The sequence below is a fragment of the Cyprinodon tularosa genome, unplaced genomic scaffold (genome assembly GCF_016077235.1).
Source record: "Cyprinodon tularosa strain WSP-4 unplaced genomic scaffold, ASM1607723v1 ctg558, whole genome shotgun sequence".
Classification (NCBI taxonomy): Eukaryota; Metazoa; Chordata; class Actinopteri; order Cyprinodontiformes; family Cyprinodontidae; genus Cyprinodon; species Cyprinodon tularosa.
In genome coordinates this window covers 1-111,260 of record NW_024039294.1, presented here as the reverse complement: position 1 = coordinate 111,260, position 111,260 = coordinate 1, and the positions used below count along the sequence as shown (strand labels likewise).

Below are 111,260 nucleotides of genomic sequence, written 5' to 3'. Positions count from 1 at the left end.
CCCTAATCCTCCTCCATAATTACCAACACTAAATAACATGTAAGTCAGTGTTTTAAAAACATGCTTAAGTGTTTTTTTATTTAATCTCCCTCAGCCAGCAGGATCTTCCTATCGAGTACCATCTCCTGCAGAATTACTTCTTTATTCCTCTTTCGTGTTTGCTTTGCTTAGTCACCTTCAGTCCTTTTTTGTAGTATATTATTCATCCTCCTGAAGACGTCAACCATAAATTTAAAACTTTGTCGGTTTTGTTATCAATTAGTAGTAAAAAAATATATATATTTCCTGGATATTTACTTTTCTCATGAGTCATGACCCAGGGACGACCTCTCGGTGCGTCGTTGGGTGAAAACATTTTTAAGGCGAGGAGGAAGAAGGCGGAGAAGCGTTAGAAGAGGGCGGTGCTCAGCAGAAAGCCAACTCCTTCCTTCTCCCACCGCCACACAGCAGCCTCCTCCTGTAACCAGAACTCTTGGCTGGATCCGAATGAATATTTCTCCATCCAGACCGTCGACAGATCGGAGCAAACCGACCGGACGCGGTGCGCGCGCGCGCAACAGAAAGGGGAACGCGTACCTGTCATCGGGGCATGTGACAGCGCCGGACCGCGAGGAGAAGGGATAAAGGACAGACGCTCAGCGGATTGGGCTCGACTTTTTTTCCGCGTAGACCGACGGAGGCAGAGCTGTTCTGGGGGGGAAACCACGACGGAGATGGAGCGGCTGTGCGGAGAAAAACTCCCCTTCTGGGTGAGTGCGTTTCTCATTACCGCAACTGAAACCTCTGCTGCGACCGTCTGGCTGAGTACCTGGCAGGGTGATCTCACTGTAGTCACTATAAATACCCCTCCTAATGGTATTTATCGCCTTACACCTAATAGATTTAGTCGCTTTCGTGCTGCAGAAATAAAAGCATTTATGGCAGCCAAACTTCTTATATCTGGCATTTGTTAAAATAGCTTTTTCTTGCTGATTTGTTCGCGTTTAAATAATAAAATGTCTTAAACAGAGGAGTGCTCAGGGTCTTAAAGGTGAGAAGTCACCGAAAGCTGCGTAGGAAGAAGAAAAGCCATTTAAGGTCAGTTTAATCCAAGAGGTCAGAGCTGTTTGCTCTTATTGTTGCATCGAGATCATTTTTGGGCAAAGTTACTTTTAAAATAAACGCCATTTGGTTTCATTTTTTTGGTGCAAAAAAGATAAACAAACAAAACAAAAACGGTTTAATGTCATAAGAATAGAATAACATGGTTTAAGGAAAGAATATCCTTAGTTATTTGGTAATTCTTCATGCTTTGTAAGTTTTTATCCCTCTTTTTTTGTTTATTCATCATCATCATCATCATCATCATCATCTTCATCATCATAATTTCCAAACCATTTAAGCATTTTGTCCAATAAATTCAGCTCCAGGACATCTGTTCCAATGAAGTCGATCTAAGTGGTTAAATGCTTTATGTTGGCAGATTGTTTATTCATGTCTGTTAAAGTATAATCGCTTACCAAATATTACACACAGATATTGCATTCAGGATATGGTGCAGCTCTACAGTAAAGTAATCACATTTGCACTTTAACGCCTAGGAGTCTTGATCTTTTTGGTTTTGCAGTCGCTTAATTTTTTCAAAACTAATGAAATGTATATATATGTATATATATATATATATATATATATATTTTTTTTTTTTATTGTATTATCCTTTTGTTGTTGAAATTGTTCCCTCCAAACATCATGGCTGAAGATATATTTTTGTAGCAAAAGAGAGATTTTAATATCAGAAGTCTTGAATCTTTGAATATTTAGCTAAAAAGAGGTGGTGGTAGCATTATGGTGTGGGGATGCTTTTTTTCTACTGCTCGGAAGCTAGTGAGGGTTTAGAAGACGATGGTTGAAGGCATGATCAACCCTGTAGATTCAGCCAGAACTACAATGGAACCATATAGATTAGGGTTCTTTGATTCCAGCTTTATAAATCAGGGGTTCCTGCAGCTTTTTAATGTGTCATAGTTTCCAAACACTGAAAAACAAAATGCAGGTATTATCTCCTAAGTATGTACTAAGTTCTCCAGAGTCCTGCAAATCACCTAATTATTTCACACTGGGGGGCTTTGATGCAGAGACACTTCTTAAAAGATGGCACCAAACCTTGAGGACTGGAATTAAGGAACCCTGGTGTAGATTGAACCATAGAGCTAAATTAATGCATCGATCCGATACCTGGATCGGATATCTGCTTTGATATTGGCTAATTAGGTGGATCGGATATTGCAGGGTTCTTCAACGTTTTCCAGGCAAAGGACCCCGCAAACTGATGGCGAGATGGAGCAGGGACCCCCTAATTATATATATTGTATGAAATTGTGTTATATCAAACTGGTCCTATAGTCACTCTATTACAGATGGAGTAATGTAAGGAAAGCAATTTCTCCCTGGGATTATTAAAGTATTTCTGATTCTGATTCCTGGTTGATGGGACAGGTGTTGTAAATGAAACGGTGCCCAACTTGAAAGAGCTCCTGTGTGTCGCTGAATGTGTGCATTGCTGACTGAAAGACATCTTCTGCCTCCATTTATCTGTTTACTACAGAGTGTTGAATCATGTTAATGTGGATTTAAAGACATTTCAATTAGTGGAAAAAATTATGGGGGGAATATAAAAAAAAAAAAGTCTTATCAACCAAAACTTTCGCGACCCCCATGCAGTACCTCTGTGCACCCCCTGTTGAGGACCTCCGGGATATTGGATGAAGAATACTGATAAACACTACAGTACCAGTTCAGAGAACTACAGCGGCTTTCAGGCAGCTGATATACTTCATAATACTTTTATTTATTTATTTTTCTGCTCATTAGACCCAGGCATTTGTCGTATCCTTTATCGTTATCCTGATAGATTTCAGGACATGACAAGAATTATGATTTACCATCTAAATTAAAATTTTGAAATAATATTATTGGAAAAAAAAAAAAAACTTTTCTTCTTTATTTACCATTGGGTCATTGTCTAATTCAAAGAATCTGAAATAGAACTACTGTGGGAAGTTTATCAATAAAAAAAAAATCATACTTACTGCTGTCCTAGAGACGCCTATTTCAAATTAGTAAATGTTTTTAAAAGCAGTTTTTATGATTGTTGGTCTCCGATTGCTGTGGCATGCAGTCACAGCCATACAGTTACTTAAAGATACAGTGGAGGATTTTCACAAATTTTTGAAAAGACCCGCCCTCACCACTTAAAAAAAAAATGGATATGACCAACCCTGTACCCGCTCTTAAGAGGGATCACCTATTAAAGGCGTGCAAGAGCGTGCACCAGCCCATTTCGCCTTGTGCACACTATGTTTAAAAGTTGCTGTTTGCATCACTCATACATGCTTACTTTCCAAACAAAGGTTTGCAATTTTTCCACTATGTTAGACTCACGTTTGTAAGTGAAAATGGGGACAAGCATGTAGGATGAACTCACGTAAACATATCACCAGAATGATTGACAATGAGGAGGACCACTTATTTTGATGATCCAACCCCAAAAAGAACATCCTCCACTATACCTTTAAGGAAGACTGTAAAGACTTAATGAAGACTTTTATTGTATATTTACCATTATTGCGATAGTACCACAAAATATCTATATTCTATACTGCCCAGCCCTATTGCTAAAATATAATTTACATGTTAATAAATACTAAGTATTTAACAGTAGTATCAGATTGGTATTGGGTATCAGCCGTAGGGTTTTCTCGATACTACTGACCAACAAAGTAGTACTTTTTAACTACTTTCTATAAATACCCAGGAAAATATTCAATACTCAATACCATAAGGATACGAAATGACAAATAATTAAAGGCATGAAAATTTTTTTATTGATATTAAAAACTCAAGTCATTCAATCTCATTATGGAACACTGAGTCACAGGTGCTATTAAATAAATGTGCAAATAATTGAAAAATAAGTAACCCCAAAATACACCATAGTTCAACAATATTTAAAAGCTGCCTTGAGGCATTTTTCTTTTGATGTGCAAATGATAACTAACTCAATAAACACTTGTCTTTGTTAGCAATACCCTTCATTAATATTGTCTCCAGATACAGAGTTGATACGCTTAGTCCAGGTATCGGTACGAAATAGGTTTAGAATAAACTAGATTGGTGCATCTCTAGTCCAAATCCACTGGATTATCTGTAGCGGTACAGCTGTTTACAAACCCTCTTCAATCTGTCTGAGGTGGACCTAATTTGGAAAGAAGAATGTAGAGAAATATCTGTGTTTAGATGTGCCATAAGACCTGCCACTCTAACTGCATCTGAAGGGGTTCTATAAAATATTTACTCAGTGGATACACCTTCCTGTTTCGAGAGGGAAAACACTATTGTACTATTGTTTTCAGTTACATAACAGGATAAATAAAAACAAAGTTTGTGGTTGTGACAAAATGTGAAAAAGATTAAGGAGCATGTATACTTTTCCAAGGCACCCTGCTGCAAATGGTAGCTGAGGAAGCCTATACTGTATTTGTCACTGCTTCTACACACATAAGTCCAATATTAAGCCAACATATGCAGGAGTGAAGGTTGATGAGGTAGTTGGGATATCTGGTTCACTCAGAATAAAGGAACTTTTTTATTTATTGTTGTTTCGTTAAAATATCCAGTAACATGTCTCCAAAACAATCAAATCATGGTGCAGCAGTTACAGAGGGTGTAGAGTGCAGTGGACTGGTGCAAACGAAAACATAATTTGCTCGTTCACATTAAAGTTATTTAGGATGATTTTCTCAAATTTATGCATGTGCAAGAGCATGCATAAGCCCTTTCTCCTCGTGCATGCCCTGTTTAAAATGTGCTGTTCTCATAACTCATACAAACTTACCGTGCCTGAATGTCTGCCCTAATGCCTAAATCCTTCAATCACTATATATAGTGTGGGGACTATATAGTGAAGTCTGTTAACTGACCGTTCAGACAGATGATCACTTCCATGTCTTTGTTATTATTATCATTATATTATTATTTTATTTTTAACAGTGTCCTGTCTGGTAATGTAGCAATACGAATAATTGTCTTGATGCCAAAAAAGGGCCCAACAGATTTTCCTTTCACAAGTGGAGCAGTACGGCTATCGCTATAGTATTCCGCTTGATTTACGCATATAAATAGCTGTATTATAATTCTATATAATCTAATATAAGAGAGTATTACATAATATATGGACACTGCAATGTGAAAGTAGAACAGGAAAGGAAAAACAAGAAAAGATGAAGGAAAGAGGAGTTAAAAGGGAGACAATGATAAAACATCTTCTGTCTGCTTCATCACCTGCAAAGAGAGAAGTAAAAGAACTGCACAATCAGCAGACATAGTATAAGAGATGCAATAAAGTAACACATTGATGATATCACTGAGGTAAGTAGTATTATTTAATCTGACATGTATACTGTGGTAGCTGAAGATAAGAATATGGGCTCTGTGCAAAGCATTCTGGGATATATCTACCTCTTCTGAGGCCTTTCTTTTCTTCTCAAACACTTCTTAGACACTTTTTCTCGTACGACCCTCGGCCATTTTCAAACGACCGTGGTGAGAAAGCTGAGCTTCAATAACGTCTGAAACCGTAGCTCCCCACACATATACGCTTCAAAGTGAGCATGCGTAGAAAAATACAGCTAACGGGACGAGCACGTAGAACGGCCTTAACTAAACATACCACCAGAATGTTTGACAATTAGGAGGACCACTTATTTTGATGATCCACTCGGAAATAAACAATCATCCTCTGTACCTTTATGAAGTTCTTACAGCAATGATTCTCAATCAGTTTGCACCAAATCTCTTCTAGATGTTTTGCTTCCGCATTAGGACTTCAGTTATCCATTATTTTAGTTATGGATCAATGTTGTGATCATGTTTTTGATTATTTCATTATGCTAACAGTAGGGGCTCATTTTAAATGACTAAAATTATAAAGAAAATCGATTGAAAGTTCAGAAATGCCACTTGTGGAGCTCTGGATAAAGTTCAAATAAAGATTTAACTCTTAAAAGCAAAATTGCACATTTTTGTACAGTTTTTGGCTTATATGTTTGTCTTAGATTATTTCAGCAATGAATTTATTTAGCTCTTATCTACACTGAGGTCTGAGGATTTCCTGATGAGTATCTTCTTGAACCCACAGATCTTAGATATTTAAGGCCCTGATATAAACAGGCTCCCTCCTTTATGCTTCATCATATAATAAATTAAAGACGGTTCTATGTGCTAATTTTAGCGTTTCTACCAGTAAGCAGCAGTGAGCGAGGCATGGGTGCTGATTCATACTCTACGTGGCTAAATGAATGTTAATGTGACCAACGGCTAAAAGGGGCTTTTCTGAGTTTCAAGATATTTGCTCTCACTTCATCATTGTTCCCACTGTCTACCACTGGTCCCATTTTGCCGTGCAGTCAGCATATTTTCTTCCTGTCCACATTTCTCAGGCATTAAAGAGAAACTTTTAATCTAATCTAGGAAGAGATGTCAGGGTGTATACGTTTATCAGCTTAATGGAAATGAAAACTCACGTTCCAGTTCATCGTTTCAGCGCCTTTGCAGAAATGACAGGCTTCTGTATTGATGTGTTAGTGCGGTTTGTCTATTACGACATATTTGTCACGTAAATCTTGATTGTGTTGGTGATGTCGCGTTGTTGTGTAGTTTCAATTGGTTTTATCTGAGCAACTTCTGCTCATACCATATGTCCCCCACCCAGTGCAGCCTGTATGTGTTTCTCTTTAGTGGAGGAAATTGCCCAAAAAACTGAGAGGAAGACATTGCCTGCAGGCGTATCAAACTGTAGGACGTGACTTTTTGGTGAGGTCATGACGGCTCTTTTGATTTAGCTGCTGCTATTCACGTCTTCTTCAAACAAACAGGAGGTATCTGGGATCCACCAGTATGCTGAGTGCTAGTCAGAGCCTGATCAATAACTGTTTTTACAGTGTTCTTCTTTTTAAGACATTTAATCTGCAGGTTGTAGTTAAGTTGTATGTTAGCACAGAGTGCTACATATGGGCTATAATGATACCTGAAATAGAAAAACCTAATTTTCACTGTGCTTTGGTTTTAACACTTTTATTTAAAGCTGGTTCGTAGATGTATTTGCAGCTTCTGATAAAAACTGAAAGTAAAGCTTTTTACTGAGAGGCTTTTAATCCATTAAAAAAGTTGATTAAAAGTTGACCATTAAGGGGACCAGATTTCTGAAATCCAATCTGGGGACATTTCCAGCTCATAGATAAAAATAAATATATATCCTCATAATTGACATAGGAAACATGGACAGTGATGCTTTCATCCATCTTTACATATTTATTGATATTTAAACAAGATCAAGGAGATTGCTCCTTTCAGGCAGTCTTCCGCCGATCTTCTGCTTTCCATAATTACTTGATTCTGTTGTTGATATTTTTAACAGTGAACTGAAAACCTATTTGTTAAAGAAAGCATGCTAATCCCAGTAGATTAAGGTCTGTTTTAATGACCATGTCTTTTGTGACTGTAAATGTATTTTATTAGTATTTACATTTTGAGAAGCACTTTGTAACCTCTATGTCTGTGAAAGGTGCTATATGAATAAACATTACTTACTTACTTACATACAACAAATCAAGTGTAAAATCCAGGAATTCAATTCTCATGTTTCCTAACATTAAAGGTGTAGTGAGAGTTCACCAGAAGACAATTAAGATATTAAAGTTGTAGGGAAATCATATTTAAATGTCAAATCGTTCTGGCTTAAACATGTATGTAAATGTACTCTTTATCAGACAATATTGTCCCAAAAGTTAGAAAATTTCTGTTAAAAGAAAAAAAATCTCTGTTTTATTTCCATTATCTTATGCAGGCCAGGTAGTTATACCTCAGGTTGTACACCTAAATTCGGCCAATCATATATCAACGGTCATCTGTCAATCAAATTTTTTTCGGTCATAGCATCTTGATTCATATGTCGCAGCTAATATACGCAACGGTTAAAATAAGAACAATTTACTCTCCTGGCTGAATCACTTGAGGGAGGCGTTATATAGATTGATGACCACAGGTAGGAATTATTTCCTGTGGCGCTCTGTGGTGCATCTGGGTAGGAGGAGTCTTCTGCTGAAGGAGCTCGTCTGCTGGACCAGTGTGGCAGGCGTAGAGCTAACAGAACTGGCAGCGTTGCGAGACAAGGGCTCAAACATGTACGGCTGTAAGCCTTCTACACCAAACCAAGCTTCTGCCGCCCTGGCATCCTCTTCCACAAAATCTTCGTCCCTGCTTGCCTCCTCTAAATATAAAATGGATGACGGAGGAGACTCATCCACGACCTCCGACACAAAACTCTCCTCCTCTTGCATGTTTCCTCTGTCCATAGCGTTCCTTGACAGTGTTGTTTCTAAGTCACCAATTTAGTGTCACTTGGTCCCAATGGAGTTTCCCAAGTTGCTAACTGGTTAGCAAGACGCTTCAAACCGGCCACAACCTTGCTTGCAAACCTTCCTCCACAACAATCCCGCCCTCTTGATAAACAATCAATCAGAATTACTTTATTCACTTGTGTAAAGTGGGCACCACTCGGGAGAATTTGGAAATGGAACGGCCGTTTTCTTACGACTTTAAATAACTAGATCTGGAATTTATAGTTATTTATTAGGTCCTTCAAATCAACGGTTAAACTAGTGAATTACTATCACTTGAATTCTTATAACTGTCATTTGGTGACTAAGCAGTTTCCTCATCTATTTTAGAAGTGGTGCGCTCTGCTCCTCATCTATACGTTAACAGCTGCCAATCAGCTAGCTAACAGCTGTTTCTGCGCACAGCATGCTCGCACGCTCTTTCTACCTTAATAACAGTCTACACGTACCTTGTCCCCCCTCATTCATAAAACAGTAAAATCAGGGGACACATCTGGGGGCAGGTTCAGCCAGGGACAGGTGATCCAAAACAGGGACTGTCCCCGCCAATCATCAGTTTGGCGCCCTCTTCAGGTTAAAAAGGGCTTACTGCCTCTGATTATGCTGTTGGCTAACCTTTTGATATGATATAACTGAGGCGATCTGACATCAGCAGCTTTTGAGCTTTGTTTTTCACAATTTGTTAGCAAATATAGCCTTCCTGTTTATATTTACAGTAACAACATAACATGGCTATAAGGAATGATTTCCTGTAGTGGTCTGTCTTACAGCGAGTCTAAAGAGCTTCTGATTAAAGACACTCTGTTGGGGTCCGACAATCTGATTAGGAAGATGCTAAAGGTTGTTCATGATGTTCAATTTCTGCAGAATTTAAAGAATTCAACAAACTTTTTTTTTTACAATATAATTTTTTTGTTTATTGTTATTTTCATTATCTGTATTTCTTGTAATTTTTTCTTTTCATTACTATTTTTTTTCAGTTTTTTTAAAATCTTTTTTCTAAAGAGCAATAAATAATTTCTATCAGAAAGAAACCCCTTTAAATCTAAATATAGGGGATTGAATTTTTCCAGCCTTAACCGTAGAACCTGAGTATAGTATCCTGACAAAGAGCTTTAAAGGCTCTCCCCAGTGAGTGTGTTTTCTTGTCATTCTTCTTCTTTACATTTGGCCTTGTGGTTCTGTATTGAGCTTTCAAATACTTCCATTACCATCCCTTTCTTCAAACAAGTCCAGATATTCTTGTAAAGCAAACAAGTTCTACTAGGGTCAGGATGGGGTCAAAGACTCACCTGTTGAAAGCTACGCCTCTCTTTGTTGGGTGGTATTAACAGTCTGGAGGTGATATGGTCAGTGATTCATTGATGCACTACAGTGGTGGGAAGCCATTTTCTAAGAATGCTGTGACAAAGGTGACAATCTTTAGCTGCAGCAAAATTCCTCCAACAAAGCTAACCTTTCTCTGGGAGTTCCGCACTTTAACCTGTTTCACATTTAAAGTCCTGGGTAATTCATATATAAATGTCAAATCATTCTGCTCTAAACATGTATATAAATGTACACTTTATCAGATGATATTATCCCAAAATTTAGGAAATTTTTATAAAAAAAAAAAATTGTGTCTTAAAATCTTTTTTTTTTTGCAGTTATCTTTTGCAGGCCAGTTAATTATACGTCAGCTTGTACACTTAAATTCGGCCAATCCTATATCAGCGGTCATCTGTCAATCAAATTTTTTCGGTCATAGCATCTTGATTCATATGTCACAGCTAATATATGCAACGTTTGAAATAAGGATGATTTGCTTTACCGTTGAGTTACATCCCAGTGTTCATGGGGATGGACGTCTGTGTCTTCAGCAGGCGTAGAGCTAACAGAACTGGCAGCGTTGCGAGGCAAGGGCTCAAACATGTACGGCTGTAAGCCTTCTACACCAAACCAAGCTTCTGCCGCCCTGGCGTCCTCTTCCACAACATCTTCATCCCCGCTTTCCTCCTCTAAATAAAAAATGACGGAGGAGACTCATCCACGACCTCCGACACAAAGCTCTCCTCCTCTTGGATGTTTCCGCTGTCCATAGCGTTCCTTGACAGTGTTGTTTCTAAGTCACCAATTTAGTGCTACTTGGTCCCAATGGAATTTCCCATTGGGAACCTACTAGCACTAAGTTGCTAACTGGTTAGCAAGATGCTTTCAACAAACCGACCACAACCAAACTTGCTTGCAAACCTTCCGCCACAACAATGCCGCCCTCTTGATAAACGACCAATCAAATTCACTTTATTCAGTCGTGTAAAGTCGTGCACAACTCGTGAGAATTGGGAAATGTAATGGTTGGAACAGCTGCTTCCCTATGACTTTAATATAAACCCAGTGTTTAGTGCAGGTTTCATGGTACCATGTTGAATTCAACTCCCTTATCAGTACTTAGAAAACTTTATATTTATGTTTTTTTGTTTGAAGGCCACATTTTAAACATATATTTTAAATATGTATTCAACAGGGCTAAACGATTTTGCCATAAATGTAATACTGCCATTTTTTTTTTTACCCATTTTGATTTGACTTTTATTTTCCTTTGCAGTAACCACAGGCTTGTAGAAGTTTCACTCCAGGGTTTCATTGTCTTCATATACTTAAAAGCTTCCTTGTCCAGAGTCCATTGTTGTAGGACTTTACTGTTAATAGTCATGTCTCCATCAATCTGAAATTCAAATTTTAAGCAATCATTTAAAGTTTAGAAAGAAAGGAAAAGCAAATGTGTGGCATTTTTATTTGTTCTGAATTGAATTAACCAACCACATCAAAGCGAAATGTCACCATACGGTTATTGCCACTATTACGTCGTCATGCATGGCTGTTATAAACAGGAAGTAGAGGCTGCAATCTAGCACTGACCACAGATCAGTAATGAAGAAAAGGTTTGATAAACCGTTGCTATTGGACAAGTTGTTTTTACAATAACATGTCAACTAGTAATGACGATGTTGTTTCCAATCATGTCTGCATGTATAATAGGAACATCCCGGAAGATGCCGTCATCATAAACAGCTGATCAGTCATGTGAGGTACATCAAACCTGATTGGAAAAAAGTGTTTCTATCTCCCATTGTGTGCATTAAACCTTTTTCGCAAAAGTCAAAACCATATAAAGAGTATAAAAAATTTTGCGTATTTGAGCGCTTTTTTTCTTCGAATTCAGAGCTTTTCATATAGCTTTCTTGATACAATAATTCAAGATGCAGTTCAGAAGAAGATGACAGAAACTCACCAATTGTTGTGATGGAAAGTGCTTACTTTTACTCGCAGGCTGCAACTTTGTGTTAGCTGCAACTTTGAGGTGGCAAGCCAACATTAACTGCCACCTAAAGGGCTGGAGTGAGAAATGTATCTTCTTGTTAAATGTAAAGAGACCAAAATTAAGAGGCTCCGATATTTGAAAACTGTGTTGAATTGTAATTATGCTGAAAATACAATTTATTTGTGTAGCCCTACAATTTAGTGCATCATCCTGAATTTGGAAAAGTGACCATAATAATAATTTAACTTTATTGATATCACATTGGAGAAATGTACCTCTGCATTTAACCCATCCCCGGGGGAGCAGTGTTGGGGTTATGGGTCTTGCTCAGGGACCCAGAATGGCAGTCTGTGGAACTGGGGCTCGAACTTAGAACCTCAGGATTCCAAGCTCTATGCCCTAATCACTAGGCCACCACTCCCTTAAGGTGTATGGAGAGAACTCTGGGTTTCTGCGGGTCATTAAAAATATTTAAAAGTCATTAAATTATTAGTTTTTAAATTATGGGCTGAATTGGCATTAAAATCCATTAATTGGCATTATTGTGGCATTTAAAATGCTTTATAAAAAAAAAATGTTTATAAAAACAATTTCGTCAGATATATGGTGATATATTTACGTGGAACTGCTTCCGGTTGATCGTAAAGCCATTTGTTCAGAAAATAAGCTCGAGGCGGAGATAAAGCTAGAGAATGGGGAAATGCAAATTTCTACAAAACCGGCTGGAAAACGAGGAATTCGGGACATGGCTGCAGCCGGTCGAAGGGAAATATGACAAAGGGTTTTGCCATGTATATAGGAGAGTCATGGGTACTTGTTGATGGCATTAAAATGATTTCTAAGAGCATTAAAAAACATTAAATTAGAGTTACTCATTCTTGTATAAACCCTGGAACTCCTTAGAGGAATATTCTAGAGCATGGGTCTTAAACCGGTTCCAAAAACGGCCATGTGGCTGCAGGTTTTCTTTCCAACCAAACAATAGAACACCAGACACCATTCATCCCATCAAGTCAAATTGGACACCCCTGCTCTAGAGCATAGGTCTTCAATAGGGAGTCTGCGACCCCTAAGGGGTCCAAGGAGGTACTGCATAGGGGTTGTGAAAGTTTGGGTTGATTAGACTTTTTATATTCCCTCCTGCAATTTTTTCCATGAATGAAATGTCTTTAAATCCACATTAACATGATTCAACACATTGTAGTAAACAGATAAATGGAGGCAGAAGATGTCTTTCAGTCATCAATGCACACATTCAGCGACACACAGGAGCTCTTTCAATCTGGGCACCGTTTCATTCACAGCACCTGTCCCATCAACCAGGAATCAGAAATTCTTTAATAATCCCAGGGAGAAATTACTTTTGTTACATTACTCCATCTGTAATAGAGTGACTAAAGGACCAGTGTGATATAACACACAAATATATATATAATTAGGGGGGTCCCTGCTTCATCTCGCCATCAGTTTTGGAGTCTTTAGCCTGGAAAACGTTGAAGACCTCTGGTTACTGTGGAGGAGCTGCAGACATCTACAGCTCAGCTGGTAGAAGCCGGGGATAGAACGATCATTAGTTGGACAGAAAAAAAAAAGTTAGCAATCAAATCATCTCCTGAATCCAAAGCAGAATCTATAGAAAGATGTGAGTTTATGTTTGCAGATTCCATTTGTCTCGTCTGACTGAGCTTGAGTTATTTTGCTAAACAGAATGTGATGAAATTGTGTGGTGCTGTTAAGGGGAAACAGAAACAGACTGCCAGCTGGATTTGCTGGTAAAAACGGAGTCATCAACAACTATTCACACATCCGCATCATAATTTGAGTCTATTTTATGTTGCTCTATCACATTCAATTAAATTAAAACACAATAAGGTGTGACTAAATAGAAAAAAAATAAATAAAGGGGTGTGGAAATGTTTGCACGTTATTGTAAAAACCTTTAGCCCAAAGAAGCTGATGGAACCCATTGTGTTTAAATGATCAGACGTTTTAACATTGTGTCATTAGGAAATCCAATGGATGGATTGGATGGCATCTAATGCACACATTAACAGGCTGTTTTATTCTACACAAACCATCCGAGCCGTCAACAGCAGCTTGGATTACAGCAGAGGAAGAGCCGCCTGACAGGACGAGCAGGGAGGTGCTTCTCTTTTGTTTCATCTATGCACAGCAGGGTCTGGTCACAGCTAAAGGAGAAGCTGAATCGAAAATGGAAAGAGGAAGCTGTTATATCATAAAAATGGTTTGTGACATGCCTGGCTCAATGGGGAAAGTTTCTGAACCTTTTCAGGATCTGGCTCTTTGTATATTTAGAAATATTACATCACCTCAGATCATAAATTTGCAGATAAATTACAATGACTGTTTGAATTTAAGACCAACAACAGAGATAAAATCTGATGTTGAGAAAGGAGTAAAATGATGTTAGTGCCGTATGCTATCAGAGTAGAAATAGCTGTTTCATTTAATCAGAAATAAAATCAGTTTAATTTTCAAAGTTAAGGATCTCCTCTGGTTGGTTTCACTCTGTCAGCTACGCATTATGAGGTCCAACATTTAGATCCACATTTTCCAATTTTATTCTTTGTAGCGAGCCGGGCGTAGAAAAACAGTGCTAATGATTTCCATGTTGGTGTGTCTGTGAACATAACTGGCAGCGCTTCCTGTTTCCCTACAGTCTTTATAGTCTTCAACCTCCCATTCTGTGTGGACAGCTTTTTAAAACAGATGGAGAACATCCTGCTGTTTTTGAATAACTACCAGCTTGTTTTGAAAAACAAATGTTGATTTTTCAAAGAAGCAACCACTATCAGCTTTACTGCTATGATCGAACACTCAGAATAAATAAAGGAGACACGGGGTCAGAGGTCAGCCCTCCGTGTTCTTTGAAGAGGCCTGAGTGCTTCAATCGCTCCTGTCAAAATTAATAGAAGTTTATCTGTAGGAGATAACGTTGAGAGGGATTCGGGCCTTTTGACTACTCTGATTTCTTAGAAAAGAAAAGAAGAAAAAGAAAAACCTGATTCCTCCTAAAGGCTATAATGGATACATTACATTTTGTTAATTAAAAAATCCCCAAATGAATCAGGTTCCTTGGTATTAGGTAAAGAAAAGAAGCTCAAATTTTGGTTACTGGCGAGACTTTGAGCACAATGACCGGTTCCAGTCACCAGGTGAGAAGCTGGTGGGTCAGTAAGCAGTAAACATTCCAAGGTTGATAAGGTTTCCCCCTTCTGCATTGATATGAGCGCTAACTGCCTTATAAGTTATCTGTCCAAAGAAAGAGTAAAGCGTAGCCTTGACCGAGGCTTAAGAAACATCAAGTATTTTAAAGCTGTTCATATATTTTACCATATCAGTTTGAACTTGGTTAATTTTTACCAGCTTAGGCATGTGTTAAACCAGTTGTTTGACTGTCCTCACATTTGATTATTATTACATATTTTCTGAACCATTCAGAAATAATCAGAACCTACTGCTGGGTTCTTGTCAATGACGAAATTACAAACTCTCTCTCTAGCTCCACCTTTGTTACGTATGCAGACGTCTTGGAATAAATCCATAAGGAAAACTCCCTGCAGCTGAACTCTTTTTCCAGCTATTCAGCTCTGACACCAGCAGACATTCATGTCAAGAAGAACCGTCTCTGATTACTCTGAGTTTATTGATTGTTCAGTAGTTATCTTTAGACAAAACAATGCAGGCGACAGTCTGTCTTTGACAAATGTCCGACCCTCTCATCGAACTCATTGCGTTTGTGTTGTTTGGTAAGTTTTTTTGTAGCTCATATGCTTCCAGAATCCTGTGATTGATAACAAGAAAATAGGCATTTGTTTCTCCCAGAGGTTAATCCAAGACGGTAAGGAGTAAGGCCAATTTAGGCTTCTGAAGCATAGCCTCTGCAACCGTTGAATCTGTCTCTGTGCACCACGCAGAGATTGTTGTCTGCACCTCAAAAAAATCCTGACTATGTGTCGGACGGTTGCAAACTCGCGCCGACCTCAAGTGGAAGTGCGGAGCCAAAAGGCTGCTATGATTGGTCCTTGGTATGCCTTTCCGGCTGTCTGTGTGGTCGTCCTTCTCGATTCGGTGCGGGGGCGTGCCATTTTTAAAAACCTAGGAACAACTAAAATTACGACGAAAGGTTAATAGAGTAGGTTCAGCCATTGTTGTTTTGGAAGACAAACACTACCGGCGGCTCCGCCTAAGTCCTCGTGACTATCCGCCGAAGTCCTTGCGAGTTCTCCAGTAGGCTCCCCCTTTCGCTTTGGCGGGAAACTGCTGTGCGTCCCTAGAAATTCCAGACCGACGGTGCAGAAGCATACTAGCAAAACTGATTCGCGACCAGACCCAAGCGACATTTTATGTGTGTGGTTGCACACTTATCAGTCTAATCTGCCCTGTAGGGGTGAGTATTAGCATGAGTGTGGCGATACGATATGTGTCACAATACTTGGGGCAAAATACATTATTATCAGGATATTACAATTTCACTATATATTGAGATGTTTTTTCCCAGCTACCAAACTTGAATTTATAGATAAAAAAGTGAGTGCTGTATATGTTCATATACAAATATTGTCCTGGATGAGGCCTCGCAAAAGGCCCAGGACACGGTGGAGGGAATAAGTCTCTGAGCTGGCCTGGTGTCGCCTCTGGGTCCCGGGGATTGGGAAGTCTGGGCATCTCTGCTTAGACTGCTGCCCCCGCGACCCGGCGCCTGTTAAAGCCAAAGAAAATGGATGGATGGATGAATGGATTGATTGATGCTTACATGTATTTATCAATTTTGCAGCAACATCGGAATACCGCCTTAGCTACAGATATAACTTTAGCCTATTTCAACAGTCATAGTGATTTCTCTTGCTTTCAAACATCTTGTTGCGCCTTTTATACTCTTGACTTTGAATTTTTTACATTTTTAATTTATAAGGTATATTTTGAGTGCAACGTTAGAGTCTGGCTTGTAAAACTATTTTTTTTTGTGTGTGTGCAACATTTAAGGACAGTTTGAAAAACAAGTTTTATTTGTGAACAATACGATTTATTTGTGCACATGCTTTTTTGTATGCAATGTTTTGGCAGAAGATTCACTCCATACACTCGCCTGCACTGCTTCAACTTGTTGAACAATTATACGAATGTCCAGTGATGTAATCCTGGTCACTTGGTGTTGTAATAGTAATATACACAGAGTGGCTATACTTATCATAACATTTGTCAATATATTGGCAAAAGATTGTGAGTTACAGGCATATACAGTTTAAAAATTATAAATAGACTGACTATGTACCTTTAAAGAGTCTAGAACACGAAGGCAATGTTTGGGTTTGGACATTCTTATTTAAAATTAGTCTAAATTGATATGGCATAAATGATTGCTGGAATTGCACTCCATGTGAAATGACAGCAGATATGTAAAGAGATTACTGTTTGCCACCCAGCTTGCATTTGATGAGGAGGAAATGGCTCTTTTAAATCAATGGCTTTAGTTATTAGAGTAGCACATCGGGCTGACAAGGTCACATGCTGGCCAAGCACAAATCTAGAAGAATCCATGACACTCATCTTCTCCAGCAGAGAACATATTCATTTGCAGCTCCTGTTGTTATACTTTGGGAGCTTTTAAAATGGAATGTCATAGTTAAGTTAGGAAAGTTGGGACCTTAGCTAAGGCCAAATTGAGGGCCTGGTAATACCAGTGTAGAAGTTTGCCTTTAATCTCAAGATCTCTACAACAAAACATGTTCAATAATCAGTTTGCAGTGAATCTTGACTACTAGCTACCAAAGCTATTTCTTTAAAAACTAACAGACCTACAGAGAACTGAGAGTTTCCCACCATATAAACGCTTGCATCAGATATCAGTGTGAAGCAGACCAACGTTGATGTGTATGAAATGTTTGTGAACTAATTCACATCAGTAAGACGGTCTATGACATTAGCATTAAAGCCTTTTCACACTCAACTACTGTTCAGCAGAAATTTCTTTTTGTTATTTCTGCTTAAGACTGTTTTCACACATTAGGTGTTTTGTCTGTGTTAACCAGATTGTGCTTTGTTTTTTATCAATGGTGGTGCCTTCGAGTAGATGATAACATCTCAAGAACACCAAAAAACAAACAAACCTTTATGGTGTTAGTGGGATCTGATGGCAGACTTTTTTTTGAGTTTTTACTGCACCTGTGGCTAGGGATGGGGATCGTTAATATTTATTGATATTGATACCTTTATCGATACTCCTTATCGATCCGAGTCTTTATCGATACCACTATCAGTGGCGGCCGGCCCATAGGGGGCGCTGGGGCACCGCCCTCCCTGATAAGAAGAGAGAAACGTAAAATATATTTTTAGAAATTAACTCATAAATGTCAGTTTTACTCTCTAGACTGTGTACCTATAAGCAAAACAAATTATATAAACAACATTTCGCTATCTACTGTCATTAATTTGTGGATTTCCACAGACAGACTCCTACCGTCTCTGTTCTGGGGGCGCTGATCAGACTGACCCACATTTGCAGAGAATCTGTCAATCATGTACTATTGCTAGGTGAATTTAATGGCCAATCAGCGTCTCGGAACTTTATGGTCTTGGGGCGCTGAAAATACTGCACTTTTACAGGCTTCTGAACCCAAGCGCAGGTGCAGACAGTTAGAGGGAAGATGGCGAATGTAACGAACGAGATGCAGCTTCCACCAAATTCGGTGAGATCCTTATTTATCTACCCGTTTGCCAGAAGAATATCCCTGTTGTAGGATATGAACATTTCATGTCATGGTTATTGTGACTGTGACGAATCCACCTCGTCGCTTAAAACAACCTCTCTAACTTTGCGCACCACACACACATTCCTGTTATACTGTGTTTGTGAGGACCAATACACTCGCGCTGAGACCAGTAGCTCCATGAACTTAAAACACACAAGCTATTCCTGGTTACCTGCTGGCATATTGAGGGTGCACACTTAATATTTCAGTGGGGTTAGCCGTGCGTGTGTGTGTGTGTATGTGTGTGGGTGTGTGGGGGTGTGGGTGTGTGCATGTTTATGCTATGGGGACTTGTCATCTTCAGTCTGGCTGCGTCTTTGCTGGGTTCAAACCCAGTTTGGTGTAATTGAATAAGTCAATGAATCTGTGTAAAAGAATTAAGTTGTAAAAATTATTTGTTTTTGTACATCAATTGTTTGTGGAGGTAATATATGGACAAAACTGATTAATGAGAAGAAATCAGAAATAAGAGAGCCTGAGGTGAGGGGCTTAAACTATTTAATGAGGGCTGTGGGAAGAAAAGCTGCAATTTTTGTTTTCTGTTTCTTTGTTACATTGCTGGTAACTGGAGGGAGGCTGAGGCCCAGAGTATCTTGTACATGTTTAGTTTCTTTTGAACCCTGTTTTGAGTTTTTGAGCACAATAAATCACCAACACCGGTAACCCGACTGAGCCTGGATTCTTGGAGGCCAAAGAACCCCGTCACAGTGACCCAAATCATCACTGTTACTGTTATTATATAGTAAATTAAATCATTACTGTTAAATTGTATGTATTGTCCAATTGTTTATTTGAATTCTTATTCCGGATTAGTTGGAGACATACACTAGGCTATATCAGCCCCACCAAAAATATTTTTCACCAGCCGCCACTGACCACTATCGATACTTTTCTGTTATTTGGTGGAAAGACGATGCGACAATATGTTTTTAACAGAACTGGTATTGCTTTTATTGCTTAACAAGTGAGCATAACAAAAACGTTTCTAGCCTTCAGTAAACATGGCTAATGTAATAGGCCACTTCGAAATGACATAAAACTAACTACAATATATCAGCAGCACCAAATGAAAAATAAAATGTCATAATGTGTATAAATTAAATAAATAATATGCTGTGTCACACAAAAGGAAATAAAATATCAGCTCATAAATTAACAGGTATTTTTTTGCAGAAAAATTAACATGTCTGTCATTTCTCATCATGTTTTTAGAGATTAGGAAAATATTTACCAAATAAATAATTTTATTTTAAATTAAATGTAATTTTTAATAAATGTTGGCATCAGTAGTTTAATTATATATTCTAAAATATATACAACTGTATTACTCATGTTTCTCGCCAAAAACTCAATTTCCCTTTTCTTTACGTTACACTTAAATGCATCATGATAACCTAATTGTCGTTTTACTGAGCCAATCTGAACACATCATCACGCAGCACGTCTGAAACTTTATTTACTTTTCAAGCTAACTAGCTTGTATGCTGCCGATTACAACACGGATTTCACAATTACTATTTTTAACTGACCGGACAAGCTACAAAGTCTGTGTGCGCGCTTACCAGTGGTACTCTGAGTGGATGATGAAGACTGGCCCGACTGTGGTGCGGCGGCAGCAGCAGGAGGAGGAGGAGGAGTCTTTTCAACCCGGAGACAGTCGAAGGTACTGCATTTGGCCTTTATTTGATGCACAATACTAATGTGCTTGGCCTTTGAGGTTGTTTTCCCCCCTTTACAAGAGATGATTTTGCAACATAAGTTGCATTTCGCTTCTTCTTTATCTTTGAGCTTGGTAAAATGAAGCCAAACTTTTGACCTTTTCGTCCGTTCAGCCATCCTCGATTCACGAGCCTTGTTTTACTTTTAATATCTGTTTGCTTACAATTTCATTCCAAAACATTGGTGGACATGCTGCAGTGATTGGATCGATTAGATTTAAATGCTGTGACGCGACTCGAGGGAGTTACAGGACCTCCGGGAGAAAGAAAAAAAAAAACGACCAGACTCGATAGTGGTATCGATAAGCCCAAACGTTATTGATTTTCGGGTTTTGAAAAAAGTGGAACCGGGTCCTTGATAGAACCGGGTTTCGATCCCCATCCCTACCAGTGGCTCTTTTTTTGGACATTCGGCTGAAAGGAAAGGGGGTATGAGAGAGGGGGAAAGACATGCGGCAAAGGACCACAGGTTGGATTCGAACCCGCGTCGGCCGCGTCGAGGACTAAAGGCCGATTTATACTTCGAAACCAGATCGTGTGCTTAGGATTCACAGTGAACGCAGAGACATCCCCATCCCCTCCGCAGACAACCTGCTGCACCTCTCCACCTCTGTGATTGGTCAAATCTACATCCACTCTACACCATCCGTATTTCCTGTTTGGTACCTTACCGGCTTGTTTTGTTTGTATGTCCGCCATTGTGGAAAACGACCCGTGAAGTTAGACCAGCTAGAAGAGCAAGGTGTGCGAGAACGCTGGGACCCTTTTTCCACCTGGATCCCCCGCTCTTTTTCGCCCTCATGTCCCTCCGTTGTCGCACAAACTTTTAAACTTCTCTGTACGTCCATTTCACCCACTGAACTATCGTTATTTATCTATGACAATGGAAACTCGGTTTTGCATTCTAGGACCCCTTTAAGGCCTTCATACATGGGCTCTGTGGGCTAACCACTGTTCCACCGAAGGACGTCCTCTCGATGGGTTCTCAGAATAATTTCTCAAATTTTTTGCCTGATAAAGCACAGAGAAACACTCTAATGTTATGATTAAACTCTTCATATTTTATACTTCTACATCATCTTCCCTCCCCGGACACACTTGACTAATAAACAGACCCTTCTGTCTCATTGGTTTGCAGTGACCGGTTTGAATGCTTTTAAGCTCTTTCTGTTACAAAATAAACCAAACCACTGAAAAAAAGTTGTCAATATTGACAAAGCTTTAGATCCATTTTACATAAAGACTTAATTCAGTTAAATTTATTGATTTGGCTCCAGTTCACAACATGTCATATCAAAGCACACAATTATTTGCTTGCATTTCCGGCTGGTTAATTTGTGACAATGGCATAATGAGGGAAAATCAAACAGCAAAGTCTGAAACAAGAAGCAAATATTGGATTTCCTACGCAGGTACATAGAAAATTGATTAGATTTTTTTATTTTTTTTGTCACAATGCCACTTCTCCCTAACAACATTTGGAAAGTATTGCAGAGGGGTTTGCCTTTATCATGTGCACAAATGGATTGATAGCATAGTTGCTAAGTTACCAGATAATTGGCACCCCTTCACAGAAATGGAAAATCTTAAGATATATTTCAGTGTAATCTTCCTGTGTATAAACCTGCGTGCTATGCAACCCTTCGTCAGAGGAATAAACACTCGCTGGGAGGAAATAGCTGTAGCTTGGTTGTGTCCTCTTCATCTCATAGCAACGGGAGGAGGAATGAGAAAGGTGCCAGTGGCTGTTACACTTTGCTCTTCCATGTCTTTTACTGGAAAAGATCAGGTTTCAGTTCTTTTGTGAACTCCCAGTGGTTGCCAGAGCAGTCCATGTTCATTGTGAGCCAAAAGGAGCTTCCCCTTTCTGAGGATCAAATGTAAATAAAACATTTATTTATCCCCCATATTATTTTTCGGAGTTGTACATTAGTTCTCTTTTTGTGCATGGTTCTTTAATTTCAACTCTGCAACTTGATATTACTAGAAATTACAAAATCTTAATTATATTTTCACACCACCGATCGAAACCCCAAAGTTGATGAGCTTTGGCAGAATGCCACCTTTTGCATCTGATGTTTAATGAAGGGCGGGGTTGTACAACAGCTGCATGACTTCATAGACGTTGAAGCTGCTTCAGCTCACAGCTTACAGCTAGTTCTTTTCCTTATTTATGATCCTAATATATCCTAATAGTTTTACAAAAAAAAAGATCAAAATCTCAGCTTAATCTCCATAACCCTGTACATCTGTTGGTAAAATGTAAAGAAAATTATATCTAACAGGCTTGTTTGTAAAAAAACAAAGTATATGAAATTTTAGGCTTCACTAAATGGTGCAAATACATGTGCTTTCCGTCTTTTTAATTAGATGTATTAATCAATCTTGGTTTCTGCCCCGATTGAAAAGAGTTAAGGTACAGTAAGGATGCTGGTAATGAACGATGGCAGGATGGAGTTGGAGCTAAATGAAGCAAGACAGCATGAGGCTATTGTTTTTGATCTATTATGATTAGGAGAGAGCAGAGCTGAAAGGGAAAGCTGTGTTTTTACCAGGCTCCTTCAGCTGGCATCAGCTACATCTACATACAAATTGCTGTGTACCTTTAAGAGAATATAAAAGGGGCATGGGAAGGGATCCTAATGATGATTAAAACTCATTTTAAAGAGAATTATATAAAAAACATACTAGTTTACAGAAAGTCCTGCTCTGTAAAGATATGTTAGGTACCAGAGAAATGTGTTAAGAAGGTAGCCATGCATGTTGTTGTTGCCAGTTAGCTGCTTGAGCATAGGGTTGCTAACTCCCTGGAAAAAAAGGGACACCTCCCGTGAGTGCCAGCTGATCCGATTGCCTTTACCCCTCCTGGCTGAATTATTTTTTTTTAGCCCCCCTTTGTGTGTGAAATGATTATTTTGACTATTTGACTCAAATCTGTATTGAACTAGATGCATATTTGTGAGTGACATGAGCACATGGAAAACAAATTATTATCCAGCAATTCACTTTAATACTAAATAACAAACCTTGCTAAATAAAATAAGTATTTTAAACTTAAGCCTGTCCTGCTTAACCCTTTATAGGGCAAGTAACCATTTTTGATCACTTGCATACCCTTTAGAAATTGAACCCCCCCCACAAAGATAATAAGGTCTCGGGCTGGATTCCAATAACACACTAAATAAATGATCTAAAAATTAGTGAAAATGTCTTCAAATAAGTGTATTTACCCTTAATTGGAGTAGGTAAATAAGTAAATCTCCCAGTGGAAGAAGCATTTTTAAATTTTAAATCATCCTTAAAATCAGATTATTTGATATTATGCACTTGGAATAGGAGACTGCACTCTTTTTCCTTATTTTAAATGTACTAAATTTTATTATTCCATTTGCAAAGTGTCAAATTTACCTGCTCAGTTCAAGAAAAAATGCACTTATTTTAAGAGAAAATGACTTAATTTAGATATTTAAAGTCTTTCATAGAGTGCCCTATAAAGTGTTAACTTCAAACTATAAAAATTAATACAAAACGATAAATAAATAGTGCACATTTTTGGTGCAATAGCAAGCTTGTGCAAACTAAACATATTTGTGCCTTAAATGCAATGACTGTAGGCTACTGTTGTAAAAAAATCTTTAGCTCAATGCCACATAATGTGGCGACAGCCTGCTTTTTCCACTTGTATTTCCTCAGAGCTCTTGCAGCAGTGAGGAGTTTTGTCTTTGAGTGCTGCTGCTCTGTTGTCTCCCGCTATCTTCTCCATGAGCAACACTTGGCTCGACCAATGGGATGAGAGTATTCTGGATCCTTACATATATGTTGTCAGCTCACTGGTCCCAACGCAGCACAGGGCCCAGGAATAAGTTTACGGCAAGTTTTGTATCTAACATGCCCTTGTTCTTCATTTTCCATTAGCTTTTTACTGACTATTTTTTTACTCTCACAGTAATACGGGACAAAATTCGCTCCTTTTCCACTAAATACGGGACAGGTTCTTCTATTTCTAAATACTGAACAATTCCGTTTTTCAAGGGACGGTTGGAAACCCTACCTGAGCACTACCCTACACTTAGGTCTCTCTTATGTAGAAAAAAATGTGACCTTTTGGAAATATTTCCATTGTTTAAAACAGCTCAACTGTCTTGACGTAGAAACGAAATGAAAAAAGAGCGATTGATCACTTCTTAAGGAAACTTGTTATAATTTGCCCCATGTAGCTTCAGTAATAGCAACATGTCTCTACTAAGCTGAGATAAAGCTAGTTAACCTACATTGACCAGACGTCCCCAATATCCGCCTGCGCAAAGCAAACCCTGCATCCTCCGCTGTTCCTCCCGTCTTTCCACTCTGACTTCCTCGGTGCTCAACAAGAGCATGCGCAACACTATTATTATCAAATTCATAGGAGCAAAACATGCAGAAATTAATGTTTCATTTAATGAATTAATTAAAACTCACCATCATCATCAATCTAACGTTTCTGTCCAAACCTTTCTTTTCGTTGTGGATCTCTTGTAAATAGCATAATTAGAATCATACAAAATTGGTTTGTTCTCCACCTAAAGATCCAAAATCAGCTCCTCTTCATCCATGCAGCCTGCGATAAGAATTTATTAATTTTTTAAGTTGTGATTGGATTTAATGAAACTTTTAAGCCTCTTAGTATAAAAGAAATAATTTAACCGAGATGAGAAATGTGCTTCATGGTATGTTGAAGCGCCAATAGTTTGCGTCCAATAATTTAAATAAACGGCCTTAGTTTTTGGTAATATATAAGAATTATTTTTTTGTTACCGATCTGTCGTTACTGGATTTTGATTGTATTATGTCTGATTAGATTAGTGTAAGACTGATAGAAGAGGAAGAAGATTAGGAGATTGATAGAAAGAATAATTGAATGAGAGCGGAGGAAAAATCTACTTAGAGTAAAACAGAGAGCAGGTAGAAGTCAGCTACAAATAGAAGATGGAGAAGGAAGAAGGCAGAGAAGACTGAATGACCAGATGGCACTAATAAACACTTATCTATTGATTCATTTTATCAATCTTAGGAAATAGTAGAGGGACATTCCTGGATTTTACACTTGATTTTTGTTGTCTAAATATTAATAAATATGTAAAAATGGATGAAAGGATCACTGTCCCTGTTTCCTATTTTAATGTTGATTATATGTCTTTCTTTTTATCTACGAGCAGGAAATGTCCCAAATTGAATTTCAGAAATCTGGTCACCTTAATTTAACCAGATCATCTCAGCTTGTTATTCTGCTGCAAGGTTGTAAAAAGGGAGAAATACTCCAGTTAAAAGCTCGTAAACTACTATATCTACACCTCATCTCTTTGTGGTATGTCAGAACCATTCAGCTAATAATTGTTGAACCAGCACATTTTATTGTATCTTTTGTATGTCTTGTGTTTTACTCTCTGTTAAATTACTTTGGGATTGTTATCCTAAAAGGCCCCTTATGAAGTTTGAATTACTTGTTTAAACTAATAAACACATTGCTGTTAAATGGCCACTAACCCTAAACATGTTTATATACACAGGGAAAACAATCTAGAAATAGCTAAGTGAAAAGTGTATTTACCCTTAATTTGAGTGGGTAAATGAGATGGAATGAGTATTTTTATTCTTAAGATAATTAGATAATATGCATTTGAAATAAGACAATGCAATAGTGTTTTCTTATTTTAAATGTAAATTGTCTTGTTCCATTGGCAAACTGTCTCTTTTACCTCCTTAATCCAAGAACAAATGCACTTATTTTAAGAAAAAATTACTAATCTAGATTTAGATTTTTTTCCAGTGTAGGTGCGAAAAAGGAATGCTATCACCTCACGTCGCTGCAGCTTCCCCTTTCCAAGTTTTGCTGTATAACATATCTATATTCCTCAAGATGGAGGCTGAGATGTAAACATTTTCAACCATAGGAAAATTCTACTATCGTTGTCTCATTTCAATCCATGGTGGAAACACTAATAGCTAAGATATTTAAGCACTTCACAAAAAATAAAAAATAAATTGCACAGTTAAGAGCTGCAGCAGTGTGTCGCAGTGAGCTTGTCGCAGGTATGACGCACATGTTTTAGATTTATGCTCAATATTGAAGCATGGTCTGTGCTATGTTATTCCAGAACACAAAAGGGGAAACTCACAAACTAGCTGTGGGTCTAGATACGGTAGAGGGGGTGAAAAATGGGGGCAAGTTTGTCCTACAACGGAGGGACATGAGGGCAGAAAAGACCGGGGATCCAGGTGGAAAAAGGGTCCCAGCGTTCTCGCGCACCTCGCTCTTCTAGCTGGTCCAACTTCACGGGTCGTTTTCTGCAATCGAGGTCATACAAACAAAACAAACCAGTAAGATACCAAGGAGGAAATGCGGATGTAGATTTGACCAATCAGAGGCCTCCGGTCTGCGCTCACCTACAATTTGGGTGATGTGCACCAGAGTGTCTGCAGAAGGGGCGGGTACGTCCCTGCGTTCACCACGTCACACACGCAGACGACCTATTTTCAAAGTATAAATCAGCCTTAATTTTTTACATTTTATCTTAAAAAAAAGGTTCATTTCAGATTTACTTTCCCTTTGCTTTCTCATGCTGCATGAATAAAACAATCACAGTGCCCCAGTACTAATAATTTGGTATAAACTGTTCCATATTGGGGATGCAGACACAGAATCATGTTTAAAGGAAGCTGATTTTAATCCTTTGTAAAATAAGAAGTTGTGTTCATGATCATGAATGGATGATTTAATTATTAATTACAGTTTTATCTGCATAGGTTTATATATATATATATATATATAGTCAAATAAATAAGTTAACATTTTTATTTTTTACTGCTTCAACTTTGAGAGCTGCAACGGTTTGCCTCATGTTTTTACATCTATTAATCTGGTAATCAGGAACTGTGTGGTGTGGTAGCGTGCAAACATGAGTTAATTCTTTAAGATCTCATAACCCATCATTTTTTTGATGTCCCTCTGAAAGGAGAAAACATTTGATTATGTTGTGATTAAAATCAGTAGAGCAACATTGTCAGTGTTTGTTGTCAGGTTCCTCTCAGTAACTTCTCTTTGGTAACAGCTTTGTTGTTTCCCCGAATTGATGGATTTTGTGTAGCATGGTGCAAAAGCCTTTTTCTTTTCTTTTTTTTTTTTTATAGAAGTAGTTCAGGAGGTCAGCAGGTCAGTTCATTTACCTACCAACATCCTGGCTTAGCCTTGCATGACTGTGATGTCACTACCCTATAAACAAGGTGAATGCAGGTCAAAGCAAAGGAAAAGGCTAATTTTGAGTTAAAAAAAATCCTTTATCGACACTTTAAAGTTGGAAAATCAAAACAATGAAGGTTTTAGTTTATTTAAAACGGTAAAAGTAGCATAAACTGGGCTTCCGGGGTTCAAATCTGTTTATATTTAAACTGTTTATATTTAAACTATTAGTGTATGAAAGGCCAACATGAAGTAATGAATGCAAAACTATGATTTGAAATGAAAAAGGCGATTTTAAATTTTGTTAAATGAATGAACCATATATTTTTATTTAGAGTGTTTTATGGCGATATCGCTAAATATAATGTATTACTAGGTAGATGGGGTCTAATTTAATCTCAGATCTTCTGTTTAGGCCTCACAGGTTTGGACATTTACCTCAGAAGCTTCCGGAAGGTGGATGAACCTTATAGACGGGCACCAATCTTTATCAAAGATGGGGGGGGGGAAGCCATTTTTGAAAGAAAGCCATGATTAGTCCTGCCTTTTGTTACGAGCCATGCAGGAAACACAGAAGACTCGCAGAGGAAGGAGTTCTGCTCACAGGAAATCCACTTTGAATTGGTTCTGTTCTGCTGAACACTGTTGTATCTGAAACTAAAGCGTTACAGATTCTGTACTCAAGTTTACTTAAGAAGTCAAAATGTTTTCCTTGCAAGGATTCATGGGTCGCTGAGTTGGACCTTTGTAGCTCTTCTCTCCGCTCCACGCTGCGCACTTCTGCTCGCACTCGGCCGTGGCCGTGATCCCACTGATGGAGTGGTTGTGTAGTGGGGGAGGTTGGCAGCTGTGTTTATCTTGGTTCTGCCTGTGATCGGGCCTTCAGACGTGTTTGTCCAGGGAAGCGGCGTTGGGGTCACGTCTGACTGCAGCGTGGGATATGTTTACCTTTCACCTCTTTCTACTATTGTTCCGACTCCTTTCAACTGTGAGTCACAACTTCATCGCTTGAGAGCGTTTACCTTTTGGAATATTTCCTATCGTGTCAAAGTTTTTTTAACTTCTATATGCTTGGAGGAGCAAAAGGCCAAAATGAGGATTCAATGTTGCAATTATGGGCTTCACTTCTAAAAGGTTCATGTTTCACAGCTTTTGTTTTCACAATTACATTGGAGTTTTTGGCAGGTTCATATAAGAGCTCTATAAGAGCTTTATACGCTAGTTACTTGTTACTTTTAGCTCAGCTTAGCTTTGTAATCCGCTGCTGCTGATTTTCTTTTTTGAAATGCAATTTCAACATGTAAGATAGTTGCCTTTAGGACTGAAATTGGTTTTAAAAATTTACATGGCTTTCTCCAAATGTGAGAAACTCAGAACAGATATTATTTGTAGTTTATAATTTTAATAAGGTGTTAGTTGTTGCCATGTGGCCAAGGAGTTCTCAAATCAGAGTAGTTTTTTCTTTGCGGCAAAAGACTCAACCTTAAACCTCTATTCCATAGCGAAAGTGTGAGACAAATCAAGACTCTTCATTTTTGTTGGGTTTTTGGGGTTTGTTTTTAAAAAATAAAATAGCTTTCCTTTTTTGGGGGGGCATTTTTATGCAGAAGTTCTTCTTTATTCTTTATAAGAATTTGAGGCAGGTGGTTCTACGCATTACTACATCAAGTCGCTTTTTAAAGTTATAAGGCTCCTTGAAATTAGTGTGAAAGTTATACAGAATTGTACTGATATTGAAGGATTTATTTTGCATTTTTGAATTCTTAAGTACCTTTAAATGCATGGACATTTGAATACTTAAATGTTTTAAAAAATTATGACTTTAAGCTTCAGTTTAAGGAGATGTTTGACCAAGTAACTTTTAATTGTAGTTGAGTAAGTATTGACTATAAGTATCAATACTTTTACTCAAGTACTAATGTTGAGTACTTTGTCCACCACTGTAAGCTGATCAAAGTGTAATAAATCTATACAACCTCCAGAGACAAACTTGATTCATTCTGGCTGTACAGAAAACACGCCTGTGTTCCAAAACACCTTAGAGCCCCATGCTCCCACCAAACAGGGAACAATGTTTCTGCATTATGCAGCGGGGAACGTCTGGGTAAAGATAAGTGGAACTAAAATAAGAGGAATCCTGGAAGACCTGTACATCCAAACAGGACAACAAACCTAAGCAATCCCTTCAGACGATGTTTGTCCAGCATCAGAACCAGATAATCTGCGGGATCAAATGAATAATTACCATGTTTTGTTGTTGTTCCTCTGCAGGTAGCCAATGAGACGTTCCACACAGACCGGCCTGACCTCTCAGAGTGTTTCCAGCTCTCTGTCCTGGCATGGCTGCCGTGCATCTTCCTGTGGGCGGCCTTCCCCATCTACGTCTACTATCTAAAGAGGAGCAGCCGAGGCTACATCATGATGTCCCTATTGAACAGGTTCAAGACAGTAAGTCGTTATTTGTCTCCTGTATCATATTTGATTTCATTTGTATAGAAGATAACTGCATGTTTTATTAATTGATTGTTGAATATTAGAAGTTTAGTTGTGAATAAAGAAGGTAAGAGGATTTCTGAATAGTCTAGTCCTGAGATTAGCTCAACATTTACTTTTTAAAACCTGCACCTCACTATAATTGGTTGATTAAACTGAAGATTAAATCTTTCTCTGATACATTAAATATGGCTGTGATATTCTAACCTTCACTGTTTATCCACATTTATACAACATGTCTTCATCTTTTATGAAAAGTGTGACTGGTGGGAATGCTGTGCTGAGGAAAAGACTTCCCCTACTTGCAGTCTGTGTGGTAATCTTACTGGTGAAGGCTATTTTACAAGATAAGGGACCTCCCAGAAAAACAAGAAGTGGAGAATTGTCCTTCTGTTAGAGCAGGCAGGCAGCAGCTCTGCTGTACGGGGTTACGTCCCTGCATACACATAAATCTTTTTATGGCCGACTGTTTTAATGAAAGGTTAGATTAGGACACTTCTAGGTAACCATGATTACTGTGTCCTTTTTTTAAGCAGAATAATGTTCAGTTAGACAGAATTGGATTGATTGAATGTATATAATATAGTAACCTTTCTGGAATTCATGATTTTTACACATGTCCTGGCTAACAGAAGAAGCTGGTTTCCTTTACGAAAGCTTCTCTCATCTCTGTGTCCCCTCTGGCTTAGATTTAAACTGACACTGACAGAGCTACGGCACGTACCGTCTGCATGAAAAGTGTCATTCTCAACATGGTTATCACTTGCTAAGGTCTGTTTAATTGATACACATGTGAAGTTTTTGGTTTCCTGCCCACTGGTCAGAGGTCGGAGCACTTCCACTCACCCGCTGATTTCTTATACAATCTCTGCTTATACAGCACAGTGTTTCTGATGGGGTGGGCCCACTAACTGCCAACCTTGCTATAAGGCAGGCCCTGAAGCACTTAAGCTTTTCTCTATAATTGGATAAGAAGTAGGAGTGTCTTTTACTCGCAGCTCAGTAAGATCCAACTCTGGTGATGTTTAGAAAAGCTTAGCTACCTTAGCTCAGTTTGTAGGTGGTTGTGACATATTTTCCAGCCCTGTCTTTTCCTGCTGGTGAGTTCGTTCACCTGTGCTGCTCTGGGTGGAACTCCAAGTGTGTTGATAAATGGATTAAAGTTGACATGAGAGAAACTAACAGTCTTAATTGTCCAGATTTATTCAGTTTAAAGCAACACTGGCAAGTACAAGGAATTTCTGGATTTCTACACCAGTTGCTCACTCTGGACTGAACAGAAGTCTTCTGATCTACATGTGGTTCCCTGTTGGCTTTTATATTTTTGTTTCACTCTTTGTTTTAGCTTTATTTATTAGTAAACCTAAGCACTTTTTTTTATATGAACAGCAACAAGACCGACTGATGGGAGGTGTGCCATTGAGCGTGCTTGCAATGAGTAAACAAGAGAGTAATAGAGTCAAGCAGAGGCAGCATTTCTGCAGTTGAGAGATGTAAAGAAGTGGAAAAGTGCTTGGATTGCAGTATGTTTAAGTTTAAGTTTGTGTTTAATAAAGCTGAAGCTGGCAAACCTGCCAATTTGAAACGGGAATGATGAATTACTGCCAACAGATGTTTATGTCTGCCAATTGCACCATGAACAATAATAGATTTAGTGGCTTGAAAAGGACTAAGTAAACATTATCAGTATAAATGGTTGGTGAATATTGTTTCTTTTTTAACTTGGTCTTTTGTGTTTTAAATGTAGTTATAAGGCACCTTTAAAGGCAAATCAGGCGTGTCATTTTACTAAGGCCACACCTTCCCTTGTTGCAAATGAACCTACTTGAAAATTCCAATTATTGAGATGTAAGGAATTAAAAGTATTTATTATAAAGCCATGGTGGAATTTTGCAGTGATGCCCATTTTAGAGGTACGGAAGAGTATTTAGGGCCACTGAAAAAAAAAAAGTAAACAGATTTTTAAAATATGAGAGAATTGTCAGAATTCTGACTTACACTATATTGCCAAAAGTATTTGCTCACCTGCCTTGACTCACATATGAGCTTAAGTGACATCCCGTTCCTAATCCATAGGGTTCAATATGACGTCGGTCCACCCTTTGCAGCTAGAACAGCTTCAACTCTTCTGGGAAGGCTGTCCACAAGGTTTAGGAGTGTGTTTATGGGAATTTTTGACCATTCTTCCAGAAGCGCATTTGTGAGGTCGCACACTGATGTTGGACGAGAAGGCCTGGCTCTCAGTCTCCGCTCTAATTCATCCCAAAGGTGTTCTATCGGGTTGAGGTCAGGACTCTGTGCAGGCCAGTCAAGTTCATCCACACCAGACTCTGTCATCCATGTCTTTATGGACCTTGCTTTGTGCACTGGTGCACAGTCATGTTGGAAGAGGAAGGGGCCAGCTCCAAACTGTTCCCACAAAGTTGGGAGCATGGAATTGTCCAAAATGTCTTGGTATGCTGAAGCATTCAGAGTTCCTTTCACTGGAACTAAGGGGCCAAGCCCAGCTCCTGAAAAACAACCCCACACCATAATCCCCCCTCCACCAAACTTTACACTTGGCACAATGCAGTCAGACAAGTACCGTTCTCCTGGCAACCGCCAAACCCAGACCCGTCCATCAGATTGCCAGATGGAGAAGCGCGATTCGTCACTCCAGAGAACGCGTCTCCACTGCTCTAGAGTCCAGTGGCGGCGTGCTTTACACCACCGCATCCGACGCTTTGCATTGCACTTGGTGATGTATGGCTTGGATGCAGCTGCTCGACCATGGAAACCCATTCCATGAAGCTCTCTGCGCACTGTTCTTGAGCTAATCTGAAGGCCACATGAAGTTTGGAGGTCTGTAGTGATTGACTCTGCAGAAAGTTGGCGACCTCTTCGCACTATGCGCGTCAGCATCCGCTGACCCCGCTCCGTCAGTTTACGTGGCCTACCACTTCGTGGCTGAGTTGCTGTCGTTCCCAAACACTTCCATTTTCTTATAATACAGCTGACAGTTGACTGTGGAATATTTAGGAGCGAGGAAATTTCACGACTGGATTTGTTGCACAGGTGGCATCCTATCACAGTTCCACGCTGGAATTCACTGAGCTCCTGAGAGTCTGCATGCCTAGGTGCTTGAATTTATACACCTGTGGCCATGGAAGTGATTGGAACACCTGATTCCAATAATTTGGATGGGTGAGCAAATACTTTTGGCAATATAGTGTATTTCCCGCAGGAGAATTCTGATTTTTTTTCCCCCCCATATTATACTAAAATTAAATGTAAAAATCGGTTAACTACTTTTTTTCAGTTGCCCTTATCCCCTTCCATACTACAATCTCTTCCTTCATGGTCAGAATTCTAAGATTAAAGTCAGAATTCTGAGAAAAAAAGTCACAATTTTGACTTTTCCCCCCATATTATATTGAAATAACATTTTAAAATAAGTTAAATTTTTTTTTTTTAGTGGCCCTGATCCTCTTCCGTATTGAAGGCACACAAAAAAAAAGCTTGTAGAAATATTAAAAGTGCCTTAGAGCAAGCAATGAGAAGATCAACATACGGTATGCAGTGTGAGAATATGGAGCTAAATAAGGGCCTCAAAGTTTGTGAAAAACATCTTTAAATGGAAAAACTATTTTGAAACTAAAAAAAATATTTGAAACTAAAAGGGTATTTTTTTAAAACTGAATGAAAAATATAAACAATTAAAAAGATGAAATCTCCTTTTTTAGATTCATTTTTTTTTTTCAGTTTGAATTTGTTTCTTTTAGTTTCAAACTGCTGTCCCCTCAGTATGTGGGCAGGAACTAGATGTACGATGACGACTAACAGCTTAAGCTCGGTTTATGCTTGACACATGTGAGAGGCCCGGACTCCATGTCTAGAGAAGCCTTTCTTTCCACATGAAAGCTAAAATGATATAATTTGGCTCGCCAGACCAGGCAGAGGCATCGAGCGTCAATCCTATTCTAGGTTACTCATCCAAGAGTACGCTGATTCACAGCATCAAAGTCTTCTGCCTTGGCCTGATCGCCAAATAACTTATTTTGTTTATGTCATTATCTGCTTCTGTCTCTTTGAACCCCAGTGGGCCTCAGCAGATGGCCGTTCACAGTGATCCTGGTTCCGCTGGAGGTTTCTTCCTGTTAAAAAAAAGTTTTCCTCTCACTGCAAAGGATTGCAGCGAGTCAATGAGTCCTCGCCATCAGCTGGTTTTCCTTAGATAGAAATACTTTGAAGAATATGACTGTTACCTTGCAGCTTTTCTCTTTGCAAGTCTCTTCAGGTTAAAATCACGCTTTAGGCTCCTGAACAAAGTTTTCCTAGTTGCTGCTTTCACAAACTGTGGGAATTTGAAGTATTCTATGATTATGTAATTGGTTTTAATAATTCACATGCTTCTGTGATCTAAACTTATGATCCTGTTAGAATGCAGCTGCTGTCAGTCTGGCATTTTTTCTCTGCTTTACTTTGAGAGCTTCGGAAACAAGAAAGTTGGCTGAATATGCTGCACAATTTTGTCAATATCAGAATTTCTGCACTGTCATAATTTAACAGCCTTATTACATTTGATTCCTACCCTCACAGTGAATTTAAAAATACATTTTCAGCTAATAATCCTTTTTTTATTTATATTTACATTTTTTTTTTGTTTCAATTCTAAAAAAAATTTTTTTTAAGTTTTGAACTAACCTATTGGCACCAATTTAGACCTATACAGCTACTGCCAGTCTAGATATCAGGTGATGGTTCATTTGAACGTTAGCACGGGTGTTTGCATACATATATTTCCAACTGGAATGACAATAGAAAAAAAAAAATTAAAGGATGCGATTAGTTATAAACACCTGCAATATTTAAGATAAGATCTTTAGGGAGACATCTTTTATGAAAAATATTTCGGCTGAGGGCTGGAGTGTGGGTCCTCAGCAGCTCGGTAATAAAGTTTCACCAGGCAGGACCCTGAAAGTCAAAACCTGTTTTTTTTTTTTTAAGTGAATTAAACAATGATCAGATAAGCAGTCCAGATACACGAAGAGATGAAACTTCTTCTGTTTATTTCATATTTGACTTTTATTGCAGTGTTCTGGACCAAGTGCTGTTTAGTTGATGTTAATAAGAAGCAATAAATGTATAAATAATCATCTCTAGTTCCTTTTTGGAGGCCAACCCTCTTAGCATGGGATATTTCCTGAATGATAAAAACAATTTCCAACACTTCATAAGATGTGAATTGATCTAAATGCCTGAATTCCTTACCCGTAGATTTTTGTTTTTAAAGTCCAATACGTTGGACTGGAGGAGCCAAGCTCTTTATGAAATATTTTTTTGAGTTTCCACATGTCTTTCCCTCAACCAGACTCACTCCCAGAAATTAGACAAAATGATAATTTTTTTTACGCTCTGAAGAGTTAAATTCCAAACCCTCTCTGCTGCTCTGTAATGCGTTCGACTTTCTTCAGTTTTTATAGGATTAAATAGCTTTATTTTCTGTTCTCACTCTGCTCTTTCTTTGCCTCCCCAGGTGTTCGGCTTGTTCCTTTGGATCGTGTGTTGGACGGACCTTTTCTACACGTTCCACGAGCTGCGCTCCGGTAACACGCAGCCCCCCATCTACTTCGTCACCCCGCTGGTGCTCGGGATGACCATGGTAAGAAGGATCAGCCATACCCTGGTAGGATAGCTGCAGGTATAAAACACAAAGAGGAAAGTAGATTTCCCGCAGGAGGATGGGATTATTTGTTGTTTTTGCATATGAAAATTCAAAGTGCAAGAACATAGTGAGGGTTTGCTGTTACAGTAATAAAAGATCAGAGCAGCATCACTACCCCCATTGTTAACCCTGCCTGTCAATGTTTAGCCAGTAAAGTAACCGACATCCTTTGAACATCCTGAACAGGATAGCATGGGGGATAGTAAAGAATTTCATTTTGTCACCTGGTAAAAGAATCCTGTTTTAATAGGCGACACCTTAGCTTCTAATTGAAGCAGTAAATTAGAGCTCACAACTTAGTCTAGATCAGCTGCCGACCGCCTAAAAATACATTTTTCCTTCGTTACTCCATTCTATACTTCCTTTTTCAAGTCAAATAATTATAGTTGTTTTTAAACAGCTTTCACTTATAAATGATATTTAGTTATTCAATTCATAATTCTACGTTTTTTGAATTTATTGAATGGGAAATTCTATTAATTCATTGTACATTTTACTGTTTAATAGTTTATATAAATAAATATTACATCTACTTATTTTCCATGTTTTTTATTTCATAGGACATTCATATTTATGTGTTTCATGTTGTATTTAGGCCCTGAATATACCTCAATGAGATCCAAAGCCTCGCTGCATACTGTAGAAATGTCTGCTTTATGTTTTTTTTTTTTTTTTTGCAGAAAACCTGAATGCTTCATAAAGGATAAATAGGTCCATACAGATTATCAAGTGGGAAGCATTCCCACTTATTGTTTTTCTGTTTCTCTTTATTATTATTATTATTATTATTCCACTTTCCGTACGTTTTTCGGACTCTTTCAACTCCTTCATACTTCATCCGATTTCAACAAATTTGGTATCAAAACGTTCAGCTTCTTCTGGGCTAGTGTGCTATGACTTTTGGTAACTTCAGCTATTATACTTTTTTAAATATTTAGCTTTTTATGACTTTTTTTGGCCCATTGAAATACATGTAAAACTTCAAAAATTCCACTAAATCTTCAGCTACTTTGCCCTTTAACTACTTCAGCATACTTTCAGCTAGAAACACCATTCAACTTTTAAAATGTTTCCGTATCTTTCTGCTATTACTGTTTAACTCGGCTTTCAGCTAACTTTTACAGTTTTGCTTCAGTGAAGCTTCAAACTTTTAAACAATTTTTACAGATTTTCAAATTTATAATGGAAGTCTATGGACGGAATGTTCAGCAGCTAGAGTGTGCCACTCTAGCGTTTTCAAACATTTCACTCATGCCGAACAGCTTCAACTCACTCGCTCATTTTTTACTCTATCTAGATAAATTTAACATCAAAACGTAGGGATTTTTGTCAGGATTCAGGAAATGTAACTCTCATCTGTGTGGCATTTACGGTTTTCCGACAGTTTGGCCCAGACCACGAAGAAGTCCACACTTCCCCAATAGAAATCCAATGAGAGCTCTCTGAAAATCCGAACTGAAAATTCAAAACAACAGACTTTTTCGTATCGCTCCCATTTGGGCACCGTTCGATGTAGCAACATGAGCCTTGCTGAAGTTGTTCCTCAGACCTTCCTAGCACTCACATTGAAGGAAGTGTGTCGATATCTTTTATCGTTTAGCTAGGAAAAAGGTTTGTTCGGGGGTAACAAATCTGTCCGAACCTCAAAATCAAGATTTTGACAATTATACACTTTTTTACATCGTCACCACGCCTAGACCAAATATTGTAGAAATATGAAAGTTACACCAGTTGTAGTCCAAAGATGGCTGATGCTCACGGTGAAAGAATTTTTTGAATACCTATTACGGTTTTGGCTCACTGGTCGTTTGTTCGGAGGGAAAGTTTTGCTTTTGAGAGTTCTGCTCTACCGTGGAACTCCATGTTATTCAATGAGACCAGCAGGATTTCTCAAACCTTTTTATTCCTCCTTCCCATTAAGGTTATGAATGAGCTACAGCCATGAAAGTTACCCCAATTGGAGACAAAGGATAGATGTCGCTTAGACTGAAAGAATTTTTTAGATACCATTTACGGTTTGTCTTCAGCACTCGTTTGTTCGGAGCTGATAATCCCATTCAAAAAAGCCTAAGAACTAAGGAACGAAAGTGATGCGCGTTTCTCTCTCTCACTGACAGGCTCGTTAACGTCGTCAAGGTAACCGTGCTTCAAAGAGATTTTACCTCCACCACTTTAAACAGCACATTTTAATCCAATGGAGGGAGACAACACTGATTTAACATTAGGAAGTGGATACAATATGACTACTGGCCATAACCCTTCCCTTCACATGCAACCCTGATAGACTTTCAAAATAAGACTCCGGGGACCCTTCAAAATAAAAGCTCCTACATTAAACTCATATTTTTTTCCCAGCATATGGGTCAACATTATGATCCGAACTCAACCACTTTTTTAAAATTAGACTCTAGGGGGGTTTTCAAAACACACCCCACAGCAAATTTCAAAATAAAAGCCTCCCATTGCCGCTTCATCTACTGCCCTAATAACAGGGGAAAAGAGTGATTTAAGGATTTGAAAGTCATCAAATATCACTGCTGGGTCTGACCACTTTACTCAACACACAACCATGCTAGACTTTCAAAATAAGACTCCAGTGACCCTACAAAATAAAAGCCTCTATATTATACTTGTGTATTAATTGATGCAAATGGCTCAGCATTATGACCCAAACTCTACCAGTTTGTTTCTATTAGACTCTAGGGACCTTTTCAAAACATACCCCAGAGCGAATTTCACAATAAAAGTCTCCCATTTACGCTCTAATACAGCATCTACAGGTGCTGGTCATAAAATTAGAATATCATGAAAAAGTAGATTGATTTCAGTAATTCCATTTAAAAAGAGAAACTTGTATATTATATTCATACATTACATACAAACTCATATATTTCAGATGTTTATTTTGTTTAATTTTGATGATTACAAATGACAACAAATGAAAATCTCAAATTCATCATATCAGAAAATTAGAATATTGTGAAAAGGTTCAAAATTGATGGCCCCTGGTGCCACACTCTAATCAGCTAATTAACTCAAACCACCTGCAAAAGCCTTTAAATGGTCTTTCAGTCTAGTTCTATAGTCTACACAATCATGGGGAAGACTGCTGACTTGACAGTTGTCCAAAAGACGACCATCGACACCTTGCACAAGGAGGGCAAGACACAAAAGGTCATCGCTAAAGAGGCTGGCTGTTCACAGAGCTCAGTGTCCAAGCACATTAATAGAGAGGCGAAGGGAAGGAAAAGATGTGGTCGAAAAAAGTGTACAAGCAAGAGAGATAACCGCACCCTGGAGAGGATTGTGAAACAAAACCCATTCAAAAATGTGGGGGAGATTCACAAAGAGTGGACTGCAGCTGGAGTGAGTGCTTCAAGAACCACCACACACAGACGTATGAAAGACATGGGTTTCTGCTGTCGCATTCCTTGTGTCAAGCCACTCTTGAACCACAGACAGCGTCAGAAGCGTCTTGCCTGGGCTAAAGAGAAACAGGACTGGACTGCTGGTGAGTGGCCCAAAGTCATGTTCTCTGATGAAAGTAAATTTTGCATTTCCTTTGGAAATCAAGGTCCCAGAGTCTGGAGGAAAAGAAGAGAGGCACTTCATCCACGTTGCTTGAAGTCCAGTGTAAAGTTTCCACAGTCAGTGATGGTTTGGGGTGCCATGTCATCTGCTGGTGTTGGTCCATTGTGTTTTCTGAGGTCCAGGGTCAACGCAGCCACATACCAGGAAGTTTTAGAGCACTTCATGCTTCCTGCAGCTGACCAACTTTTTGGAGATGCAGATTTCATTTTCCAACAGGACTTGGCACCTGCACACAGTGCCAAAGCTACCAGTACCTGGTTGAAGGACCATGGTATCCCTGTTCTTAATTGGCCAGCAAACTCTCCTGACCTTAACCCCATAGAAAATCTATGGGGTATTGTGAAGAAGAAGATGCAATACACCAGACCCAACAATTCAGAAGAGCTAAAAGCCACTATTAGAGCAACCTGGGCTATCATAACACCTGAGCAGTGCCACAGACTGATCGACTCCATGCCACGCCGCATTGCTGCAGTAATACAGGCCAAAGGAGGCCCAACTAAATACTGAGTGCTGTACATGCTCATACTTTTCATGTTCATACTTTTCAGTTGGCCAACATTTCTATAAATCCTTTGTTTTTATTGGTCTTCAGTAATATTCTAATTTTCTGATATGATGAATTTGAGATTTTCATTTGTTGTCATTTGTAATCATCAAAATTAAACAAAATAAACATCTGAAATATATGAGTTTGTATGTAATGTATGAATATAATATACAAGTTTCTCTTTTTAAATGGAATTACTGAAATCAATCTACTTTTTCATGATATTCTAATTTTATGACCAGCACCTGTATTCACCCAATAACATGGAAAACAAGTGATTGCATATTTAGAAATGGATTCTATATCACTGCCTGGCATGACCCTTCCCTTGACACACATCCATGATAGACTTTCAAAATAAGACTAAAGGGACTCTACAAAATAAAAGCCTCTTTCTTACATACACTCATTCATTGTGCCATATGGCTTGTAGCTATGACCCAAACTCAACCAATTTCTTCAAATTACACTACCAAGGCCTGTTGACCCCACACCTAAGTGCATATTTCTTAATCAGGTTCTAAGATTTACACTCTAATAAAGCATCTGCTAACCTCATAACATGCAGCCTAAGCCTGCCAACGGTGCTGTCATCAACACAGTGGCTCATAACATGCAGGTTAGATTTTTTGATAAATTCAGCTCCTTAAATTTTATTAGCTCTCATTTTATAAGCTTCTCTCTTTGTCCTTCCTGTGCTTCTTATGGTCAGTCTTGTACTTTGGTTTGTGGATTTTCAAGCTTCTAAGGATGACACTGTTTTCTCTATGCTGATCAACTGACACATTTTAATTAATTTAAATTTTGTTTTACAAATCTTTACTTTTCCACATATGATTTCAGACTTTAATACTTATTATACATATTCAACATTTATCTTCCTTTCCTTAAGCTACTAATTTTTTTCTTCAATTAGTTAAGATTCAACTTTTTTACTGTTTATGTTACCGTTTTTGCTATTTTATAAAATTTCTGCATATTTTTTCCAATTTTGGCTTGATTCTGCTCTCTTTCTGGAAAGGCATTTAGCTTTTCTGCTTGCTGTTAATTGATAACATGTCTGCCATGTTTCTGCTGTTGGCTTCAGCTACTTTTAAGAAACTAATTAGACATTTTTTGCTATTCCATACCATTCCAGCAGCTTTGACTTTAAATTTCAGCTTGTTTCTGCCATTTTAACCTTACAGCTTACAGTTTAGCGTACAGCATTCACACTGCATTTTCGCAGGAAATGCAACTTTTTCTAGTTAAAATTATTTTCCATATCTTATCATTTATGAAAATAATGAACATTTTTACTTTCTATTTCAATCTAGAGGATAACTGTAGATCGATCCTGCTAAAAAAACAGGGAAAACTGCTAAAAAGCTTTAGTTATTTAGTACATCTGGATATATTTGTATATCTATGAATCATTATCAGGAGGAAGTTAAAGGACACGGCAGCCATCACTGCATCCTGGACTCCCACTGGCTGCATTAATGCAGGATTCATGTAAAATGGTTTGGGATGCAGAAATAAACCTGGATGCATAAAAACCTCATTTTATTTCAGTGTTAAATTCTGTTTAAAGTAACAGATTATAATTAAAAATGTCTCTGGACCTTTAGTGGTTGTTGATTTTCTTTATTTGGACCCCGCTGATTTTTAATTGGTTACCCCCTGTCATACATGATAAAATTATAAACAATAAAAACCAGACATTTAATCACAGGATAAAAGCTAAGTTACGTTGATGTGTATTCACTTTTTTAATGGTAAAATCAAGGTCCAGCTCTCAGTCATGAACTGATGTAAAAGGACAAGGTGCAGAGATATACAAAAGCAATCAAAACCATAAAAAATATATATTTATATCTCCTCTAAAAATGCTTTCAGGGAGTATTAAAAAAATGCAACAAAAAGAAAAAAAGAGTTGCTATAAATATTTGAATAAATCTCCATATACTTTCTAATTGTCTACCATGCAAAACACTTTCATCTAGTATTACTGCCGCGGTGTAAGCGGCATTATTTTACTACTTTTATTAGCAGGCAAACAGCAACACAGCAGCAGTAAATCCATAAAAAAAACAAAAACAAACGGTCAGTTCAGGTGTTTTATAAAATATGTCATATATAGCATGGGACTGATCAATGGTCTATATACCAAACTGAAAGATTGTTGTTCTCTAATTCAATAAACACTTAAGATTTCAAAATAGAAAAAAATGTATATATTTTTTTTATTAACATGGATGCATAAAAACCTGCATTTAATTTCAGTGTTAAATTCTGTCTAAAGTAACAGATTATAATAAAAAATATCTCCGGACCTTTAGTGGTTGATGATTTTCTTTATTTGGACCCCGCTGATTTTTTTATTTGCTTACCCTGCTCTAGATAATAAAAACAGATGTATGAATCTGTTTTACAATATGCATTGTTTATATATATGTTTATAGCATTGTCATAGTAGATTTGTGAATGATCCAATTATCATTTTAGTTTAATATTGTATCCTGATTTGCAGCCGTGGATCATAACCAGTTTCAGTTTCTCTGTTGCTTTGATTTCAGACCCTCTGTTTTTAGCAGCAACAGAGCAGTAAAGAGCAGATAACCCATAAGCTGTACAAGCTCACAACAAATCCAGAAAATTTGTGGATTAGCGAGTCTGACCCCTTCGTTTGATGGAAAACAGATTGTAATCAGACGACCAACCCCGGCCGGAGTGCAGTTCACCTTACATGCCCTCAGACGCTCTGTTCCAGCTAATCTAACTCCATCTCTCCCTCTCTGTTCCTTCCCATCCCTCTCCCCCCCCCGCCCCCCTCCCCTCCTCAGCTGCTGGCCACGTTTCTGATCCAGTATGAGAGGTTACACGGAGTTCAGTCCTCAGGGGTCCTCTTCATCTTCTGGTTTCTGTCTGTGCTGTGCGCCCTGGTGCCTTTCCGCTCCAAGATCCTGAAGGTTTACGGCAAGGTAAGAACGCAGAAATCTGACCGCCACGCCACCCTCAGATGTCTGTCCTACCAGCTTCTTTTACTCCATCACATCTTTTTTTGTTCTTTGCTGCCCCTTACAAAAAATATGTATAAAAAAATCCCACTTAGATTTGGACACACTTGATCAGTTAGTGGTTCCTGTGTGTTTTCAGTGTGTTGCTTTTAGGAGCTGTGGAGTTTACAGTGAGTGGATATTTTAGAGGGGGCAGCTTAGGTCACCACTTAGCGCGGAGCAGATACCAAATAGTAGGCTTATTGTTCCTGATGGCCTTATCTTACCTCCCAGCATGCACCAACTCAGCTGCAGCAAACATGGCGAAACCTGCAGGATGCAAGACGGAACAACTGTGCTTCTAGAAGCATGAACATCAAATAAAATGAAACATAACTTGTGCATTAAAAACACAAGGGTGCATTGGCATGAGGTTTAATCCCACTGATGGAGCTGACTGAGTGCTTTGAGTTTTTGCTGCTAAGCTACTTGAGTTACAAGAGTTCCCTGGGAAACAAGCAGAAGGGCCGGTGACCTTCAAAGATTTCAAAGTTTGTTTTTAGGCAAAAGATTTGTACATGGGAACTAAAACACACAGACCAGAGTGAGCTTCACGGCAGAGGCGTAGCCAGAAAACTTTAAAAAGGGTTGCCAGGTAATAACCAATGTACACTGAGGGGTGGCTGAAAGCAGAACCTCAGGGTCAATCTACACTGTTCCAAAAGAAAAATAAATAACCACAACATATATATTGTCTAAATAAAGACTAACTATACTTTCTTACAGCCTTTGCTAACAAATAGACACAAATGTTTTACTATCCATCCTGTCTAAAATAAAATTGTTGGCTTAAGATCTCCGGCGTACATCTCTTTTTTTGTCTTACTTACTTTTATCAAAAATCGTTCTGCATAAAATTAATATTAACATGTAATAAATATCTACATTAAATGGATTACTTGTTATTAAAGTAGTTATTTATCTTTGATTTCACTGGAGACTCATAGACTGAAGACTCATAGATGACTTGCAGAGACATAATTTTCTATTTACCCCATAAGACAAAATCTAGTCCTGAATAGAGCATGAATTCAGCATTATTTATCTTTAATGTTAGTATATTGCTGTGCAAAATTAACCGCATTGTTTTTGTTGTCAAGTAACTGTTAACATATGAGAAATAAAATATCATATATGTTAGAAATTTCGACCTGAGAGTATTACTGCTGCCAATTTTTAATTTTTAATACAGTATTACTGTATTAGAGGGAAAAAAATGGTAGGAGTGACCACAGGGGGGGCAAATGATTGGCTAAGGGTGGCCATAGCCACCCCTGGCTCCCCATCTAGATCCTCCCCTGCTTCACGGTATTCTGAAAAGTACGGATTTCCCAAATTTTCACCTGTGGGCACAGACTCATACACATACGGGAATTGCACAGAGCTCCGCTCAATTCACATGATCTGATCGATATATGATGATATTTTGGCCGATATTTGTGTTTTGTCTCTTTGGCATTGGCCACCTTTATTGCATCGACCAAACGTAAATATTCTGTTTGATTTGCTTGGTAATGTTTCTCTTTTGGTCAAATTAAGATTTGTGCAATTTATTATCATTTTTTAAATTCTTTTTTTTTTATTCTTGCAACTGATATCAAAACAATCACCATCAGCCTTAAAAATACGGCATCGGTCAAACTGTAGTTTGACCCTTTTACCTCAATAGTGACCACACAGCGCTGTACCTTTAGCTTAATAAATTTTCCTCATTTTCATTCTTGACAAATAGCCTGACTCAAATAGGATTGGATTAAGAACGTCTGTTCATCAGCCATCAAATCACAGCTATGCAGCGGTGGAGAAATTATGATGCGTATAATATGGTATAAAAAAAAAAAAAAAAACCCATGATCAGCAGTAATCATGAACCTGGATGCTCTGTCCCTGCATTCAAAGTTTGCTCTCTGCTCATGAGGCAGGAGCGCTTCTGCTCACCTCAGGGTGAATCCGAGTCAACGAAGCCCTATTTACACTACCCTCTGAAAACCGATCTGTGCCAAACTTGGATCAGTGACGATCTACAGTACTACTGCTCTCTAGAGGTAAACAAGCAACCCAACATTGGGGCGCTGTAACATTCAGGAATTTTCTCTGAGAGTCAGGTGAAGAAGGCAGCCATTGGTGAATTTACTTGACAGAGTCGTCTTTTGGGAAATGGATACGACAAATGATAGTCTAATCAGGGCTCACAGACGCAGGAAACAATGACAGATTTTGAGGTTCATCAAACTGCTGAGAAGAATCATCACTGGAAATGGTGTGGCACGGTAGGGAAGCTAGTATATTTATGAATGTCTGACATTTCCTCTTTACGGAGTCTGACTGTAAGGAGATGACGCAGTCTGCTCATGCGCTCTTTGTTATCTGTGAACCGAGCCTCAACTGAACCATGCTAAGACCTACTGATGAAGTAGTACCAGTTTAGCGCGGTTCAGTTGTGTCTGTCAGTTGTGCGTGCCATTTACACTCAACAGTTATCTCAGTTACCGTGCTCGGACCGATCTTGGCACGGTTTCAAAAGGGTAGAGTAAATGGGGCTAGAGTATTAAGGGCTCGGGGCGGGTGGTCCACTTTTTTATAGCACTGACTTGAGGTCCTCAAACAGACCGTTTTCTCATGTATCTGTGACGAAAAAATGATCTATATGGCATTGTGTGGTTGTTATGCTCAAAAACTTCAGTATATCAGACTAATTTCAGCGTTACTTTGACAACGTCCGTTGACTGAAATGTGCTAGACTCCGATATCAGTCAATTACACTAATACACTAATTTCTCCTTAGCATGTCAGAGTAATTTCAGTGTAGCTGTGACCAGGGACGGAAATGGAAACCCGGTTCCTGTTCAGAACCGCCTCTGTGTGTTCCAATTCCATGGCACCGTTTATCAGCTCGCCTAACGGTTCTCTTATCGATTCCAGGCAGCACCAGAGCCGCTCTGGGCAGCACGACTTATGTTACGCTTTTTTACCCAAGTTACGCACACGGCATTCAGTAAGCAAGTATGACGTGACCAGGCGTAAGTCTAGAAAAGCAAAAACAAAAAAAAGGGCGTCCCATCGGGTAAAGTGATTGAAAGTTTGGCTTCCTTTTAAGGAAGATTAAAGAGGGCATCAAGGCGCTTTGCAATCGTTGAAAAGTGGCAATTATATCCATGGGAGGAAATACATCCAACATGCAGAAACAGCTGCACACACAACATGGCATACATTTTAACCAATGCTGTGTTTTTGATGCTTCCAGGCAGAAGCTAAAAACATGACCAGCATAGTAGGTAACTCTGGTGGGAAGTAGCTAGTTGTGCTTAATGTGGTCCCTAGTAAATCATGACATTTCTGGAAATAAACCAGTTTCCTACCTCTCTTTGGGATTATGAAGGGAGTGTGCCTTTGTCGTTAATCCAGCCCTTTATTGCTAGCATGTTTAATTAGAACTACTGGTAGCTGGAATTCTTACATGATTCTAGCTACTGCAATGGATGTAAAAAAAAAACATGCTACGAAGTTGCTCCACAGTTCAGGGAGCGAGAGAAAGGTGACGCTCGTTTATTTAAATCAGGGAGAGATAAGTTTATTTCCCAATATTGTACATTAATGTTTTTTCATTAAACAGACTCAATAAGAGAATCATTAAGAGAATCGATAAGGAATCGAATCGTTTTACAGAATCGTTAAGGGAATCGGAATCGTGAAAATCTGATCGATTCCCAACCCTAGCTGTGACAACTTTCAGCTTATCGGTTCAGAATGTTAAAATGAGCTGATAAGAACCCTGCATTTTAAAAACACAGAGTTGTTTTCTCATTCTCAAAGTAATACGTATTTAGCTGCAGAACTTAAGCATTTATAGCAGCACTTTGTTTGCTTTGAAGAGCAGCAAAATGTAAAGAGAAAGAGAAAAACAATCCAGAAGAGGTGAGATTAGAGCTTCTCACCCAGACTGGACAGACTTCTCTGTCTTCATTCTTTATATGGGTGGAAGTTAGAAACCTGTTGGTTACATATAGCAAGATATAGCTGTAGGTTTAGTCTTTAAAGTCAATACAATAGGGATGTTTGCACACCGTACTACTGAAGTAAAGACCAAAACTTTAGTAATTACTTAAAGATTTAAGTCACCTGTTTGACAGATGAAACCGTGTCTTGAACAAAAGAATCGTGAGAAAAAACAGGTTTTAAACAGGATATCACTGCTTTGCCTCTTTGGGTGTTGAAATAGAGAAAGAGGAAAAACGGATGATTGCTCTTTTTGTTCATTTTTAAAGGAATACTATAATCTCTAGAAGGAAAATAGTTTGCTGTGTTTTCGTTGCAGGTTCAGGCAAAAAACCAAACTGCTCTAGTTATGGTTGACCCTCACTGTTCGCACTAACCAGAACATTTTGGAGCATTTCAAAGAACCCAGAGAAAAAAGGAAATAGCTCTGAAATGATTCACCATCACAGCTAAAGCTTATGTTTTGGCTCATTACAGTGTAGGTATTATCCAGGTCAGTGTTGTAACCACTGCAGGACATTTTACCGCTTTGCTCTCTGCTTTTATGTGAAGCTTTTCAGCTTGTGTTAAAATACACATATGATTGGATTATGCTCCGTAATCAACGTAAGCTTTACCATCCGTTTAATATCTTTATCAGGGTAATATTCTCAGGAGTAAACAACAAATAGTTCGAATAGTATGGGTAGTGTGGGATTTTTACCGTAGATACATACAAAATCGAATGTTTTCAAAACAGAAAATATATTTCTATTACTGCTACAATTACAGTTGATTCTTATAGTTTTTGAAAAAAGATTCATGCAAGAGGTGGGTTTGATGATATCGTCTGATTTCATGTTTAGGAATCACGTAGTCAGTCAGATGTTATGTGAAAAATTTGGTATTTGAAAGATTCAGATACAATTGGACAAATAAATAACATTCGTACATGGAAAGTCATTTTATGCAGAAGGAAGATTTCCAAATTTGTTTCTTAACATAAAACTTATGAAACCAATCCTTTCAGTGAGAATTGTAGAAAATTCCTAACAGGATGATCTTTTAATATACTGTATACTGTAGGCCTTCAACAGGGGGTCTGTGACCCCCTAGGAGGTCCACGGAGTTACTGCATAGGGGTCACGAAGGTTTTGGTTGATAAGACTTTTAAAACATTTTGATTTTATTTTATTCCACCTGTAATTTTTTCCAGTAATTGAAATGTCTTTAAATCCACTTTAACATGAATTCAACATACAGTACTGTAGTAAACAGATAAATGGAGGCAGAAGATGTCTTTCAGTCATCAATGCACACATTCAGAGACACACAGGAGCTCTTTCAAGCTGGACACCGTTTCATTCACAACACCTGTCCCATCAACCAGGAATTAGAAATACTTTAATAATTCCAGGGAGAAATTACTTTCATTACATTACTCCATCTGTAATAGAGTCACTATAGGAGTAGTTTGATATAACACAATTTCATACAATATATATAAGTTAGTCATACAGTGTGAGTTTACAGCTCATGATTTTTTTCCGACGCTCTCATGCGATCTACCTGCTCACACTGTACAACTCACTAGGTTGCAACACAATTTTTAAACCCTTTCTTCATCTCTGCGCTGTGTTCAGAGCTAGCTTGCTACATCTACTTCCTGTTTATTACAGCCAAGTTTAATCTAAATGTAAGACCACATGATGCTTTCAACTGGCTGGTTAATTCATGGATGAAGGGATAAAAGGCGTCTAATTCTCATTCTCTTTTTTGACATTTTAAAAGTTTACTCAAAATTAGCACTAAACTTAGGTGTTAGTACAGCTTGCTTTCTGTTTTTGGTAAATGCCACTAGATCTGTTCCAGCTCTGCACGTTGTTTTCAGTTCTTCTTCTACCTGGCTGACATCATAACATTTTATTTGATGGTGTCACTACCCGATCCATCCCGTAAGCACAATCCGTTCTGCGCATTCAGTTCATTTTCGCATGTGCGTCCAGATATACATCTGGGTCGTGCTCGATTTTATTTTGTTAAAAATACCTGAATCCCCAAAAAAAGTAAACATACTAAAACACAATGTGCTAAAGGTTAATAATGTATTTCCTGTGAAAATAAATGCCTTAAAATCCTCTCCACTCGTCTCTGCCCGATCTGCACCGGAAATGGGATCCTGCGCTACTTCCGGTGGCTAACTTTTTCGGCTTTGGATTAATACGTAAATCTAGTCTTTTTGAGTTTTACGTTTTCGTTTAATTTTAACATTATGCTATATAGTGCGTAATCTAAAGAGCAAAACAACTAAAATGCAGATAAACATGGTTTAATCATCGGACTGCTCTGAGCATGTCTGATGATGACATCAGAGAAGCAGTTTAACGAAGAAAATGTAAAAATAAAAAATGTCTCACAAAAGTCATAGAATTTTTTTAAAGATGTGTATTAGCATTATTTAGTGAGTTAAGGATAGAAATAAGTAGTTTTAGTACCATAATTACGTTATTTATGGGATGTATATCTGTTTGTGCATGCGCAGGACGGATCGTGCTTCCGGGACGGATCGGGTAGTGAGAGACGGGTCATGATCCCAACATCTGTCTGAACTTGCTTCCTTTCTTTCTTTTTGTGTCTCAGGATGTGCCAGATAAGCTGCGTTTCACCACCTTCTACATCTACTTTGGTCTCATTCTCTGCGAGCTCATCCTCTGCTGCTTCAATGAGAAACCCCCTCTTTTCTCCAACGTAGTCACTGACCCGGTGAGTCCCACATGCCGCAGCGCTATGAAGCATGTTTACATCTCATGTACTCATGCTGACAGCTGTTTGGCTCTGTGAACAGCTGTAATTCACTCTGCTGCTGCTCCACCCATTCAGACTATTTAGTTTGAGGAGCTGCTTACAGAAATATGTGCCTCTTTCAAATAGTCTGACTTGTTTTTCGTTCCATCTCTTGATTCCTTCCCAGAATCCATGCCCTGAAACTACAGCAGGTTTTTTGTCTACTGTTACCTTCTGGTGGTTCACAAGGTGAGTGACAGGTGTCCTGATGCAGACTTGTGCTTGTCATCACTGTTTACTTTAAACAAAAATCATCAGAGTAGTTTAGCTTTATTTAATAGCTTTTTTTCCTCAAATGGGGCAAGTAAAAAGTCAGAGTTAAAAGCTAAACCATCTGCTGAGCCAAACGGTGCTGAAATATTTACCTTTAGTCCAACGGCATGTTTGATTATTCTCTCAAACAGCTATAGACAAACTTCACTAAAACATTATTAGAAATGCAGCTGAACTGCTTGAACCTTCGAATGACTAATTTGATATGTTTCTATGAGGCACAGAAGGACAAATTAATCTGTTGTGATGTTTTAAAAATCTTTAAAACATCTCTAACAATAGAAAGGTTCACTCTGACTCGTTTCCCCGAACTTGATCAATTCATTTAAATTCAGTTTGTTTCTATAGCGCCAATTCACAACACGTCATCTCAAGGCACTTTACAGTTCAACCTGATCATACAGTCAGATTGATTCCAAGTTTTCTATCTCAGGAAAACCAGTTGAATGCATTGACTCATTGTCTCGAAGGCAATCCCTCACACTAAGCAAGTATGTAGCGACAGTGGAGAGGAAAAACTCACTGGGGTTCAAGGAGACAGAAGCAGAGATCCAAAAGGCAACTGTCCAAGAAACACACAGCCAGGCAGACAAGCTCCCATGTCAGAGGATCAAGAGAGCACATCACAGAGAACCAGGACTACACTGAAAAACAGGCCAATCTCGAACTTTAGTTCGTTTATGAGTTGTTGGCTCTGATTTCTCTTCCTGCTCTTGAGGAATTGATCACGACTTCTTAATGTGGTTAAAAACCTGCAAAGCTAGCTGGCTTTGGATTCAAAATCTCCATTCTTTGGTGCATTTTCCTGCTGACATGTTGCTTCAACATGATGGAAAATACAGCCAAGCTTTCTGAATTGTTAGAGGAGGTTGTCCATGGAGAAGCTAATGATCTCACTCCTTACTTATGGCTCATTTTATTCACAACAGTAAATAAATCACACCTCCTTGAATGATTAAAAAAAAAAACTGCACAGATGGATTCCATCAAGATGCTCCAGTGTTTGTACAACTCATGACTCATGGTAGCTCTTAACTTATCTGGACTTGTTATAATTTTGGCCTTTTAAACAATCCAAACAGAGGATGCTTCAGAGAAGTTTGGATCAGTCATCTTTGCACTTCCTAAAGAATTTTACTCTGCATTTTGTATAAAACTGCAGTTGAACTTACCTGATACCCTTCTGGTACCAGAGCACAATAGAAACCAGTTCAACTCTCTCATTGGTTAGATTTTAAAAAGGTAAATTGTAATAGAAGAATAACTTTCTTAAATATATGACTAGGTATAAAGTATTTTTAATCAGATTTATGAATTTGGTTTTTATACCTTCACTTAGAAACAATTGTTCTTTAATAATTTCATTATAAATGTTCCATTAGAAAATACTTTTCAAATTGTATGATTTAAATGTTACATTAGATATGGCTGGCTCTCTTTTTCAGCGACTCCAGGTCCTCCATAGCTCTGAATCTGCTTGAGTCACTAAATCCGGTAACTCGGAGACAAGTATCTGCATGTTTGCAGTGAATGAGTAGAAGGACATCCGGAGTACAGGAAAATGTTTCTGCTCTCAGTTACTATAGGGGAATTAATCCCAACATTCCTGTGTTAAAGAGCAGTTTTCTGTATATCGGTTTATATGTCTGGAACCACACCAACTCTCTGCCTTTACAAGGGGACTCTAGAACTCTAGAAGTGGAGACAATCAAGGGGTTAATATCACCACTTACACAACAAGTACAGGTATAACCGAGAGGAAGATCAGTGTGAGGGTGAATACAGAGATCAATTAAGCAAGAAGCCTAGTTAAGATAACTGCAATCCTCTATCACCACAGCTCTGCCTTATTTACACCATCAGGAACCATTCAGATTAAATATGCATCTAATTACCAGAAAAAATAGAGCATAAAGCATGAAAATGAAATATATCACACTCACCAGAGATGCTGATTATTTATAAACAAATCCACCCTTCTGTCTTTGTGCAGGAAGTCTTATGCGACATTCACACCTAAAGTAGCAGGAGCGGGAAAAACGTGCTTTTTCATTTTTGATGCTTGTACAAGCTGAAGCATCTTTGCTGCTCTAGCTGCGCGGTGGAAAAAGTGGGTCTGATGCGCGTTGGGTGGAGCTACCCTATCCTTTCTTTGCCTGTAACAATGGCAGCAATATTTGCTGTGATCAGTGGGTAAAAAGTAGATTTAATGTATTTTTAAGTGAGAAAGTCCACCTGAAAGCTTCATCTGTGCATTCAGTTCATCAAGATTACCATCCAGCCTTCAAATATTAATTTCGCTGTTGAAACCCCCACATACTGGCTGTGGTCTGTCAGTAGGAATCCCATTCAACAGCAGCCTCTGACCCGGTTGTCTCTTCGCGGTTTGCCGCGGCGGCTCGAAGGAGTTTTTTATGTATGTAATCCAAACTGCAAGCACCAGGATAATAAAAGTGAACATGTTTTGCCAGCAGATTTCGGCATTTAAAGTTAATTTAGGCATGAATAAACTGTTTTAGAGGAGTGATCATAGTGATCTGCATCAGCAGTGCTGTGTCTGTCTCTCTGCAAGCTCCCAGATCAGTTTCTCTGATTTGTTGATGTGGCGCGTCTAGCAGAAAAAGTTACATTTTTCCAACACCAGCAGCAGAACGTTCCGCGTGTCAGATTCTCAGAAGCTCATGACGCGCTGCTCCTGCTGCTCCAAACGCGCTGCAGGACGTTTTGCTGCTCCTTGATGGCGTCAACCATTGACTTTGCATGTAAAATAGCTGCTCCTGCTGCCCTTGCTGCTTTAAGTGTGAACGTAGCATTAGTATCTCCAGTTATTATCATTCATTAAGGTAAGAAAAATTTAAATCTAAAATGCAGACTGTTTCTAGCTTAACTTGGCTTTAAACACTTTACTCTAACTGACCAATCAGAGGACAGAAAATGCTGTTCGCCCTGCTAGCTGGCCCTGAGGGGCAATTCTCAAATCTGGCTGGTTGAAGAAAATGTTCCTCACTAATATATTGTTAAGGTAACATCAGCCAGCACTGCTGATTCCGAAGACCCTGGTCAGATTTGATTTACATAGCAATCAAATCTGCACTAACCACTAAGGCCTAAATCTGATTGGACAAAAAATATAGAAACCGCATGAATATAACAGAGGCAGCGCAGCAAAGAGAAACGCTACAAAATTAAGAGAAAGGATTGTTTGGACTAAATTAATACAGTTGGAAAGAAGAAAATTAAAGTTAAGGTGATGAATGTAGGTTAGTGTTTCTGATTGATATTCACCGTATTTCAGCCTAAAGTGAAAAATGCTTGGATATAATAATATATATCTAAACCATTCATAGATACCTGTAGATGTTAAACAGTTTGATAGGTGGCGCTGTTTTCGTTTTCTCACCAGCAGTATCTGTTTTTTCTTGACTAGAAATAATTCCAAACATCCAAATTTGTCTTTTGTCAGACAGTAGTGCTGTAGCCTCTTTAAGCCAGCTGATTGGCAGTGCTCAAGAAAACTCGCTTAAACAATTTCAATTGTATCTCATCAGTATGTTTCCACTTGAAGCCCAGAGGACTCTAGAAACACTTTTACGCATTTTAAACCTTAACAATGGTGAATCTAGATACCGGTAGATTGCTAATTCTAGAGTCGATCACTGGATCAGAAACTAGATTGTAAAAATTTGTATATAATAAGTTGTTATATGGAATTTCATGATAATTTCAGCTGCTGTTTCTCTTTCCCAGTTTGGCCATCAAAGGTTACAAAAGGCCTCTGGAGAGCAAAGACCTGTGGTCTCTGAACAAGCGAGACAGCTCCGAGGAGATGGTGCCTAAACTGCTGAAGGAATGGGATAAAGAGCAAGCGAAGGCAAAGAGGTACGATCATGAAAGCTAAGGGGGAACCAGTGACCAACTCTGGCTTTCTGCAATATTTAAAAAGTATTTAAGGTTTAGGCACTCCTTAAACCTTTTATGGTTGGTGAGGCTACAACTATGTGTTTCATTGGGGTCGTTGGTGTAATACCAAAACTAAGGAGCCCAGAATTAACATATCTGGTTAGTGGATTTTTTTCCAGCCTTTTTTCAAATTTGATCATTTTTTTCAGTTCTTTTTTTTTTTTTTTATTGCTATTACACTGTCATAAGTACAAAGCAATGAAATTAACTATCTGTATTTAACCAATTCCCCTGGGCAGCTGTGGGCAGCCATTGTGCGGCCTTTGAGCAGTGTAGGGTTAAGGGTCTTTGCTCCGGGACCCAGAGTGGCTGTCTGCGTGAATGGGGCCTGAACTCAGAATCTCAGGATTCCAAGCTCTATGCCCTAACCACTAGGCCACACCCCCCTACAAATGCCATTAAAAGTCATTTAATTTGTTAACAGACTACATCTCTGTCTAATTTAATCCCTGTATGGATCATGCTGCTCTATGAAGACCTCAGAGGGTTGTTGGAGGATGTCAGTGAACCTGTTAAAGGCTTCCAGTGATGCGATTATAGTTTTTTTTCTTTTTTTTTTTTTTTCTTATTTTAACATTTAACTTTTTCTTTGTATTTTTAGTTGTTTACAAACACCGTATACATGAACACTTCACATTCATCCTAACATAACATAAAACCTTTGCTTGGGAATCATTTCTCTATTCCACCTTTGTCCATCTTGTTTATTCAGTTTTTTTTTTTGTCGCCGTCTTTTGTCTTGAATGTTGCCCATTTCATCCACTTTTCTTCCATTTCAGTTTGCTGAAGTCTCAAACGATGTGTCAGTTTTTCCATAATGTAGATTTCTTCTATTATTCCAGATCATGACAAGGGGGTCAGCCTTTCCCCACTTCCTCGTAATAGCTTTCTTACTAGCTATTAACATTATATCCCAGAACCTTCTTCATAGTTTTAAGTACATTTTTCCAAAATTGAACAATTTTAGGACAGTTCCAAAATACATGAGAATGATCAGCACTGATTGATCCACAATTACGCCATCACTCCATGTTTGTTGTTTCCTTCTATTTATTCTTGACTTTAGACGTGATGAAAAGTCATATTAGATTTTTCCCTGTGAGCTCCCTCCCTATCCGTGAATTGTTGGATGTCGATGCGATTATAGTTTAAATCCTGCAGTCATCTGATTTCTTAGTGATCATGTAAAATGCAAAACGCCATAAGTGAAATCAGAGAAAGGGCGATCTCTATCCCCCGAAACTGGCTGGGTGGATTTGGCGATGCTGGTGCTGCTGATGCAACAGTAGACAGGATGATGGAGGACGTGTGTCTATGTCAAATGGTTTTTAAAAAGCTATGATGAACTAAACCTCTACTGCTGAAACCAATAGGAAAATTCAACCGCAATAGCAACTGTTCAACCATAAGAGGACAGTTTTAAGACAAATATAGCAGAATGAAAGAGTAAAACAAGGATTAATCAACTGCACAAGTTACATTAGAGGAACACCCCTTAGACCCATTTTTTTTTACCCTTCATCTGCAAATGAAAGTAGATTTTGGGGTGAGTTACACTTCAAGCAGCACATATTAGTCTTTATTTCTAACAGGTATCAAGGAAGCAATGGTATAGCAGACTGGAACACGTACACAAAGATTTCTTAAATATCTCCTTTTTGTATCTGAGCGTTAGACCTAATATAGCAGTTGTCAGAAGTTATCAGATTCATACTGTGGATGTAAACATGCTTAGCAATCTAACCGCACTGTGATGACCAAACAGGCCATTTATGTTCCAATCCATTCCTCTGAACTTCATAGATGCTCCAAGCAATTTGAGTGTAAAAAGCTGTTGTTGGCTGTAAAAGCCTTAAAAGCTCAGACGAAGATCAGAAATCTATTACACTGGGCTGATCTTAATGCCTCTGACATCACAATTATGCTTTCTTTGGGGTTGCTCTGTCTGATGCATTGCCAAAAACGTTAATCCATGTTAACCTTTGAAGGTTGAATATCAAAACCTCTAGAAGTGTGAATACTTTTGCAGGGAAACATACAAATGTCAACTTAACTTAATCCCTTTTTGAGGGTATAAAACTTGCTAAAGTTGAGACTCCTTGTTGGCTTCCTTGTAGACCACAGAAAGCAGAGGATGTTGTCTTAAAGGGCCGGGCCTTTTTGAGCTCACGCTTGGAGGTTACCTTCCTTTTTGCACAAGTGAAACTTCAAGCATGCTTGTAGCCCACGCACTGTAGAGGTTTTCTCTGATGTGTCAGTCTGCTCCCAGAGCAGAGCTGATGTGATTAAAAGAGAGAAGACAGATCAAACGGGGTCATGAAATCCCACCTGCAGATCAGCAGATACATATTATTCTTTGTAGCAGCTCCTTTCTGTTCTCTATGTTTATCTGTTTATTTAACAAGTCATCACACGGAAACATATTTTTATCTATAACCTGTATGTTTGCCTTAGGGTTGAATTTTATCACAATTTTATTATACTTTTAAACCCCTCCCCCCCTAAAAAATCAAAAACCTGCGTAACAAGTTTGCTGAACCGTGGCCTCCAGCAGCCTGTTTCCTGTTTCAATGCTGCAGCTTTCCTGTCTGTTTCATTCTGGGCTGAGATTCATTTGTAAAATGATACAGCAAAGCTGGCTGACTGCTTTCACCGAGCTGCACAAACCTGTTTATATTCAGCTATTATTAGAGTAGATTTCTTAAGGTAAAAGCTTCTGTTCCATAGAAGCTGAATCCGGTCTTATTGCTCACTGCCTGCAGTCCAATGGCAAATCCAACGCTGCAAGTTTCGCTAATCCAGGACGTAAAACAGAACATTTACTGCTGCTGTGATGCTGTTTGCCTGCTAGTAAAAGTAGTAAAATAATGCAGCTTACACCGAGGCAGTAATACTAGATGAAAGTGTTTTACATGGTAGAATATTACAAAGTATATGAGATTTATTCAAATATTTATAGCAACTCTTGATACTCCCTGAAAGAATCTTTAGAGGAGATATAATTTTTATATGCTTTTGATTGCTTTTGTATATCTCTGCACCTTGTCCTTTTACATCACTTCATGACTGATGGGTCCACCTTGATTCTACCATTAAAAATAGTCCCTCTATACATAAACATAACTTTGCTTTAGGGATGCACGATATTGGGATTTTGGCCGATATCCGATATGCCGATATTTTAAAACTCATGTAGCCGATAACCGATACCGATGTTAAAGCTGGACAAAAATAAAAATTTGAAAATAGCAGTTTTGTTATCCATTTCTGACACTTTGAAATATAAAATACTCAAATATATTTTCATATGCTGATATCAAATTGATTTTTAAAAATGCGATATCCATCTATTTTACTTTCAAAATCTCGTGAAATTTCATCTAGGCTTGTCCCGATCCGATCCACGTATCGGATCGGACGCCGATATTGGCAAAAAAAATGAGTATCGGCAAGGCATGTAAAAACGCCGATCCAGACTGCTGATCCAGTAAAAAAAAAAAAAATCCGGTCCGTATTTTCCAGTTTCGGCGATTGAAACGATCCATTCCACTATTTTGCGCCAGTGTTCTCCGAATCCGGTCCGCATTTTCCAGAACACCTTCAACACACCCACAGGTCTTTTTGGGTCCGTCTCCCGCCTAACCATTAAAACAGGTGAATTGGAAGATAGCGGGAAAATGTCAGCCGTGTGGGATTATTTTATCCTGCACGATGTGTAGATGGAGACTAGGTGTGGAGGACATTGGGGAGTATAAGGCATTTTTGTGTAATAGTTCACTATTATTTGCACTGATTGTTTTTTAAGCAGTGTCTTTTTCAACAGTAGAGTCCTGATTCTAAGTTATTAGATTACTTTCAGATTTTCAGATTGCTATTCATAATTTTGTCCAGTTTGTGTTTATCTCTTAATAAACAGGTAAGATTGTTCTTACCAATCATTGTGTTTTATTCAATCTCACCTAATTCAGCTGGCTAGATGTTATCAAGAGTACTAAAACCCTTTTCAACATGAGTCTTACAACTAAGGCTAAATACTTTAAATTAAACTTAAATACATGCTCGGATAGGCTGGTATCGGCCAGTATCGGTATCGGATCGGAAGTCCAAAAACAATATCGGTATCGGATCGGAAGTGCAAAAACCTGGATCGGGACATCTCTAATTTCATCGTTCTGTTACAAACTCTCGTGATATTTTGCAAATTCTTGTGAGATTTTGTTAGTAAAATAGATCGATACCGCGTCAATATACCAACATATAAAAATATGGCAAAATTTCGATGACATATAGCAATATTTCATTAGTAAAAGAGATTGATATGGTGTTTTTAAATGGCAATATATCAGCATATGAAGATATTGTGATATTTTAATGTATCAATATTTTTTCCCTCGTCTTTAGAAGTTTTTAAGTCTGTAAAAAAGAAGTGCTTGAGGAAGAAGTAGTAGTATTTTTTTTTTTTTTTTTTTGACTTTAGAAACTCAAAAGCTGATCAAATATCGGGTTAAATATCGGTCGGGTGGCCGATGTCCGATATTCAGTTTTAAGGCAGATACAGGCCGATACCGATAGGGGGCCGATTATATCGTGCATCCCTACTTTGCTTTTTTCCTGTGATCAAATGTCTGGTTTTTATTGTTTATAATTTTATCATGTAGGTAGTTGCAATTATGGGGAGATTAGTTTTTTAGAGTTTTTTTTGACTGACTTAAAAATTAGGTTAAAATATGTCTTGTGTCATTAAGTTTAGATATTAGTCCTGTAAAGTCAGGGTTAGCAGATAGCAGGTGAGGAGAATCGACGGAATTTCTTTAAGTCACAATTTATGATGGGTCACATTTGGTGTAACACTGGAAATTTTATCAAACCAAAAAAGGACAAGTGATAAAGATGTGTAGTATGAAGTTTTATTTTTAAATGTAATGGCAAAAGGCTGTAGCATTAGTTCACCAGGCGAGCCATTGATGTCTCAAGGTTTGGGCCGAGATTGATATCCGATGTTATTATTAATGCAACCGGTGAATAATAAATATTTGCTAATGTTGGATAAATATTTCCCTGGGGTTTTAATACTATGACTTTATTTTCTGCTTTTACATCTCTTCTTTAGTCAAACACCCCACTGATACAAACATATAGCCCCTGGCCAACCCCCATATTGCAGATTCATGAGGAAAGAAAAACCTGAGGAAATGTCAAATATTTTTTGTCAAAATGTCCCGAATGCTGCAAAATTTGTCACAGAATGTGGCTGTGAACTCTGACCCATACGAAAGATGTGGACAGAGATGCAGGAGGTGTGTGAGCAAAGCAGCCTACAAACTGGAACCCCCAACACCAGCTCTGTAGCATTCAGAGTTCAACAGAGAAACTAACTAAAGGGAAATACATTAAGAAAAACAACTTTACAGTGTCCTTTGAATTTTGTCCTCTTTGGCATCGGACAATGAGTAAACAGTTAGAGACTCAATATCCTTTGAGCAGAAGTTTATCTGTGTACTTAAAAAAGAAAAGTACTACAAAAAGAAAAGTTTAAAAAACAAAACAAATATATAGAATATTTTGAAGGAGTTAGATCTCTCTACTTTTCATATTTCAGAGATGTTTATCTCAACATATATAGAGGACTAAAATCAGAAAGTCAATGGCCAAATTTGATAGAAACTCCTGACAGCCCACTTAGGAAGCAACACTGATTGACAATCAATATCACATGCTGTTGTGCAAATGGAATAGACTACAGGTATAAGTTATTGGCAATAAGCAAAACACACTCAATAAAGGAATGGTGCTGCTGGTGGGTACCACAGACCACTTCTGTGTCTATGATTTCTGGCTGATGTTTTGGTCTCTTTTAAATGTTGGTGGTGCTTTAACACTCAAGGTAGTATGAAATGGATTCTGCAACCCCCATGAGTGGCTCTGGTAGTGCAGTTCATCCAGGGTGGTAACATCAATGTGAGCTGTGGCAAGAGGTTTCACTGTATTTGTTAGGGTAGTATTCAGAGGCTGGAGGCGCTACTAACAGACAGGCCAATACACCAGGAGACACGAAGGACGCCGTAGGAGGGCAACAACCCCGCAGTAGGGCTGCTACCTTGACATTTGTTCAAGGAGGAACTACAGGAGCACTGCCGCAGCCCTGCAAAATGACCTCCAGCAGGCAGCAAATGTGCATGTCTCTGGACAAAAGGTTGATAACTGACTCCATGAGGATGGTATGAGGGCCCACAGTCCACACATGCGGGATGTGCTCATTGTAACACTATGCAGGACATCTTGCATTTAACCGGGAGAACACCAGGATTGGCAAATTCACAACTGGTGCCCTGTAATCTTTACAAATGAAAGCAGGTTCACACTGAGCACATGTTACAAACATGACAGAGTCTGGGGACACCTGGGAGAGTGATCTGCTGCCTCAACATCCTTAAACATGACCAGTTTGGCAGTGGGTCAGGTGTTCTTTCTTTGGAGGGCTGCAAAGCCAGCGGTAGAGACCATATTTAATTTTTTTATTTATTTATTTCACCTTTATTTTACCAGGAAGTCCCTTGAGATAAAATCTCTTTTTCGAGGGAGACCTGGCCAAGAGGCAGCAGTACAGTAAGGGCCGAATTTATCAAGATCCAATATTGCGTGCAGTAATTTGCGCTCGCAAACTGGAATTTTGCGCGAGGGGCTCAACCATGGTTTGCGGGTGATTTAACAAGACAATTGCGTAACTGGTGGCAGGTGCAAAACTGTTGGAGACGCCCTATTTAAATTATGGTTTTGCGCGTTTTGTGGTTTGCGGCATGGCGAGTTTGGACAGCAGAAAGCGCAAAAGGAAATTCGACCCCATGGAAATGGAGGTGTTGGTGGATGAAGCCAACAAACATTTAAGTGAGCTACAGCAAAGAAGTGTGACTGTCACACAGAGGAACGCTATATGTGAACAAATCTGTAATAAAGTAAACGCTGTCGGTGAAACCTTGCGAACAGTGGATGAAGTAAAAAGAAGATACCAGGATATTAGAAGGCGAACCAAAGAAAAACTGGCATATAACAAAACATCTGCGAACAAAAGAGGAGGGGGCACTGTAGATGAGATGCCTCTGACCAGCATTGAGGAACAAGTACAGCTGACGCTCTGTGAGGAGCAAATCACTGGAATTGTAGCTTCAAAATGGCAATGTTGGATAAACAATATGTTTTGATGATCGTTTCCTCGTTCATTCCAAAAATATTCACACGGAGTGAAAAAATGTGTTCTCTGCGTCTCCTTGCTACATTTCGATGTCTCCTTCTTGCGACAATAACCGCTGCCATGTGTGCGCAATTACGCATAAAGACCATTTGCACCTTCTTTTGAAACGTGTTAAATATAGAGTCAGATACCGTTAGCAGAATTGCTTTCAGGTTTAATAAATCACTTTGCGAGTGCTAAATTAATATATTTACATGTTCTCCTCCCACAAGACGCACTTTTGCGTGTAAACGCCCAATATTGCATATTCATTGCAGAAAAAGTACTAAATGGATAAGAGGCGCTATTTAGCACGTTTTAAAGAGCAAATCCTTTTAGCACGCTGTTGATAGATCCGTTTGTACATTTTTTAGCGTGCGCAGTGAAATAGCTCACGTTTTTATACACGCAAACCTTTGATAGATCCGGCCCTTAGACATATAAAAACACAGGACAACATAATAAAATCAATCGTAAACTAGACTCTAGAATAAAAGTTACAATTCTCTGTGCAAGCGGTTTTCAATAGTGATTTAAAATGCTGTAGCGGAATAAGAGTCGGTAATTGCAGGGAGTTTTATATATTGTGCAGCGACCATGGTGCTCCATAGAAAAATTATGTTTTGCCAAGATCTGTGTTGATCCTGGGAATAGTGTAAAGAACACGACTTGAAGAGCATGAGTTGTAACCACTGTTAGCTACAGACATGAGGTGACAGGTATGGAGGGAGGATGGCCTTGTAAATAAAAGTAAGCCAATGATGTTGTCTTCTGAGGCTTAGAGAGGGCCAGAAAACCAGAGCATACAGTTCACAATGATGAGTCCTGAAGGCAGAGTTGGTGATGAAACGTAAAGCACTGTGATAAACTATGTCCAGGGAGTGGAGAGCTGAGGAGGCAGCATTCATATATATGATGTCTCCATAGTCCAGAACAGGAAGGAAGGTGGTCTGAACAAGTCTTTTCCTCACTGAGGGAATCAAAGAGGATTTTTGTCTGTAGTAAAAGCCAAGCAGCGCTTTCAGCTTTTGCTGGTTGGTGGGCCCTGGGTTCCTCCTAATGCAGGACAATGCTAGATCTGATGTGGCTTAAGTGTGTCAGCAGTGTCTGCAAGATAAAGGCGTTGAATCTGTGGCCTGCCCGTCCCCCAGACCTGAATCTGACTGAGCACATGTGAGACATAATGTCTCAATCCATCCACCAATTTCACCTTGCACCACAGACTGTCCAGGAGTTGGGCGATGCTTTAGTTCGGGTCTGGGAGGAGGACCCTCAGCAGATCATCCAGCACCTAATCAGGCGCATGCCCAGGCGTTGTAGGGAGGTCATAGAGCGAGGTGGAGGCCACGCAATACTGAGCCTCATTCTGACCTGATTTAAGGACATTATTGTACATCAAAGTTAGATCAGCGTCTACTGTTTTTTTTTCCAATTTAATTGTGTGGGACTCCAAATCAAGGCCTCCATTGGTTAATAAATTTGATTTCCATTGATGATTTTTGTTTGATTTTGTTGTCAACTTTGTATAGAACAAAGTATTCTATGAGAGTATTTTATTCATTTAGATCTGGGATGTTTTATTTTCGTGTTTGCTTGATATTTTTGAGAAACCAAGCATTGGGGGACTTAAGTCTGTTGTCTTTGTTAAGCCTGATTTATAATCAGAAACGAGGTCGTCTGCGTGTGTCGCAGTTAATGCAGACATGCCCCCACCCCTTATGCAGACACTCTGGTGCACCTCTGCAAAATTGTAGGTGACAGTGCCGCAGACAGGAGGCCTCTGATTGGTCAAATTTGCATCTGCTCTACACTATGCGTATTTTTCTTGGTGCTTTACCAACTTGTTTTGTTTGTATGACCGCCATTGTGGAAAACTGGAAAACTCTTTTTTGCCCTCATGTCCCTCCGATGTTGCACAAACTTGCCCCCAATTCCTCCCCGCCTCGACCGTATGTAGACCCACAGCTAGTTCGTGATTGTCCCTCTTGTGCTGTGGCGTGGAGTAGCATAGCGCAGACCACGCTTCAAATTTGGGCATAAATCAAAAATATCTGTGTTATACCTGCGACAAGCTCACTGCGACACACTGCTGTGGGAGTATATTCAGCCCTTTACAGCGAAGCCTAGTTTGAAATTCCCATAAATATATTTTATTTCTACTCTTTCCACAGTGATCAGCATCTCACCAACCAGGCAGTTTATGCTAAACCCCAACCGTCGGCCACCAACCACGTCTCAGGAGGAACGGGGGGAAATGAAAGCAGCCCGGAGGAAGCGGAGGTGCTGCTGTCCAGTCACAAAGCAGCTCCCCATCAGCCATCCTTCCTCCGTGCCCTGATCAAAGCCTTCGGCCCTTACTTTCTGATCGGCTCACTCTTTAAGCTCCTGCAGGATTCCATCACCTTCATCAACCCTCAGCTCCTCAGGTGAAAATGATTATCTGATCCTCCTTTAACATGCGGTCAATGCTGCAACATATTAGCAAACAAAGCAATCTGTGTTCTGGTGTTTGCAAACTATTTCCAGCACAGTTTTTGCATGTTGTGTTTGCATCTATCCAAAACAGGGTAGCTTTTCTTGGAGCTAAATGTATACCAGCTTTGTCAAAAATGTAAATATGTTTCCTTTTCAAACCTCTAATGGCCCAGGGGGAAAATTGTTCAAGGCGAATGTTTTGTGAAATCCTTATCTCCAAGTTTTAGTCAGATAAAGTATCAAAGCTTGTTGACCACAAATTTCCTTCCATGCATTTTATTACACGACCAAAGATTGTTAACTAACACTGATCATATCTGTTCCATGTCACAAAGACAACATTTCAAAACTGCCCCAAGTCTTCATTTGACTTTCAAAATGTTATGTGCTTTGGTGTGACTGACCTTGCCTTATAAACTACTGTTTTGGAAAAATGCATTTTTTAAATTTATAATGTTAGTGTATCATTCAGTAAGAACCCACATGTTCCTGGGGCCCAGGGGCCTCAGTAAGTGCAGTGTCATCAAATCTGTTTTTAACGTGCTACAAATAAACGCTGAGTATTTTTCTAGAGTTAAAAGCATATTCTTCAAAAAGAGGAACATTGAGTTGAAAGAGGATTATTATGAGACAATTTTACTGTTAATAGAGAGGAATTATATTTAATCAATTCTGAGTTAAAGTTTCTTCCATCTGTAAAAGTAAAATTTACTCAGATACATTTCCTGTGTAGGCTGTTCTCAGTATCTTGATTCACCGAATCTTCATTAAGCATAATACAGGTTTCTGCTACATCAAACCTTGAATGGCTGTTTCTCTATTTTTCCTATTAATAATATTTTAGGAAACTTCCTGAAAAATTATATGCATAAAGATTAGGGCTAAAATGATCAAAGTTATAAATAAAAAATAATAGAGCACTTACTATGTATTAGAAATAAAATTATTAACTGGGATATACGGACTCTAAAACACACCTTTGGCTTAAACAATAACCCTCTTGCAATTGCAATTACCCATAAACTAGTAGCATTCGCATCACCTGTTTGAAATCGTGTAAAAAAACAACTATCAGCTAAAGGCATGTATTAAATATATATATATATATATATATATATATATATATATACACACACACACACACACAGTGGGGCAAAAAAGTATTTAGTCAGCCACCAATTTTTCAAGTTCTCCCACTCAAAAAGATGAGAGGCCGGTAATTTTCATCATAGATATACCTCAACTATGAGAGACAAAATGAGAAAAAAAATCCAGAAAATCACATTGTCTGATTTTTAAAGAATTTATTTGCAAAATATGGTGGAAAATAAGTATTTGGTCAGTTACAAACAAGCAAGATTTCTGGCTCTCACAGACCTGTAACTTCTTCTGTAAGAGGCTCCTCTGTCCTCCACTCGTTACCTGCAATAATGGCACCTGTTTGAACCCGTTATCAGTATAAAAGACACCTGTCCACAACCTCAAACAGTCACACTCTAAACTCCACCATGGCCAAAACTAGAGAGCTGTCAAAGGACACCCGAAACAAAATTATAGACCTGCACCAGGCTGGGAAGTCTGAATCTGCAATAGGTAAACAGCTTGGTGTGAAGAAATCAACTGTGGGATCAATTATTGGAAAAAGGAAAACATACAAGACCACTGATAATCTTCCTCGATCTGGGGCTCCACGCAAGATTTCACCCCGTGGGGTCAAAATGATCACAAGAACGGTGAGTAAAAATCCCAGAACCACACGGGGAGACCTAGTGAATGACCTGCAGAGAGCTGGGACCAAAGTAACAAAGGCTACCATCAGTAACACACTACGCCGCCAGGGACTCAAATCCTGCAGTGCCAGACGTGTCCCCCTGCTTAAGCCAGTACATGTCAAGGCCCGTCTCAAGTTTGCTAGAGAGCATTTGGATGATCCAAACGATGACTGGGAGAATATCATATGGTCAGATGAAACCAAAATAGAACTTTTTGGTAAAAACTCTACTCGTCGTGTTTGGAGGAGAGAGAATGCTGAGTTGCATCCAAAGAACACCATACCTACAGCGAAGCATGGGGGTGGAAACATCATGCTTTGGGGCTGTTTTTCTGCTAAGGGACCAGGTCGACTGATCCGTGTGAAGGAAAGAATGAATGGGGCCATGTATCGTCAAATTTTGAGTGAAAACCTCCTTCCATCAGCAAGGGCATTGAAGATGAAACGTGGCTGGGTCTCTCAGCATGAAAATGATCCCAAACACACCGCCCGGGTAACGAAGGAGTGGCTTCGTAAGAAGCATTTTAAGGTCCTGGAGTGGTCTAGCCAGTCTCCAGATCTCAACCCCATAGAAAATCTTTGGAGGGAGTTGAAAGTCCATGTTGCCCAGCGACAGCCCCAGAACATCACTGCTCTAGAGGAGATCTGCATGGAGGAATGGGCCAAAATACCAGCAACAGTGTGTGAAAACCTTGTGAAGACTTACAGAAAACGTTTGATCTCTGTCATTGCCAACAAAGGGTATATAACAAAGTACTGAGATGAACTTTTGTTATTGACCAAATACTTATTTTCCACCATATTTTGCAAATAAATTCTTTAAAAATCAGACTGTGATTTTCTGGATTTTTTTTTCTCATTTTGTCTCTCATAGTTGAGGTATATCTATGATGAAAATTACCGGCCTCTCTCATCTTTTTAAGTGGGAGAACTTGCACTATTGGTGGCTGACTAAATACTTTTTTGCCCCACTGTGTGTGTGTAATATATATATATATATATATATATATATATATATATATGGGGTATGTATTAACAGGGGGCAGATAGATCTTTGCATCATAATGAACCGTTTTCTGCATCACGAAGAAATAAATGGTAAAAGTTTGTTTTCCTGGTAAAGAGATGCAGGTTTTCCTTTCTGTTTTTCTAGCATGTTGATCAACTTCACAAAAGACAAGTCTGCTCCTGATTGGTGGGGTTACACGCTGGCCTTCCTCATGTTTTTCACCGCCATACTACAAACCCTCATCCTCCACACACACTTTCAGTACTGCTTCGTCACTGGCATGAACGTCCGGACAGCTCTCATAGGAGCCATTTACAGGAAGGTACAAATCCAATAATGCTGTTATCGCTTCTCATAAAGAAAAAAAATAAATAAATTCTTTTATTACAGTTTTTTTTTCTTACCCACTGCTTTACTTTTTTCCTCAGGCGCTGGTGATAACTAATGCAGCAAAGCGTTCATCTACAGTGGGAGAAATTGTCAATCTGATGTCTGTAGATGCACAAAGGTTCATGGATCTCACTACCTTTCTAAACATGCTGTGGTCTGCTCCTCTGCAAATTATGCTGGCTTTGTATTTCCTCTGGCAGGTATGAACATTTACTTATAGATGTTTACCTGGAAATTTAAGAAGCTCCAGTTAAAAATCCATTCACAATGAAACGTAAAATGTATTCTATATTTTACAGAATCTTGGACCATCTGTGCTAGCAGGAGTGGCTGTCATGGTTATGCTCATCCCCTTTAATGCTTTCATTGCCATGAAGACCCGGGCATATCAGGTATAGATGCTAAAGTTGTGTAGAAAATTCAAGTACTTTTTGTAATAATTACTCAGTAAATTCAATTTGTAGGCTGTAAATCCCAAATAAACTACAAATCAGGAAACTATAGAATTGTAACTCTGATCTCAATGATCAACCGCATAAGTGAAGTATGCAGATGACACAGAGCTATATATTACAATGTTACCAGGAGACTGAACCCATTAAATCGCTGGATAAAAGTAAATCTTTGTCATTTGTTAGCTTAGGTTTAGTGTGAATAAATTGTCTAGTTTTAGGTCTGTACATCTGCTTTAAAAATCTGTCTTTTGTAAAAAAAAAAATCTGTCTTTTGTCTTCAGGTCCAGCAGATGCAGCACAAAGATGCACGTATCAAGCTGATGAATGAGATCCTGAATGGCATTAAAGTCCTCAAGCTTTATGCCTGGGAGAACTCTTTTAAAGACAAAGTCCTGGCCATTAGGCAGAAGGAACTTAAGGTCCTACGAAAGACGGCCTACCTCGGAGCGCTGTCCACAATGGCTTGGACCAGTGCCCCTTTTCTTGTAAGCACTTAACATTTTATATTTACTGCTAGTTAGAAATGAAAGAACTCAAAGGTTCAGAAACAAAGAAAATTCCCTATTTTAACTTAAAACCGATCTAATATCTTGTTAGGTAGATTTTTTTTTTTGGTATCTCCAAGTATAATTTTCATGTTGTTTTCAGATCATTACCAGTGAGATGTAATTGAAAAATAGGAAATGGTCAACATTGAAATGTGACGAATTTTACCCTTAATACAACAGGTCATTTTATTGTCATTTTAGGGCCCCTTTGTCTTTTGTTTGTTTTAGCAATGGCCACCACTGTTCTTTGTTTTTGATTCACTTTTGATATATACACATTTTTTTAAAACATTTGGCTTTTCTTAAATTAGATTTAATAGCTAAATATTAATTGTTTGACATTTACTGGTATATATTGAGCTTCTTTAATATGTTATGTTCAAATCCTGGACAAGCCCCCAATAAAAGTAATAGTTGTCCTTAAGAGATTGGTACCAAAGCCTGTTATCAAATGGGCCCTGGGCCACATTGAAAGGTCCTCACATACCGACAAGCTTAAACCTTATTGGTCCTCTTAACTGTATTAAGTTAAGTTATTTACCTTTTGAGACGGATTTAAAGTCAAACAACATTGTACTATCAAACTAAGATGCACATACCCCGAGTGACTGATAGATTGCTAACGTTCTGCTATCTTAAGTTGGCCTTGCTTATAACACTATTGCCAATTTTGAGACATTCCAGACCCCTCTAAGGACCTTTTTTTCCCCCAAAAGCAACTAGTGATGAATATAACAACCTTTTCCATATTTTTTTTTAGAGCAGGTGAAGCTGCAACAGCTTTAAGTTTACAGTCTTTAGCAAATAGCGAGGGCTGCTGTAAAACTCTGCTTTGAAAGTTCTGGCAGGTGGCGGTCAGTCACCCTCACCATGCAGCAAACTGTCTGCAGTCAGAAGTTTTTCTAGTTGAAAATGGCTTATACTGGTTGATAAAAGCTCCATTAGTTCCACCCTAAATTACAGAGTGGGAAAAAAAGCAAACAAAGTAGGGTTGTAATATTTAGTATCTTCTTTAATGTTCTTTTTTTCCTTTTTTTTTCTTCCTCTAAAGCTGTTGCATTGAAATAGATCCCTACATGTGATTGATTTAATTTATTCACCTCATCCACTAATGGTTCCTTTATAAGGTTAAATTTCATAATATGACAAAATGTATAAATGTAGTTTTCATTTAGGGGAAATATAGAATATTTTAGTTCATTTCTTGGTAATTTAAATGTGATTTTTTCATTCATAACATTTTTGATATTTGTCTCTCCAACAATTATATATATATATATATATATATATATATATATATATATATATATATATATATATATATATATATATATATATATATATATATATATATACATATACATTTTTTTTTTCATAGTATTGTATGATTATAGTATAGTGATTTTATTGTGCTGTTTATACAATATGTAACCTGTTTTGGACTTTTTGTGTGCTTTTCCTTCAAATTTCTTAAAAAAGGTTTTTTTTCATTATTTTATTTTAACACTTTTTTGATAAAATAAATAAAAAGGTTTCAATAATCATTAATTATTTAGGTAAAAACATTAGCAGCTTCTTTGACTTTTTTTTTGGTCCCAGGCTGAAGGTTCAGGGTTTACAGGATTCATTTTTGGTTTGATATGATTATGATAGAGTCCCTATTTGCCATTTTATTTTCGTTGAAGAATTCTTAATTCTATTCCCACTTTAATTTTATTTTCCTTACTGGGTAGGATAAAAAGAGAATGCCACACCTCACCTTGTTTAGTTCTCGCCATGGAAACACTACTTACCTGGCATCTTATTCGGTTGACCACTCTGATTGATGGGATATATTTCGGCAAGATTTTAAATGAGCCGTGATATTTTTATTTTTTTTACAGAGGCCAATAAATGCACAGTGAAATTCAATTCAGTTTATTTATATACTGCCAATACACAACACGTCATTTTCTGTCCTGAAGGTCAGCTTTTAAGAACGCTTAAAAATATGCTTACCTGAACTCTAATGTAATGTTAGTGTGTAGTAATAATGGGACATGATGTTTTGCCGTTCTTTTCTTGTGTTTCCAGGTTGCCTTGACAACGTTTGCAGTGTATGTCACTGTGGATGAGAACAACGTGCTGGATGCAGAGAAGGCCTTCGTGTCACTCTCCCTTTTCAACATCCTTAGATTTCCTCTGAACATGCTTCCCCAAGTGATCAGCAGCCTCGTTCAGGTTCATTTCTTTCTCCGTTTTTCATCTTCCCTTGTCACCCCTGTTTACACCGCAGCCTTATGTGATATCTGTTTATGCTGCTTCTCAGGCCAGCGTCTCACTTAAGCGCATTCAGAACTTCCTGAGTCATGATGAGTTGGACCCAAGCTCCGTGGATAGAAAGAACACCGGCTCTGGTAATCAGGCTGTCTCTACTTGCATGTTTTAAAGGGCGTTGTCAGGTTTTTTTTACAGTCCTCTAAAAAAGAAATCCAGTTACAAAGTCAACTCACCTCTCACCTAGTGACTCTGAACCTTGTGAGTAGTAGAATGAATCACTCACAAAGGCTTTTTATGTTTTTTTTGCTCAACAGATTTTGCCGTTTCTGTGGTCAATGGGAAATTCACGTGGGCCAAAGAGGATCAACCTGTTCTGCACAAGTATGACATGTTATGTGCAAAAGCATTCATTCTTTTGTGTTGTGCCTCTGACATGTTTGCTGTGTTGCTAGCATCAACGTGATGGTGCCGCAGGGCTCCCTGGTGGCTGTTGTGGGACATGTTGGTTGTGGGAAGTCCTCCCTGATCTCTGCACTGCTAGGAGACATGGAGAAACAGGAAGGAGAGGTGTCTGTCCGGGTAGGACTCTTTACTTTCTCCTTTCCTTAAACCACTGATATCCTTACTGAAGGCTGACGGGCCTTTTCTGAACAACTACTGCAAATAAATGGCTGCATGTATGGTTGACCATCAGAAAACTTAAGAATTTTAGGATTTAATGAAACAAAAATGTAGTATTTCAGTATTTTATACGTCCGCAAAGAAGTATTTCCATACTTTCTCATGGATTGTTTTTGCTTGATTTTAGACGCCAGTAGCTTTTCAATAGAATTTGCTGGCATGTATTGAATTATTCAGTTGTTGTGTGGTTTGGCTCTTCCACAAACTAGGCAGCTAACATTTCTGCAGAACTCACACATCCTGGATGCATATACTTAGGCTTTTACCTTAAAAGATCATTTCTTAATTATCATTTTTTATTTTCCTTCTAAATGTTAAAAATAAAGCCTTTTCTGCCGATTATACCTGGAATATCCATATGTTGAGTCTGTCGTAGCCTTATCTCATTCCCTTCTCTTCAGATTGTAAAACATACGTTGTGTGATAACTTGAACAGTTCTAGACTGTGGTTTTTTTGTTTTTGTTTCTGTGATGTTTTCAATTTTCATGGGAAAGGACTAACCAAACTGACCTGACTCTATAGTTAAATGTCCTCTAAAACATAAACTGGCTGTGCCAGCCTTGGCAACAACAGCTGCTGTCAAACATTTGTGATATACTTATTTTCCATTACTTAGGAAGCTTAGTCCTATTCTTTCCCAAAAAAAGAAAAAAAAAGAAAATTAAAAACAATCTACTGGACTTTGTTTCCAAGGTGAAGACTTTTTGTTTCCCATCCAGGAAGCTTTTTCAATTCAGAATGTCAGGAATAGCATTGAGGTTTAGGTTTTATACAGTAGCCCAACAAAGCCTTGTTTTTGTTTTGAAAACATGTAAATTAAAATGGACGAAGGGGTCCACCCCCTTTGGAATGGGGATCGATGGGCCTTTTGTTAGCCTGCAATGCCCCATACCCGTCTAAGTGTTTACAAATACAAAACAAAAACAACATTTTGTTGGGCTACTGTAAAAAGCCTTGAACTATTCCTGACATTTTGTATTGAAAAAGCTTCCTGGATGGGAAGCAAAATGTCAATGTCCATGTTGGAAACAAGGTCCAGTGGATTGTTTTTTTTCCCCCTTTTTTTTTAAATGACTGACCTGGATGACTGAAATTTGGTTTTGTATAAGATCACCCTTTGGATTTACTTTTTTGGCCAGCAGTGTTTTTACCTCAATACTTTCCCATGGGCGCCATTTCTGTTAAATATCCTTCCTATTTCCGAGTCATGGACATGATCACACACATCTGATCCCCTTTCTAGGGGTTTAGAATCCCCTGACCGTGTTGCATTTATTAGAGCCATTTAGTTGTTGCTCTTGTTTCTACTTGTTAAGCAGCCACTCTTATGAAAGTTTCCAGTACTTCATGATTCACTCATCTCAAATTCTTGGAAATATATTTTCCTAGCTGATGGATAGGAATAGGAATAGCTAATGACTAATTCATGATTTACAAATTAGAGCAAATAAATATATATTTTCAGGAAAGGGTTGGTTTGATATGACTAATGATCTAGGTACCTACAATAAAACGCTATCCTGACTCATAGGTGATAAAATGCTTATCTGAAAAACATAGATAGTTTTATGGTCTCATTTGGACTTGGAAGTGAAAATACCACATCAGAGAGTGTTTTCATCATTATTGTTACAGTGGCCTTAGCAGCCGTATGGGAACAAGTGTCAACACGCTGAAGACTTCCAAGTCCGTTATTTTTCAAACATTTACCAAGCTTTGTAGATATTGTAGATATATATATATGTACCGATTAGCCAAAGGAGAAATTAACGGTAGTTACCACAATTTAATACACACAGGTCTGCACAAACATTTAAGCTTTAACCCTTTCTAGGACACTCAGTGAAATACTTTGAAAATCAAAATTTCAAGCCAATAGTGTAATTGGACAAACCCTTATTACCTTTGTAACATTCAGAAAATATGGATATTTTGATGGCAAAATTATTGTCAATGTAATAACAAGAAACGGCAATTAAAGAAGAAAAATAACAAAAGTGCTTCTATATGAAATTCATAAAAAAACACTCTGAGAGTTTTTGGTAAAACATAACCTTAGAGGCATTAATGCTGATACTAGCACTTACATTTTTTATTTTATAGACTTAAATATACTTAACTAGGCTTATTAACTTTTGAACTTAAATTTTTAACTTTTCAATTAGCTTTTTACCTTTTTTTATTGACTTGCTAACTTTTTCTTAATTTACAGTGGGTAATATATAATTCAAGGGCTCGTCTATTCGGTCAAATGCCAAAATAAGATGTACAGCCATGTAGCATTATCTTTGCTGAATGGCTGGATATAGATCGTGTGCTTCTAGACCTCACTGAGGGACGGGGGGCTCTATTTGTAAGGGGTCTGCAAGTGATCAAAAATGGAAACTTGCCCTATAAAGGATTAGGCAAGCGTTTGCAGAATTAAAGAAGTTTATTTGAAAATGTCAAGATTGACCATATACAAAACATGGCAGCCATAAGCCTCTTTGCGCAGTTTAGATGACAAAATCCATTTCATTTAGGTGTTTGGTAACTTAGACTTAGACAAACGTTTCAAACCTTGCATACAGCTTACAGCAGTGACAACAGCATTATCATTATAAAGTGCAGCTCTGATCAAAAGGTAAACGGTGAATGAGAAAAGGAAACCAGTTTAAAAATAATTGTGTAAAAGGGCATTAATATGGAAATTGGACAGTGCAGTGTAAAATAATTATGGTTCAAAGTGCAGAAGAACATTGAGTTGTGTCCTATTTAAAAAGGATTATAAAATGTACTGTAGCGACCAAATTATAAAAATAAATTAATTGGAGAGATAAGAAAAAAAGATTGCAGCTTTGATGTTCAGACTGATCCTTCAGGCAGCAAATCCAGCTTATCCTAAAGTTATCCATAAGTGTCCCGTCCATGGTGAAATGATCACAAATTATCTTTTTTTTAAATCTTACTGGACTCTTTAATACCCAAAGTGAACTTTACATGTGATCCGACACTTATAAGAGGAACTAACAGTTATCTGAATCTCTCCTCAGGGGTCTGTGGCTTACGTTCCCCAGCAGGCCTGGATCCAAAATGCCACCCTCCGGGACAACATCCTGTTTGGGAATAGCTTCAACGAGCAGAAGTACCACCGTGTTCTGGACGCCTGTGCCTTGACACCAGATCTAGAAGTTCTGCCTGGAGGAGACATGACGGAGATCGGAGAGAAGGTGGGAAGCTCTTATATCAACAGAGCTTTTCATTATATTCATACCATGGATGCATCCATCCATATATTTTCACTTCAGATCCGATCATAATACCTGAATTTGGATATCTGCCTACACTGATACTTTTCTAATATCGCCGCTTTTTACAGTACCATTGATGCAGATTTTAAAATTTGCGTGCAAATCTGATTCCTTCTCGGCTCAGCTTAATCTCGCTCTCACTCGGCTCCACAGGATTAACTGATGTAATTTAGTTTAAAGCTGTGATGGACCCTTCTTCACTGGGCTCATCCACCCTTCTGACTGGATGGGTGGAGTCACGATAACCCACATGTTGCAGTGACTTAAAGGGGAAAGAAATACCAGCCACCTGCACACACAGGCCAAACAGCAAAATTAAGTGTATTTCTTTCACCGATACGGGAAAATTGTTGCAGGTTATTGTAGTGAATAATGGTTACGGTAAAAATACGGTTTATTGCCCAGCCCTTGTAAAAAAAATAAATTGTATGGTGCAAGGGTGTGATTAACCAAAAAAAGAAAAATAACTGTGTATAGGAGTGGAAGAATAAGAGTGCTTGTTTGAAATATATATATATATATATATATATATATATATATATATATATATATATATATATATATATATATATATATATATATATATATATATATATACACTATATTGCCAAAAGTATTTGCTCACCTGCCTTGACTCACATATGAGCTTAAGTGACATCCCGTTCCTAATCCATAGGGTTCAATATGACGTCGGTCCACCCTTTGCAGCTAGAACAGCTTCAACTCTTCTGGGAAGGCTGTCCACAAGGTTTAGGAGTGTGTTTATGGGAATTTTTGACCATTCTTCCAGAAGCGCATTTGTGAGGTCGCACACTGATGTTGGACGAGAAGGCCTGGCTCTCAGTCTCCGCTCTAATTCATCCCAAAGGTGTTCTATCGGGTTGAGGTCAGGACTCTGTGCAGGCCAGTCAAGTTCATCCACACCAGACTCTGTCATCCATGTCTTTATGGACCTTGCTTTGTGCACTGGTGCACAGTCATGTTGGAAGAGGAAGGGGCCAGCTCCAAACTGTTCCCACAAAGTTGGGAGCATGGAATTGTCCAAAATGTCTTGGTATGCTGAAGCATTCAGAGTTCCTTTCACTGGAACTAAGGGGCCAAGCCCAGCTCCTGAAAAACAACCCCACACCATAATCCCCCCTCCACCAAACTTTACACTTGGCACAATGCAGTCAGACAAGTACCGTTCTCCTGGCAACCGCCAAACCCAGACCCGTCCATCAGATTGCCAGATGGAGAAGCGCGATTCGTCACTCCAGAGAACGCGTCTCCACTGCTCTAGAGTCCAGTGGCGGCGTGCTTTACACCACCGCATCCGACGCTTTGCATTGCACTTGGTGATGTATGGCTTGGATGCAGCTGCTCGACCATGGAAACCCATTCCATGAAGCTCTCTGCGCACTGTTCTTGAGCTAATCTGAAGGCCACATGAAGTTTGGAGGTCTGTAGTGATTGACTCTGCAGAAAGTTGGCGACCTCTTCGCACTATGCGCTTCAGCATCCGCTGACCCCGCTCCGTCAGTTTACGTGGCCTACCACTTCGTGGCTGAGTTGCTGTCGTTCCCAAACACTTCCATTTTCTTATAATACAGCTGACAGTTGACTGTGGAATATTTAGGAGCGAGGAAATTTCACGACTGGATTTGTTGCACAGGTGGCATCCTATCACAGTTCCACGCTGGAATTCACTGAGCTCCTGAGAGCGACCCATTCTTTCACAAATGTTTGTAAAAACAGTCTGCATGCCTAGGTGCTTGAATTTATACACCTGTGGCCATGGAAGTGATTGGAACACCTGATTCCAATAATTTGGATGGGTGAGCAAATACTTTTGGCAATATAGTGTATATATATATATAATAAATATATTAGAATCAAATCTGAAAATATAAAGTATATTGTTGATGAAGGTTCTCAGTCATCCAGGTCATAGTCATTCCGTAAAAATTCAAAAAATATCCACTGGACTTGGTTTTCAAGATTTGAAGACGTTTCGCCACCTCTCCAGGAAGCTTTCTCAATTCAAATGTCTGGATCCGCAGTGAGTTTGAGTCTTATATAGACAACGCCTTGTATCGCTTGGAAACATGCAATGGAAACCGATGAATGGGTCGTTAGTTCCATCGTTAGCCTGTAATATCTGAACCTGTCTATGATTCTAGGGGTCGGTCGTTAAAGGGGGGATTGTCATTAAGGGGGAGATTGTCATGACAATATGCGATACAAGGCGTTGTCTATATAAGACTCAAACTCACTGCGGATCCAGACATTTGAATTGAGAAAGCTTCCTGGAGAGGTGGCGAAACGTCTTCAAATCTTGAAAACCAAGTCCAGTGGATATTTTTTGAATTTTTACGGAATAAAGTATATTATATTCTGTCCCAGCATTATATAGCATCATAATTTGGTTGCTCTTCCAGCTGAACAGGTTTAGATCTTGACTTTAACCATAAATCAGCATTATTTGATGTAAACTCCTCCACCTTTCTGTAGTTATAAACCAATAGCTGGTTTCCCTTATAATGTTGCTGCCACCCCCATGCAACACCTTAGGCATGTCCCGTTTATATCTATGCTCTTTCTCCAACACATTCATTCTGACCAGAGAAACCTCTTCCATATATTTGCTTGTTTCTCTAACTGCAAAGAGGACTTCTTTTGACTTTCTGCAGTAGATCTGTTTCTTTTTTCCATTTAGGTTTATGAATTACACGATTCTTTTAAGGCAAATCGCTACATTGTGATTTACTTAATCAGATTGGATTTATTTCGATCGCTTTACTTTGACTCTATTGAGCTATTTTGAATTGTAAACTAGAACATGTTTAACTTTGAGCTGGTAGAGATTACTGCCTCAGACGTATTGTTCATGTAACTTAGTAAAATATGGTTCTGAAAGGTTTTGCACATCACAATTTTTATTTTACTTGCTCTACACAACCTCTTTGTGTTCGTCTGATGTATAAAACATAAAGTTTGTGGTTCTGACTCAAAGGGGAACAGCTTCCAACAAGACGTCTTGATCTGAAGGTTATTTTATTAAGTGTTTATTTTTTATTTTTTGGTCATCTCTTTTATTAGAAGTTAAATTAAAATTTATTTGCATCAATTTTGATAGATTAGCCATTTCCGTATAATCTTTTACACGTTTTATTTTCACTACATGTGTGTAATTGTGTAAGTTAGGGGTTTTCAAGAACAAAAATATCACACTGATGATGCAGAGGTCTCAAGAACTCATGTATCAGATATGATGGAATGATAGTGATAAAAGATGAATGGATTTTGTCCTGCAGGGCATCAACCTCTCCGGCGGTCAGAGACAGAGGGTGAGCTTGGCTCGAGCTCTGTACAGCAACGCCGACGTCTACCTACTCGACGACCCGCTCTCTGCGGTGGACGCCCACGTGGCCAAACACATCTTTGACAACCTCATCGGACCTGAGGGCGTTTTGAAAGGCAAGGTGAGGAAAATCAACGAGAAAAATCCCTAAAAATTCTCAGACTCTACCTCCTAAAACTGTCCAGAATAACAGTTGCCTCTCAGCCTTGGGGAAGTTGAATCCTATCGTTTTCCAGACTGGCAGTTATATCAGCTGTTATCAGTAAAAAGGCTTGTTCCGTGTTGTAAACATAATCCTCAGCGCCTGATAAGATCCTGTTTTCTGATGGGAAACTGCGCTGAAAGCTTAAATGAAGTTGGGCTTGTGATGACAGGTCTCTGGGACGGCGTTCTTTAACGATTCATTTCCTTTGTATGATCCAAGACTCGCATCCTGGTGACACACGGCATCAGCTTCCTGCCTCAAGTGGATAACATAGTGGTGATTGTGGATGGCAGGGTGTCTGAGATGGGCTCCTATCAGGAGCTGCTCAAACAGAACGGAGCCTTCGCAGAGTTTCTCAGGAACTACGCTTTAGAGGACATCATAGAGGAGGACGAAGCCACTGGTTGATTAACACTTTATTTTATTTTCCACGTAATTCCTGCTGAGATTAACAGTTGATATTGGTTTCATACAGTTTCTTTCTGCTTTCACAGAGGAGTTAATTGAAGATGAGATGTTCTCTGACGACGTCCTTAGCAACCACCACACAGACATGGTGGATAATGAACCCACATTTAATGAAACAAAGAAAAGCTTTATGAGGTGGGAGAAATTAGTAATACTAAACATGTTTGATATTGTTTCTCAGGCTGCGTTCACATCCTACTGGAACCAAACAGCATTGTTTTTGTTTTTTATTGTTCTACTAACAAAGATTTATTTTTATGTTGCTTCCTTTTTGCAGACAGATGAGCATTATGTCAGGAGACAGTGATAACCTCAGGTGCCGCTCGGTCAGGAGACACGGCTGCAGCCAGAGGAGGCATCCAGAGCCTCAGGAGAAGAAGAAACCCCAGGAGATGGAAAAGCTTATCCAGGCGGAGGCAGCAGAAACGGGACGGGTCAGTAAAAACTCTGCTCACTAGGTGATAGATGTTAAAGGAGTCGAGGAAGAGGGTTGAATTTAGGAAGGACAGTAATGGTTTGAAGCGTATAAATAGTGCTGCTTTGGATGAAGCTTTTTACTAGTTGCTGCTAATGGACGATTGCTGTCCCTGGTTGCCTGTGATCCATATTTGCGACCTGTTAAATGTAAGCTCTGTGGCTAAACCTTCAAGCTTTCTCTCTCCAGTTCGTTTTCCTGAAAAGAGATCATTTGGGACAAACTCTTAAAATAACACTTCATAACCTAACCATGAGACATGACAACAGATTTTGATAGAAATTGTAATCTTACTCAGATCTAGGGTTGCTAACTCCCTGAAAAAAAAAAAAAAAAAAGGACACCTCATGTGGGTGCCAGCTGACCCGATTGCCGTTATCCCTCCTGGCGTTGTGATTTTTTTTTAGCCCCCCTTTATGTGTGAAATTATTTTTTTAACTGTTTGACTCAAATCTGCATTGAACTAGATGCATATTTGTGAGTAACATGAACACATGGAAAAGAAATTTTTATCCAGCAATTCACTTTAAGTATCTAAAACATAAGCCTGTCCTGCATAACTTCAAACTGTAAAAATTATTATAAAACAATACATAAATGTTGCACATTTTTGGTGCAACATCAAACTTGTACAAACTTCTAAACATATTTACAAGTTTGTAAATATCGCTTTACTTTGAGAAATGTAATGACTGTAGGCTACAGTTGCTAAAACAGAAAAAAAAATCATTATGAGGAGGAGGGTTCTCTGGATCGTAACGTATATGTTGTCAGCTCATTGGTCGAAACGCAGGACAGGGCCTGGGAAAAAGTTTACCGTAAGTTTTGTATCCAACGTGCCCCTGTGGTTCATTCTTCATTAGCTTTTTACTGACAATTTTTTACTCTCACAGTAATGTGGGACAAAGTGCTTTCTTTCCACTACATACGGGACAGGTGCTTCTATTTCTAAATACGGAACAATTCCATTTTTTTAAGGGACGGTTGGCAACCCTACTCGGATCAAAGAAGTTGCTTAGTTACAGAAGGCAGCTGCTTACCAAGCGGGCTCACTTCTCAGGAAGTGAACACAATTAACAGATAAAGAAGTATTTTATGCCATATCATCACATTATACATCATACACGTTAGCAAATGAGGAGACATCCCTAGCTCCAGCCTTATCAAAATATATCATCAATGATAGACCCAAATTCCTAATGGGATTTAGGACTTACCTTTTATCAACCAATGCTTTCATAAAGATTTAACAAAAAACAGCAGAAAATGAATCTTTTCCTCAAAATGAAACTGTAATGTCACTGAGAATCTGACCTTTGCCGTTTCAGGTTAAGTCCAAAGTGTTTCTGGAGTACGCAAAGGCAGTAGGACTCGTGCTGTCGGTGATCATTTGCCTGCTGTACGCCTGCCAGAGCGCCGCCTCCATCGGAGCGAACATCTGGCTCAGCGAGTGGACCAACGACGCGTCGTTAAATAACACCAAGGAAAATGTTAACATGAGGGTGGGGGTGTACGCAGCTCTGGGCATTGCACAAGGTAAGAAATCGGACACCAACTGTCTCAGTGAAGTCGTGTCAAAGTGTCTTTGCCAAAGCACTCCTTATTCGTTGTGAAACTGAGTCTAGTCGGGCTGAATTTATGGTACAGGAAGCCGCTTCCATTAATATGGCTTCTTGGTGATTAAAAATTGATCCGAAAGGATTTAATTTACAGTTGGTATGCTTTTGTTGCAGAAAGATTTAATTGTGCCCTCAGAAAGCAGTAACATTTCCCTGTTTGCCACTTTTTCCTGCATGGAGGAGGCTGTGGACCTGAAGCATTGAAGCATATTACTTATAGTTTATTCCTCTCTTAGTGACCCGTCATTTCTCCACACTGCCTGAGTCTCTGCCTTCCACCTTCATTCCACAACATCCTTTCATTTCTCCTTTGGTTCATCCCCTTCCCAGGTGTCCTGGTCATGATCTCTTCCTTCACTCTAGCCATGGGGAACATCGGCGCAGCAAAGAAGTTGCACTTTAACCTGCTCATCAACAAACTTCACACACCCCAGTCTTTTTTTGACACCACACCCATAGGACGCATCATCAACCGCTTCTCCAAAGACATCTACGTGATTGACGAAGCTCTGCCCTCCACCATCCTCATGTTCCTCGGCACCTTCTTCGTTTCCCTCTCCACCATGATTGTTATCGTTAGCAGCACGCCCTATTTTGCTATTGTCATTGTACCCCTAGCTGCCATTTACGTCGTCGTCCAGGTACTCCCATGCTGGCAGACCTCTGTGCTCTGTGTGCCATAAAGTTCTCTCGCTGACTCTTTGACCTTTCTCTTCCTGGAGTCGCATGCCGCCTGTATGTTTGGTGCAGCAGATCTTCTAATCTTCCAATTATGGCTTTTTGTTTTCTTTAGCATGTGATGTCGATGATGATCGCTGATTTTACTCCTCTTTGCTCCTGGATTTACTTTGCTCTCTCCTGCAGCCGATAAACTTCCTGTCCAGCCTGCAACGTGCTGCCACACCCACCACACACACACACACACACATACATAACATGCATGTGTCATAATAAGGGAAAACAATAGTTATAGTAGTAGAAATGGTCTTAGATAGCTCCTTACTGCCCTCTTGTTGTAGATCAATGATGATACAACTTGGTTTTATTTAAAGCTTGTTTAAAGTAAACCAGTATTTGTAATACTGGGGCTTCCAAATCTGTTGTCATGGTTACATCAATGATATACTAAATATCTCCATGATGCTGTGCACTACTAAGTCTATTGCTGTGGGAACCTAGTGCACCTTAATTCTCTTTTGGCATAAGAACATGTGGTTGGGTTTATATGTATTTTGAACTTTAAAGTAGCACTGTTAAACTGAAATAGTAGCTATTCTGACTCATTAGCTCCTCATTTATAGGTAAAAAATCTGCCATACAAATGAGCAATGTTTAATAAACAGCCACTTTTCTTAAGGGAAAAAAGGCTGTGTTAAACAGAAATCAGATTTGACTTGTTTCTGGCTTCTTTTGGTGTTAAAAGCTTCTGTTGATTTGAGGAAAAAATCACCAGAGGCGTCTGTTTGGGCAGACTAGCGGAACAGGTCCTTATCCATTTAACGCAGGTGTTGTTGTGTTGTCCTCCCCTCCCTCCCCCTTCTCGCAGGTGTGCTCATTTTGGCTAACTGCCTTTTGTGCCGGGCCTACTGTATGCTGCGGGCGGCCAAGCTCACACACCGAAACATGCTGCAGGGGGTCCTGCGAGCCCCGCAGGCCTTCTTCGAGAGCACCCCGACTGGGCGGTTACTGAACCGCTTCAGCAAAGACGTGGATGCTATAGACTCCCACATCCCAGAAAATATTGACATATGGATGCGCACTTTCTGGTACACACTGAATGTGCTGCTCATATGCTCTGCCCTCACCCCAATGTTCCTCTTAGTCGTAGCCCCGTTAATGGTGTTCTATTGGTGGGTTCAGGTAAATAGGAAACAAGTGTGCTAACTCATGATTGCTACATGCATGGGCGTGGATGCTGTTGAGCGAGTGTGATATAGACTGCTATATGTTGTTATCACCACCGTTTTAGTGCTTTAGGCTCTCGCTGATTAGATTTGTGTTGTTAGATTGTAGTGGTAGCAGCTTTACATGTAGCAACATTTGGTTCGGCTTCTAGTTCAGGTTTAGAGGCTTTTAAATGGGAAATTATTATTTTTATGCTGCAGTAAAACTGAAGGTATTTTGTTATCTAAAGAACTATAAAACAGCTTTTCTTTAATCATCTGTCAGCAAACTAAAAATGCCTTCTGCTGTGAAACCCAAATTAAAGTATTAACGCCCAGAAAGGCGGCCATTATTTATTTTAGGAAATCTCAAATATGAATGCACAAGGTAAAGATGAAATTACCATATTTTCCAAAATATAAGCCGCTACTTTTTTCCCACGCTTTGAACCATGCAGCTTATAAGAAATAGCAGCTTTTCTTTTGATTTATCATAACCGCCAGAGGGGGAAGTCAAAGTTAGAAATGAAAGAATAAGGGGCTAATTTTCATTTAGCACAAGAACATATATAAAGAACAATAAATTCACACATTTTGATATTTATTTGCCTCGTTAAGGTTGCCAAACCAATGAATACAACTCCTTTAGAGCTGAAATAAAGAGCTGATGAAGCCCCATCTTTCAGTAGAATTTCTTACTGCTGTGAGCCAACAAGCTTGTCACTACCCGATCCGTCCCAGAAGCACGATCCGTTCTGCACATGCGCCATCAGCTCATTTGAGCATCCAGATATACATCGAGGTCATCCTCGATTTTATTTTGTTAAAAATACCTAAATTACGTTTTTCCTTCTCAAAAATAGTAAACATACTAAAATATGTGTTAATGGTTAATAATGTATTTCCTAAGAAAATAAATGCCTTAAAATCCTTTCCTCTTTAATCAGTCGTCTCTGCCCGATCTACTTCCGGTGGTTAACTTTTCCGGCTTTGGATTTAAACATAATTCTAGTGTTTTTGAGTTTTATCTTTTTTTTTTCTTACGTGTTAACATTATACTATATAGGGGCGTAATCTAAAGAAAGAAACAATAAAAATGTAGATAAACACGGTTTAATCATATTTCGCCAGACTGCTCTGAGCATGTATGATGATGACGTCAGAGAAGCAGTTTAACGGAGAAAATGTAAAAAGCATAAACATTAAAATAAAATAAAAAATGTTTTTACAGATGTGTATTAATATTCTTTAGTGAGTTAAGGATAGAAATAAGTTGTTGCATTATTTATGGAAACCCGGATATATATCTGTCGGTTCATGTGCAGGACGGATCGTGCTTCCGGGACGGATCGGGTAGTGACAATTAAGCTCTTACTGCTCCAAGCCAACAAGCTAATTGGAGCTAGCATTCTTCTTCATCCCTACTCCAGGGGCGATATGTAGAGCTCCCCCTACAGTGTTGGTGGAGAACAGTTCAGTAGATATCAGTGGCTTGTATATGTACGTTTCCAGTTTTTTCAAAAATTGTAGTCGGCACGGCTTCCAGTAAGGTGCGCTCTGTAGTCCGGAAAATACAATTGTAGTTTTTAATCATTAATGGATGACAGTGTTTGGTAAGTTTTACCATTTTTAAAATGAAACCCAATCTGTTGCAGCCAATAACCCTCAGCAGCATTCTTATCCTTATGTCATCAGTAGCGAGCCATCCAGGGTTTGGAAGTAGCTGGAAGGTATTTATTCCTAAACTCAGTGGATATTTTAAAGCACTGCTTTTCATGCTTGGATTTAGGCCTTATCACAAAAGTTTTGGGCCATGGAAGTAAATTCAAATTCCACATGTGGTGGAAAGGAATGTCATATATAAAAGTACCTCCTGCTATTCATTTGTGCCAGACGCTTGTTGGTGAAGTTGCTCCTTATTATTGGTAGACGTACAAATATGTTTTGAAAAATGTTTTACATTCACTAGATAAAAATATTAATAGGCATCCATTATAACAAACAAGAAATAAGAAACGTGGAAACTTCTCAAATTGTTTTTTTTAGGCAAAAATCCCTGCATAGGATTAGATTATCTTGCCAAAAATACTGCAATATGAAAATTTTTCAGGTGAAACGTGAGACTTTTAAAGTAGGGATTTGCATTATATCTGGATTAGTATTGATATCGACCAATGTTGTCCATTTTCAGATAATTGGTTTTGATCCTATAACTGCGATGATATTAACAAGCAAGCAGCAGCTATTTAGTCGACTGCTTCCATTAATGATTTCTTTGTATTGCATTAGTAGAGTTTGCAGAAATCTACTTACTAAGATTTGGAAAAGGTTTTTGCGTTTCCTTGAGGTGGTTTTTGACGTTTTTGCAAAAGAGGAAATGTGCATAAGAGGAACTTGAATAAAATTTGTCAAATAAGTTCTGATTTAGCGAACATTTACTGAGCAGCTGTTTCCCCTGTCAGCGTCCGGAAAGCAAACAATAGAAACCTTTCTCCTGAGGTAACCGGATAACATGTAACATCACTTACCCTGAAATCCTACATCCTCCATGACCGCCCTGCTCCTTTCCGTCCAGACTGCCTGCGCAAAGCCTACAGCCTATGTTGTTCCACCCGTCCTGCTCCACTTTGACTTCACTGGAGCTCGAGGAGAGCGTGCTCGATATTACTATTTTAATTCATAGGAGCAAAACATACGGTCATTAACGCTTAATTTAATGCTTAATATCTTATCTTAATACTTAACTTAATATTTTAAAAAATCCCCATCAGCATGCAGCGTATGTGCAGTTCAGTGGCGGCTGCTGGAGTTTTCTCTGGGGGTCTATAAATTCAAAATTCAAAAGTTTTGCTCAAAATTCTCATGAGATTTGGATGGAACCACAGCTAGTACTTTTGACGTAATTTACGATAGTGGATTTTAACTGAGGCAGAGAAGCAATGTCTGCTCTGTGGTCTGTTTTTAATGGAGTCCAAAGGGTAAGGAAATATAATATCTGTTGGTAGATGCACAGCTGTTGATATCAGCCCAGATTTTCATGTAGGTGCATCCCTACATTTTTACCTAAAGGAATGATGGGAAATTGTACGACGAGTATTAGGGCCAAGCAAGAGATTTATTTTTTCTCCTCTATTTCGAGTATAAAGTTGTAACATTACGAGAATAAAGTTGCAATGAGAATAGTCATAAAATTCCAATAATAAATTCATGAAATTACGAGAATAAAGTCATAAAATTACGAGAATAAAGTCGTAAATTAACAAGAATAGTCTTAAAATTACGAGAATAAATTTGTAAAATTACGAGAATAAATTCGCAATGAGAATAGTCATAAAATTATGAGAATAAAGTGGTAAAATTACAGAATACAGTTGTAATATTAGGAGAATAAAGTCCTAAAATTATGAGAAACAAGTTGTACTTAATGGCAACTCTTACAAAAAGCACATTCTCTCCTAAAATGAGGAGCATTATGCAATGTTGAGCATTATGTGAAGTTATACATTGGCTCTGGTTTGACAAATAAGGAAATCATTTAGCACAGCAACATCAAATTGGGCAGGATGTCAAAGTGGACTCAGGTTATAGTTTGGTGATGCTGGACGGCCATCATATGCTGGTCGGAGCTTGAAGCTTTCTTTCTGAAACGGGTTGTGGTACGATGACTTCATTCTCATAATATTACAACTTTATTCTCGTTTTTTGAAACTTTATTCTTGAAATAGCAGAGCATAAAATCTCTAGCCTGGCCATAATACCCCGTCATAGAGAAAGGGCTACTACTGCACCTCCAATCTGGTAGATAGTGCCTCGGAGCCTTTCTGCTATGCAGTGCAGGACCATTTTTGCAGTTGAGGCAGTCAGTAGAAGACATGGACTGACTCAAACCAGAATCGATATGGATTCTGATGAGCATGCGCACTTGCTTTTTTTTTATCTATACATTTCATTTTGATAGCTGGGTAAAATATCGCAGTATATAGTGATGTTGCAATACTGTGATGATATCGTATTTGCTTGCAAAATGTCGATGTTTTTTTTTTTTTTTTACAATTTTGGTATAATTAATGCTCTAAGTGGGCTACTCTATCAGATAAATGCAGGTTGTAGAGTCTCAATTCTCCAGTTAATGATTAATCAATTACTTAATTAATTGACAATTATTTCAATAATTGATTACTGCTAATGATGACATAAGTGGTAATCGTTTATTCCTACATTGTTTTAAAAAAAATATATATAAAAAATATAACCGAGGGATGTCTGGGGGACAGTGATTGGCCTACATGTTATGAATGCTGGCGAACCATAAAGAATAAATTATGAACAGTTTAGTTTGTCCCTTCAAGTCGTTGCCCATAGGAAGCCGTTACTTGGATATAACCTAACAGAATATCTTCAGAAAAGCTCCAAATGACACAAAAGCTCATATGGGTGAGTAGAACATGATGTAATAAATTAAAATCAAGGGCCCAATGTCATAAAAAAAAAAAAACGGAGTTCCCCGTTAAAAAGAAATCTGGAAGAGCACTCAGAATGTCGAGACCTCCACCAAGTAGCTCCTTTTCCCCCTGAAATATTGCGACTTCCGTCTTAAGTTAATACCTGTATTCACAAAATCTTTAAAAAATGAAATCCTGGATCTAAATGGTCATCTGGTTTATTACAAAAATGTTAAAATGATTATTTTGGCAATTAAATAAATACAAAGTACATACTTTCCCATTGCAGTGTCCATATAATCTGAAATACTCTCTGCATGATTTATAATAAAGCTAATTACATGCATAAATCAAGCAGAACACTATAGCGATAGCCGTACTGCTCCACTTGTGAAAGTAAAATCTTTTGGGCTCTTTTTGGCATCAAGACAATTATTCTTATTGCCACATCGCCAGACAAGACACTGTGGAAAAAAATAAAAAATAAATAAAACACAGAGTAAATGACCTAAATGTATTTCTAGGGGTCACATTTTGTGCAGTGTTATTTTCGGGGTTACAGGCGTAAATGTTTGGTAGCCCCTGATCTATCAAGTAGAATCTCTATGTAAAATGTAATAAAATGTTAGGAACATTAAGGAAGTGACATAGATGTTTGCCACTGATTGAAACCTATCTGAGGGTGCTTCCATGCTGGGCAGTGGCGTTGATATTTACTAATGGAAGACTGTGTGTGTTGATTCTACCTGGACCATTCGAATGAACAAATCCAGTAACAACAAGTTCATATTAATCCTGCTGCTTTGTTCATGACATCCACCCTGCATGCTTTTCCCTTTGCTGCACGACTCTTTATTCCTCTGAAATGAGCTGGGAACCACCTGAGGGCATGTTGTCGATACTAAAGCCTCTATGCTTCTAACACTCTCAAATTAATTTCTTTACAAGACTATAAATGTTTTTTTTTTTTGTTTTTTTTAAGGCAATATGCTTTGTCTGTAATGAAAAACAAAACACCAGCAGTTACCCTCCACTGTTGCTGGCTGTCCTGCAGAAAGCTCGGCTGGAGTTATTGTTGCAACATTCATCCATCCAGCAGCATGCTGATGAATTCATTAAAGTGTTTACATGCTGCTGTGCAGAGTGAAACATTCCTGAGGTCAGCGCTGGTGAGCTGCTGGCGATTGGCATCTACTCAAAATTCTCTAACTTGGAATATCAAAAAAACTCTGCAGGTGTTTTGTTTTAATAAGCTGCTTTTATTCTTACTATAGCTGTTATTATGTGTGTGTGTGAGTGTGTGCGTGTATGTGTGTGTGGACTCATCTATGTGCATTTATTTGTGAGCATTTTTTAAAGCCTCATCATGTTTTAATGTTTGTGTCTCTCCTTCCTCCTACGCCTGTAGAGATTTTACGTTGCCACGTCGCGGCAGCTTAAGCGTCTGGAGTCGGTCAGCCGCTCCCCGATATACTCCCATTTCTCGGAGACCATCACTGGCTCGAGCGTAATCCGAGCCTATGGCAGGCACGATGCCTTTGTTCACATGAATGATATGAAGGTGGATGATAACCAAAAGAGTTACTACCCTGGTATAGTGTCCAACAGGTAAGTCTCCTGCCTCTATCCCGCTGATCAGCAGCTCTTTTCCGGTTTGGTTATAACAGACTTATTACAGTGCAACACACGCCTTTTGATTTACGCGCCTAACTTATACAAAATATGAACATTTCACCAGCTCAGATAATATTATGAAATGATGGGTCTATAATCCCAGATGCATTAAAATAGATTGAGGCATCAGCGGGGTGATTTATTTATGACGCCTTAGCTCTCCTGGAAAGGTTTTCCTCAAGTTTGAGTCTTTTTAACTGGAAGCATTTTAACTGGAATATTTTCAGTTAATCTAAAACTACATCAATGAGGTCAGATTACTACAGGCAAATTACTAATTTAGACTCTTTAGAACAAGTTGAAACAATCAGATCTGGTCCATATTCGATTCTTTCCAGTCAGCTTTCACACACGTCCATATCCGTTCCTGAAAGTGACTCATATGTGATCATTTAAATGTGATTGAAGTGGGAAAAATCAATACGCACTCGATTGAACCCTGACATCTCAGCTTATGGACATCTAATGGACGGTGTTTATTCCAGCATTGCTCAGTGGGACAGTGAGATTTTAAACTTTCATATATAGAGCATTAATTTATTCATATATAGAGCATTAATTTATTCATATATAGAGCAAAACCTCCATCCAGGCCGGATTGGACGGCTGCAGAAGTGTCGATGAGGGATGTAGGATGTTTGGTAATCGCTCTCCCGTTTTAGTGCCATACAATAGATCCTAAGGATGGGAGAGAGAGGTGCTGACACAAATAAAAGATGTCCTCTACATCCTAAGGTTCTGAATGAACTTGTCTTTGTGAATTTGTTTACATTCCTATCCCTTAAATCATTACTTTGACCTCAGCTGGCAGCCAGAGATTATAAAATGCAACAATACACTTTAATATTTAACACCTATTTCTTGTTTTGTGCATGTGACTCAACATGGAGCAGCAAACAGCTCACGCTAGAGTCATATCAAAGCAATATGAATGACCTTCCAGAAGAATATGGCTTTTAGTAGAAAACTGAGATTAATTCTTAAGAGCTGCAGTGAGAATGAAGCCCAAAAGAATCCTGTCAGAATCCAAACTCCTGCCAGCTCCTGCTGTCTTGGTGCCACAACATTTAGAGCTCCTTTCATTGGACCTAAATGTCCTTTGAAAAATCCATACCTAACCATTGACACAGTGCAGAGTCCAGTAACACCATCTTTTCAGCTCTACATCCACTGGTTACCACCAGTGGCAATACATCGTAGGGTCGTAGGGAAGTCATACTTAAATTTCAAATCATTCTGACTTAAACATGTATATAAATGTACTCTTTATCAGACAATATTGTCCCAAAATTGAGAAAATTTCTATTTAAAAAAGAAAATCCTATCTTAAAATCTGTGTTTTTTTTTCTTTTCATTATCTTATGCAGGCCAGTTAGTTATACCTCAGCTTGTGCACCTAAATTCGGCCACTCAAATATCAACAGTCATCTGTCAATCAAATTTTTCCGGTCATAGCATCTTGATTCATATGTCGCAGCTAATTTACTTCAATATTGAGTTCTGTCCCAGTGTTCACGGAGATGGACCTCTGTGTCTTCAGCAGGCGTAGAGCTAACAGAACTGGCAGCGTTGCGAGGCGAGGGCTCAAACATGTACAGCTGTAAGCCTTCTACACCAAACCAAGCTTCTGCCCCCCTGGCGTCCTCTTCCACAACATCTTCATCCCCGCTTTCCTCCTCTAAATAGAAAATGTATGATGGAGGAGACTCATCCATGACCTCGACACAAAACTCTCCTCTTGCATGTTTCCTCTGTCCATAGCGTTCCTTGACAGCGTCGTTTCTAAGTCACCAATTTAGTGCTACTTGGTCCCAATGGAATTTTCCATTGGGAACCTACTAGCACTAAGTTGTTAACTGGTTAGCAAGATGCTTCCGACACACCGGCCACAACAATCCCGCACCCTTTTTTTATTTTTTATTTTATTTTGTTTATTAAACATTTTGAACACAAGACAACAATCCCACCCCCTTGATAAACGACCAATCACATTCACTCTATTCATTTGTGTAAAGTCGTGCACCACTCGGGAGAATTTGGAAATGGAACGGTTGGAACAGCCGTCTCCCTACGACTTTAAAGCTTTGGTTGTACTGTGTTTGTGCAGGTTTGGAGCCATTTGCTTCACAGAGTGTTTAAAAAACCTGTGTACTGAGCCCCTCAGCATCCACTGCTAAGGCTCATGTGTCGATTAATTATTCCTTATTTCTTCCAGCTTATCATATTAACACTAATAGCTTACAGTAGAGAGGAGATTCTTAGCTGGACTTATTACACAGTTCACCTGTAACAGGTCCACTCTGGAGGTCACTGATCTCCTGCTCAGTCCTTTACGAATGTTTGTAGAAACAGTTTGCCTGCAGCGGTGCTTTTTATAACAAACCTGTGGCCATGAAAGAGATTGAATTCCTGGATTAAATTATTTGGAGGATTTAGTGAATAGTTTAGTGAGGCAGTTTGTTTGAAGAGGTTAACTATACTTTAGCAGCTCCAGTTATTTATTTTTTTAATCATGCTTAGCTGTATGATTGAATTCCAGCAACAAACTTGACATTGTTTAAAAAAGAGGAAGTTGGAGAGAAACATTTATTATTGAGTTATTTATGATGAACAAGGTTGACATATATGAAAATCTTTTTTTTAAGGCAGACTGTTAATTCAAACAGGAAAACTTTACTTAGATTACAAAACTATTTTAATTGAACAGTTCATATCACTACAAAAATAAACACCTGAGGGTGTCTGTGGATATTCACTAACATCTCTCATCACAGAACCTTTGTTCACCAACTTTTCCCCATGTTTGCTTTATCATAGTTGTTGATTTACTAAGCAAACTGATGTAATGCTACGGCAGCCTGAACACACACACAGAAAGCAACAGTTGGATTAGTTTGCTTATCTGCATCGAGTCAAAGTCGTTTTCACTCTAAATGTGACCAACATGGCCCGGCAAAAACAATAACATTGCTTTCCAGTATTATTGTATGGAAAACATTTTTTAAACAAAAAAGAAACAAAAAAATATATACAATTTAGAAATGCAAGTTTTAAAAATGTCATTCAATGAAAATGTTAAGAGTAACTTTAGTTACTCTTAACAAATGTTTTGTTTATTATTCCCAATTTTATATATTTTTTTTTAAGATTTAAATTTAAAATTTCTCTTTCAGATTGAGTTTCACAAGTTGCATTCTTTTTAAATTGCATTTTATAAAAAGCATCTTTTCCACTTTAAGCCTAATAAAAATGCATGGGGCCTGCACCATCTTTGTTCTCTCTCGGGTCCTAGACAAATCCCGTTATGCCCACTATGCAAAGCATTCTGGGATATATCTACTTGAATAGTGACCGTGGACGATCACAGTCACTACCCGATCCGTCCCGGAAGCACAATCCGTTCTGAATGCGCATCCAGATATACATCCGGGTCATCCTCGATTTTATTTTGTTAAAAAGACCTAAATGACATTTCCCCTCCCAAAAAATAGTAAACATACTAAAATATAATGTGTTAAAGGTTAATAAAGTATTTCCTGAGAAAATAAATGCCTTATAATCCTTTCGGTTTTATCAGTCGTCTCTGCCCGATCTGCACCAGAAATGGGACTCGACGCTACATCTGGTGGCTAACTTTTTTTGGCTTTGGATTTAAACATAAATCTAGTCTTTTTGAGTATTGTGTTTTCATTTAGTTTTAATCTTATGATATAAAGTGCGTAATTTAAAGAAGGAAACAACTTAAATGCAGATAAATATGGCTTAATCATATTTTGCTCTGAGCATGCTGATGATGACGTCAGAGAAGCAGTTTAACGAAGAAAATGTAAAAAGCATAAAATTGTCTCAGAAGAGTCATAAAATTTTTTTTTAAAGATGTGTATTAGTGTTCTTTAGTGAGTTAGGGATAGAAATAAGTAGTAGTAGTAGTTTTAGTACCATAATTACATTATTTATGGACACCCGGATGTATTTCTGTTTGCGCAGGATGGATCGTGCTTCCAGGACGGATCGGGGAGTGACACTCACTACTTCTTAAGGCGCATTGTGGGAAATTTTAAATCAATTACTTTTTCATCCACTAGACATTCGGGCATTTTTATACAATATTTAGTGCTCTATACCGGGGACTGAGACGATGTGTGGACAAAGCCTTTCTCTCCCCTAGGATCCTGTTTATGCCTTTACTAAGGAGCTGGTTCCATATAAGATGATCAAGATGATCACCCCCCCAGACCTAAAAGACAGATCCCTGCTGTTGCTAAAAATCCTAGCCTCCTCATTCTTATTTAATTTTTTTTTTTGTATTGATTTTACATGCATTCTTTAAAAAACATCTTTATGTATCATCAACCTCTTGTGGACTCTCCTTCTAGGCAGTAGTATATTTTTCTGCGTTGGAGAATAATTGTATTAAGTCTAATGGATTAGTATAAGTGCTTAATTTACCATCGTTAAAGGTCCAAAGGTTAAAGGTTAAAGGTTACCATCATGTTTTGTACACCCAAAACCTGATTAGCCTTCATTTTCTACTCACCCCCATGCTGAACAACACCCTGGAGTACTTTTTTGATATCTCAAATGCATCTGGAGATCTGGGAGGCTTCTTGCTGTCTGCTGACATTCAAATAATGGAGGTCTATGGTGACCGAGACAGAAAGGTCCATAAAAGTCCACAAAAAACGTGTCAATATTCCTCCATACTGCTCGTCCAATGTATTCCAAGTGTCCTGAGTGGGTAGCATCCAGAATTTACTCGAAACGAAGTCATTTAGAATGTTTTTAGAGCATAAACAGTAGTGTATAGGATTTCCTGAAAGCGCGCACCTGCGCGATCCCGACGCTACGGAAGCCGGCAGACCAAACCAGCGCATTCAGCTCCTCAAAGAACTCATTCTCTTCCTCAACACTGAAGTCCTCAGACATTTTTCTTTCGTTGTTTCTTTCTTTGCACAGGTAAACAGCACATTTCTTCTTCTACGCTTGCATTATTGGCAGAGCAGACGCTGAATGCGCACTTTCATCTGGTTTGGTCTGCCGGCTTCCGTAGCGTTGTGACCTTTCTGTCTCGGGCGCCATAGACCTCCATTATTTGAATGTCAGCAGACAGCAAGGAGCCTCCCAGATCTCCAGATGCATTTGAGATATCAAAAAAGTACTCCAGAGTGTTGTTCAGCATGGGGGTGAGTAGAAAATGATGGCTAATCATGTTTTGGGTGTACTATTCCTTTAAGGCATCAACCTACCAGCAACCATATAAAATATCATAAAATGTTTGATTAGAGAGCTATAATTTAGATTGAAAGCAACATCCTCCTTCTATAATATAGAAACTTTCCCTATGAGAGCAGCAGCTGTTCAATGGTAAGGAGGTTAGAGAAGTTGCAGCTAAAGCATGAAAAACCACAGAATCGAGCAGGTCTTACAGAAGGATAATTGTGTCCTCATGAAGTGGATCAGCTTTTAACCGGAACCCTGTCGTCACGCAGGTGGCTGGGAGTACGCATCGAGTTCATCGGGAACTGCATCGTTTTGTTTGCTGGTCTCTTCGCCGTGGGGGGGAAGAACACTCTGAACCCAGGCCTCGTGGGTCTGTCTGTGTCATACGCTCTCCAGGTACCTGCAGCGGTGGATTTTTTTTAAACATGTGATTATGAATTTGCTTCCCATCTCTCCTCCTCACAACAGATTTTTTTTTTTTTTTACTCCTTCGTATTAAAAAAAGATCAGAGTTTTATCCCATAGCAGCTGTATCTATTCACACAAGTTAATCAACAAAGAAAGCTTTCTCATTATATTTCATTTTTTTATATTTAGATTTCATTATTTTTGTCATTTTATTTTTTACTTTTGTTTGTAGCACTTGAATATAGCTTCCTATATAAATGGCTTTATAAACATAATTTACTTAGTATTTATTATATTAAATCAAATTTTTAATCATTATTAGATCGAACTCCAAGGTTTGGAACCTCCTCTTTCCTCTACAGCCACTCTCAAACGGCCTGCAGAACATGCAATCTACTAATTTAAATGGCAGAACCAACCCCGTTTGCATGTTTTAACTTTATCTCAGCAAATCAACTGCAAAAATTATAAATCTAACCAAGTTATTTTTTCTTAGGATAAGTGCATTTCTTCTTTAATTGAGGAGGAAAGAGAGATACTTTGCCAATGGAACAGACAATTTACATTTAAAATAAGAAAAAAATATTGCTGTCTCATTTCAAGTGCATTTTATCTACTTATTTTATTTTAAGAGTAAAAGTATTAATTCCAATGGCAGATCATCTTATTTACCTGCTCAAATTAAGGGAAAATACACTTTATTTAAGACATTTTCACTCATTTCTAGATCGTTTTTGCAGTGCACCTTTTTCTCTGAATCTTTAAAGATCCGGCCAGTCTTTCTTTGTATTATTTAGGTCCCCAATAAGTCCAAGTGTTTGTAAATCTACCAGATACTGCTTGAGTGCAAAGAAGAAAGCAGTTGTTAAAAGAAAGCAGTGCTATTGGACAGAATTAGCTTTTAGCTCAGATTGTAGATGTGGATGAGAACATCCACTTAAATGCTGCCTCCCCATGCTGAAGCACGGTGGTGGCAGTAAGGATGCTTCTCCTCAGCTGGAAGTTGTGAGTTGTTTGGAGGATAGAAGAAGCTAAGTAGAGGTATTTTTTGCACAGAAGTAGTCAAAAACATCTAATATGTATAAATTTGTCAGTGAATGTCAACAAACAGTACATAAATACTGTTACAACCCGGTTTATTTGAACAGGTGACCATGTCCCTGAACTGGATGGTCCGGATGACGTCAGACCTGGAGAACAACATCGTAGCGGTGGAGAGAGTGAAGGAGTACTCAGAAACCGAGACTGAGGTTTGTTGATTTAAAATGTGCCAAGTTAAGGACCGTGGATGTTCCACAGAAGCTAATGCAGGACCCAACATGTGTTCACTTTAAAATGATGGCTGCCTCCACTCTCCCCACTACCCCCCCTGAAAAAACACAGGAATTCAGCAACATTTCATAAAGCCTCTCAGCTCAAAGAGCACAAGACCTATAAAGCATAACTAGAACCAGAAATGTTTCGTTACCTGATTCCAACAAGCCCTCTGCCTGTTGCGTAACACAAACAGGGCATTTTGTACAGCCTGTACTTTTGCAGCCCCCCACCCCCCCTGTTAACTGACTGCTGCACGTCGGATAAAAAGCTTTTGTTTTGAAGTGAAACAAAATGTCCCTCCTGCTGAAGGCCGCTCAGGCTGCAGAGGAGACCAGTGTCAGAAAAGCTTTGTTCTTCTCCTTCACAGGCCCCATGGGAGGTGGAGGACAAAAAGCCTCCTCCTGAATGGCCCATGAAGGGGAACGTGGAGTTCAACCAGTACTGCGTTCGGTACCGCGAGGGTCTGGACCTCGTGCTGAAGAACATCACACTAAGCGTGAAAGGAGGAGAGAAGGTGGCGGCTCGTTCACCAGATAGATTTTTACTCTGGCACCATTACTGGCCAGAAAGGGGTCCTTCTGACGGCTCCTGTTGCTTTTTGAGCAGATCGGCATCGTCGGTCGCACCGGAGCGGGGAAATCTTCCATGACGCTTTCGCTCTTCAGACTGCTGGAAGCTGCAGGAGGAGAGATCACCATTGACAGCGTGAAGATATCCGAGATAGGTCTGCACGACCTGAGGTCCAAACTCACCATCATTCCACAGGTACAAACCGTCTGCCTCACACAGACCTTACTGAGGGAGCTTCAGTCCACATGATGACAGTCTGAACTGCTGGTGTCAGTTAGTGCATGTGTGGTAAAACATCCGCCATATTTGGTTTGCTGCAGGTTGTATTGGAAGCTCTTTATATGAAGATGGCTCAAAAATTATTATAGCTTGTAAAAGACTAATGAAGGAAACTTTATTGACCCTTCACAGATCCACAAAAAGCAAAGTAAAGGAGGTTTTGGTGTCCGTGTTGGTAAAAGAATTGGTTACAACCTATTTCCAGTTTGATGGAAGAGTCCAGTAGGATTTAATTAAATCTCCAGATTCTGAGCAGAGCGAAACGGGCCTATGAGGAAAGTTAATTTATAATAGCACAGTTCAAAGTGCTTCCCATGAATTTAACAATAAAATAAAAGGAAAATAAAGCAGAAAGTAAAGACAAAGCCAGGTAGTAAAGCAAATAAACTACTGGAAAACAAGCTTAAACTAATACCTCAGTTAACTGTATAACTTCACCAGTTAATAGCAGCTCTAAACAAATAGGTTTTTAACTTTGATTTAAACTCAGGCTCTCAGCACTTTTACGGTTTTCTGGGAGTTTGTTTAAGATCAAGGGAGCGTAGGAGCTAAATACTGCTTCTCCATGGATGTTTGGAGTATGGACTTGTGTCTTCGCAAGTACGTTCTTGACAAGAACACAGGAAAGTATGGACTTTGTAAGAATGGGAGTACACAGAGTAAATCTGCGTCAATTGGAACAGAAGCGTACTCCTGACGTCATCACACGCTCTGCTCGTCTGGAGCTGCATTTCGCCTCCTTTTATTAATAGTCTCTAGATAGTAACAAATTATAGCCAATATAGAAGCGTGGTCTGCGATGTTATTCCACGCCACAACGCAAGAGGGACAATCACCAACTAGTTGTGGGTAGATACAGCCGAGGTGGTGAGGAAGTGGGGGAAACATTGTGTGAGAACGGAGGGACATGAGGGCGAAAAAGAGCGGGGATCCAGGTGGGAAAATGGTCCCAGCATTCTCACGCACCTCGCTCTTATAGCTGGTCCATCTTCACGAGTCATTTTCCACGATAGCGGTCATACAAACAAAACAAGCCGGTAAGGTACCAAACAGGAAACACGCATAGTGTAGAGCGGATGTAGATTTGACCAATCAGAGGCCTCCTGTCTGCGGTCACCTACGATTTTGGAGAGGGGCAGCAGAGTGTCTGCGGAAGGAGGGGGGCTCATTTGCTTTTACTGGGACACACACGCAGACCACCTGGTTTCTGAGCATAAATCAGCCTTTATTGGTTCTGATCAACATAAGAGCGTAAAATATCAATGGATTCAGTCTTTTTTATGTCTTGATCACTGTGTGGTCCATCCTCAGGAGCCTGTCCTCTTCTCTGGGACGCTGCGGATGAACCTGGACCCGTTTGACAAGTACAGTGATGAAGAGGTGTGGAAAGCCCTGGAACACTCCCACCTCAGTAGGTTTGTCAGCAACCAGTCGGCAAAACTGGAGATGGAGTGTTCAGAGGGAGGAGAGAACCTCAGGTGGGTTTAAAAGAGAGGAGAAATGGAATGATGTGTCTCTCTCCTTTTACAGACTGGTTTTACTGGTTCTCTGTTTTATCTCCAGTGTGGGCCAGAGGCAGCTGGTGTGTTTGGCTCGAGCTCTGCTGAGGAAGACGAGGATTCTCATCCTGGATGAAGCTACAGCTGCTATCGACCTGGAGACGGACGATCTCATCCAGTCCACCATCAGGACTCAATTTGAGGAATCCACCGTTTTCACCATCGCACACAGACTGAACACTATTATGGACTACACAAGGTTAGACTGATAATGTGTATTCCCCATAGGCTGTAGTGGGACAAGTCTGGGCAAGAAAACATTCTTCATATCCTGTCACATTAAAAACTTTAATGCAGTTTTATCAGGATTTTGTAGATATAGTAAAATGGAATAGAAAATCTCTTTATTGTCCCACAATGGGGAAATTCTGTTTTTTGCGGCAGCAAAAAATATATAAAATAAAGATAGAAAAGAATGATCACATAAATGTGGAGCTTATAAGAATGTATAAGAATAACATAATAGTGAAGAGTTAAAAGATAAAAAAAATAAAATACTGTACTGTAAAGTGTTTTATATAAAATATAAAACTGCACCTGGAGAATAAATAACCAATATAGTAATGCATATTTGAAAATAGCAGCAACATCAAAGAAGTGCAAAATGAGAGCAGCATGTTATTTAACTGACTAAGGTAGAAACTGTGCAACATCAGCATGCATGTAACAACTTATTGAGATTGTTGGGAACAGTGGTGGTTATAGAGTCTTATGAGGACCAAGGAACACAGCAGAAGGAAAAAAGCTGCTGTACAATTAAGGATAAGGCTAGAAAGTAATATCTTAAGCTCAGATCATCTAGCAGTTTAATAGTTCATTATTTGATCTGAAAAAAACAACTTATAACAGCCCTTCTGAAACATTCAGAATCAGTTTTATTGCCAAGTAGGTTTGTACTAACAAGGAATTTGACTTGGTGTTGATGGTGCAGACAAATGTAGGGATGGGACGATTTATGAAAACCGTCCGAATCGTTCGGTTCGACTGTCTCGGTTCGGTTCGCGTGTGTTTCGTTCGGTTCATGCGCTGCTCCTTTTTCTCATAGGCGAAGCGTTTACACTCCAGAGCAGAAGGTGGCGGTACTGCGACCAAAGCCAACCACCAGTAGTAAACAAGAAGAAGAAGAAGCGAAGCGGCACAGCCGGGTGTAGCAGAAAAAAATCAGTTGTTGTGGAGAATTGTGTCGGAATGGCGAGAGGGAAAGAACAGGAGTTGGAAAACGCGCCAGCAGCACTTTATAGGTCTGCTGTATGGGAGCGCTTTGCATTTAGAGTGACCTACGATGACAGCGGAAAGTTGTGGATAAAAGTGCAACAGTGTGCGAGCAATGTGCAACACGTTTTGTTTAGGCTAACAGCAACATGACCAACATGTCATGCTAACCCTGAAATCCCTCATACTCCGTCAGCAACCCCCGCTCCGCCCCGCTGCGCTAAAGACCGGCTGCACAAAGCAAAGCCTACAGCCTCCACTGTGGCTCCCGTCCGCTCCCCTCTGAGTCCCTTGGAGATGGTAGAGAGCATGCGCCAAATGATTAAATTCAAAGCAGCAAAACATATGGAAATGATCCAGGGTTTCCGCGGATCATTTAAAATAATTACAATCCATTATTTTTTGGGGGATTTTTTCATTAATTTCATAAATTTTTATGGGATTTCGGTGTAACAATCAACATACACCGAATCGAACCGATCCGAAAACCGTGACCACAAAACCGTGAATCGAACCGAACCGTGGATTTTGTGAACCGTTCCACCTCTAATATATATATATATATATATATATATATATATATACAGAATACAGAATCTATAGCTATATGCAATATAAAACATGCAGTATACTATATACAATATATAGTATGTGGAGTTAGGAAGCTGAGGCGGAGGCATTTCTTGCAAGAAATAATGTTCAAATTTGTTTAACATCCTCGGACGGAGAGATGGAGCGCTCTGACTGAGGCATATCTGTACATACATTTATTCCTTACAAAATCATACACACACTCCCCCCAGGTGAACCAACCCATCCCCTGCATGAAGAACTTTCTCACACTTGAACATCGAAGCTTGAGTTCATCAAGGCCATTCCCTTTTAGTTTAATTTATCTTTCACTGAGATGGATCTTCTCAAAACAACAGTCCTCCCCTTTTTGCCATGAAGGAGGTTGTGTAACTCATTCTTATCTCTCATGACCTTCGTTTGGAGCCTGTGAGACTAAGAAAAGAGACGCATCAACATTTTTTTACCTCAAAGTATATAGCTGTATACTATATACACAGTAGACTGTGCGTTAATGTAACAAGGGAGGTCTGGAGATGCTACGTTGGTGTAGATTGTAGGTACTGAATGGGGGAGGGAAAGAAGCAGTGGGGTCTCTGGGCCTTGCTGATAAGGTTGATAGTGGATGGGAAGAAACTTTGTGCTTTATCTAAACTGATGTAGAACAGATAGTTTAAAAGAGGGGTGAAGGAATCCATCTTGTAACTACCACTCATGTTCTCCACATGAAGATTGCTAAAACAGGAGAAAATCCTATAAAGCCCATCAGCTTTCAGCCACATACAGGAACAATAAATGCGCGTATAAGAAAGTCCTCTAGTGAGATGAGGAAAGGGTTAAGGTTTTTCCCTCCATAGAAAGTAACGATGTAAGGGAGAAATAATGCTGCACCAATGACGCTGCTGCCAGATACTTGCTTTTCTACAGGAAGGGGACTCCTAATCTCAGATGAAAATATCTTAGAGGGGGCGGAAGTCCCCTCCAAACAGGGCCACAATCTTAAACTGATTCTGGAGCCACAATGAAATGAACGGTTTAGATTTTAAATGAATTTACATGTTGGGATGGTCTAGTCAAAGTCTAGACATAAACTAAAACGGTAAAATATAGATGTGGAAAATTGTAGAAAAATAAAGAAACCAGCAGCTGTGCGACCAGAGAGAGGTTTGTCTTCATGCTGTAGACTGACGGCAGCTGAATACCAGTACCTGTCACTATATTTTCAGATTGTTCGATTTGTACTCGTGTAAAATCCATACCAAGAGTTGGTCAGTTGCATAAAATCCAAACAGAAAAACTAAAGGCTGAATATGAAAGAACACAAAGTTGTTTAAAAGTGAGACGTTTTTCTAGAAGAGCATGTGGTGAACATTTGGACCCAGAAGTTAGGCGAACCCTCAGCTAGACAGTGTTGACGCTTTATGAGAAATTAATGTGAATTATTGATCACAGCAGCCTTTATCCTTCCAATGATCCCTTTAATGCCTCCGGTTATGGCCGTCGCCGACACACAAGTGTCTAAAAGATCAGCTTCCCGTCACGGTGGGCAGGTGTTCACGTTGCTTATATAATATTTAGCAGCTTTTACCGTCACTATCCATCTTGGGGAATTGAGCTGAGTTCTGATCGTTTGGAAGGGAGCCGGTCTTTGGATTTACCGTCTGATAGATAATGAAAGAAAGCAGGGGTGTTAAAGGGTGACTCTTCAGGGATAAAAGAGATGGTGATCGTTGCTGCTATTCTGTTAAAGCGACAGCTGCTCTGCAGGCGACTCTGCTTCTTCACTCCCAGCGTGTCCCACACTGCAAAAAAATGTCATTTAAATAAGTAATTTTTCTTAAAAGAGATTTTTTTTTAAATGAAGAGGTGAGGAAGACACTTTTCCAAAGGAACAAGGCAAGTTAAGATAAGAAAAATAGCAATTGCATTGTCTTATTTCAAGTGCATATTATCTAATTATCTTATCTAAAGAGTAGAAATACTCATTCCATTGGTTGATCATCTTACTTACCTGCTTACATTAATGGTAAATAATACTTATTTCTAGATTGTTTTTGCAGAACATTTGGTCCTGCTTACCAATGCCCACTTAAACACCCTTAACCCATTCACCCTTCTCTTCTCTGTTCTGCTGATGGAAAAGCTGCAGCCTGTCCGTAACTCTTCTGTTCTCTCTCCTGTTCCAGAGTGCTGGTGTTGGACAAGGGACAGATAGCAGAGTTTGATACCCCCACAAACCTGATATCGCAAAGAGGAATCTTCTACGGCATGGCTAAAGATGCAGGACTAGCACAGTAGCGCGGCCAGCTTAGCTCACCGCAGCCCCACTCTGGGCTTTAAACCTGGCAGCCGAGCTGTACATCACTTATTTGGACTTACTACATGTTGTTATTGTTTTTTTCTGTTTTGATTTTTTTTTTTTTTATCGGCACTTTGTGCTCGTTTTGAATGAAGCCTGAATTCCTTGCAGGCTTGGATCAAATAGCGCTTGGGAAAAGTTCCAGTTGTCGTCAAAAAAACACATCAGGTCTCAATTTTTTTATCCTCCAACCACCCTTAGAATTTCCCTTATGTCATTTAATAGGAAATAAAGCCATATGCGCGGATGCTACTTGATCCAAGCCTGCTCCTTTGTGCCTTCTGCCAGTGGGATAAGAAAGCCAGTGAATGTATCATATTTTAACTGGGCTGACTGCTGCAAAACAGCTAAAAAAAAAGGATGAACTTTTATTTTACTATACAAAGAAGAAGATTGTGCCACTGTACCTTCCTTATAAGAGACAAAAAAACAACTTCTGTGATAAGAACCCATGTTATTTTTGTACTGTACATTTATTTAAGTTACTCTGGAGAGATTTGTATTTTCTTGGAATGTTTTCTCAGTTAAATGTGTGATCTTTCTGTGAACCAAATTTATAAAAACTTGAATTCTGTACCACCAAAATATGAAAATAATGCCTTTATTAAAAAAAAAATATACATATGACAATGGAATATCAGTCTCTGTTCTTCAGTGTTGGTCTCACCCTCACCAGATAAAACCTTCCTATACACTAATGGGAACATTTTAGCAATTTGATTAAAATCTTCTATCACATGGATATGATAGTTATGAATACTTTGAGTTGGGTTAAACAGACAGGTGAATTTTAATTATCATGTACATTACATGATAATTACATGAACATAAGAACATCTAAGGCAGTGGTTCTCAAACTTTTTCTGTCATTCCCCACTTTGGACAAGGGGGAATTTTCAAGCCCCGCCTGTCCCCATCGCCCCAACACAATGCTAATGAAATATGCAACAATCTTAAAATTTTCCAATTTTATTGAAGTAACAAGTAGTATCTAAATACAAACTATCTACATCAAATAACAGCAAGCTCAAAAATAAAGAAAATGAAAATGCAGCTGTGTCAAAATTTGTATCAAGCTCAAAGATAGAAAAAATTAAAGTGCCACTCTGCAATCTGTTAATAAAAGAAAAGAAGTGAAATCCATCTGGCAAGACAGGTCTATTTATCCCTGCATCAGTGGCTGCAATGAGCCTGTTTTGCATTGCACAGTTTCTCAAAACGGGGTTGCAGGCTTGATACTGCCACTCTCAAGTCATGCTCAATGTTCAGCTGAGATCTGTATTTTGTTTTCATTGAAGCAGCAGCTGAAAAGCCCATCTCACAGAGATATGATGTGGCAAAGGGAAGAAGAATGCACACAGCTCTCTGCCCGATGAGTGGATACTCCCTCTCCACTCCAAACCAGAATTCACTATTAGTCTGAGCATTAAACCTGAGCTTCAGGGTGGAGTCAGACGTCATTTCAATAAACTGGTCCTATTTATTTAAGATAAAATATTTCAAATTCAGTTATTTATGATCAACCTGCGCCGTCAATCCCGGCGCATGTGCGCTTTATTTGCAGTCTGGACGCTGAGGGTAAACATGCTGTGTCTCTGCAGCGCTGAGAGGGACTCCTGCGATAGCTGGGGAGAACGGGGTGGGGATGGGGGAGGCGCCCCACGGCAGCACCTGCCGCTGGAGGACAAGAAAAGGAACGATACGTGCTTTCACGTAAGAGTCTCCAAAAGGCGCTAATTTGTCGCTAGTCCCTTTTTTTAAAAAGAGTCGCTGGAGGGGTCTAAAATATAGCAACAAAGTCGCTGAGTTGGCAACACTGGGGCGCGAAAGTTTATTCTGTTACAAATAATATGCCGACGTCACGTCAATCATTATTTTGGCACTTCAGTTCCAGGTGAAATTTTTCTCATATCTAATGTTCTTTTAATTAGACTGCATGTAGGCTATTAATGATTACTTTGTGGGTTTGATTGGTCTAAAAAGCGGCAACATACAGCTATAAGGACAGTTTGCTCTCACACATTCTACATTTATAGTCACACACACACACACACACACACACACCGGAACTTGGCGCGCCCCACCTGTCACGTCTCAATTCCCCACCAGTGGGTCGCGCCACACACTTTGAGAACCGCGGAAAGGCAACAGGTCTGGAGGTAGTTCAGTAGCATTACTCCAGTTCTCCACTAGATGGAGCTCACAGAAGATTTTGAAGAGATCTGATGCAAATATTAACTCATGTTCATAGATCTAAGATTATAACTATTATAGTTTTGTGTATTTAATAAAACCAAACAAATACTTGTTGCTGTTGCAGACCCTTAAACTAGTCACTTAATTGTGTTGTGGAAGGAAAAGGTTGCATGAGTTTTTATACATTTTTAATTTAACAGGAAAATTTGAATAGTGTTTTTAATCTATGGCTAAACTTTAATGAAAAGCAGTCTGTCATAGCTATAGCTGTTATAGATGAAGTGGTTGCATTTTCTTCCCTTGTTAAAATGATTCACAGCTTTGTGTTTTGTCACATAAAATCTCAATAAAACACACTGAATGTTTTACTTGTAGTGTAACAAGAAATGCAAAGATCGTGAGTCTGCTGTATATTTAAGTCCTCTTTGATTTGAGTAGGAGGTTATTCAAGGTGTAAATTATGTTTAAGTTGGTGAGGAGAACTTAAAATAAAAGATCCAATGTGCAGTAAAGTCCTGGGCTGGACTCTGATCTCTATCAGAAAATTTTAATATGATATAGCTGTGAATAAAAAAAGCTATACTTAAAAAAAAAAAACTGTTTTGGACCAAATGACTTGGTTAATTACAGACCTATATCTAATCTTAATTTCTTATCCAAATTCTTGAGAAAGTTGCTCAACAAGTGTGTGACTATTTACACCATAATGAATTTAGTCTGCCTTTAAAGCTCATCATAGCACTGAAACAGCTCTGGTGAAAGTCACTAATGATATTCATGGCCTCAGATAATGGACTTGTATCTTTACTTGTCCTGTTAGATCTAATCGCTGCATTTGACACAGTTGATCATTATATTCTTTTTAAAAACGTGGAATAATAATAATAATAATAATAATAATTTGTAGGAATTAACCAGACAGCACTAGGCTGGTTTGAATCTTTTTTACTTGACATATTTCAGTTCACGTTAATAATAGATCTCCCTCCTGCTCCAGGGTTACAGGTGGAGTACCACAGGGATCAGTGCTAGGACCAATTATGTTTACTATATATGACAACATGGGTTTAATTTCACAACTATAACTATAATACAACTATAGTTTGGTTCACTTTTATGAAATAAAAAGAAAATACATAGAATGTAAGACTTTGTGTCAAGGGGCAAATACATATGAAATAATATTTTCTAAGAAATATAAGTATAAAGAAATGGCAGCTTTTAATGTTTGGGATCCTGCAATTTACCACCATTGTTACCCTTAACTAAAATTGTAAAAAAATATTAAACTTTTCATTTTTAATGTTCTCCCTAGCTCCCCAAAGGGTTTGTTTTCCTTCTACATCCTGATGATGGCCTGTTTTCCTCCTTGGACTGCATGGTGTGGATTTTCCAAATGCAACACCTGAAATAACCTCAGCAGCATTTACCTGCTTTGCAATGAGGCAGCATTTGTAGAACAGATGGAGAATTAGTGTTATAATTTTAAAACTATAACTAGATTTTAGTTTTGATAGAACAGCAAATAACTGTATTATCAGGCTTTTTTCCCCCCATAAGTCAGATACAAAGAAAAACACACAGGGAGCAACTACTGCTTGAAGACCTTATCTCAGATCCCTGAAGGCATGATGTTCCTGTTTAACTAACAGACTAATGGCGGTTATGATTTCTTGATGTTTAATCCAAACTGATTGCAAATTTTTCTGTGATGCCTTCTGAGGTTCTGATTTTCCCCAACAGCTCGTATGACAGGAACTGAACTCAGATATGATGAACTATGAACTGTGCACCAATTTACTTCTGTTAGACATCATCTGAGCAGGCGGAAGGGTGTGAATGTTCAATATAGGTGGTCTGGGATCTGAGCCTTAGCAGGCTGTGGGACACTCCTCTCTGCTTCCCATTCATTAGTTTAATCTGATCAGAGCTACAATGCGGTAGTAATGACAGATGCAGAATTGCGTTCAAATTCATTATGCAAACCCAGGAGCATAAACATAAAATTTTGTTGGTTTTTACTGTAAAGAGGAGCAAAAAAAGTCTGTTAATGTTTATTTTGTTGGTTCTTCAATGCTTCCCTGAAGGTAGTTAAATAAATAAACTGTGATGAGGTCAAAGGTGAGGAAACTTGCTCTCCTCTGAACTTGTTCAATGTGAGAAGTCCAGATTACAAAGAGCACGTTCCATAATCCCACAAGTAATTTCTTTCTTGTGCCTTTCAATTTCTGTACCACACATTTAGACACATGTTCTTTGTGTGGCCAGAAGGAGGCGCACTGGACTATGCCAGGAAGTGCATGATGTAGTCCGTATATTTAGATCAATAATTGCTTAATCTGCAATTCACTTAGAACACAAGTTTAAGATAATTCATATAGTAGGTTAGGATTCTGAAAGTTTTTTTTTTCTTCAAAAATGTTAGGTTTTCTGTTTAAACTCAAGTTCAAGGCCCTGATAAATCAGGCATAATCTGATTGATAGTTTTTTTGTACTTGTAGCCTCAACTTCTGGTACAGATTATCTTTCCATGTATCTACTAGTCAGAGTCAAAGCTAGGTAGTAACTAGTTACACTTACTTGACCAACTATTTAGGAAAAAAATACTTTTATGAATTACTTTACTAGACTGGCGACCTGTCCAGAGTGAACCCGCCTTTGGCCCACAGACTGCTGGAGATAGATGCCAGCCTCACTGTGACCCTGGAAAGGATGAAAGAGAAAATGGATGGATGAAGTTTTACTAAACTTTAATTTTTACTTTTACCTAAGTAATATTTTTGTGAGTGTATCACCTCTCTTACTTAAGTCGGTTTTCTGTTTTCTAGTAACTTTTATTATTTTAATCATGTGAAAAAACACAGTAGATATTGTAGCTGTTTTTTCTGTTTAATTTCCTAAAAGATATGTATTATCTAATGTAATGATTGGCTTTATGTTATGTCTCAAAAAATGATATGAAATTAAGTGTATTTTTTATTTGCATTTATTTGGTTTTACACTTTGAAATACTAGAATTTGCATATAAATGTACGACATTAAATTGCAGACTTACATGAGTACAATTTCTGGGTACTCTACTGACATCTGGTCAGAGTAAAAAAAAGTACTTTTTTGGTACGTAAACTATTTTTATGAAGCATGATGTTTTAAATTACATTTCATTCTTTATTTTTTACTGCTTTATGTGGAGGAATTCAAGTTTGGGTTTACCTTTTTGATATATTTAGCTTTTTTTATTGTATATTGTCTTTGCATAAACTATTTTTATTAGCATGCCATACAAATACAATTGATATAAACTTACTTTATTGGGATAAAAATATACTGATGTTAAAAATTCCTATTCTTCTTGTTCTTCATATTTTTTATTAAAAATAATATCAATTCACCATCCCATACCCATACCGGCTCAATTAAAGTTCAGCCTTTAAAGTCACCACAGTTGCCTGAAATATCTGTTAGGCTTTTGTTTCAAATCTCTTTTTCAATTATTTCTTCTTTGTTTTGGATATCACAATTTCAAATTTGTGTTGTACAATAATCTAATAAGCTGGATCTTTAGCTCACCACTGGAAGGGGTTGTGCTGCGCTGAATGAAAACAGAAGCAATTAGCCCACTGATTATCAGCAGCTGAGCCTAAACCATGGGAAGCTTTTGGGGGATTTTTTTCCCTTCAATCAAAGGTTGGAGCTTTGAACTGCTGGCTGCCATAATGGAAACTGTTTGGGCTCTGCTGATCTGGGTACTGATGTGTTGGCCTACCAAAGGTTTGAGATCACTTTTTAATACTCCAACCAACTGAAACTATGATATTAAGCCATGAGTGCATGATAAGTATTGTTCTGGTTCTTGGACTGAAAACCTAAATCAAAGAAAAATAACCTAAATGCAATAATTGGTGCAACTAAACATAAACTTAACTGACTTAATTCAATTTCATCTACAGGCTTGAACATGTCTGTCTTTGGAGGAATAAAAGAAGATAATGGGGAACTTGAAGGAAGACTGAGAGGTAGTTGTATTGCTTTGAACTATTTGTTTAGACTTTGTTTCGACAAAATCTTGTCTTTTTTTTTTTTTTTTATAGTGTCTTCTCCAAGCCTCATTTCCATAAAGACCCTTGGGCTCCTCAAATCAGTGGATTCTATGTCTGAAAACCAAGTGAAAGCAGGTAATAGTGTCTACTTCGGTGGCCGAGAGTAACATTAAAAATAAACTACATGCAGCTAAACCTTTTCTTTTTTTTTATTTTCTTTTTTTTAACAGTACTAATAGAGACGGAAGAGTTTGCCAATCATCCTGCAGTTGTACATGTGAGATTTGAGGAGCTGGACAGGGCAAGAGCACTGGAGGACCAAGGACATGAGACTGCAGCGTCCATCAATATAACCGTTGCCACTAATGAGACTGTAGTTGGTGGCAACAACCATGTGACTGGTTTAAACAGGACTGTTGTTGCAGACAGCAAGACAAGCATAAATACAAGCGTCTTTGTGAGCAACCAGACAGTGGCCAAGTTTAATGGGACTGTAACCAACCCTATTGCTAGTAACGGTACTTTTGTTGCCACAAATATGACTGTTGCCATAAATAATGAACTTGTGGTTGCTGGCAGCAAAAATATAACTGGTGGAAAAGGGACTGTTTTCAATGCCACTGATGCCAAAAAGGTGATCACTGGTAGTAAGATTGTGGCGGACAGCAAGGAGACGATGGCCAGTGTTGCCAACAGCACGTTGCATGCCCCCAATAGGATGGTAGATTCTGGCAACATGACTGGTGGCAATGAGAATGTGGCTGATGCCATAGAGACCGTAGTTACGAAAAATCCCTCTACGGCTGGTCCCCTCACTGTAATTGTAAGCAACCAAACCCTAGGAAGCACTACTCGTACTGCAGTGGTTGCAGATGCTACCCACCAAGCTGTGGCTGGTTCTAACAAAACTATAGTTGCAAGCGAAGGGGCTGTAACATCTGCTGCCAATAGGACTGGAGCTAACGGCAACAAGACTTCAGTCAGCACCAATGGTGTCACTTTGACTGTGGTTGATGAGAATAAGGCTGCTTCTGACACCAACCAAACCCTATTTGTGGAGAGTCAGAAGGAACCCAGTGAAAACGCTGCCATCCTGGTTGTAATGGCCATAAACGAGACTGTCAACGTGACTTTAACCGCTACCAATTCTACTAATAGGACGACAGTTGCTGCTGACAAGACTATGGCCAGTGCCAACTGCACAAATTTTAAAGTGGTGAGTGATGATGTGACTTCTTTAAACAGGACTGTGATGAACTGCAGTCAGACTAAGGGCAGTGACAGCACTTCTCTCCTAACAGAGGTTGATGGCAAGAAAGTTATTACTGGCATGAACTCAACTGTGTTTGACAAATATAACCTCTTGCCCACAAACACAACTGTAAATGCTGTTGCCAAGGGGACTGAGGTCATTGGCAACCGGACTTTGGATCCAGTCAGCAAGACTGTTCCCGGTACCAGTTGGACTGTGCTTGTGGGCAACAGTACTTTCGCTGATACATTTCATACTGTAGCTGCCAATAAACATGGACACCGCTAGTGAAGCCGGAGCTACATATTAGCTACATAAATGTTGGCATGCGCATCTATGGTCGCTAGGAAGGCAATAGTAACTGCTGGCAAGGGACTAGAGCTATCCTAGCAAAGGCACAGTTTCCCATGTTTAGAATAATCTCCCAAATCTAGATTTATTTTTAGCATGTATGATTAATGAAAACAATTAATTCCTTTTAAGAGCAATGGTAACTTCTAATAAAATTAATGTTATGTAAACATGTCTCTTACTTTGAGATGGTAATTACTAAATAAAAATGTAGAGTATTTAATGTAGCTTTAGAAATTGTTGTTTCCTTTGGCTAATGAATAAACCAATAATGGGGGGGCATACTTTAGAGTAGAGTATGCTGAGGAGCATCTAAAGTTCTTAACTCGGGTGCTCCATAATTTTGAGAAACCTGTTGACCACACAAGGCTAGTTTACCTGTTCTTTTACAATACAGCCAATAATGTGGCTTTAATCTTTTGTCTTTCAATAATTTTACATATTGCTGTGGTCTAAAAAACCACCACCATGTTTTGAACCTCTAATCTGTCCTCCATCCATTCTATTTGAGGTTCCGAAGGAGTTTAATCAAATTTCTGTAGTTTTTAATTCTGGTGCATGAAAGTGGATACTTACAAAAAGATGAAATAATCTTGTGCATAAAAAAAAACCTTAGGTTTTATTAAAGACTTCATGGTTTTGAGTTTATCGGTATAGGTATCCATTACAATACGCTTTGCATGATTTTACAGCAATGAGACTACTATATCAGAATTCAAGAAATACTTTCCATTTAAATATAGCTTAATCTAATGTAATAACAGCCATAAACAATGGTGAGTGTAATTGTGTTCAAGTCATTTTCTGTTGGTTCCACCATGACTAGAGCAGATTTAGTGTTTTAGGAGCTCATCTCACTTCTCCTGATAAAAAAAAATAAATAAAAAATTTGTAACTCACAATTTGCTACTATAATTGACAAGTTTTTAAGGAACTTGCATGTCTGAGTCATTGTTCATTTCTCACCACAAAACCGAATTAAACTTTAACTCCATTTAACATCTCTGCATCAGGGTTTATTCACATTCATCTCCTGCTATTCTAAATGACACTTTAAATGCATTTAGCCTTTAAACTTTTTATTTCCTAAGACTCTTGAGCAGACTTTTAAACCCCTTTTCCCTTTTTATTTGCTTTATTAACTTGTGCTTAGTTTCAGTAGTGTTTAGTGCTTGCATAGTTAGGGGGGCCATATGCCGAAGGCATGGCCCACCTACTACTATCTCACATATTTATTCCGCGTATTATTAGGGGGGCCACATGCCGAAGGCATGGCCCACCTACTACTATCTCACATATTTATTCCGCGTATTATTTTTATTATAGCTTATAGTTCTCCTCGCCACCAAAAACTTCGGCGCGTAACTAGTCACGCACCATTCGTCGGATCGGGTCCAAAGTTGGCACACGCGTCGGGACCAATGGTGCGATGCGTGCTTGTATAAAACTTTCTCATTAGTCGAAGGTTCGCGAATTATTAGCGAAAACTTCGCAAAAAAAAATCCCATAGGAAATGAATGGGGAGAGGAAAAAAAAAGCATAAAAAAACAGCACTTCACTGTGTCGGCATACATTCATGTAGAAAAACAGTTTAAAAGCTCAGTTTGTAGATAAATCCTTCGTCTATTTAAAACTGAAGACGGTATGTTGATAACTGCTACGGTTTTTTGTATAATCAGACCTCAAGCGCCACAAAGTTTTAGCAAAATCCAGCCTCCTAGAGTGGAGCAACTGAAAATTTAGAGTGTGAGGCAGCCGTTTTTTTAAGACCCAAAAACATTTTTTAAACTCCCCTCACGGCCACATTTTTTATACTGATTTTCATTTTTGGTAGTTTTGT

General features: G+C 38.7%; 1 protein-coding gene across 4 annotated transcripts; it reads left to right on the top strand.

Moving 5' to 3' along the window:
• The first annotated feature begins 417 nt into the window (after positions 1-417).
• Positions 418-102,216, top strand: abcc3 (ATP-binding cassette, sub-family C (CFTR/MRP), member 3). 4 transcript variants are annotated; one of them, XM_038305402.1, is made up of 31 exons: positions 421-749; positions 29,715-29,891; positions 35,452-35,577; positions 42,607-42,744; positions 49,435-49,557; positions 49,766-49,827; positions 53,659-53,790; positions 63,271-63,525; positions 66,499-66,676; positions 66,783-66,944; positions 67,044-67,136; positions 67,481-67,684; positions 69,821-69,967; positions 70,056-70,143; positions 70,321-70,387; positions 70,459-70,585; positions 73,721-73,897; positions 77,275-77,442; positions 77,746-77,929; positions 78,021-78,129; positions 78,272-78,428; positions 79,798-80,005; positions 81,635-81,948; positions 87,822-88,021; positions 93,577-93,703; positions 94,864-94,965; positions 95,400-95,546; positions 95,639-95,797; positions 97,193-97,359; positions 97,445-97,639; positions 101,409-102,216. In XM_038305402.1, the coding sequence occupies exons 1-31, from the start codon at positions 714-716 to the stop codon at positions 101,518-101,520; spliced, it is 4,641 nt and encodes a 1,546-aa protein (XP_038161330.1). In that variant the 5' UTR covers positions 421-713; the 3' UTR covers positions 101,521-102,216. The 4 variants fall into 4 exon arrangements, with proteins under 4 accessions (XP_038161332.1, XP_038161333.1, XP_038161330.1 ...); XM_038305403.1 differs by lacking the exon at positions 81,635-81,948 and adding an exon at positions 80,419-80,729 and having other exon boundaries at positions 422-749; XM_038305404.1 differs by lacking the exons at positions 93,577-93,703; positions 94,864-94,965; positions 95,400-95,546; ... (2 more) ...; positions 97,445-97,639; positions 101,409-102,216 and having other exon boundaries at positions 418-749; positions 87,822-88,025.
• The last annotated feature ends 9,044 nt before the right edge of the window (positions 102,217-111,260 follow it).

Excerpts from the sequence above, each read along its gene's own strand:
- abcc3 (XM_038305402.1), top strand. The coding sequence starts at position 714 with ATGGAGCGGCTGTGCGGAGAAAAACTCCCCTTCTGG. Across the intron at positions 69,968-70,055 it reads TGATCAGCAGCCTCGTTCAG|GCCAGCGTCTCACTTAAGCG; the intron begins GTTCATTTCTTT and ends GCTGCTTCTCAG. Across the intron at positions 77,930-78,020 it reads AGAGGAGGACGAAGCCACTG|AGGAGTTAATTGAAGATGAG; the intron begins GTTGATTAACAC and ends CTGCTTTCACAG.